The sequence below is a fragment of the Amphibalanus amphitrite genome, unplaced genomic scaffold (assembly GCF_019059575.1).
Source record: "Amphibalanus amphitrite isolate SeventyFive unplaced genomic scaffold, NRLGWU_Aamphi_draft 000012F_arrow, whole genome shotgun sequence".
NCBI classification, from domain to species: Eukaryota; Metazoa; Arthropoda; class Thecostraca; order Balanomorpha; family Balanidae; genus Amphibalanus; species Amphibalanus amphitrite.
Window position 1 is genome coordinate 609,335 of NW_024881508.1, and position 116,688 is coordinate 726,022.

The 116,688-nt window shown below is 50.0% G+C and overlaps 9 protein-coding genes and 2 long non-coding RNA genes across 13 annotated transcripts; 4 read left to right on the plus strand and 7 right to left on the minus strand.

Moving 5' to 3' along the window:
* The first annotated feature begins 5,770 nt into the window (after positions 1-5,770).
* On the plus strand, positions 5,771-13,081 carry LOC122382870 (E3 ubiquitin-protein ligase RNF26-like). The gene is made up of 2 exons (XM_043368734.1): positions 5,771-6,020; positions 11,062-13,081. Exon 2 carries the CDS (start codon positions 11,062-11,064, stop codon positions 12,469-12,471), a length of 1,410 nt encoding a protein of 469 aa, XP_043224669.1. The 5' UTR covers positions 5,771-6,020; the 3' UTR covers positions 12,472-13,081.
* LOC122382874 (serine/threonine-protein kinase 16-like) lies at positions 13,075-18,985 on the minus strand. Its single transcript, XM_043368749.1, has 7 exons — positions 18,709-18,985; positions 17,404-17,497; positions 16,430-16,570; positions 15,888-16,089; positions 15,310-15,464; positions 14,656-14,790; positions 13,075-14,337 (listed from the first exon to the last, which is right to left on the minus strand). The coding sequence occupies exons 1-7, from the start codon at positions 18,783-18,785 to the stop codon at positions 14,191-14,193; spliced, it is 951 nt and encodes a 316-aa protein (XP_043224684.1). The 5' UTR covers positions 18,786-18,985; the 3' UTR covers positions 13,075-14,190.
* A 448-nt stretch (positions 18,986-19,433) lies between these two features.
* On the minus strand, positions 19,434-31,253 carry LOC122382878 (rhomboid-related protein 3-like). Of its 3 annotated transcripts, XM_043368764.1 has the most exons (10): positions 31,134-31,181; positions 29,256-29,367; positions 26,780-26,971; positions 25,945-26,109; positions 25,261-25,403; positions 24,765-24,909; positions 24,437-24,453; positions 24,223-24,245; positions 23,786-23,928; positions 19,434-21,881 (listed from the first exon to the last, which is right to left on the minus strand). In XM_043368764.1, the coding sequence occupies exons 2-10, from the start codon at positions 29,301-29,303 to the stop codon at positions 21,684-21,686; spliced, it is 1,074 nt and encodes a 357-aa protein (XP_043224699.1). In that variant the 5' UTR covers positions 29,304-29,367; positions 31,134-31,181; the 3' UTR covers positions 19,434-21,683. The 3 variants fall into 3 exon arrangements, with proteins under 3 accessions (XP_043224699.1, XP_043224717.1, XP_043224709.1); XM_043368782.1 differs by lacking the exons at positions 24,223-24,245; positions 24,437-24,453 and having other exon boundaries at positions 23,786-23,968; positions 29,256-29,364; positions 31,134-31,253; XM_043368774.1 differs by lacking the exons at positions 24,223-24,245; positions 24,437-24,453 and having other exon boundaries at positions 23,786-23,968; positions 31,134-31,253.
* A 2,288-nt stretch (positions 31,254-33,541) lies between these two features.
* LOC122382893 (DDRGK domain-containing protein 1-like) lies at positions 33,542-43,551 on the plus strand. The gene is made up of 6 exons (XM_043368807.1): positions 33,542-33,722; positions 36,173-36,289; positions 36,630-36,754; positions 37,126-37,386; positions 38,086-38,191; positions 42,881-43,551. Exons 1-6 carry the CDS (start codon positions 33,626-33,628, stop codon positions 43,039-43,041), a joined length of 867 nt encoding a protein of 288 aa, XP_043224742.1. The 5' UTR covers positions 33,542-33,625; the 3' UTR covers positions 43,042-43,551.
* A 4,149-nt stretch (positions 43,552-47,700) lies between these two features.
* Positions 47,701-59,280, minus strand: LOC122382891 (hemicentin-2-like). The gene is made up of 6 exons (XM_043368794.1): positions 59,052-59,280; positions 56,085-56,217; positions 54,585-54,761; positions 52,923-53,201; positions 50,067-50,933; positions 47,701-48,591 (listed from the first exon to the last, which is right to left on the minus strand). Exons 1-6 carry the CDS (start codon positions 59,119-59,121, stop codon positions 48,057-48,059), a joined length of 2,061 nt encoding a protein of 686 aa, XP_043224729.1. The 5' UTR covers positions 59,122-59,280; the 3' UTR covers positions 47,701-48,056.
* A 2,788-nt stretch (positions 59,281-62,068) lies between these two features.
* On the plus strand, positions 62,069-63,295 carry LOC122382905 (adhesive plaque matrix protein-like). The gene has a single exon (XM_043368820.1). The coding sequence runs from the start codon at positions 62,104-62,106 to the stop codon at positions 63,145-63,147; it is 1,044 nt and encodes a 347-aa protein (XP_043224755.1). The 5' UTR covers positions 62,069-62,103; the 3' UTR covers positions 63,148-63,295.
* An 8,932-nt stretch (positions 63,296-72,227) lies between these two features.
* Positions 72,228-72,990, minus strand: LOC122382906 (cuticle protein 7-like). Its single transcript, XM_043368835.1, has one exon. The coding sequence runs from the start codon at positions 72,857-72,859 to the stop codon at positions 72,392-72,394; it is 468 nt and encodes a 155-aa protein (XP_043224770.1). The 5' UTR covers positions 72,860-72,990; the 3' UTR covers positions 72,228-72,391.
* A 13,412-nt stretch (positions 72,991-86,402) lies between these two features.
* On the plus strand, positions 86,403-89,800 carry LOC122382939. The gene is made up of 4 exons (XR_006256752.1): positions 86,403-86,592; positions 87,933-88,100; positions 88,314-88,480; positions 89,694-89,800. It is a non-coding gene; the product is annotated as an uncharacterized LOC122382939 (long non-coding RNA).
* LOC122382946 lies at positions 89,121-97,961 on the minus strand. Its single transcript, XR_006256753.1, has 2 exons — positions 97,829-97,961; positions 89,121-89,720 (listed from the first exon to the last, which is right to left on the minus strand). It is a non-coding gene; the product is annotated as an uncharacterized LOC122382946 (long non-coding RNA).
* On the minus strand, positions 92,590-93,146 carry LOC122382926 (cuticle protein 7-like). The gene has a single exon (XM_043368891.1). It carries the CDS (start codon positions 93,126-93,128, stop codon positions 92,661-92,663), a length of 468 nt encoding a protein of 155 aa, XP_043224826.1. The 5' UTR covers positions 93,129-93,146; the 3' UTR covers positions 92,590-92,660.
* A 4,296-nt stretch (positions 97,962-102,257) lies between the features above and the next one.
* Positions 102,258-102,998, minus strand: LOC122382930 (cuticle protein 7-like). The gene has a single exon (XM_043368903.1). The coding sequence runs from the start codon at positions 102,865-102,867 to the stop codon at positions 102,400-102,402; it is 468 nt and encodes a 155-aa protein (XP_043224838.1). The 5' UTR covers positions 102,868-102,998; the 3' UTR covers positions 102,258-102,399.
* Between the last annotated feature and the right edge of the window lie 13,690 nt (positions 102,999-116,688).

Consider the following 116,688-nt stretch of genomic DNA (forward strand, 5'->3'; position numbering starts at 1 on the left):
CTGAGGCCCATCTTTGTTTTCGAGAGTCTTCTGCTGGTCTCTGGGGTCCAACACCGGCCCATGCTGGTATTTTAGGGTCCCAAATTGACCTCTAAGGGCCCCGCACTGGATTCTGAAGATCCTATGCCGGTCTCTAAGGGTCCGCATCGGCCTCTGAGGGCCCACCTTGGCCTATAGGGCCTTCCGCTGGTCTCTAGGTTCCAGGTCCCGCCCATGCTGGTCTGTTACGGCCCCACACTGACCTCTAAGGGCCCATGCTGGCCTGTAAGGACCCGCATTAGCCTCTGAGGGCCTTGCACTGGATTCTGAAGACCTGATGCCGGCCTCTGAGGCCCATCTTTGTTTTCGAGAGTCTTCTGCTGGCCTCTGGGGTCCAACACCGGCCCATGCCGGCATTTTAGGGTCCCAAATTGACCTCTAAGGGCCCCGCACTGGATTCTGAAGATCCTATGCCGGTCTCTAAGGGTCCGCATCGGCCTCTGAGGGCCCACCTTGGCCTATAGGGCCTTCCGCTGGTCTCTAGGTTCCAGGTCCCGCCCATGCCGGTCTGTTACGGCCCCACACTGACCTCTAAGGGCCCATGCTGGCCTGTAAGGACCCGCATTAGCCTCTGAGGGCCTTGCACTGGATTCTGAAGACCCGATGCTGGCCTCTGAGGCCCATCTTGGTTTTTGAGGGCCTTCTGCTGGCCTCTGGGGTCCAACACCGGCCCATGCCGGCATTTTAGGGTCCCACACTGACCTCTGAGGGCCCATGCTGGCCTGTAAGGGCCTACATTAGCCTCTGATGGCCCAAGTCGGCATCTAAATGTCTCATCCTGCCCTTTGCAGGCCCTGTACTGGTCTCTGAGAGCCTCAACCCTCACCGCTCGATGGGGGGGGGGGGCGGGTGCCGCCCCTCCATAGTTTTTTTTTTTCGCGATAGCTCCGAACACGCCGGTGATAGAGAGCTGAAGCTTTGCATACCTGACCTTTGAATCAAGCCGGATCTTTTGACACCAACCGCATTTTCGGGTCAGATCAGGTCACTGACCCATGACGTCATAAGTGAACCTCTGCACGGTCTTCAGATGTCGCAACTTCGCAACGCCCTCACTGCCAGAGGAGATTTCACAGGGAAATGAACCGTAGAGGACCTAGTATCCATTAGGAGTCTCACAACTTGTACATCTCGGATTTTTCCTAAGGTCATTTTCGTGACCTCACCATTTGGTATAAGTCAATGGGGATAAACTGAAAACTTTTTCTGGCGCCGTAAACGATCTTCAACTATCTCAAGCACACTGAATCTTTCATGCACTCCTTGCAAGGTTCGATGCGTCACTTTTGCAATGTTGACCTTGCGCGACGTCATTTATGAAGTTATAAGGGTCATATAAGTTTGTCGTCAATAACTACCGATCAAATTGAGCTAGCGAGTCGGGGAAGCCATCAATGGACTCAGAAAGACCTGCCGAATCGAATGATATGCGACATGACCTCCTTCGACCAATTTCGTGACCTGGGGGCGCTGACCTGACCGTGACCCGTGGTCAACACCCTCAGTTTACCTCACCCAAACAAAAAGTACACCAGTCGACACGCCTGAGAGAGGCGAACACGATGCTGGCAAAATCGCGGCTCTGCGGCCGTTTTTTGCGAAGTTATTCACCAAAAACGGAACCGTGCCTTGAGGCACTTGACCTGACCTCAGAGGTCACCGGTTGACCTAGAACCTTAAAATCGGGTATCGATCTCTGCGTCTTGTAACGGCGCACACGCTCGTTTTTCCGCGACGCGCTAGCTCAACCTGGGGCGCAACGGCGAGGGGGGTCGTACCCGGCCCCCGCCCCCTCGGCCGGCGCGTATGTAGAAAACCTATAGGTCCGGTCCGGCGAGGGTTAAACTGGCCTCTGATGGCCCAGACCGACCTCTAAAAGTCCCACTCCGGCCTCTGATAGTCAATCAGCCCAGTTGCAGTGGTCGCTGATATAAAACCTCTTAAAAACGTTATAGGTCTGGCTGAGCCTAGCTGGGCCGTTCATGCTGATTTTTATAGGTATATTGAAAAGACTCGCTTTGCACGTTTCACGCTTGCTCGTAATGAAAAAGTTGCTGGATGCCTCTGGAATTTGCGTGGGTGCCAACGGCTGCGGAGGACAGGGGAACGCGTCCATCAGTTTGAGTTTATGGACGGGAGTCTCCCTGAAATTTTAACCAATTTTGTTTTTGTTTTTGTCTCGATTTTTTTATCTCTGATCATGTTTGCGAAAACAAAGTGGCCGAAATCCGAGGATAAATCGGATTTTGGGGGTAGGTTAGGTTTTGGACCTCTGGGACCTTGGCCCCCCCACTTTCGAAAACGTTCCTACGCCTATGGTAAGGTCATGTGACGTCATCAAAGGTCACCAGCGGTTTTTTGCCAATAACTCCGTACAGGAACAAGATACAGCCGCGCGGATGGCCTCCCCAGCTAACAGGAAACGTTACTACCACGTTGTCACAACGTCGTGTTTCGGTAAGTTGCGAAATTACGTTTTAATTACGTTGTAGCAACGTTCTGAACGTTGTGAAGCCATGGTTTGGTCCGAAAGTCGTGGTAAAACGTCGTGACAACGTTTTATTGGTACGTTGCAGCAACCGCGCACTTGAAGCATTATTTTTTGATAATGCATGGTGACATATATGGCCATATAATGCATTTCCTTTGACTTTCAATGCGCATATTCAGTTTTCATCGTTAAATTTGACATATTTTAACACTTGGACTGTTCACGTTGTCAGCTGGTGGTCGCCAACACGTTGTTAAAACGGTTTTTCACAACCTTGACATTATAGGTACTGAATAATTAGCGGTGTTTTTACAAGTAAATTCTGATACCTTTCTCTCTCTATCTCTCTCTAATATATATATATATATATATATATATATATATATATATATATATATATATATATATATATATATATATATATATATATATATATAACATGTGTAAACTGCAAAGCGTCATTGGCATGTTTTGCAACATCACAGGCGGAGCTAGAGGCTTGCAACTATCCCTATGCAAACGCGGCTGTTATCCGCGGCTGCCAGCAAGCCACGCGGGCCGCCACTCAGGCGAACGGTGGCTCGCGCCCTGACCTCGCCTGAGGGGCCGTGACGTCAGTGTCACCGGCCGGCGTTCAGAGCCAGCCGGCCGAGCCGCAGTCTACGCGGCGCGAGCGAGCAGTGAGGGCCGGCGGCGGGCGCGGCTGAGATAGCTGGAAGATGAAAGATAGCGCCAGTTGTCTGCGTTTGATGCGATTGTTGCTTTGACTGGTAAGTCAAAGTACCATTTACGAGTAGCATTTGCAAGATTGTGCCTTGTAATATCGTGCGGTCTAGGCTATAGTTCATTGTAGCTCTAGCCTCTAAGGTGTTGACATTTTTGATCTAGCCTGTCGCACTGTTACGGAAAGTTGTGCAGGTATTTTTGTGATTTTTTTTTCTCATGAATTGAATGTCTGATTTTCCCTCATGTCTTCCCGCAGACGTCGTGCAACTCGTCAGCGCGCCTTGTGGCAGGCCTACTGTCGGCAATGCAGTAGCGAAGTGGCTGTCTGGAAGCTGCGACCGGAACATCACAGACCGTCTAGTCAAGCACTGCCAGCTGCCTAGGGACATCGAGGCCGCAAATGAGCCGGTGCCTAACGGTCCGCCGAGTGATCCTCATCCTCCCAGCGAGGGTTAGTGAAGAAGTGAACTTCCACCAGTTCTGGCGTGCTAGCGGCTAGCGCCAGAGCCGGTAGAACCCAATTCCGTCCCACGCCCCTATGGGGGCGCCCCTGGGCCCTGGGCCCCATGCCCCATCACCGATGCCGCCGCCGTCGTTTTTTTTTTGTAAATTGACCTGTGTGATGTATTGAAATATACACTTCTTACATGCCTTTTTTACAAGTCTAGAGAACGGGAAGAGAGCGTCGGAAACACATTCTGAGTATGTTGCGAACACGTTGAGAGGGCGTTGCGAAAATGTTTAGGATGTTTACTCGGGGTCGCAGGGACGGCAATACGAAGTAGCGACAGCGTGGTGCGCACGTGATAAAAATGTCGCAGAGACGTTGCCAAAGCGTTCTATACTCCCTGTAGTCACGTTGCGGAAACGTGGTGATAACGTTCCAGAAACACTGTTGGTACGTTACAGAAAACATTTCATAACGTTGGCGGGACGTTGTAAGAACAGTTTTGGGACGTCACGGCCACGTTACAGAAACGTTGTGATGACATTCAAATGCATGGTCGGATGACGTTGTCACGCCGTTGTCTGGAGTCTACAAAATTACGTTGTCACAACGATAAATCGGGACGTTGTGGTAACCATTTGACAACGTTTAAACGACGTTGTAACAACGGCAAATTGTTAGCTGGGTCATTGTGTTCAGCTCGTCAAGACGCATCGAATGATATACATGATGACCTCGAGGTCACGTGACCTGAGGTCAACCTTTGACCTTGACCTTTCGAGGTCAACATATATATCATTCGATGCGGATTGACGAGAGGATCACGATGATGCCCTTAGTTTGTTCCTATCTTGACTAATTCGAAAGTTATTCGAGAAAAACTCTCTCCATATCTAGCGCCGCCATTTTGACTTTTTCGACCCCTGTGACGTCATCTTTGACCTGACCTGAAAATGACCTTTGTAAAAATTGTAGACCTTGTCCGTGCGTATCCGACGCCGTTTACCGCTTGTCGCTATCTTGCTTCGTTCTCGAGATCTCAGGGGGGGGGGGGCGGTCATCCGCCCCCCCCCGTCGGTGCGAAGTTGGTGCAGACCCCCGTCGGTGCGCGGGTTAATACTGTAACAGCACTTCTCATTGATCCGTATAAAATGTTCATTCGATTTTTAACGCGGACAGAGAATGAGCGTGCTCCGTGATAAGTAGATAAATACTTGTGTTTTGTATTTCATTTTCCTGGTTCAGAAGTGCTGGTATTTCACAAAGATATACCTACATAAAGGCACGGAATGCGGCTTTTCTGAGCGAGGGTATAAGTCGCCAGGCTGAACAGCTATTCAGCTTCATGTTTGATGGCGTGAAACTCAGTCAAAATAATGACGTTTACATACGATCAAGCGCACCATTCAATACAATTAGGCCTACCGTAAAACTCCATGCCAGTCCACTTGATAAGAGCAATGAGCACTATCCCTTCTTCGCGCTGTCACACGCGCCCAAACATCAACCACCAAATGCCCCAACACCGGTGTGTCGTTTCGTCGCACAGCGCGCAGACTGTCACAAACGCTGCACATGATTGGCGCAGAACTCCGCATGCGCGAACAGCCGAACAAGTATGGCTAAACTCCGGCTTTACTCCAGTTAGCCGAAGGACACAGCCAGCTTGATCAGCCCGCGCTCCGCCCAAGCTAAGCCTGTTTTGGATGCGCGGGCAGATGTCGGGCTGAGCTACTGCTAGCCGCACGTGGGCATAGCTGCGGCATGCCCAAGCTCAGCCCTAGTAAAAAATACATTGGTTTTGATCAAAGTGGGCAAACCCAAGCTAAGCCCAAGCTGCCCGACGTTTGCCACAGTTCAGCCCAAGGGAATTGCTGGCTGGGATACGGGCGAGGGTTAACATTTGAGTAGTTCTAGCACAGCAAAAATAGTACAAAATAAGTGCATTTTGACGCATAAAGATTGCATCCCGCAAAGGCTTTGTTTGTCATTTCTGACTGGGATTAAAAAACATGCGTCCCGCACGAGCACAAAAAACGTGTTCAAATTACAAATCATGGCAAGTTGTCGTGGAAACAAATGACAACAAACACATTTGATTCGTCAGGACGCTCCGCAGTCGTCTATACGCGACGATTGTAAGTTATTCGAACACACCATGCGTCCTTTGAGGTTTGAAATCAAATGGAAAAAAGTTGTTGTGGGTTGTGCTCAGAGGCGTATCAGACGTATTTTGATTTATGCGTAAAGAAATTCCTCAATTGCGAATCGTATTGGTATGCTGTCACAAATATATTGAGATAGGCAAGTGTGCAGGTGGGTATTTGAATGTTAGGATCACTTGTTGTCATTGATGGCACCAAGGAAGACACTGACACCTTTGGAGTCTTCCTTGGATCACAATCACCAAGGAGTCAAAGGCGATTACACATTCTATGCCCAAAACAATTTGAATTCAATTGTAATCTTTTGCAGATGCTTCAACAGTCGTCTTACGCATTTGAATGTAACATATAATAATATAGGTAGTTTGAGTTATACCAAACCTGAGTAATGTTCACTGACACATCCAGGGTCCAGGGCCCAGGGGAGCAGCAGCGGTGGAACACCCTCAATTCCCGACTGGAAAAAATGCACGCTTTCGTCGAGAACTCGAGCGTAGTTGGGCGTTTGCGCCGAAAATTTTCGGCGTACTTCGGCGTAAATCGACGGCTTGCGCCGAAATTTTCGGCGTACTTCGGCGTAAATCGACGGCTTGCGCCTTTATTTTTTAGGGTATTTTATATTTTCAGGGTGATTTAATATGATATGATTTAATATTTTCATGCTCAGTGAACCTGATTGTGACTCTCCCACGGCGGGAACAGTTCACCGATCGAGAGTGAGGTTATGGATTGTCGGATTCCCTAGTTCAGATAACGTATGCTATCGTGTGCGTATTGACCGTTGTGATTCCTGTATTTCCGGCGTGTGGTTTGCGAGCGGACGCTGGCAATCGGTCCCGCGTGGCCTGGTATCTGCCCGATCCCATAGGCCGTGCTTGCACCACGCCTGTTGAAGGCCCCGTCAGGCGTCAGTCACCGGCTGGGCACTACTGCTGATCAGAGCCGGGCAACCAAATAAAGGTTACGTTATGGAACATGCCAGTGAGTTTGTGAGTCAGGAGATTTTGTGATAGCGAACGCTGGTGCTCGGTTCCGCATGGCCTGCTGATGTCTATTGTCTGCCCGATCCCGTCGACCATGCCAACAACCGTCTGTAGACAGTAGTCACTGGAAGACAGCCACACACACACGCCAGCCCCCCCCCCCTCGACGAAAAGTGCGTGGCTACAGCCTGCAGCCATCAGTAAGCCTTGAAAATTTTCGGCGCATGAAGCATGGCTTGGTAAAATAATTTTGGCGCATAAACCCTTGCGCCGAAATTTCGGCGCATCACCTCCGCCGAGAACTTCAGCGTAGTGGAGGCATTTTTTCCAGTCGGGCCTCAATTAAGGGGGGCACTGCCGACTTTTGGTCCCATTCTTTCCATGCAACGCCCCGCCCATAGGGCTAATGTTAAAATGCCAAAATCAAAGGGGGGCACGGTGCCCCGGTGGGTAAAAGTATACATTGAGTCCGAGTGACTGTTAAAAGATAAAGTTTTCATATTCTTACATTATTTGGTATATGTCAAGTTTAGGTCCTAACTACAATCGTGGCGCTTTTGATACGAATATGAAACAGCAAAAATTTAAGGTTTTAGGTTAGGTTAGGTTGTAGGTTTGTAGGTTTTAGGTTGTAGGTAGGTAGGTTTGTAGGTTAGGTTAGGTTAGGGTAGGTTTGTAGGTTGTAGGTTGGTAGGTTATAGGTAAGTAGGTAAGGTTAGGTCAGGTTTGGTTATGTTTTTTCTTTTATTTGTGAGACATATGAGTATCATTTTTGGATTCAGGATGTCAAATAATGTAAAAATATGAAAAATTTATCAATGAAATCTTCTTAGGACTTAAACTTGACATTTACCCATTATTTGACATCCTGAATCAAAAAATGATACTTATATGTCTTGGAAATAAAAGAAAAAACATAATCAAACCTGACCTAACCTTACCTATTTACCTACAACCTACCAACCTACAACCTACAAACCTACAACCTAACCTAACCTAACCTACAAACCTACCAACCTAAAACCTAAAACCTACAAACCTACAACCTAACCTAACCTAAAACCTAAATTTTTTGCTGTTACATATTTGTATCAACAGCGTCACAATTGTCCACTCTGACCTAATATATACTGGGGCATTCCACGTCAAATTGAACAAAAATCGGGTGTTTTGCACCTTACCATCAGCGATTTCATTATAAATTTGTGAGCGAGTTCCTGTGTGGCCCCGGACATTACATTGATGTTTTTTGCACATTCTGACCACAGGTCTTCTAAATATAGGGCATCAAATTTTTTACAAAATGTTGCATCTTTATATTTTTCAACGACCATAACTTTGGTTGTACTTGTTTGATTTGAATGAAATAAACCTTACTGCTTAGGTAATTTCTTAAGCATTTGTTTAGAATTGCACCTACTTAAATATATGACCTTGAAATTTGCTTAACTCTGTTCTTAAGCACAAATATTGAAATAGCAAAAAACACGTCACCTTCGATTTGGCTAATTTTCATATATTTTATTGCCTACCATATTCTTAACAACCTGTGAAAAAATTAGAGTGGGCCATTCATAAGTTTTGAAGAAAATTGCACATATGCAAACGTATGTTAGCACGCGCAGTGGAGGGGGGAGAGCGAATTTCGCCCACCCCTCCTGTTTTTCGCCAATATCTCATAAGATTAATGCAAAATTAATTATGGCTACCTGTCAAGAATTGAATTGGACATCTCATCGTGCAAGCAATAAGAAAATCGGTTCACAACTGTTCTAGTAATAGCGGTGTAAAGTGAACATCCTGTCGCGGCAGCGACGCGGCGACTCGGCAACCGGCGCCGACCGCTACGCGCCGCCTGAATTTGTAGACTGTGGGTTCCGTCTTTACATCGCGCTCCCTACCGCTGATTACGTTCGATTCGCGTCAAATTTTGTGAGAAGACTAAGAAATGTACAGGCAATCTTATGGTGAAAGAATTTTGAAAATCGGTTGGTAAACAATTGAAATATGAACGTGTAAACACAAAATTGTGATTGCTGCGTTTCCCGTATCGGCCGAGCCCGCCTCAGCCGGCGACATGTTACTCTTAGCGGGCCTCGGCTCTAACTGCCATATTTATTATTGGATTAACTAGAAATTCCCCATACATACTAAAAATGTATGTTCTTTCGTATAGTGAAGATCAAAAGACGTGAAGATATCGTTGGGTGATAATGTTTTCGTTGAATTTACTTCATGATGCATTTCCACACAGCTCAAAATTCACCGCAAAATACCGTTTGCCTGAGACACTTTTACTATGGAACGTAAATGTTTGACTACGATGACTATGCATTTCCATTCTCGCAGAGTTTGGGATATCACTAATCAGCAATCATTCATTTCAGAAAGTGTACAGTTGTACACAAGCAAGCATGTCTTGACTCTGTCTTTCAAGGTCACGCGCGGTTGCGTGATGTTGATGCATGAAAACGGCGTTTGCCGCGAAAGTTATGAATGGCCCACTCCAATTTTTTCACAGATGGTTAGGAACATTGTGACGGACATAATATGTAAAAATTACCTAAATCGAAGGTGACGTGTTTTTTGCTATTTAAATTTTTCTGTTTTAATTCAAGGTCAAATGCATTTCAAGGTCACTTCAATTTAATTTTATAATTAAAAAGCAAAGCTTTATCAATTGCCTATAAGACCCTGTTAATATCATTTTGATACCAGAAAAGGAACCAGAGTTATAGCCATTTAAAAAATTGATGTGTGGCATTTTTCGCTATATTCGATGACCTATATCTCAGCGATACGTTATCAAATTTCGAAAATATTATACGTAACTCAGTTTTGAACCATGCCCAGTCTGCCTACAAATTTTCAGAAAAATCGAAGGGGATGACGGATTTCGGTGTTTGATTTGACGTGGAATGCCCCTACTAATACCCCCCGGTGCCCTCCCCGTTCCGCCGCCAATGCAGGGGAGCCATTTGGATTCGGAGCATTTCAATTTCAATTTGACTGCTCCACCTTGACCTACAGCGTAACAGCAGAGGCCTGTTCTGTTTCATAGGGAAATATGAGTTGTTATTTCATGATGCATGCCCAGTAGGCATCATCACCTGCCTCATAGGAGTCAAAGACTGAGTTTCAGAAGTATGTGTCACAAAATAATATTCTTCCACTCTGCATATGACATGATGCTTTCATGATTTTGATTGTTTTGCTACCTATCTTATCAATGTGGCGCACAAAGCAGTTGAGGTCAAGTCAGTTGAGGTCGAGTTTTTCCTTGTAGTTATGAAGCAATAGCGTGAATTGGTTAGTTACCCCTTTCAGACAGTACCTAAGTATATTTGAGAAAGACCTGAGTTGCTGTGCTGTGTTGTATTTTAGTGCTTTTTTTGTGTGTGAAATTGGTTCACATTCATGGTCAATGATTTCCTTGTCTTTCGGCCTGGCAGAATATACTGTTAGGTGTCAGGTCAGTATTTCACAAAATATTGTGCCATTGGAAGGCTGCAACGGCAGTCGTCACCAGAGGTGTAATGTCACACCCAGCAGAGTATCCTGCCAGGTGTGGAACTGGCCTCTTTCCTCAGCAATAAATTAGTGCAGTTTTACAGTGTTCCTCACCTGGATAGAAAACTCAACAACTTTCCTGAATGAAACAAGTGTGATTGATTTGTTACATCTAATCTCAAGTCATAAGGAAGTGATAGTTGTTATTTATTAAGCTAAAGGACCTCTATTGGAAGCATGTATGTCCCCCATGTGCAGATAGTCTCAGAAGTCAGATATGGCTTTCTTTAATACATTTGTTGTTAATATTGAAATTTATTTTTAATATTTTAAAAACTTTTTTCCTAGTTTGCTTTGAATTACTTCATGTAATAGAATTTAGTTCATTACTTTCATAGTTTTCTTTTTCACTATTAGCCTATAAGCAGACTGCACAGTGCACTCTGGACTTCAGTGTCAAAGGAGACACTGCATAATTTGAGCGCAATGTCTAATAGCTGCAGCTGGTCTCAGCTAACACTTAAGCTGCTGGTGAGATAAGTTTTGTTCAATAACTCTTTCAATTCTTGTTTAGAGAGCATTCAAACATTTTATCAACGATCGAAGAATTAAACATTTATCAATTAATTGTAATATCCTATTGGATTTATTCATGTAGCATTACAGCCACAGCCGACTGACCTGTGTCGTGTGTTCCAGATGTCGCCGCTATCGGTGGCGTCGGCCGGCTGTCGGCAGCTGGCCGCGGCCGTGGACGGGCTGGGCTCGCTGGTCGCCCTGGTGCTGCGGCTCAACAATGCGCTGGCGGCCCGGCTGGTGGCGGCGCTGGCCGTGCTCGCCGACGGCCTGCTGCTGGTGCTCGCCCGGCTGCGGGACGCCGCCGGTATCCTGCTGGCCGACCTCGCCGCCTTCGTGGCCGACATCGGTGACGCGGTGACGGTGCTGGCCGAACTGACGGCGGCTGCGGTGACGGAGCTGGCGCTCGCCGTCGGGCGGGTGTTCACTGCGCTCGGGGATGGAGTCGGCGCGGTGCTCGGTGCTGTCCTGGGGCTGGTCCGCGCCGTGCTGGGGGCGGTCTCGGCCGTGTGGGCCGCCGTGTCCGGTTTGGTCGTCACCGGCGTCCGCAGTGTGGTGCTGCTGTACCACACCACCATCTACCTGCTGACGATGGTGCCGTACGGACTGGTGGCCGGCGTGGTGCGCTGCTTCACTCTGCTGGAGAGCATGCTGGTAGGGCTGCTGTGCCGGTGCCTGGCGGTGTGCGCCGGCGCGGCGGACGCCATATGGCGCGCGGTGCTCGGTGTGGTGGACGGCGCGCGCGCCGTGCCGCTGGCAGCCGTGCTGGGCGCCGCGCTGCTCGTGCTGGCGCTGCTGGCCGTCCGGCGGCTGGCGCGGCTGGTCTCCGCGCGCGGACCGCCGCTGGTACAGCTGCGCCACACCGCCGGCCGACTGGTGACCGCCGGCCGGCGCGTCTCGGCCGCGGCCAGTGTCCGAGCGTGGCGCGGCACCCGCCCGCTGGCGGAGCGCCTGGTGCGCGCGGCCGACAGAGGCACGCGAGGGGCGTCGGACGGGCTGCGCGCGGCGGCCGCCGTCTGCCGCCTCTCTGTGGCTGTGTTACTCGCAGCGGCTGAGATCGTCACCCGAGGGGTGCACGCGTTCTTTCAGAATGTGACGCTGGGACTTCGGCTGGGGGTGGCCGGCGGACAGCAGGCTGTCGCCCCGGCCGCGGAGCTGGAGCCACGGGAGCAGGCGGAACTGGAGCGACAGGAGCGGGACTGGGAGCTCGAGCGGCAGGACTGGGAGCAGCAGGAGCAGGACTGGGAGCAGGAGCGGCAGGACTGGGAGCTGGAGCGTGCCACCCCGCCGCCGGTTGTGGCGCCGCGCCGCCGGCTCCGGCAGAAGGCCGGCTGCAGCTCTCCGTCCCGCCGGCCGGCCGCCGACCCGTCCCGCGCCTGTGTCGTCTGCCTGGACCAGGACAAGTCGGTGATTCTGCTGCCGTGCCGACACGTGTGTCTGTGCGAGCCGTGCGGCCGGCAGGTCGGTGCCGGCGACCGCCGGTGTCCCATGTGCAGGGAGTTCATCCAGGATGCGCTCAAAGTGTACATCTGAACGAGGGTAGCAAGAGCATTGTGGAACAGTGTTGTCAGGGCTTTCGCTATCGTGTGTTGAGGAGAGACAGTACAAATGGCTTTTAGAGTAATACCTACTTGATACATATTTCAATTCAGGGTATTCAATTCAGGGTATTAGTGGACTGAGATACCTACGAATTGAAATAGTATCGAAGTCGAAATAACGAACTACGTGCCGGTGCAGGTGTCTGGTGGCCAGAATGGAGAGGTGAAAAAGTTAATCTCGAATAGGCTGACATTGGGTATTAATCATCAGTGTTAAATAGTTCATGGTTTTGCGAAGTCATGTCACTGCCTTCCATATGTGCGGGGACCTAGTCCGATGTTCGTTGTTGCAGCATATTCTGATGAAGTTGTGATGATGCTAACGCTGACTGATGGTTTTAGGACGATCGTCCGAATGGTACTGTTTGTCCGAGTGTTTCATGATTCGAGACGCAACCATCGGCAAGTTACATGTCGAAAAACATTGATACGTTTTTAATAAAATGCATGTTGTTCGCGTGCAAATGGTTCATTCCGTAACTCGGTTACCAAACCAGAATGTAAGCCAGTGTCACTAAGGGCCACCTATCAAAACTTCCATGTTGACAATCATATATTTCCTCAAATGAATACGAGGCAAGGCAAACCTGCATGAACAAGGGAAGGACCAGGTAACTGAACAAATTTCGACTGTTTCAGCCCATTTGCGCTAGGTCGCTGGTACTCGCGTAAAGCGATACATTTTGTTCAACACGACTCACCAGTGGAAATCTCCCACATTTAGATCAACTAAACCAGACGAACGCATTGCACGGCGACCTGGAATATCACATGTGGACTTAACTCGGAGGCACGGACAGTAAATGCTCACAAAATAAGTAGCTCGATTCTGATTGTCGGAAGAGCCGATGCTGTGTGCTACCCGACACGTATGAACACGGACAAGGCAACACATCGAACTACGAAACGACCCGATCTGGAGAACACCCATTCCCCAAAAACAATCACCAGCCCAAACTGAACACGACCAATATCCACTGACACCTCTGGTCACTGAAGCCACAAACACATGCATAGATGGACACTGTTGTGCGAAGCGAAACACAGGAATAACCAGGACGCATTATTTCCGACCCAGCCTAGCTCCAAAAACAACATGCATAGACACGGACACGTAAAAGGCCACAAAATGACACCGTTGTGCTGCAATCAGCCCACCGAAGTGTTTGCATAGTTTGTTGACATTGAACTGCCGTCAAATTTGAACTGCGTAGAAGATAGATGCATGATGCATGCATAGAGCGTACGGCAGTACCCGATGACACTGCGGTTGTAAGTATACCCTTCCTGTAACAGCCTGGCTGCCTCGCTTCCTGTCCGTTTCTTCTCTCCACGTCTATTTGTTCTTCAGCCGTCGGGATGACTCCATTACTATGCAAACTGCATGGAATATTACCGGTGCTTGTCGCCGTCATACAGCTGCGGGTAACGTTACTGATATCTCCACTCACCATCAACAGGCTAGTCGCGTCATTGTCGTAAGCTTCACCGCCGTCTGTCTCATGATTACCGCACAAGGGCATCCGGAAACCATCGAATTCTTCAGTGTGCATCACTAGAGTTCCGCACATTTCCTAGACTTGAGCCACGTGACCGCAGCCCACATAGCCGGCGCGGGTCACGTGACCGCCGCACTTACGGCCGGCGCGTGTCACGTGGCCACGGTGCGTCCCGAGTCGAGCTGGGCGTGGTCGTCGTGCTGGGAGGCCACGGCGCGGGTCAGCTGGAGCACGTCCCCGATGAAGGGCCGGTCGACCGCCGAGATGGACAGCATGTGACGGATCAGGTCGATGAGCGACTGCCGGGGCGACGGACAGGGAGGGAGTCAGTCGGCGGGCTACCGCAGGCATACCACAGGCTATGTGTACATACGGGGTTTAATTAGCCAGAGAATGGGATAGAGACAGAACAAATTCGATTGAACGAGACAGAACGATTTGTTTTATCAGAGATCAACATATTCACTCTGATCTGTATGACACGGAATACGAAACTTACTCGAAACTTAAATTGACACGGACTTACCGAATTTATTCAAACCTCACCTGACGTAAAACACACACCAAAAGGACAACATATATATGATGGAGCCCATCAGTTCAATAATCGTATTTACCTGTGAGTAGGGCGAGTCCTCTGGCACGTGAACGGTGCCGGCCAGCACCGCCAGCGCCACGCTGTCACCGCGCTCGTAGGCCGCGTCAAACGGCGACTTGAAGAAGCAAAGCGCGTACAGCAGACAGCCCAGACTCTGGGGAGGGGTGGGAGATCTTTCACAACACATACATCAGACCGCCGAGACTCTGAGGAGGGGGTGAGGGATCTTTCAAACACGTACAGCAGACAGCCCAGGCTCTGGGAAGGGCGTGGGGGATCTTTTACAACACATACAGTCGAAACTCTTAGGAGGGAGAGTGACTCGTCACTGGATTCGGGATCGTCGGAACACATACAGCAGACAGGCAAGCTTCTGGGGGCGAGCGATACTCAAAACTCGTCACTCACCCCAGGACACAGAGATAGACGGCCCAGTCCTCACCCAGCCCTCAGTGTTCCTAGTCCTAGGGCGTTTCTTGAGACGCCCGTCCAGCCCCTTACCCGGCCCTTAGTTCTTACAAGTTACAAGCCAGTAGCCACCTATCCATTCCCCGTCCAGCCCTCGATTTTCACAGGACACCCTTCCAGTCCTCGTTCAGCCCCCCCCCCCCTCTCCCCCCGCCCGGACCTCAGTTCCCATAGCACAGCCGTCCATTCCCCGCCTGGCCCTCACCCAGATATCCGTCCGCTCGTCGATCCGATCGCCGGCCTGGACGTTGAACAGCTCCGGCGCCCGGTAGGGCATGCTGCACCGCTCGGCGCAGAGATCCTGCAGCTGACGCGCCTGCGCACTCGTCTCCACTTCTACCCGGGCCTCTGCCATCGAACCTGGGCGGAGAGAGGGCCGGGGGACGGTCAGGCTGAGATGAGAGGCGGGAGAGGGAGACGGTCGGTCAGGCTGAGACGGGAGGGAGGAAAGGGGCGGGGTCGGTGGGGAGGGTGGACTGAAAATATAATGAAGGGTGGTGGTCAGGTCAACGTAGGATAGACTAAGTGGTAGGGGGAAATCCAGAAAATGCTGCGGACTTATCGCACAGCTATATGTATGAAGGGGAATTGGTGTTAAGCACTAATTGTGAAATGTCGTAAATTACTTTTTGGCGGTTGAATATGAACTTTTTCTGCCTATGTGATATTTTGTCCGGCCGATCAGCTCCATCTGTTATATTGTAAGTGTTCAGTCCCAATGACAACCGGAAGAAACCCCACCCCACCCAATGCCGCCCCTTCCCGTCCGTCCGTCCATCATACCCAGGTCCATGATAACCGGCTGTCTGTCCGCCGTCAGCAGCACATTAGCCGTCTTCAGGTCACGGTGAGCCAGCGGCGGCTGTGACTCGTGCATGGAGCGCACGCCTTCGCAGACGGCGGCGAACAGACGGAGCACTTCCGGCTCGGCAAGGTGGCGCCGAGCGGCCGCCCGAGACAACAGGTCGTCGTGCAGCGTGCCGCCCTGGGGGTGAGTAAGGAGTCACATATATGAGTACCTAGATGGAGGGAGCTGACAAGAGGAAATGCACGGCCTTCGCTATGGGTTAAATCTTATTCACATTTCATATGAGCTCCTCTGTCATGAGTCATGACCATTTGTGGCAGAAGAGATATGGCTTCTTTGCACCTTCTTCCTTTTTAAAATGAACAAGGCATGGGAATTAGGATGGGACAAAGAGTGGCAACACAAATATATACTTCATATCACTGCAAGACGCAAGTAACTGCATAAAAGTCGTCTTCATGACGTACTTCCACGACAGCTGTCACTCATCGGCATCTATGGGGGCCCGGGGACTCACGGGCAGGAAGGGCAGCAGAATATAGACGTCACAGGTGACGTTGGCCGCGATGTCCGGCTCGCCCGTGACCTCAGAGCCGAGGCACTGCAGGATGGCCGGGTGGTGTAGCTGCTTGTGGAAGGCTACCTCCTGTAGCGCCGTCTGAAAATGGAGGGGCACTCAGTGAGGAGTCACGCACACTTACAGAAAGGATGTCGGTGGTCGTCGGTGGTCAGGGGGAGCACGGTAAATAAAAGAGTGCAAAGCTAGCTATCGATCACAGCAAAATTATTGTGCCACCGAGATCACAGCACGCCCCATGAATTAGAAATCAGGGATATTCAATGGTACATTTCACCAATTGGGATGCGAACCCAGGACGGCTTCAAACCCGTTTAGTAGGTATTCGGACTTAGGTTGAGCATTCTGGCATCGGGTACGGTCAAACTTTACCGTCATAGGCGGCTCCGGAACATACGACTACCGCTTCGTGTCGAACAGGGTCTGAGGTAAAAATTCGCCATTCAAGGATTACTATTGCGCATTCATGCTCGACAGACCACTACTCGGGTAAATTAAATGTTGGATAAAAACAACTGTGAATTCGCCAACTTCAACATCAATCGAAACATCAAATGTTGTCTAAATGTCTAATTACAACAAACTTTCCGATCTCACGGTGCGTGCTCCGACGCCAGTATCGCCCTTTGAGTTATTCCCGGCAAGATATCTATCGTTTGGCACCCGTCCGACTCCCGATCCAAGATATATCGCTGCTAGATATCGATCTTTTGTGGCCCATTCTGTATGAAGAAACTCAATAGATTGGACATTGGGCTGTGGGCACATACTTTAATCAGCAATCAGCATTAATGGCATCCTCTTTCTCACAAACCTCTTCATTTTTGACACTGTGTCAAAAATGTTTGACAGTTTAGTTGACACATACATTTCTAGTAGTTACCTAAGTCAGTTCTGCATCTTTTTAGGCTTACCTTTAGATCGGCTTTGCTGTGACATGTCAGTGTCTTCAATGCAAAAGTCTTGTGATAGATTGTGTCTTCAACCAGATTCACAATGCTGAAGCCTCTGAAAAGCAGAGGTGTCCCAGTTTATTAAGTTAAATAGATCAGTGCTGAGTGCTGCTACATAAAGCAATATCAGTGCTACATGTAAATCATAAATTAGTTGTGCATTGGTGGGCACTGGGCAGTTTCTATGAACAGCATATGTAGCTACTAGGTACCACTGTGATTCTGCCAATACATAGAAGCTAATAATAATGCTTGATAGTATCTACAGCAACATAAAAAAGAAATGATCATAGATAACAAATTTAAATGAAGTTTTAAATCGATTTCACAGAAGTTCAGCAACACAAAACATGCTATTTTCCTCCAAAGTTGTTCAAAAATAGCGGTTGGTGTAATAAAAGATATATAACCTAGAATAGATCTTGTCAAATTAATCAGATTTGAGGAAAACACAGTTGCTATAAGGACAAGTTACTTAAACCACAGCTACATATAAGGGCTTGTTGATTTGGGATATACCATGAGTAACTAGCATAAATCAAGGCAGATCACAAAGAAACAAACAGTGGGTACCTACCCTACTCCCAAGAGTTGATAAATTTCACACCAAGCCCCAAAATTTCATGACCTTAACCCAAATCATAATTGACATTTGACCTGTTTCTCAAAACCTGTTTCTCCCAACCTGTTTCCCAGGTTAGGATGATGATGCATCAAAAGTTACTGCAGCATGCATTACACATGTGTTTCCACTTTCCAGGATTTTTGGGTATTACAGTCTCTGAAATTATGTATGTTCCATGATTTCGGGTGAGTGTCAACTGTCAAAGTCAATCAAAAAGGTCAGGTCAAGGTCATCAACCTTACATGACTTTGGCTGACTTTTTTAACTTCCTGGGGAACTTTTCAATTAAAGATTATTTCAAATTAAACACTTATTACACTTATTTGAACATTTGGCAGGTGAAAGTTTTGTATAATTTAATCTTCAAAATCAGAAATAAAAATCTCACTGCAATGTGCAAGAAGTTCAAGCTGGTCCCGTCTTCCTGGACAATTGGGGCCAGTCAACTCCCAGCCCGGGGCCCCCACACACTGACGAGCGACGACTGACGTTAGCAGCTTTAACCAAGTTAATGCAGGCATGTGAAGGTTCTGTTACATGCTGTGCCAACTCAAACCAATCAAGCATCAGCAGCATATTTGTCATGTTCACACATAAAAAGGTAATCATAAAATTATCACAGGCAACGCACTCACACTCACCCCTCTCCTATTTTGTCTCTTATCACATAATTCTTGCCACCAATAGTGACTACTTCTTTTCCACAAACGCATCCCATACTAACTAAACACAAAACTCACAAACATAAAAATAAAGGCTAAAACCTAGGCATTATCGCGTCATACACATAGCAAATTTCAATTTTGATAACATAAATATAAGTAGCCAAATGCTTTGCCTGTTCGATAGCAGAAGTATCAAATTTAAATGATAGCAGTTGCTATGCAACGTGCTAGTGAGAGCAGCCATTTACCCGTTGCTAGGCAACGTGAGCCAGTCAAGGTTTTCTTTACTGAAGTCAGCATTCCGATTCCTATCACGGTTATCAAATGACGTCATTAGTCCCTCAACCTTTATAACTTCTTGACTTCCGGCCATCAAATGATACGGCTACGCTACGGCAACACACTCAACCACACAAGGCTCATCGGAACTTCAACTGACACAGCCCGGTGACACCGCTACCATCCATCGCCTGGTTCAAAAAGCCCGCTGCACCCGACTCTAGATTCTTACAGGTACACCCGACTAACTGGAACGCGAACCGATTGATTACTTGTGCAGTGCACTGGGTGGTAGACGGTGCGGCACACGTTATTTTAAGCTGCAGGCGTGTCCTAGTAGACACCAACCTCGTCAGGCGATCACGTAAAACCATAGAACCAGGTAGCCACGCCTCGTGTTCTTGAAGCAATAACCATAGTGAGGCGTTCACTTATTTTTATTGATACAGCTTCAAGTTCGAAAAATCAAATAATTATGATCCCATTTCCCAACTTTGATCCACAAATCACAATGCCACGGCACCCACATGCATTGATTGTGATTGACACGATCGCCTGGTGGAAAATTATGCCCCATTCAACAAACAGCACACTAATAGAGAACCATTCCATTATGTGCGTATGAATAATGTGGGAGGCAGCAGAAAACAACTGATCCGGTTAAATACAAGATGGTCTCTAAAACAATACAAAAATTCAGCTCATAGTGTCCTTTGAAAGAGCGGACACCACGGAAATCGACATGCATAATTTTCTTACGACGTTATATGCGTATTCGCACAACACCTTGTATAGCTAAGTGAAGCAAAGGAAGCAGAGGCAAAACAATGAGTCTGACGTCTGTAACAATGCGGCGTTAAACAACAGGCCGCCATGCGACATGACATCGAACCGATTATAATAAAGCGGGACGTACTCGATACTCGAAACAAAACCTACACCAATGACGAGACGACAAAAGCAGCACAGATGGACCAAAGTACCGGGATACGAGACATTATCATGTCACCAACCCCCTGACAAAGCATTCAGTGCATATGCTAACAATCCCTTCCCCCCCCCCCACGTCCTGCAGACAGTGCAACGCGACATTTGTGAAACATCTATGAAAAGGAAATAATCTGGCCAGACAGGAGCAACATTCAGCGATAATCACAGAACACCACGATTCACCTGATCAGCGATTGAGCCAATGGAAGCCACCCCGTATAGAAAATGTGTAAATGGTAACAACTGTGAATTGTGCTAGCTGTAATCACCGCCGAACTACGCGATAAATAGGCGAGTAGAAAATCGTATCACAAATTCACAACACCGCGACAAGCAGCACAAGCCTTGATCGAAGCCCTGGCGCACTGTCTTGATTCGGAAACACGTATAAAGCACACGACGGACGTGTGAAACAAAAATGCTCCACCATAGATAACAGTAGAGCTATGGCTCCACACAAAGACAGACGGAGCGCGTATAAAGCCCGAGTCTGTTCTCAGCTGAGGATAAACACACGAGTGCATCCACCAGCCAATATCGCGTGGAGTAAGTGAAGAGTGGAGCACAGACTCCGATATCCTGAGCAAAGCGTGCACTAACTAGCGATGCAGGCCCCACAATAGTGACAGCAAGAGAAAATCGCAATCGATTGGTAACAGCTGAGGCACACAATCATCGATGCATTTGTGACCCAATCGACGCAATACAACTGGTGCAGAAACAGAACAGTCGGAAAAATTATGCTTCAGGATCTACAAATATAAAAAATGACGCTCACGAGGTACACGGGTGTCTTTACATTTAGATATGCAGCGAACCTACCATATCTGGGAAAACAATCATTGGCTACTTTGAAACCCGTCTGGTAGCTTGGCATTCATCCGTATTATCTGCAGAAATATCCGAATTACGTCTGTGGTTATTGATATCGCAGCCTAATCAACGCGAAATTATCTAAAATATCATTTCTGAAATGTGAGCAAAATATTTAATTAAAAACCATAATCATGTAAAAGCAAGGATAGGAAGTCACCCCCATCAAGCAGCAGACAGCCGACTGTTCAGTAAAAAAGTCGAACAATGAACACATACAGAGAACGCAGACACGAAGAACACGACTGAAGCACAATCGTACACTAATTCTGGTCACACGCGGCGCGGACAGTCAATGTGTACGACGTTGTACTGGGGCACGCGGCGAGTCATGGTCCGGTGGTGGGGTGCGTCTCGCCACTGCAGGTGTGTACGACAGCTGGTACTGCGCCACTGGGCCTACAACCCATCCAGTGGTGAGTGGACCATCCAGTATACAAGGCCGGGAGGACGGACGTGGCAGCACTTGCCATGGAGATGGAGTAAAAGGCACGACACCGCCGGCAGAAGTTAGGCACCGATCGCCGGCACTCCAAGTGTCTATCGGGCGTTTGAATAGATGAGGCATGCTGGGATAGATGTGATACCATTTTGTGACACTGTTGAACACATGAAAGTATCCCTAGGGAGTGCGCAGCGAGCACCCCCGGGCGCCGCTCACTAGCCACCCCGACAAGCTCTGACAATGCCCTGCCCGCAGCCATCTATCATATCGTCCCTGCCAGTGCCGTGGCCCCATTGCCGCCGCTTCACCACCCCCACGCTCTGCCGTCTGCCGTGACGCGCCTCATCCTTCCTCTCCGCGCACCCTAGATCTCCTGCTTCGGGTAGAAGCCCTCCGGCGCCGCCACGTTCACGATTACTCCGGCCAGCACGAGCACCAGGAAGGCGACCAGCGAGGCCCACCAGACGACACGCTCCCATTTGTGCACGCGCAGATTGCGCAGTACCACGTTACCGATTAGCACGCCGGCCAGCGCTCCGGCCAGGTGGGCCGTGTAGCTCACCTGCAGAGGGTAGAGACAGGGCAGGGGTCAGTCAGGGCTCACGGGTGCGGGTAGGAGATGCACACTGCACAGTGCACACTGCACAGGCTAAGTGCTAATTGATTGGGAACATCGGCGGTGGAACCTTCAACGTAAGCACCGTTTGGGATTATATGAGGTTTTATAGCCGCAACAATTTACCTCAATACGCCTCTGAGGGCATGCCGGATGGTATAAAGCACTCGAACATAATACAAAAAATTGAAAATGAAGGCGATAACTGGCGTGGACCTTGTTTCACTGAGTTCACCAGGCAGTTCCTGCCCTGCTTCAACCATACTTGTTCTTAATCTCGTCATTTCTGTTCCCTATCCTCGTTGATTCCGTTGGCGTACCTGGCTACTGGCTGCTCAGGTGTGACGAATACACATTGCTTATCCGCCTTCCCAGTGTTTCCTCTGGCCATACCACTTCTCCCACCATCTTTGTTTGTGTTCATCCCGCCCCTCACCTGACTCGCTTTCTCGTGCCTCATCTGACCGTTTGCGACGCCTCACCAGGTTGTTCCTGATGCCATACCTGTTTGTGTCCGGTGCATACCCCACTGTTTCCGTTCCTAATAAGGTTGTTTCTGTATCTCACCTGGTTGTTTCCGGTGCCCGTGAAGCGGCCGTACACGGCCACATCCACTGTTTCCGGTGCCTTCCCCACTCTTTCCGTGTCTCACCTGGTTGTTTCCGGTGCCCCACTGTATCCGGTACCTCCCCCCCCTACACCTGTTTGTTTCCGGTGCATAGCCCACTTTCTCCGTTCCTAATACCAGTATAACGCCTTTTGGGGCGATTGACGGAGCGAGCGAGAGGGTGAGCCTTGCACGTGCGAAATTTCGAGGGGTACCTCCAACTGACTTGTGCACGGCACCCTACTAGCCGGTCCCTAACGATGTGCCAAATTTGAGCACAATCGGCCTAGCCGTTCTCGAGATCTGGAAGCGGCACCCTGCACGTGCGCACGTGCGAAATGGGTCCCAACTGACTTTTGCACTGCACCCTACTAACCGATCCCTAACTATATACCAAATTTCAGCGCAATCGGTTCAGCCGTTCTCGAGATCTGGAATCGACCCCTGCACGTGCGCACGTGCAGCAGCACCCCCACTGTGGCACATGGATATGCATTGCCTAGTGGGTGCCTACCTACGTGCCAACTTTCAGCGCAATCGGCCCAGTAGTTACCGAGATATTGCAATTGTTACAAAACTGACACCTCTTCGTTTTGCACGTGGCACGTGCATAAGGGGTCACCCACATGCATCGGGAATAGTCCAATACTTGGCAGAAGGAATGAAGCTACCCTACAAAAATTACCCCATGTAAATCGGTCAAGTGGTTGCTGAGATATAAGCGTCGCAAAAGCGTGACCACGGCCGGCCGGCCGGCCGGCCGGCCGGCCGCTCATACTCAGAAATTTCCGTTATTCTACGTAAGACTCCGCTCGCTTCGCTCGCTCCGTAATCACTATGGTTGTTTTCTTTCCCCACCAGTTTCCGGTGCCCGTGTAGCGGCCATATACGGCCACACACACTGTTTCCGGTGCCTTCCCAACTGTTTCCGGTGTCTTACCTGGTTGTTTCCGGTGCCCGTGTAGCGGCCGTACACGGTCACACCCACTGTTTCCGGTGCCTCCCCACTGTTTCCGGTGCCTCCCCACTGTTTCCGGTGCCTCCCCACTGTTTCCGGTGTCTCTTACCTGGTTGTTCCCGGTGCCCGTATAGCGGCCGTACACGGCCACACCCACTGTTTCCGGTGCCTTCCCCACTGTTTCCGGTGTCTCTTACCTGGTTGTTTCCGGTGCCCGTGTAGCGGTTGTTCACGGCCACACCCGCTGTTTCCGGTGCCTTCCCCACTGTTTCCGGTGTCTCTCACCTGGTTGTTTCCGGTGCCCGTGTAGCGGCCGTACACGGCCACACCCACGTCAGTGCCGACCAGCACCATCAGGAAGAGGAGTCGCACGATGGCCAGCTCCATCTCGGCCCAGTTCATGATCAAGTCAGCCAGGTGAGCCGCCAAGATGGCGTACACGCCGCCAGAGGCGCCCGCCAAAAACACCTGTAGTGGGAGTCAGCGGTCAGAGAACAGACAGGATGGCGTACACGCCGCCAGAGGCGCCCGCCAAAAACACCTGTAGTGGGAGTCAGCCATCACTAAACACAGACAGGATGGCATACACGCCGCCAGAGGCGCCCGCCAAAAACACCTGTAGTGGGAGTCAGCGGTTAGCGAACACAGGATGGCATACACACCGCCAGAGGCGCCCGCCAAAAACACCTACAGTGGGAGTCAGCCATCACTAAACACAGACAGGATGGCGTACACGCCGCCAGAGACACCTGTAGTGGGAGTCAGCGGTCAGAGAACATACAGGATGGCGTACACGCCGCCAGAGGCGCCCGCCAAAAACACCTATAGTGGGAGTCAGACATCACTAAACAATAAACACAGACACCCGCCAGAAATACCTGTAGTGGGAGTCAGCGGTCACTAAACACAGACAGGATGGCGTACACGCCGCCAGAGGCGCCCGCCAGAAACACCTGTAGAGGGAGTCAGCGGTCACTAAACAATAAACACAGACACCCGCCAGAAATACCTGTAGTGGGAGTGAGCGGTTACTAAACACAGACGGAATGGGGTACCCACTGCCGGTAATGAGAGTGGTTTTCGCGAGTGAGAACCATCCGTGATCTACCATTCTCATTGTGAAAACATGCAATAACCAAAACACTCGAGAACTACACCGTTATTATTATATTATCTAAGCCTCTAACAAAGTCGCCTGGATCTGCCGAGTCTCGTTCCGTCCCATCTATCTCGTTTCCCGTGCGAGGAGCGGCTCGGCACTAACCTTGGGGTCAAACACGGATGTTCCCAGCGATCCAGCCAGTACGCCGCACAAGTAGACGATGGCGATCCGCCACCAGCGGTGCACCAGCTCCAGCGGCAGGCCCACCAGCAGCTGCACCAGCATGTTGGTCGTGATGTGGACGTACCTGCGGAATAGGCCACCGTCAGCGGCCGGCAGACCAGACAGACGGCGAACAAAACGGGGCGAGGCGAAAGATCAAAACAGTTCACGAAGAAAGATTAGTACAATAACAGGATGTCCCGTTAATCCCACCGCAGTGTAGGTAACTACAAAGTAAACCGTATTAGGTACGCTTTTTCTTTTATCACATCTGAACTACTGTTAATCGTAACTATGTAACTAACTGGTATCGTAACTAACTATCGTAAGCATCGCAGCTGTCCGCTTAACAGTTGTTAATGAGTTGCAACTGTTCGTCTCTTCTTCGTCACGGACAAGCCCGAGAGGTGATGGCAGCGGCGGCGACGACACGTACCCGACATGGACGAACATGTAGGAGAGGAAGCGCCAGGCCTCGCGGCGGCGGCGCGGGTTGTAGATGAGCACGGAGTCGGTATCCACGGGACCGCTGGCCGTGACGCCGCCCAGTCGGATCCCGTCCACTATAAACAGCACCAGCTGGGGACACGGGGACGGGCGAGGGGAGAGTCAGATGGGAGAGAGGGAGGGGGAAGGGAGAGTCAGGCGAGTCAAATGAGAGGAGGGGAAAGTCAGTCAGATGGGAGAGAGGGGAAACAGAGAAGGGGCGAAGAAAGTCAGAATGGAGAGGGGGAGGGAAACCGAGATTCGGCGGGGAAAACGGTCAGAAGGGGCGGAGAGCCGGAGGGAAGGATCGTCATGTAAGAAAGGGAGGGAAGTGAGCCTGGGAGTGCCGATCAGCAACTCACTCAATGAAAGACGGCAGGCATTGGCATTTGCGCTACAAATTGACTTCTAACACTTACAATTACCAAATAAAATTACCCATCCCATCCACATAACTTCCCCAAAGCGAACAAGCTTTAAAGCAAGTTTAATAACCACGTAGTGGCACACTCAACCAAAATAAGCAGAATAAGGACGCACCAAAACACCGCTCCGAATGAATCATATGACCAGTAACTTTTCCCAACACCTCCCCTTCAACAACTTCTCCCTTTCAAATGAGCCCGTCACTCACCTCAACCAACGAGACGAGCACCATAAAGACGGGAGGCGGGCAGCACGAGTACTGGTCTACGTAGCGGCGCGTGCGCTGCGACTTGGGCACCACGCTGTAAGCGGCGCGCACAAGGAACGAGCGGAACATACCGCCACCGATGGGGCTCAGGTTCTGCCCCTCCACCTGCCAGGGAAATGACGTCAATTTGAGAGAGGTGTTACTTGTTACAGGTGCAACATGGCGGGAGGGCGGAGGGATTAATAATAACGCAGATGTTCGTCATACGTTTTACGTTTGAGCCACGCAGTGTGCTGTGAAGTGGTCTGTGAACCTGTGAGTTGAGTGAACCTGTGAACCTTGATCCGTTGAGTTTTTGGAAAACAAACGATCAAGTATAGCAACTGCTGAAAATACGCACAGGTATGTCGTTCACATAAATAACACGAATCGATTTTTACAATTACCAAGAAATCGGGTAAAAATATGTGAAGGAGTAGAAACAATAGAACATTTTGAGGAAGCTGCTGTCATGTGGTATACTTTGACTGATGTGTAAAATCGTTCACGCTCAGTTGCAAAGATTCAACTCCAAAGCCGAGTCCTGGCTGTTCCTATATCAGGCGTACCCAGAAATGTCATTACACCATCGTCACCCGTTTCATCTGATGCAACCCACATTCATGCACCCCAGTCACCCTTGTCACTGCGTCGTTAAAATCCACTTCTCGCCATTTCCGGGATCCCACATCCAATCGAACCCCGTTGCGGAGGCCATTTCGGCGAACCCTACAACCCACTCCGTATTTCGAGGACCGTCCCGGGGCGCTGGTCATTTCGAGGCCGGCACGCTCACCATTTGCAGAAACTCCTCGTAGCTGATGACACCGTCGATGTTGCGGTCGGCTTTGGCGAGGATGTCATCCAGCACTGAGTCAGGCAGGCGGCCGCGCAGGCCTGGGTCCGAGAGGTAGCGCCGGAACTCGATCAGGGGGACAGAGCCGTCCCCGTCCAGGTCGAACCGGTCAAACACCGCCTTCCAGTCACGCTGCGAGACAAACACGGCGACAGCAAACATGACCGTCAAATATCCAGACAAACAGCGTTCGGCGGGCCGCCAGTGTGCGCAGGATGTGAACCATTGCGGGGGAAGATTGGCGTAGGGACGAATAACGAAACTCAGTGGGCGGAAATGGCAATGCATGCTAAGAGGGGTTTATTTGCTGTCTAGTGGCATCCAGCCAAATTACAGCGCTGACACATGTTCCATGACCGCCAGAAGCCACACAACAGTGTAAGTACCTGAACGCTACCAAACCAACAGTACTTTGTAGCGTTCCCGGGCGACGGTTAACATTAGTGGTAAAGTAATCTTAGTTAACATAACATCGATTTTTTCAGTGAAATCTAATAGACATTGACCCATCCTGATCAAAATATGGTCGACCGTACTATTTGAGTTGGTGAGCCATGGCTTCCTAGTTCTCGTGACTTTGCTCGATTATACTGCGCATTATGCGAGTTTTATTCTACTGAAATAAGTACAGTTCAAGTGCAGTTCACTAAACATCATTGAATACTAAGATTCGTATATTCCTTATCGTTTTCACTTTTCGCACTGAACTCCTTGACTATTGCGACCATGTATACCTTATTTCAGCACCCGACACCTGTAGTTGTCAAAATGATACGACTCGAGCACCATCCAACTCTGCTATCGGGCCACGATGCATGGTGTCGAATAGGACGCATTGCGCAATCAACAGGGGAACTAGGCATTACCTATATACATGAGGAAGGTACCTACTCTCGATTCCAATGAAAAGGTACAAGGGCGATGGTGAACTGGTGACATCCGGCAAGAACCACTGACGTCACAACGACCAGTCCAAGGTATGGCGTCATGACATATATTCCGCAATGCATTGCGAAACATCGTAGCCGGAAGGGCTTCAGAGCACCAAAGTGTCCATGTCGTGCTCTGAAAACTGACGTTGAAAAGAAAATTTAACGACTCAGCAAATATTTCAGTTCCACAGCCCAGTCGAGCGGCGGCTGGCTGGCTATCGCAGGGCTGTTCTGAGTCTGAGTTTTCCAAATAGCCAATCACTACCTATCGTAGATGCAATAACTAGCTGCATGACTCGATGAAGGCTGGCAAAATCAATACCAGCTGGCATACATGTACATAATGACAAGATTAATGGCACACAAAATGGCTAGAAAAATTGTTCCGACACTTGTTTTAAAATGCATCAATTTTTGTTTCAGACGTAGACTCATCAATGGAGCACAACGACACTCTCATATGCACGCAATTAACCTTTGTTGCAACCATCGCTGAGCGTGAAACCAGCTTACTGAGCTCCCAGCTCCGACAATACCGATAGTTTTCGCCGCGTCACCCGGCAGACCGGCTCCGCCCAGCGGCGGCCGGCCAGCTCAGCTCAGCGGCCGGCCAGCTCAGCGGTCTGTCGGTCGGTCGGCCTGGGCCAGCCCAGCGGCCGGTCGCCCGAGTGAGTCATCCACCAGCAGGGTACCGGCCGGTCTCCGAGAGAGCAGCGTGGGGTCAGCGGCCCGAGAGGGCCGTGGGCGTTTCGAGTGGCTCTGAGCGGGCTACAAGCCGGCCCGCTGGCGTATGACGTCACCCAAGGAGCACGCAATTGGTCGGCCGATTCGTGTAATACAGTTGGCGAATAAGCGGCCCGCTCAGCCGGCGACTCGGGGCTGGTCAGCACGGCGGCGACGTAGCTATCGCGCGTAGGGACCTCAAAATTAACAAATGGTGGTGAGGTGAGGTGATACATAAATGTTCCACGTAAAAAATAACTGACATAAAAACGATGGGCTTCATGATGGTAAATATCCCACACGCTGGCATAATGAGCCGTTGGTCTCGGAGAAGTATTCCTGCAGTTCAAGGAATACTAAATTTACGTCTACCTAGATGACGGCAGACATGCAGCACAAGCCAACAATTGTTAGGCCCATAAAGGACAACAAGACTCAGTTGGCGGTGCATCAGTGGCTGCGGGAGTGAGCATGGCGTGGTCATATTACTTGAACTTGATCCAACAACCATGGTCAGCAGCTCCCGAGAGCTATAGTCTGTTCCATATCGAGCTTGCGGTCGGAGTTCCTTCGACAGTTAGCTCCTCCGTTCAATATTTTGCGTCTTTGAATGTAAGAGCAGTATGTACAGAAATTACGCACTGCCTTCAGCATGGCACTTCGGCCGCAAGCTTGATATGGAAGTTGGAACAGAGTATAGTCTGAAGTTACTGAAGTCTTACAAATTCTGGGCCACTGCAGTCTATTTGGATTGAACTTACCGGTGACAGGTCCTCCATTTCGAGTTGCGTTTCTTCTCTCTGAGCCATTGCGATTATGAGATGTCACTTCCACTTCCAAATATTATTTTGAAGACACCAGACACGTCGTCTGCTGAAACCGTACATAAGAAACTTTCACCACAACGATAAGACGATACCAATCCATACTTAGCACCATCGATAAACCATGGATAATATGAGCCCTGATCGATGTTAACATCGATAAATCAAGATAATACAGAGTATCATCATGAGTTAATAGAAATCATTTGAATCATATCAGCACCAAGACTGCAGAGTTGATATTTTTCAGGGACTCTGGCTCAGACCCCAGCTCAACAAATTGTCCAAATCCTCTGGGCATCGCACTTTAAGGCTGCCTCATGGTTCAATGATTTGTGACTGTGATGGTTTTTCCTTTGACATTTCTTGTTTGACATTTCTTGTTCTGAGCAAGTATCAAAGATACAAGCATAAGGTACTTGAGGAGCAGCTCTAGATCACCTATCCTAGCCCATTAAGCTGAGGAGCAACTCTGGATCACCTATCCAAGCCCATTAAGCCAGACCTCTTACAGGAGCAAGAGCATAAAACAAAGAACAAGGGTTTAAGATTGACCACTTATTCTTAGAGGGGGGAGGGATCAGCTTGAATAAACTCCACAATTTGAGGGCTCATCAACTCTGCAAAACCTTCAAACTCCTCACAGAGAGCACTCTTTCTGTGCAACATCATCAGGCTGTCTTGGTGGGCTCATTTTGGCCTCTCATTTAACAAATTGCTCAGTGATGCAGCAAAGATCATGATAATCAAATGAGCATAGTATGGCCAATCAACACAACCTCATCTGACTTAATCCAATCTGGCCTGCTGTTACATATGTGTTACGTCAGGTTTGGACTTTGGATGAGTAGATGAGTTACATTAGGTAGGGTTAGGTTGCGTTAGAATAGGCGAAGTTAGGTCAGATTAGGTTGGATCAGCTCACAGATGACCTCACCTCAATAAATTTTAATGATACTTGCTGCACTAAAAGGCATCATTTACAGATTCAGGACATTAAAAACAGAAATGACCAAAATTTATTTCAAATAATTGCATGTATGTCAGCTTCAGTTTAATAAAGAAATCAAAAATTACTGAATCAATTTCAGCAGTGATTCAATGCAGTAACTTAAGCAGTGGTGTGACAAGCCAAAGCAATATTTTAATGGGCCGAGATATGTACTGTCAGACCAGACTCTGTCACCAAGCCTACATGCACTTCGGTATATGTCAAGTTTAGGTCCTAACTACAATTGTGGCGCTGTTGATACGAATATAAAACAGCAAAAATTTTAGGTTTTAGGTTAGGTTGTAGGTTTGTAGGTTTTAGGTTGTAGGTAGGTAGGTTTGTAGGTTAGGTTAGGTTAGGGTAGGTTTGTAGGTTGTAGGTTAGTAGGTTATAGGTAAGTAGGTAAGGTTAGGTCAGGTTTGATTATGTTTTTTTCTTTTATTTGCGAGACATATGAGTATCATTTTTGGATTCAGGATGTCAAATAATGTAAAAATATGAAAAATTTATCAATGAAATCTTCTTAGGACTTAAACTTGACATTTACCTGCACTTCTTCTTTGTCTTAGACTGAGCAGGACTGTCCACTACACTACACTACACTGACTATGCTGTGTGCCAGAGCTAACTAGCTGAGTTGATGACACTACAGCTACAAATCTATCACCCACAGGATGCATCGAAAAAGAGCAAAATGGGAAACTACCTAACACCTCATTATCATTCTACACCACACCCAAGAAACGTAGGTAACCACTAACCAGCTACCAAGGACACTAAGGAATTATATAGCCTTGGACATAGCCACCAGTAGTTTTACATACCTTGCAACCACCTTACAACCGCCTTGGAGCCTTGGACAACCGATAAAACACCGTATCTATGTGGAAATTCAAGCAGCACACCACCACCACCCCGACGACGGGGCTCCGACGGAGAAATGTGGGTGGGACTAAATGCTTACTTCGAAATCTAGGCTACGTTGCGGCATTGGCGGTTATGTGCGGCGTGTATGCCGCATGATTAGTAAGAGGCGACCACTAAATTAAAGACTCAAACGCTCCGACCGGTTCTCAATGAATAACACTGCATACCAAAAATGCCAACCGCTCTCGTCATAAGATATTCAGCTTTAAATAACTAGGTTATCTACATCATCATTTTGAACCAAATTAATACTTTCAACTTAACTCACTCATTCCTTCCTTTGTTGTCTCCAAACAGTCGTTCGATTGTCTGGAAATCGTATGCTAAATCCCGTACCTGTATGCGACTGGTGCATATAAAGGCCGATAAAAGAATTTGAATAGGCTCTGGCATGCGATTTCCTGGCTACCCAAAAAAGTCTGTTTCAGTCTTGCTATCAAAACATGACCTCGCCCGCACAGGGGGGGGGGGGGTTGATGCAACCCCCCTAAGGTTTTTCGCGAATAACTCGCTTAAAAAGCGGCTGATCGCGACGAAACTTTCAGTACCCTCGCATTGATCAATTTAACACCCATCCTGAAAATTTCATGACCCTGACCCAAATGACCTTTGACCTGTGACCTACTTTTCGAGACCATGTTTGGCCGGAACCGCGATTCAGCGTATGTCGGCTCGCATTAGCAGCGCGTTTGCAGTCTTTTCGTGGTTTCAAGCGTTCAAACATGTGATATGATGTTGCCCCAGGGTTACTTTTACAGGAAAAGTTGAGGGGGGGAATCATTGGCAGATCCAGAAAGGTAATCTTGGACGCTGCGGGGGGCATACCCCCCAAAAAAAAAACTTTCTCTAAATTCCAAAAACTCATCGGATTTCGGTTCCTTACCCACTGCTGCGCAGTTTAAAACAAACTTTTCCTAATAAAAGTTGTTTAGTTTTCGTTTTATTCCTAAAAAACTGTAAATTTTCGTCGATTTCGGGCGCTGCGGGGGAGTCACACCCGGGTCTCCGATTATGAAGACACGCTGTGCCAGTGCTTAGGTCTGCCGGATATTCCAAGTTTCGCCCGGGCGGTGCCACTGCCATTGATAATATATTACGCCAGCAACGTTGATTGATGACTGGAATCTGAATAACGATGATTATAGAATCTGAATAGCGAAGTAATTGAAAATGGGCTCAAAAATAAATTTGAAAGGGGGAAATTCCCCCTTCCCCCCTAGCCATTCTGACACAATTTGAAAGGGGGATCGGAATTTTCGAGGGGGGAAATTCCCCCTTTCCCCCCCTTTAAAAGTAACCCTGTGTTGCCCCCATGCATTAGGGTGGGTGTCAAGGTCACCTGAAGGTCAGGTCAGGTCATTGACCTTTGGTGACCTCGGTTCACTTTTTCGAGTTTGACATGTTTCTAGGTCAGTTTTTTCGAGCTGAATTCGAATTAAGCAACCACATGAACGTTTACAAAGTAGTTTTGGTGCCTTCGTAACATGTTACGAGGCTGTCAGAGGCGGTTGACACCTACTACAAATACCTGGCAGGACCTCTACTGGTTGACCTGACCTGACCTAACCCGACCTGGCCTAAATGAATGAAGACATCATCTGTGATCAAAACTAGCATGATATTCGTGATCAGCACCCCGAAAAACCCCATAGCAGCCACACTACGACGTTCTAACAGGTCCCAATTTTCCCGCCTTTTGGGTCATTGACCTGACCTGGAAGGTCAACCGATAACCTAGGACCTTAAAATTGGGTATCATCGGCTTTCTCTCGTCACGGGCAACACGCTCGTTTTTTCCGCGAAGCTCTAGCTTGATCAGGAGTGAAACGGCAAGGGGTTATACCTTATACGTTCGCGGCTGAGTATTAATTTGGTTCAAAACAATGATGTAGATAAGTTAGTTATTTAAATCTAAATATCCTATGACGAGAGCGATGGACATTTTTGGTATGCAGTGTTATCCATTGAAAACAGGTCGAAGCTATTGAATTTTTAATTTAGTGGTCGCCGCTTACTAATCATGCGGCATACACGCCGCACATAACCGCCAATGCCGCAACGCAGCTAAGATTTCGAAGTAAGCATTTCACCCGAGAAATGTCAACTCGGAAAGCTCGGAAATGCTGCCAGCTGCTCGCAATTTGTAGCTCATTTTGTTCAGTTTCTGCGGCAGTTTGAGTTGCCTGAATGTGATCGGTTGTTGCCTAGCAATTTGCTAATAAAATTCTTACTTGACCAATCGCTTAAAATCTTCCGACAAAAATGACGTCACCTGTTTGCTTGTATGGCGCGGCTGCGACAGTTTCCGTTACATAAAAAAAAAACTTGACAATCTCCAAAATCACAAGACAGCTGTGGTACAAATTGAGCTACTTTTTATATCCATTATATGCTTGAAATGGATTTTCTTAGCATTTTACTGGTGCTTGCCCCACTTCTGACAATCTGTATATTTATTCTGGCATTGATCAAATCCCGGCAAACAGGTGAGTTCTCATGAACCACTCACTGAGCTGACTGACTGATTTTGAAGTACCTACCTACCTTGGTACCCACCTATATGGTAAAAAACTGATGACATTCCTTAATTTTGTCTCAATATATAGGATCTTACACTCAACCTGTGGTGGTTGAGGCTACTTTGAATGACTAGGTAGGTGCTACTTAATTTTTCGTCAGTTTGTTAATTGTTTCCATAGCAGTAGGTGGAACTATGGTCATGAGTACCCAAATATAGGAACGTTCCCATTTTTGGGAACGGAGTTCCCAAATATGGGAACGGGCGTTCCCATTTACGGGAACGGAAGGTAATTTTTCGGCCGTTCGCCCACTAAAACTCATTAGTGCATCACGTCTCAAAAAAGTGCACGCTAATTTAAGTATCTACTGAATCTCTATAAAATTATCTTTAATCTGACCGTTGAACAAAGAAATTGACCGTCGAATGATATTTTTAATGATTTTTTTGAAATGACGGAATGGTGAAAACATGGGTTATACTACATTTAACATGCAATTTAAAGGAAAATGAAGCGTTTTTACATTTTTAGGTCAAGTATAATAATTTTCGCCTGGTTATGAAGTTTCATACTAGCGACACCAGATGCTGACATATGCAAGCGAACACGCGGACAGTCCCGAGGTAATATTGTTGACTTTTGGTCTCGGGGCGCACGACCGCATGGAACGTCAGTGATTTTACCGATCTGCTGTTGTAAACTCAGTTTCAGTGGTTTAAAATTATTCAGCTGTATTTTATCAGCCCGGAAAGACATATTTTATTTGGATGCTAGCTGTTAAGCATTGTTTTATAAGGAGCTGCGTCATGAGCGTGGTTTTTGTCTTCCGTGTTTCTAAGCATGATCGTTTTGGGGGAATTTCTCTTATATAGGTCGCTCTGTGTGGCTTATTTATAATTTTTATGCTGATTTCGATCATTCCTCGTGCCCATCCTACCAGGCCTTTTGCCACTTACACTCATTAAGAAAGAAAAAAACTAGATTTTCCATGGGACTAGGTGTTTTGAGGGTGTAACATATTCAGCGTTCCCATTTTTGGATACTTCCTTGTGCTCGTCAACTATCGGTGATAAACAGACAGGTGCTTGACATGTCTCCACCCTCGGCGCGGACGGTGGATATAGGTATGGAAGACCTTGTTGAACATCGCTGAGCGTTGTGAATTACGTAATCCTGCAGAGGGGGGCGTGCCCGCTGCGAGATCGACGGGAATAAAAGCGCAGAAGACCGGGCGAAACATGCGACGGTCTTGCCGGAAAGGTCATCTGATGATTGTTGCTTAACAATAATTTGCGGCGTTGGACATGATGCTTGTTAATGAAAAGAGCCCCTGAAAGGCGTCAGTGAAATCGTTCCCAATTTTGGGTACGCCGTTCCCATAATAAGGAACGCTTGCAGCGCCAGTGTACGATAGCGTTCCCAAATTTGGGTTCGCGGCCCGGATGATGGACTGCTTTAGAAATAGGGGAACGATTTGAAACTACGATGGGCCTTACAATATCAAACTCTTTCCCAACAATATTGAGACAAATATCAGGCGGTTCACGATCGTTTTATATTTTTTGGACGTCATTTAACGGTTCTTTTTCTTGTTTTAAATAATTCCTACATGGCGTTCCCATATTTGGGTTTATCGTTTCCAAACATGGGAACGAAAATGCGTTCCCGAAAATGGGTACGCTTGACCATAGTTCCGCCTACTGATAGCACTGTTTCCATAGCACGCTGCTAGTGAGCTACGTGTAGCGGTGTATTGGTGTGGAATTAGTCTCGACCCTTCAGCATTACGAGCATCCAAGTTTGTTGATTTTTACATGGAAACCCAATACTTTGCTATGCGTAGCACTCTGTATTGCAGTGCTGTGAAACAGGGCCCAATTACTAATTTACTTAGCTGGTTTGGGCTGATCATGATGGTTAGCTGCCTAGGTTAAGCCTTCTATCAATACCTGCTCTATGGATCAAGCAGTAGGTACAACAGGGAGTTTTTAATTTTTAAGAAACACTTGAGATGAACGGAAGGCTGCGGGCGTGGGTGCAATGCATAACAGTGTTTTATTAAGGGGCCATGTAGGTGGTAGCAGAAAAACAAGCTCATATCATTATTTCTGGCTAGGAAAGACATGTCCCCTGATCAATAAGCCAGAACCAGAAGCTTTTGCACAGGCCAGACTGCACCAGAACTTCATTTTTATTTCCAGTTTTTTCTTCTTTGGTGGTCTTCTGTACATTAGTGAATGAAGTGTACATCAGCCTTTCCCCTTTCATCAATCAGTCCATTCAGATATTAAAGCATGTGAAAATTTGTCATGCCTATCTACCTATTTTATTTAACAAATTGTTGGTGCATCCAAGTCACCACCTTGTGTGCTTTAGTGTCAACTAAACCAATTCACATGGGGTGGTGCATTTGACAGAGCCACCTGCCAATGAAGCTCGAGTTCGGGATGGCGCCGCTAGGGGCGCTGGCGCCGTGGTGCAGCCGGCGCGGCGGGCCGCGACCGCCAGGAACCGGGCCAGGATGAGGATGGCAGGTAAGGAGACTCCGAGCATTCCACGAGGAGCCAGTATCGTTGTGCGGTCAGGTCAGCCGATCACATGTCACAAACGCCTATAAAGTGATAGGTGTTTTTTTGCATTTTTAGTCTTGCAAATCTGCGTTGTACCTCTAGAATTATTGTGATCAGACAGCTGCTTGATTCTATCATACTGCTCAAGACCGAAGTATACAGTGCATTTTGCAAGGAGGCGAATTTATCTTTCATGTGCTGATAGTCTGGTCAGTTTGTTCACTGGTCAGGTGTGATATTCGACAGTAAGACCTCCGTGTATTACACCAGAACTGACCCCGGGGGCTCTCTGTCCGTCCACTAGCGGGTGACGATTCGGACGGGTCGGGGAACGAGGACCACGGAGCCGTGGAGCTGCCCGAGGGCAAGGTCGGAAAGAAGAAGCTCGCCAAACTGGAGGCAAAGGCCGAGAAAAAGGCGCAGAGAGAGGTGAGGAGAAATAGAGAGAGAAGGGGAGGGAGTGGGAGAGAAGGGGAGGGAGTGCTTCAATTGATTCCCAGTCAAACCTGCTGCGCCTCTCTGTTCCCAGAGCTGGCGTGTAGGCGTCTGCCACCTGCGTCCTCCCCGAAATATCCTCGCAAGCCGCCACTCCAACTCGCCACACTCGAGCCTCGATACACGCAAGGCACGCGTGCCTTGGTCGGATTACTCGACAGCCGGCAGGCCGTACTTCTCTCTGGGTTGTTGTGCTAGGCTCAGCTGGTGTCTGTGGCCGGGTTCTGCGGACGGGCCGCCCCTCCCCTCCTTGTCGCCATCCTGAGCCCGGTTGAGCTGACGTCACCGCCGCTCTGCACCGTCAGGCAGAGGAGCGGGAGAGAGAGGAGCGGCGCGAGCGTCAGGAGCTGCAGGCCGAGGAGCGCCGCCGCCAGGAGGAGCGCGAGGAGGAGCAGGAGCGCGCCCGCCAGGAGCAGGAGCGGCTGGAGCGCGAGGAGCGAGAGCGTCGCGAGCACGAGGAGTACCTGAAGATGAAGGAGGCGTTCGGCGTGGAGGAGGAGGGCTTCGATGAAGAGCTCGAGGATGAGAAGGAAAGCAAATTGCAGGAGTTCCTCAACTACATCAAGGTAAATAGCGCGCGGTTGGGCGCCCTCAGTCTGGGGCATTGCGGTAAAGTAAGATGCCTTGTTATTCGTCAGTCTATTTAGTTTTGCTCGTTCGATACCTGACAAAATGCGTGCCGGTTTTTATCATGATATATCATGACTTATAGACATGATGATGTTTCTTTGTCAGTTCTCGCCATCGGTTGTCGAGGTATTGTCTATATCTTCTACCTCTAAGTGCGCGATCAGTGGGTATACGTAATTAGATCATGTCGCCGTCACTTGTCAACGTTTCCTTGACTTATCAATTGTTTTTCGTGCTAGCATTGATTCATCCGCTTTGACTGCATTTGACCTATCTCATTCTCCTTTCTTTTACCTCGCCATATATTCAGGAGACATAATATCCATTGTAAAGTTTCAATTAATAGTCATCGGCACAGTCATTACGCAAAATAATTGTCAACCCTGCGTTTAATTTCCCCTGTCTTCACCATTTGCAGGATTCCCACTCTACGGCTCGAATTTACGCATGTTTTTCTTCTAAAATTCCATGTCGTTCCCATCTCCACTTTCTGGTTTCGTCAGGTCTCAGACCCGTCCTGTTCGTCCCTCAGCATTAATGTGGTCCAACCGCCGTCTCTGGCCACTGTCCCCTCTCCCTTATCGGGTAAAAGTGGTCCTACCGCCGTCTCTGACCACTGTCCGTCGCTCCCTCAGCGGGTAAAGGTGGTCCTTTTGGAGGAGCTGGCCGCGCAGTTCGGTCTGAAGACCCAGGACGCCATCGACCGGCTCCAGACCCTGATGGCTGATGGCACACTCTCAGGTCAGTGTCGGTGTCAGTGTCATAATTATCGGTCGGTATCGGTGTGTGTCGGTGTCAGTGTCACTGTCATAATTATCGGTCGGATTTGGTGTCATCACTGTCGGTGTCAGCGCCATAATTATCGTTCGGGTTTGGTGTCAGTGTGTGTGTGTGTCTGTATCCGTTTGAGTTGACGTCAGTGTCGGTGTCAGTTTCAATCAGTTTCTGTGTACAGGGTGTCCGGAAATTATTTGCTCCTTGTTCATTCAGCTACGTATATATTATATTATACCCACCGTGTATAATCCCACCGTGCGATTTAAGAACTGATAAAAATTTGCTAAGACCGTGCCTCAGGCTATCCTCAGCTGTCCGTTAGTCACATGGCCTAACCCAGTCACCTGACCTTGACACTTTCGAGGCGCCAGGGGCCAGTGTTTGGCGGGCGTAACTCGCACCTGAGCATGGTGTCTACTATGACGAAAGAAACTCTGACAAAGCGTCATCGCGCTGAAGGTATGGTGAAGAATGGAATGAAGTGGGAAGTCAAATAGAATCCTCTGTCCTAATCCCGATCGAAAACCTATGGGGAATCATGAAGGAAGAGCTCAGAAAGATTGAACCAGCTCCCACATAAAACGGACTTTATAGGAACCTGTGAAAGGCGTGGCTGAACATCAGCGCGGATACTCTGGACATCTTGATCTATGGAATGCCAAAGCGAATGAGGGAATGGGTAGGACAGGGCAGGGGATAAATCGGTGCCTTAACCAAGACCCGGGGGCTCTTTGTTTATTAATTATGGCGGCGAGCTGATGGAGGGGTATACAATTTCCGGACACCCTGTATATCGTTGCCAATGACACAGGCATGGAGGGATGGCGAGCGCCGAGCAGTGGTTTGGATTAGGCCCAGATCGATCGCTGGGAGACGTAACACGGCGAGAGAGAGAGGTCCGAGCGCAGCTGCGCCGCGGGCTTATGAGCCATTTCTGACGTGAACATAACTTCGTACCTGCCCGCACTGGAAGCTGACTAATCGGCTTAGTGCGAGAAAAGTACCGACAATTTAGGGGTATCGACGGCTAAGTGACTGAGACCGTATTCGTGGAGCGAATAAGCTGGCTTTCCATGAGCTACAAGTTGTAAGCTCGGATGACTGCGAAGAGTACCCACTCGGCAATCTTCCACCGCTTGCCTACGGGGAATCATTGGCTGCCATTAACTATTTCAGTTTGTTAATTTCCCTCCTGTGGTAGGGGAGAGTGGGGTACTTTGGCCGGTGGTGTAAATTGGCCGCCCCCACCTGTACGATGTCTAATAAAAGTGAGTGAAATAGCTCTAGTCTCTATTCATTTGTCATGTGTAAAAATAACTGGAGGACAATTTTCAAAACTTTGCCCCTCGTAGTTTTATTCAAAATTAATAAAACGTTAATTTCATTAGAAAATGGTAACTTTTACTTCTGTTTACAAAGTGGTATAACATGTAGTATTTGTGCTAAAAACGAATGGCAATTTCATCTAATTCCGTAAAGCCGTGATGACTTTATAGACAAAAATTTTCAGAATGGCAATATGGGGTAATTTGGCCGGGACTAGCGGGGCAACTTGGCCGGTGCGCTCATGGTCACTATGCTGGGACGGCCGAGTTTTCATGGTCAATTGTACCATAAATGAAATGATTCATGACCAACTTTGACTACTTTGATGCAGGGATGCGGAGCCGGAGCCGGAGCCGGAGCCGGCATATTTTGCCCGGAGCCGGAGCCGGAGCCGGAGCCGTGAAACAATATAGCCCGGAGCCGGAGCCGGAGCCGGAGCCGTCAAAAAAGGGGCGACTCCGGCTCCTTTTCTTAAGAGGAAACATAGATAACAGTAGAACAGGAAACAATTATTTACCTAGCTCGGTTTGACAGTACAAGGCGTAAAACAATGTGGTATTCAAAATAGCCTTGTTATACAAATACAGTAGCAACGTGTACCAATCCCATCGCCTTTTTTCTTCCACCCGCATTTAATTGATCGCATAGGGGATGTACTGAGTAGAAGCCGGAGCCGGAGCCGCCGGAGCCGGAGCCGCTGGAGCCGGATCATTTTACTCGGAGCCGGAGCCGGAGCCGGAGCCGCCATGACATTTCACCCGGAGCCGGAGCCGGAGCCGGAGCCGATTTTTTCTCCGGAGCCGGAGCCGGAGCCGGAGCCGTCTGAAATTTCCACGGCTCCGCATCCCTGCTTTGATGCCTTACTTCCGATTGGTCAACTGTAAGAGCATGTGACGTCATCAAAGGTTACCAAACGTTTTTTTGCGAATAAATCCTTACATAAAAATGGTACAGCCGCAAAAATGGTCTCATTCTGTTCAGCTCGCCAAGGTGCATCGAATGATATGCATGGTGACCCTGAAATCACGTGACCTTGAGGTCAAGCGACCTGATGTAACGTGACCTGAGGTCAACCTTTGAACTTGACTTCTCAAGGTCAACACATATATCTTTCGATGCGGATTGACGAGAGAATTACGATGGTACTCGAAGTTTTGGCCTAGCTTGATTACTTCAAAAGTTATTCGTAAAAAACTGTCTTCGCATCTAGAGCCGCTAATTTGGCTATTTTGATTTTGACCCCTGGGGCATTCCACGATAGATCGTACCACTTTTTTCCAATTTGACACCCTCATCTCTCGGATTTTAACAATAATTGGTCTAAGGGGTAATCAGGGGCTCTGAATCCTCCTGTAACAATTTCAGGCTTATCAGATGAGTGGTTTTTGAGTTATAGTGTATAACATGTTTTGGATCTTGCGTTGCAGCCCCAAGTTTGGCGGGCTGTAACTCTAAGACGGATAATCCAAACGCCAAATGCTATACGGCATTGAACTTGCATTGAAACAAAGAATAATATGCATTTTTAAAATTTTGAAATTTATATTTTTTTTTGATATATAACACCTCGAGTTTCCTTTCATTTGCATTTTTATGCCTCAGAGACCAAATTTTCTTGAATTTTTATTTACTTAAAAACATTTTTGGATCATTTTTAAGTAGTATGCAAAAAAAATAGGAAGGTGTTCTTTCTATAAATGTACTTATTTTGCGTCACCGTAATGGTCTCGAATTGTGATTTCGGAAGAGAGCCTACAAATGGTGTGGTTAAGCTGCCTAGTGACATCACTGGTTACTGAAAGTTCAATTGAAGTCATTTTTGCCTCACTTTTGCATTGTTGACCTTGCGTGACGTCATTCGTACGCCACTAGGGTCATAAGAGTTTTTCGTCAATAACTCTCGATCAAATTGAGCTAGAGAGACGGGAAAGCTACCAATGGACTCGGGAAGACGTTGCGAATCGAATGATGTGCAATATGATCTCATTCACCCAGCTTCGTGGCCTGACCGGACTGTTAACCATCTCTGTGGCGGCGCTGTTTGTCCAGCGCCGCGCTGGTTGGCTTTGCCGCGGACTCGGGGCGGTCACGTGATGCCCGGCGGCTGGCTGCCGGCTGGGCCGCCCGGTCGGGGAGCGGAGCCAAATACACGGCAGTGTGCTGACCCGAGGTCAGCGACTTAAGCTGACCTCACCAGAACAAACAGCATACCATTCGACGCGCCGGAGCTAGGCAAACACAAAGATGCTAAAATCGCGGCTCTGCGACCATTTGTTGCGAAGTTATCTATCAAAAACCGGACCCGTAATTTGGGTCACTTGAAATGACCTCAGGGGTCACCAATGAACCCGAGACCTTAAAATGTGGTATCATTTGATGCATCTTGTAACGGCGCACATGCTCGTTTTTTCCGCAAGGTTCTAGCTCCATTAGAGGCGAAACGGCGAGCTGGGGTCGTACCGAACCCCCGGAAACCCATTTTGTATACATTTAAATGAGGAACTTATAGAAAGAACACCTTTCTAATTTTTTTGCATGTCGATTTTAAAGGACCTGAGGTTTATTTTGAAGAAATAAAAATGGCAAAAATTTTGGTCCCAAGGGCCATTATAGACGATTTAAAAAAATACTACGACTTTTTTCAATATGTAAAGCTTTTCTTTCCAATTATAAAAATACTGTATTAATCTTTGATTCATCGTTAGTTCAAAGCTGTTTACCGTTTGTTGCTTGCTTAGCTCGTTTTTTAGTTATAGCTCATCAAACTCACCCTTACAATCTGAAGTTTAGAAAATATTATGCAATGTAACTCAAAAAGTTTTCATCTGAGAAGTCTGATATTTTGGCAGGTGTTTTTGGGGCCTGTGATTACCCCTTGTACCAATTTTCATTCAAATCTGAGAGATGAGGGTGACGGGCCTGGTACGATCTATCGTGGAATGCCCCACACCCCCAGCCAAATAACCCTGCTAGTGGGGCAATTTGGCCGCCTTGCAGACCTTTGTAATGCGTCACAATGTCAATATAAGTAATTACTCTATCATTTCAAGTTCACTGTCCAGTAAAGTAAAATGAATGCGACACCTGCCAGCGTTGAGAAAATGCAGAAAGGTGTCGTCAATTTTAAGTTATATCGTTTTCTAAAAAAAAGCGGCCCAATTACCCCAACCTCCCCTACGCACAATTAATCGCCGAATACGCGATTCATCCGGTGGCACCCTCTCTCATTACCAAATCTCACCATACTGCGACGGATCTGTCGGTAAACGGATGCTCCTCTATGGTGCGACTCCTTCCGTCCGCTGACTGCCACTCTCTTCCGGACAGGAGTCATTGACGACCGCGGCAAGTTCATCTACATCCCCACCTCGGAGCTGGAAGCGGTGGCCACCTTCATCCGGCGGCGCGGACGCGTCTCGCTCGCCGACCTGGTCGAGAACAGCAACTCGCTGATCTCGCTGACACCGGAGGTGGCGCAGGCGTCGTGAGCTCGCTCTGAGTGGGCCGGACACCCGGGTGGCTCCAGAAGAGTGAGTTGGGTGCGGCGGGTGGCTCGGAGCCTGGAACTTGTGGGGTGTGCGGTGCGGGTGGTGTGGGTGTCTCTGAGGGGGCGAGGTGAGAGGGTAGGCGGCGTGCGGTGTCTTCTGAGGGGACGGGCGACCGTGAGCTTTCTGAGATGTGCGTGTGACGTGCGGTGCCCGCTGCTGAGTGGCTGTCAGTGTGAGTGATCTAAGTGTGTGTGGAGCGGCTCTGGGTGTGGGGCGAGTGTGCTATGTCTGTGATGGTGAGCTGGCTGCCTCGTTTTCTCCGTATCTTATGCGCCGCCTCGCGTGCTAGTGAACCGAATGCCCTCGGGTTTGAATCGCCCTGATTGTTCCAAGTGGTCTTTATTGTGTGAATGTTGGGTCCCTTGTGGCGTGTTGCTGCTATATTTTCTTGTTAATTCGCACATTTCAAGCCAATTTAGTTAATATATGATATATTTATTATATAATTTATTTGTGTTTGAGGCTCTTTGAACTCGAATAAGCATCACAAGTTACGGATATTTATTATCTACGGATATCTACGGATATTACAATTTACGGATTATTAAGTTCGTATAAAAATCGCAAGTCTTCACGCGATAGCCCATCAAGCTGCTTGCCTCACGTCGCCATAAACAAACTCATAACTTGTGTGACTCAGTGGGCACCTGATGCTTGCATTCATATGCAACGTAAATGAAACAAATCGAAATAATGATAAATGAGCAATGATAAATGAACAAAAGCACCTTTCACCGTACTTATTGAACGACCTACTACCTGTTTTTCATCACGTTTGCAAGCATTCCTGCTCTGTTAATGCATCTGGGATTCGTCTGGATGACAGATGGCTTCTGATCCGTTGTCAATGCTGGGTAAGAATATTTTGTTCGAGCGCCTCTGTGCGCAAACAACTTAATGCAGCTCCGGCCTGTTAACTGTCCCAGCAAATACCTTCCTAAAACGACCCGTTTTTGCTTAATTTGCTGGAGAAGTGTGCTGTCTGCATTTGTTTATTATTGACCATCTTGACGGATGTGTTAGCGTTTTATTAGCAGCTGAACATTAACTGGAACGTGGCGTGCCGAATCGAATAAAATGCAATCATGGACTCCTCTGATCAACTTCCTAACATGATTGGCTTTCACCAGCCTGACCTTCACCTGAGGTCAACAATCTAAGTTGACCTCAACCAAACAAAAACTTTAATTTTCGACGCACCTGACCAGTGACCACGACAAACACGATTATGCCAAAATTGCGAATTTGCGACCATTTTTTTCAAGGTTATTCATCAAAAGCCGAAGCCATACCTTGGGGCACTTCACCTGACCTCAGAGGTCACCGGATGACCTAAAACCTTCAAATTGGGTACCAGTCGCTGCGTCTCGTAACGGCGTACACACTTTTCTCCGCGAGGCTCATGCATACCATAGACCTCAGTACACCGTAATCGTATACAGACCCAATACAGACCCTGTATACCTCTGTATCCGGTATACAGGGGTCTACTCGTATGCGCATACCTACATGTATCTCCTTGACCGGGCATATGTAGAAGAAAACCGATAAGTCCGGCGAACTACGCTCCGTCGCACTGGCTTGTTCGCTGCCAGAAGGCGGTAGGCATCCCATAGATTTACCAGACAGAGGTAAGTACCTTATAGAGATTTGAACAAGTATGTGAGTTAACAACGTCGTTGGGTAGCTCAGTCTGTTTCAGCGGATGTCGTCACTCGTCACATCTCCCATCCCCTGTCACCATAATATGCAAGGTATTTGATGTTACTGCAGGGATTGGCGCTCTAGTTGCAAGTGTTTGCCAGTCACCAGACTCTGTGCAGAAGCAATTACACTGACATACAACTGGTCTTTAGCGTTTCGGTTCTCTGGCTTTCCCACAATGCTAGATCCCTGGTATTTTCTCCACTTGTTTCCGGCTCGTCAGGCCATGCCCTTCTCACATGGATTGTGAATACCGTTTTCTGCGTGGTCTCTCTTGAGGTTGGAGGTGGAGTGGTGACCTTCGGAAGCTGCTCGCTTCCAATCAGTGCCGCGCATGAAGCAACTTTCCCTTCCTGCGCGGTGCGGCCACGCATCAAGAACAATCGCCGCACTCTTCCGGCTGCCGCTGGTGCAGCCAGGCCCTCAGAGTCCCCAGTCTTTTGGCAGCAGTAGAATAGCTGCTTGTAGCGACGTCGGATTTCGGAGCATAGGAAGCCGAACATCCAGCCGTCTAGGATGAACATGACGCGTCGCAGTGCCATGGAGACCGCCTTGACCTTCTGCAGCAGCGGGCTGTCGACAAAGAAGGCCAGCACCGATGTGACGTCGTAGGGTACGAGGAAGACCACGTAGAGTCCGACGACGGTGAGGACGGCACGGTAGCTGCGGTACTTGTCGACGTGACGGGCGGCTGCTGCTCCCACCTGCCGCCGCTGGCGCTCGATGTCGCTGCGGTGCCGCGCCGCCTGCAGCGCCACCGCCGCGTTCAGCGCCAGCACCAGCAGGCAGAGCAGCAGGTCCACGGAGTCCAGCACCAGGAAGATGAGCGGCGGCACGTGTTCGACGCTGCAGGTGCCGCTGTCCGGCGCGCCGGCCAGCACGGCCGAGCAGAAGGCGGCGGCGCCGACGGCCGCCAACCACGGCGCCAGCAGCAGCGCCCGCCGCTGGCGCGGCGTCAGCAGCTGGAAGTAGCGCAGCCCGTGCATGACGGCCACGTACCGCTCCAGCGAGAGGCCGACCAGCGCCGCCATCGAGGCCAGCACCAGCGCCGGGATGAGCGCGAACAGCGCGCGGCAGACGGCCGGCGGCGCGCGCACGTCCAGCAGCTGCGGCCCGCCGGCGGCCGCCATCAGCAGGCCCATCAGCGTCTCGATGGCCGCGTGGTTGGCGATCGTCTGGTACATGGCGCGCGCGCGCAGACGCCGACAGGTGACGATGGCCAGCGCGGCCGGTGCAGAGTTGAGCGCCACCAGCAGACCGCCCACCACGCGCGCCCGGTTACTCATGACGCCTGACTCGGGAGGGGCTCGGGCGGAGGGAGACGAGCTTGGCGATCACGGCCCTATCCAGAGAGACGCGAGGCACGACTTCGGTAGTGCTCGAGCGGGCAGAGAACGACGGCGACCGTTAAACGACGGCATCTGTCTGACTGATGAATGCCAGTCACTGTCTCCAGCAGAACTAGGTATTGAAAATCCCGATCTCACCAACTGCCAGTCGGTTCATTGGAAGGCCTGCACCGTCCCACTATCGATGAGGCTATGCCGTCAGAACCTACCCTTTGAGCGATGCCAGGCTGGTAGACTTGTGAGCAGACCGGACTGTAGGGTGTCTGGGCGAGCGGAGGAAGCTGGGACGTATCTTTACGTCGGTGAGCTGTGTAAATTGTCTAAGCGGCGCAGTCCCTCGCCTGACGGAGGCTGGCAGCCAACTGAGTGGCACCTTGCGGCGACGGCACACCACACGTGACCGACGAGCCGAGTCGCAATGCGCAGCGAGTATTATTGTAAGAAAACGTGCGTCTACTATAGGGTCGTTAGTAGCTGAGAAGCAATTTGAGACCACTAAAGTGACTTCAAATAATTTGATGATGATGAAATGAAATGACACTTCAAATGATTCGTATTAACTGTTAACTCTCAATATATGTAGACGTCAAATTGCTTATATTTTCTATTAGGATTAATGCTCCCACATTTTTTACTCCACTCGATTGAGACGGGGTGCACTCAGCACGAGTCGAACGCCTGGCTCGCTCAGACTGCTACCGCAGCTGTCGGTTTGAGCTGATAGCTGGACGAATATTTATCGCATCCAAAGTCCAAACTAGTCGCTCGAATTCTTATCTTGAGAGTGAGACCATTAGCACTAGAGCACTTCATGGGCCGGATAAATCCGTTATCCACGGATAAATCCGCGGACCGGATAGGATTGGATTCTAAATTTGTTAAAAAAGAACGGATATGGGCGGGCCGGTTTGGGAATTGAAGGTTGAACCCGGATCAAAACGGATCAAAATTTTAACATTCAACATTGAAGTTAAAAATTAACCTAATGTGTTAAGCGGCAGCAGAGGTTTGATTAAAGTAATAGGCATCATTTTATGACACTCACTTGTCACAAGACTTGTCTTCAAGTGGATAATGTATGCAATGTATGCATGGTTTTTGGAACCATGATGGTCTATGAGATGTATGGCTGTCTGGTCCCTTAGATTGAATTTGTTAGTCCAGGTTTGGGTGAAACCAGTTATTGGTGAAACGGATTATTACGGATATTTTTTGGAAGTTTGGCTGCAATACGGGCCATGGGTGGGCCGGATTCTGATATTCAAAGAAAGGCGGATAATGGGCGGATCTGGATATGACTTGCCGGATATGGGCCGGGCCGGATCCTAAAAAGCCTATCCGTGAAGTGCTCTAATTAGCACACATGCATAGGTATTGCTTCATTGCTTTATTCGGTGGTTTCTTCAGCGCACCGCTTCACCTTATCAGATAATACCGCAAATCGGGACCAGCCCCCACGTCGGTGGACGTCTACCGCACTTTGACTAGGCGTTGGAACTTGGGAGGCTATTATTTGTCTATTATTCATCCAAAGTAAAGGTTTGACTTTTGCTTCATGGCTTTATTCAGTGTATTCTTCAGAATTTTGTTTCACTGAGACAACTGATAAAACTATAGGTAATGTCATCTTGCATTTCCCTGCAATGTAAAAACAAATATAGTGCCCGAGCTTTTTACATAACCAAACTGCATGAATTGCAAACGTCATCAATTCAATATCGCACCTTAATCTCGAAAGACATTCATGCTTCGAATAAAGGTGAATATTCATCGGATCGCGTCGCACTTTCAGTTGATTCAGATGGGCGCCGCGCTGACGCGGCACTCGGTGCTGCTCAGTGCTCACCCGTCTGAGGTCGGGTGGGCTCTCAGCCACCCGGTGTCGGCCGGCTGACCCGCCGCTCAGGTGGATGTGAACGGGTTCGGTATCTCCGGGGGACACCCGGTCCCCGGTCCCGGGATGCAGTCGGGTTTCAGCGCGGGCAGGGTGGGGCAGCCTGGAGGACGATATCTCGGCGGGGAGCCGGGATAGCTTGGCAGAGGACAGATTACGGGCAGCGGGGACGGCGGACCCGGCTGACGGCAGTGGGGTGGTGGCGACGGCGACCCGGGCGGGCCGACCGGCGGGCACGGCGGCAGCAGCGGGCAGTGTGACGGCGGCGGCAGCGGCGGCCGGCCGCGGGGCCCGGGCGGCGACGGCAGGCACTCGGGGCTGTAGACGACCAGACGGACCCAGGCGAGAGCGGCGCCCGCCTCGTTCTCGGCCCAGCAGCTGTAGAGGAGCGAGTGGTGCGGCTGGACGTCGGCCAGCGTGGCGGTGCTCCGGCCGGGCACCTCGACTACCCGGCTGAACCGCGACCGGTGCAGCCAGGTGATGTTGGGCGCCGGCGCGCCGTCCCCGAGGCACGTCAGCGCGATGTCCGTGCCCTTCTCGGCCCTGCGGAGACACGACACGCGGCACTTGTGATCAGTAGGCGCCTCAGGTTCAATGGCTCACAGCTCCATACCAAATAACTAACGATAGAAAATGAGCCTGTTATTTCAACGAGACCATTTTCCGAGATTCAATCTTCTAGCCTACAGAGAAGAGCGCCGAAACTCAAAAGCTAATGTATGTAGGAAATAAGAGACCAGCATCTCATATTAACTTAACCCTCGCCGGCACAGGGGTTGATGCACCCCCCCCCCTAAGGTTTTTCGCGAATAACTCGCGTAAAAAGCGGCCGATCGCGACGAAACTTTCAGTACCCTCGCATTGATCAATTTTACACGTTCCCTGAAAATTTCATGACCCTGACCCTAATGACCTTTGACCTGTGACCTCTTCTCCGTGACCATGTTTGGCCGAAATCGCGATTTGGCGTATGTCGGCTCGCATTAGCCGCGCGTTTGCAAGCTTTTCGTGGTTTCAAACGTTCAAACATGTGATTTGATGTTGCTCCCATACATTAGGGTGGGTGTCAAGGTCACCTGAAGGTCAGGTCAGGTCATTGACCTTTGGTGACCTCGGGTGACCTCAGTTCACTTTTTCGAGTTTTACATGTTTCTAGGCTAGTTTTTGGAGCTGAATTCGAATTTACCAACCATTTGAACATTTACGAAGTAGTTTTGGTGCCTTCGTAACATGTTACGAAGCTGTCAGAGGCGGTTGACACGTATTACGAATACCCGTCACAACCCCTACCGGTTGACCTGACCTGACCTGACCCGACCTGGTCTAAATGCTTAAAGACATCATCTCTGATCAAAACTAACACGATATTCATGATCAGCACCCCGGAAAACCACATAACAGCCACACTTTACGACTTTCTAACAGGCCCCGATTTGCCCGGTTTTCGGGTCATTGACCTGACCTGGAAGGTCACCCGATGACCTAGGACCCTAAAATTGGGTATCATCGGCTTTGTCTCGTGACGGGCAACACGCTCGTTTTTTCCGCGAAGCTCTAGCTCGATCAGGGGCCAAACGCGAGGGGGGGTCGTACCAAACCCCCCCCCCCCCTTGTGCCGTCGAAGGACGCAAAATGGCCTGTGCCGGCGAAGGTTAAGGGTTGCCGATATCTGGCTCAGTGTTTATACGGACGTTTTTGCCGCTCTGCTCATGTTAATGATTTATCATTATATTAATCTATCATCATATATGAACGTTTACTGCATGTTAATGCCTATAAGAAGCACATTGGTCTGTGCCGTGGCAATCAGAAGGAAAAGGCAAGTGTTTTTTTTTAACTTGTGAATCATCCCATTTTTGCTTATTAGGTATATTGGGCGCGTTAAAGATAAAGTGATAAAATTAGATTAAAAGCGATTGATTTAAACGTAGTATGACACCGAGTGGAATATGTAACTACCGTGGGTATTCGTATTAGCCCTGAAAAGTGCACCTTGCCACCGTTCGTCGCCGACTCACCACACCACTGACGACTGGTCGAACCGGATGGACGGCGGCCGGTACGTGGTAGAGGGCGCCGACGGGCCGGACGTCCAGGTCTCGCTGTCAGAGCCGGGGCCCGCCAGCTCGCTGTCGTCTATGGCTCCCGGAGGTAGGTTGCAGCCGCGCGGGAAGAATTTCGGCCGCGAGCCCGGCGGACCGCGCGGACCCCGGACGCAGAAGCGTTTGGGTGCGGGCGGCTGGCCGCTGGGCGGGCCCACCGGCCCGGGCGGTGAGACCGCCAGCACGCTGTCGTCTATGGCTCCCGGCGGCACGTCCAGCCGGCCGCCGTACTGGTCCAGCTCGCAGCCGATCGGGACGAACGTCGGGCCCCCGGGCGGACCCCGCCGGCACGGCGGACTGGGCGGTCGCGCCGGGTCGGGCGGGCAGCCGGGCGGCAGCGGCCGCGGCCGCGAGCCCGGCGGACCGGGCGGATCCGGGATGCAGGAGGGTCTGAGTGCGGGCGATCCGTGCGTGGGGACGCTGGGCGCACCGACCGACCGGACGGACGGCCCGGTCTCGTGGTGAGGGACGAAGCCCGGGGGGTCAACGATGGCACAGCCGGGCGGGAAGAATGTAGGCGGCTCGCCGGGCGCCCCCCTGGGCATCTGCACACAGGGGCCGCCTATACTCAGCCGAAGATGCGCCGTGACCACGCCGGCATGGTTCTCGGCGCGGCACGTATAGGTGCCTTCGTGGCCGAGCGTGACGTCCGCGATGCGGCCGGTCGCGCGGCCCCCCACGGCCCCCACAGTCGAAAATTGCGAAGGGTCCAGCCAGTCGACGCTCGGTGTGGGGTCGCCGGTGGCCGCGCAGGTCAGCTCGGTGGGCTGGCCCCAGTTCACCCTGCCGGGGTGGCGAGCTGGTCAGTCCGGCTCGAGCTCCCGCTCAAACTCACACACCTATACCCAAGGATACAGTTTATATCATTACCTTTAATAATGATTGATAATTCTATGATCGGCCTTAGAGAAGCACGGGAAATGCAGGCCAGTTGTAATACGGGTCAAAAGAATCAGCGGCTCTATAGTTGGAAAATAATCCAAGTATCCACCGGTTCTCACGACTGGTGAGTAAGTATGGAGTCTTAGTCATGTATAAAGCTAGCATGCGCATTGTGTAAGCAGTAAGCACGCATGACGGTAAGACATTTTAAAGGCATGAAAATCAAATGCATTTCACCTACCTACTGGCATAACGTTTATACCGAACTAGATCTCATTTAATATCACGCCACATTAGATGTCTGCAAATACTAAATATGCATCTGTCGCTAATTTTCTCTGAAATTAAACCTTATGAGCGGTGACATTGTTCGATAATGGCTGTGTTAAGATCGCCGTTAAAGTAGGTAATTTGTTAAAATCAATTCATTTATACCTAGATAGGAACGGATGTAGAGTAGAACACCTGTGATTTAAATTAAGTACCTACTTAACTATATACATACACGACCATTACAAATATTGACTATTACAAATATTACTATTGACGGCTATTACAAATGTATCACAAATTGGCTAAATCTCATCTCAGTGGGATGTTAACCCTAGAACGCCTAGGGGTGGGGGTTGTATCAACCCCCCCCCTGAGGTTTTTTTTCGAAGTGCACGCTAAACGGCTTGTCGTAGCGGGCTGAAATTTTCAATACCCTCTGGGGCAACCTTTGCGCATCTTTTGCCGAAAAAATTGATCGGGTCATGTCAGGTCACGGAGTTATGACGTCATAAGAGGTACAGCCTCCGGCCGACAGTTACCAAACGTGTGCGCCGAATCCCTAGGTTTTCTGCCGGTGATACCCACATTGTTTGATGGATCATGATGAAACTTCCCATGCATGTTGGGGCAAGCATTGGCTATCGTGTGGTGCAAGAAAATTGACCGGGTCAGGTCAGGTCACGGAGTTATGACGTCATAAGAGGTACAGCCTCCGGCCGGATTTTCACGAAGTGTGTACCGAGTCCCGAGGTTTTCTGCTGATGCTATCCACATTGCAGTGGATATCCACATATCTTTTCTGAGTCGTTACCTACAGTATTTATAGCGGAGCAGTGGTCAACAGCCGACGAATCGGGACAAACACCGGAGGGTGATGTGACACCATATCACTCATCAGCAATAGGCCTCTTACTTTTATAGGGTAAATACACCAAAAACACCATATATGATGCAGAATTGAGTGGGAATACGTTGTTGAAGGTTTGAAGTTAATATCTCTCACCGTTTTGCCGCAATCGTTGCGCAAAGTTGAAAAAGTTTGATTTTTTTCGGAAAATTTGACCTTTGACCGGTCATAAGTAGGTCAAATGTTGACCCAGGACCAAAAAATATACCACCAATCGCGAGATCTCGTTGAGAGCAATCCGTTGGTTTTTTCCGCTAAGCTCTACGACCTTCCGTTTCGAAATGCCAGGGGGGTCGTAACACCCCCCCCCCTGGTCGTTCGTGTTATGAGAAATGGCCTGGTCGTGCGAGGGTTAATATATATATATATATATATATATATATATATATATATATATATATATATATATATATATATATATATATATATATATATATATATATATATATATATATATATATATATATATATATATACTTTTATCATAGAGAATTGCGAGCTATGCCTACCTAGTACCTAGGTAAGTAGGCATCTTTGCACTGTAGACCCGATGGAAACTAAGCCTCTACAGAATGATAAAGGAAGAACTAACCATGACCATGAGACATTGAATCATCACAATTTACAAGAACGTTAGGTATGATGCATTTGAAGCTCTCCGCTCCAGCCCGGGCCGGTGCTGCGATTGGGATCCCGAGATGGACACTCACTCCAGTTCGCCGCCGTCGGGCGGGCGGATGGTGGGCGGCGTGCCGTGTCGGGCCGGCACCACCACCAGCCGCACGCTCTGCTCCAGCCACACGGCGCCGCTGACGAGGCGACAGGTGAGCCGGCCCGCGTCGGCGGCCGTCACCCGCTCGAACACGCCCGTGGCGCGGCCCGGCACCGCCTTCAGGGCGGAGAACGCGGCGTCACCGCTCCACTGGACGGCCACGGTCGGCTCGCCGACTGCTGAGCAGGTCAGCTCCAGCCGCTGCCCCTCCGGCACACTGCCGGGTAGGTACAGGCGGGTCAGGGTGCGACGGAGGGCCGCACAGGAGGCGGCACGGGGCCCGCAACTGTCCCGCATAGTGTCACACATCAAGGTGGGTCAAACATTCACCCATTGTTTCAATGTGTCAGGTACAGTCACTCTTGAAAGCACCGCGCATCGATGCCGTGGATCCACCGAGCCCGACCGAGGAAGGGCTGCTAAATTTGAGTGTCACCGAACCAATTGACCTGGGGATGGATAAGGATGTCGATTGGTTCGGTGAATCACGAATTTAACAGCCCTTCCTCGGTCGGGTTTGATGGATCCACGGCACCGATGCGCAATACTTTCTTAAGAGACTGTACAGTCTGTCTTAGTACCACGCAAAGTGACGGTGGATCCATCAAGCCTGGCCGATGAAGGACTGCTAAATTTAAGTCACCGAAGCAATGGACATCCTCGTCCATTCCCCAGGTCAATTGTTTCGGTGACTTTCAAATTATAGCAGGCCCTTCCTCGGTCAAGCTTGATGGATCCACCGTTACTTTGCGCGGTACTTTTAAGACGGTGGATCCATCAAGCCTGACTGAGGTCGGGCCTGCTATAATTTGAAAGTCACCGAACCAATTGACCTAGGGAATGGACGAGGATGTGAATTGCTTCGGTGACTCAAATTTAGTAGGCCCTTCCTCGGTCAAGCTTGATGGATCCACCGTTACTTTGCGCGGTACTTTTAAGACAGACTGTAGGTACAGCGTGCATCATACAGTGTGCAGTGTGCAGCATCCTGGATAGTCTAGTAGGTATAAAATGTCCGATTTCCAGCACTTCCAGTCCAAATTCCAGCACAAAATGCAATCATATGTTTTGTGTTCAGTGTGGCTCCCAGAATTTAGCATCCAGCAGTCAGTGACTCAGTATCATGCATCCGGTATCTTGTTTCCAGAATACTATTTTCAAAACCAAGTATCCAGTGCACCCAGTACCCTGTACCTAAGCATCCCGTAAACCCAATATTCTGTATCCTGTATTCAGTATCCAGTGTATCCCGTATCCAGTGTATTCCGTATCCAATGTATCCCGTATCCAGTGTATCCCATATCCTGTGTATCTACCCCGTATCCAGTGTATCCCGTATCCAGTGGAGATGTATCCAGTGTATCCCGCATCCAGTGTATCCCGTATCCAGTGTATTCCATATCCAGTGTATCCCGCATCCAGCATATCCTGTATTCAGTGTATCCAGTATCCAGTGGAGCTGTATCCAGTGTATCCAGTATCCAGTGTATCCTGTGTCCGGTGTATCCCGTATCCAGTGGAGCTGTATCCAGTATATCCTGTATCTAGTGTATCCCGTATCCAGTGGAGCTGTATCCGCCGTCTGGCCGAGCGGTCTCACCGATGAACCGCAGGACTGGTGAGCCGGATGAGGGGCTGTCCCCGGCCACTGTCCACGTCCACCGCCGTGTCCACATACACCTGCGGTGGCGTGGACACGTCCACCTGGTGGCCCGCGTAGCCGTAGTCCACACATAGCTCCAGGGCCTTGTACGGTCCGCCGGTGACGCGGCTCGAGCTGACAAACAGCGGGCACGGTGGTCGGTGGGGCACGGCAGGCAGGGCACGCAGCGGTTGGTGGTGGTAGGGAGGGGGGGGGGGCACGGCAGGCAGGGCACAGCGCGGCGGTCGGTGGGGGAGGGGGAGGGGCACGGCAGGCAGGGTACCGGTCCGCGGCGCAGCGGTCGGTGGTGGTGGGGAGGGGGGGGGGCACAGCAGGCAGGGTACGGCACAGCGGTCGGGGGGGGGGGGGGTGAGGCAGAGCCCAGCAGTCGGAGCGAAGTCCGCCAGTCGAGTAAGAATGAAGCCTGCATAGTGGCTTAGCTTATCTACTGAACTGATGTCAAGGAACGAGTTCATGACGACGATGCTGGGGACTAGATGGTCACATCTACGCACGAGTTTCATAAACAAAGTCGTTTCTTCACCGAAAAGCAATGGCATTGAAAACAAATCAGAACATAACTTTTTTCAAATTTTCACATTTCGAAGTGCAAATTTTCATCATTGTGTAAGTTTTTATGGCAGGGGTCGCCAGTCCAGCGCAGTTTGAGACTATCCTGGGCGCGCCCCTGCCTCGCCTGCGGGCACAATCTCGGACCGAGCGGGACACTGGATCCAGATCCCAGTGTCCGTTCGACAGGTGGGGATGTCGGCCAGGGTCGCGGGACGACGGGAGAGAGCGAGGGAGGAGACAGGGGCACTCCCCTCCCGGCGCGGGGAGTTATGCTGGACCGCAGGGCGCGGCGCCTCATAGAGCTGCAGACTTGTCTATTGGCCCGACCAAAAGGGTGACTGTTAGAGAAAGGTGGCCTAAGTTTCCTACCCAGCGTTGAGTAACTGAACTAGCTGTAGTAAGAGTTTGATGGAATTTTAAACACATTTCTTTAGGCATTAAAATGAAAATCGTACGTAAAGAATAAGATCCATCTTCAATAAATAAAATACCTACTACTTATTTGCATTCAACCATTTGAAGCTTCACCGATGCTGAAAGTTTTCAAGTTTCGCACGAGCATAGGTAATGTCAGCAATCAACATTTAGGGGCATGGGCACACACACACAATGTCCACAATGAGCATTGAGCACAAGTGAGGTCTTCAGTTTCCATACATTACAAAGCTTAGCGTAGAAACTTTAAACGGTCCTCAGTAAACCTTGCGGTCACGGGCAATAAACTGGTCCCATTGTTAGCAAAAGTGACTGATGAAGAACGTGATACATTTCCATAGGCTCCATCGTACTTCCATCAAACTTCAAGCATAGTTGCATTCTCGAATCGTTAGTTTCATTTCAGGTATGGAGGCATTCTAAGCCCCAAATCTAACCCCATCAGCTTACATCAGTCGCCCGGCGTGGCCGTCCAGAGCCGTGGCCGGGGAGGTGTACACAATCTCGGTCTCCATCCGGGTACCGACGGCTAGCCGGGCAGACTTCTGCTGACACCTGTCGTCGAAACGGTCCCACCGAATCCCTGTCGGAGCGACAAGGTGCTGTGACCGACACACGGTCCCACCAGACTGAACGACACACGGTCCCACCGGACCCCTGTCGGAGCGACACACGGTCTTACTAGACTGTGAGAGACACACGGTCCCACCGGACTGAACGGCATACGGTCCCATTGGACCCCTGTCGGAGCGACACACGGTCCTACCCTACCAGACTGTGAGAGACACACGGTCCCAGCGGACCCCTGTCGGAGCGACTCACGGTCCTGCACCAGTCCCCTGTCGGACACAACACTGTGACGTACTATGACGCAGATGTGACGTAATACAAATAACGATTTGATCTGTCAGACATTACTAGAGCCTAATAAATTTGCAAGACTGGAATTGGACATTAGAAATAAGAGCTCATCTGTAGCAGCCTTCAGCCGTATATAGTTACTGTCACATTACCCGGTCTTAATCTAATGACACAGCTTGTTCCAGAGCAGGCTATCATTGCAAGATCACAATGTGTAGGTATTAAACAATACTAAAAGGGAGATAACGGCCCTGTCCAATTGTCCATGGAAGTACTGGACAATTCTTTCTCAGCTGTTATGTACCTATATTGTATTAAGCCAATGACTTCGATCGACTTTATTGTATGACTCCTTAGGTCCAGTAGATAGTTTTCACGGCTCACGCAGTCAGCGGTGTTTCCCAGCTACTCGAGTGTCCCCGCAGGCTAGTAACACGTCGTAACCCCGCCAGGCAGCCGTGCTGGCGCAACCGCGCCGCTCCGCCCACACTGGAGGGGGTAGTAATCTCTGCGTTAACGAAGCGCCGATTCCGTGTATCCGGGCCGATTTCAGTCGCGGTGAAGGACGTGACCTTGATTTATATTTTCTCTCACAACTGCCCTCAGGAGTAGCCACGTCTCCAATCTGGCTACTTCGTAGACATGGGCGTAGGAATGGCTGGAACATTGTGGGTGCATGTGTGCAGAAATCCAGCCATGGCCGGTGAAGCCGGGGGGGAGGGGGTAGGGAGCGGCACCCGAGCGGAGGCTCCTTGTGAGCTTTGAGGGTGTACCATGTCGAAAAGTTACCTACCGATGATAAGTGTATTTAGAAGCGTTGATAATGTCAATATTGACTACCGCAAAAAGTACCTAAATGCGGCTAACTTTGCCATTTTCGAAGATAGGTATCGGGTTAAAACTTTTGACAGTGGGTCATCGGTATGTGTTCAATCACATGTGTTCCGTTGCTTCCTTTTTTACTTGAGCGCAAATGTAAGTTTTGAAGACCATCACAGTAGCAAACGCTTCTAAAGGTGGAAAGTGGGCAAAATATCCTGAATTTGTTTTGCTGCATGGGAAGAAGTGTTGATGAGAAAAGGGGTTTTTGTTCCAGATTATTGTGGGTGCAGAATACATTGTCTGCACCCACTGGAGAATTATTGTGGGTGCAACTGCACCCACTGCACCCATGGTTCCTACGCTTATGTTCGTACTTCGTAGAGATGAACGCAGCCCATGACTTTCATGGCTATCGCTGCGCTTGGCAGGGTTCACTCAGGGACGTGTTTTGGAATGCCAATGCGGCAGCAATGCTTTATCAGGTCAATGAAGTCGTATGTTGCTTTTATCTCAGGTCAAGGAGGGACTTTTCGTTGGCTTAACATTTAAAAGGATAGTGTGCTCTTTACAATATCCAATAGGTATTCAGCCGTCCTTTTTATATTTGGTGCTTCGAAAATCATCAGATCACAGCCTGTCGTACCTAATTTAGAATAAGAAGGCAACGCCACTACATAGCGGTTATAGTTGTAATACAACTAACCGCTAGAGTGAGTGCGGTAAGCAGCTAATAGCTTCTCCTGAGGCATCATCAAAATATAAAACCGACATTTGAATGAGGCACAACGTATGTATGTATGTATGTATGTATTGACACCAAAAGCCTTCCACATATGGCGTGGCGATTACAACGCTTAGAAGAATACCTACTGCAAAAAGATGACGAACCATTTCTATGTCAATTGATATAACAAAACAACATTTCAACGCCAAGCCAAACAGATAGTGTGTGCCTGTATGTCAGAGCTCTTAAATTTAACCAGTTATCTGTGCTCGATGCTCTGCAGTCAGCATTATCGCTGTCGAGTGCCGACCTCGCCATCCTGCAGCCCGGTCCCGCGACCCCGGTGTGTCTGGACTCGGCTCCGAGGCAGGCGAGACGACACAAATGATGGTGAGGTGGCTGACCCCAAGATTACTTTGCTGACCATAGCGGCGACAATCATCCGCAGCACTTACCCGGGCGGACATCAATTCAGATAGAGAGAAAGACAGACAGAGAGGAGAGAGAGAGGGAGAAAGAGAGAGAGAGAGGAGAGAGGAGAGAGAGGAGGGAGGAGAGAGAGAGAGTGAAAGAGAGAAAGAGGAGCGAGAGAGAGAGGAGGGAGGAGAGAGAGTGAGGGAGAGAAAGAGGAGGGAGAGAGAGAGAGAAAGGAAGAGAAGGGGAGAGAGAGGAAAGAGAGAAATAGAGAGGGGGAGGGAGGGTGGGAGAGAGAGAGAGAGGAGAGAAGAGATAGAGGAGGGAGGAGAGAGAGTGAAAGAGAGAAAGAGGAGGGAGAGAGAGAGAGAGGGGGGGTCAGGTCAGGTCAGATTCGTGCGTCCACAGCGCACCCCACATAGTCCGACATCACAGCTGTGGCAATCGCACCCCAATGGGAAAGACACGCTAATGCAAGTCGCGCAACTGGCCGTCCCATTTTCCGGTCAGCCGCAGGGAGCCACAACAGCGGTCTGCGGTACACCTACGGCCGCCCCGCGGTCCACCCGGCCCAGGCCACAGAATTTAACACTTACAGGCATCTGAAGACTGCACCACGACGAGCGTAAGTGTTAGCACCAGCTGCACCACCGGCACCGGTGCCATGGTGACAATCTGCCTGCCCGGCGGCTGGCGCTGGATGTACTGTAGTGTCTGCCGGTCACCGCCGGTCGCTAAATACTGGTGACCTCCGGCTCCTGGAGCTCCACCAGTCACACTGGCGGTGTCGGCGCCGGTTCCGACCGGCACGGCTCCACGAGCTGTTCTGAATAACAGCCTGGTCATCCAATACCAGCAACGACTTGTCCGGATAGGTCAGTTTATGCCGAAAACAAGGTGTATATCCATATGGTTAAACACATCGATAATGTCTGCCGCCAGTGGCTGGAATGTGTCCAGAGTGGGTTGTGCATCCGTTCGGCTGCATTCTTCACCGGTCAGCCAGACGGCAAGAGCGTAGCCTGCTTCGTGTCAGCATTCAGATAAACACTGACAGGTCAACTGGCTAGGACGTTGAGTGATGCAAAGCTGGAAATTGCACCAAATTGCCTCACTCAGTGCAAGGGCCATTATATTTATACATATATTTATGCATATGTTCAATACATCCATGGTCATATCAGTGTCTAACCTTAGCTCGCGTTTTTGGCCACAGCCGCCAGGTTTTTGCGTATATAAAAAACGTCGGTGCGCACCGCCGCAAACTCACTGCGGTTAATGATGCATCGGTTTTGCATCATGTGTGAAAGCCCTATCCCAGGGCTAATAAGGTCAGGTCACCAAGTTATAAGTGACCATGTCTCCAAAACAACTTTGTTATTCTGTCATTTATACAGCTTTTCTCCTAGAAGTTTGACAGTCGGTGTATTGCATGAGGGAAGCAATATTTAGAATTTGTTTATCTCATCATTTCGATATCGGTGACCTAGGATCAGGCCAATTTTGCTAACTCTATTACATGTAAGGAGACAATTGAACTGATCTTCTTTTGGACGGAACGCTCTCAAACATCGGGATGCATACGTGACACACTCAGTCGGAATATTGCACCTATGACCCCTCTTTATATTCCTGAGGTCAGCTCAGGTCATACCACGTCCACAGCGACTTTTTGACAACAACTTTATATAGAAGCATGTTAGAGCGATGACAACACCTTGGATGTGTTCAGCTCAATTATAAGAATCGCTTGACAGCATGTCTTTTCCGTGACCTTGACCTGAGGTCAAATTTTTAAGTTGACCTTTTTAGCCCAACTTATAGTTCATTCGACGTGTCTCAATGAGAAAAACGCGATGCCGGTAAAACCAACGTAATACGAGTGTGATGACAGATGTTTTTGTATAAAAACGTGTTCCGCAAAAAAACGTCAAATTTTGCAGTTTTCGTCCTTGGTATGGCTACACCTCTGACCATAGGTGAAATCTGAGGGCATCGTTTAGAAAGAGCGTGAAAAGTGGCTATCCGACGCGCTTCTTGGCGGCACTGTAGCTCTAACTGTTCCCGTGTTACGCGCCGATTTGTTGAAAATTGTCGAACTAGACGAACTTGGAGTTTAATGAGGCTTGGTGACCTGACCTTTGACCTCACCTAAAAAATGGCCCAAGTAGCTTCGCCTTTATTTTCGACACGTTTTCGATGCCACCTACCGGGCGGTGTTTCACGGCACGCTGCTACCACGCTGCTATCGCATTTCGCGACCTGACGTCACACTTGTAGCAGTGTTGGAGCAATGGGCTTGTTGATGTCTCCAATGGTACCTAACTCAATTTTGACGCGTGTGATAGCAGCGTGCTGCTATCATCGGTGAAACACCACCCCGGTGGCATATCACTACGTGACCCTGCAGCCGAGTTAGAATGAATTGTTCAAACACCTCTGCCGCAGCAGGACGTGGAAATAGAGGAGCCCCAGCGGGAGTGGCTTAACCCTCGCCCGTATTGGTGTTTTTCCAGCCGCGAACGTATAAGGGGGGTCCGTTGGACCCCCCCCCCCTTGCCGTTTCGCCCCTGATCGAGCTAGAGCTTCGCGGAAAAAACGAGCGTGTTGCTCGTGACGACAGGAAGCCGATGATACCCAATTTTAAGGTCCTAGGTCATTGGTTGACCTTGCAGGTCAGGTCAATGACCCCAAAGGCGGGAAAATCGGGACCTGTTAGAACGTCGTAAAGTGTGGCTGCGATGGGGTTTTTCGGGGTGCTGATCACGAATATCGTGTTAGTTTTGATCACAGATGATGTCTTCATGTATTTAGGCCAGGTCGGGTCAGTTCAGGTCAGGTCAACCAGTAAGGGTATTCGTAGTAGGTGGCAACCGCCTCTGACAGCTTCGTAACATGTTACGAAGGCACCAAAACTACTTCGTAAATGTTCATATGGCTGCTAAATTCGAATTTAGCTCCAAAAACTGGCCTAGAAACATGTAAAACTCGAAAAAGTGAACCGAGGTCATCAAAGGTCAATGATCTGACCTGACCTTCAGGTGACCTTGACACCCACCCTTATGCATGGGGGCAACATCATATCACATGTTTGAACGCTTGAAACCACGAAAAGACTGCAAACGCGTGCTAATGCGAGCCGACATACGCCGAATCGCGATTCCAGCCAAACATGGTCTCGAAAAGTAGGTCACAGGTCAAAGATCATTTGGGTCAGGGTCATGAAATTTTCAGGGTAGGTGTGAAATTGATGAACGCGAATGTACTGAAAGTTTCGTCGCGATCGGCCGCTTTTTACGCGAGTTATTCGCGAAAAACCATGGGGGGGTCCGTTCGACCCCCCCCCTATACGGGCGAGGGTTAATAAAGGCCGAATCATCTACTAACGGCATGAAAACATTTGCACTTGACTGATGCCCTCAGATATAGGGGTTTTGGAGTTCTTGAAATCAACCCGAATTACATCCGTCGCGTGGCACTGGAACATAACCCCGTTGTGCAATATTTCGCCGGGCGCTCCCCGGGAACGACCTTGTGGGCCCGAGCTCCACGCTCTGGCCACTATAAAAGCGAAAGTGTGGACCGCTTCTCCATCAGTACCCCACCTGGCCATCTCAACAAGCGCACCACCTCTGGACCACTACCAAAATGAGGGCCTTCATTGTCGCCGCCCTTCTGGCCGTCGCTGCCGCCGACAAGCTGCCTGCTGCCTACAGGGCTCCTGCTGCCTACAGAGCTCCGGTTGCCTACGGGGCCCCTGCTACCTACAAGGCCCCGACTTCCTACGAGGCCCCTGCTAGGTACGAGGCCCCGGCTACATACGAGGCTCCTGCTACCTACCAGGCTCCTGCTAAGTACGAGGCCCCAGCTAGGTACGAGGCCCCCGCTAAGTACGAGGGCCCTGCTAAGTACGAGGCCCCCGCTACCTACGAGGCCCCGGCCAAGTACGAGGCTCCGGCTGCCTACGAGGCCCCGGCTAAGTACGAAGCCCCTGCAACCTACGAGGCCCCTGCTAAGTACGAGGCTCCGGCTACATACGAGGCCCCGGCTACCTACGAGGCCCCTGCTACGTACGAGGCTCCTGCTAAGTACGAGGCCCCTGCTGCCTACGAGGCCCCTGCTACCTACGAGGCTCCTGCTACCTACGAGGCCCCTGCTAAGTACGAGGCCCCTGCTACCTACAAGGCCCCGACTGCCTACGAGGCCCCTGCGAAGTACGAGGCCCCGGCTACCTACGAGGCCACTGCTAAGTACGAGGCCCCTGCTAAGTACGAGGCCCCTGCGAAGTACGAGGCCCCGGCTGCCTATAAGGCCCCGGCTGCCTACAAGGCCCCGGCTGCATACAAGGAGCCCGAGTACGAGCCGTCCCCGTACGCGTTCGACTACTCTGTCAGCGACTACGAGACGGGCTCCAAGTTTGCCGCCAATGAGAACAGCGACGGCAAGCAGACGTCCGGCTACTACACGGTGGCTCTGCCCGACGGCCGCATCCAGACGGTCAAGTACACCGTCGACGACTACGCCGGCTACAACGCCGAGGTCACGTACGAGGGCGAGGCCCAGTACCCGGAGGAGCCCGTCTACAAGGCCGCTCCGGCTCCGGCTCCCGTCTACAAGGCTGCTCCCGTCTACAAGGAGCCTGAGCAGGAGCCCGTCTACGCCTACCGCCCCGTCCAAAAGTATAACAACTAGTGGTGCTTTCTTATCAGTTACAATATTTGCATGATGCGTATTAAGTGTTTGGAGGACGTTGTGTCATTTTCTGATCTAATGGTCCGCTGAAGCAGTGATATGTGATATTTATTGTTTTCTTGTCCGTGTGTACTTACGTAATATACTCAAATGCATGTATTTTTAGTTTACGTCAAGGTCGAGTAAAGATATAGCCAAGAAAAGACACGAGAGCAATGTCGAATGAGTTTGGCTATTTTACGTCAAAGCAGATGTAAAGAGTGTCGGGTAATTTGCGGCTCCCTACATTTTAGCCGTTTTCACGGCGGCTATCCGGTACGGCCTCGTGTCGGAATAGCTATAAGCGACAAAACAGCTAGTGTCATTTGAGCTAGTACGTTTGAGCTAGTGCTACAAAAGAGCTAGTGATGTAAAAGCTAATGTTAAAATAGCTAGTAACTTATAAGAGCTAGTCCCAAGGAGAGCTAGTGGTGCAAAGAACTTTGAAGATACCTATTACAATTACTTTGAAGATATCTACATTGGGAGGCAGGGACGGAGGGGGCAAAGGAGAGCACAACAATTTCGGAAAAGACATGTGGAATGTCAGGATTCGCACCGACGAGGCAATGTCGAGGAGCAACAACAAATTTGAAGGGTGGCACAGGGCAATCCAAGGAATGGTGGACTCGCCACACCCGTTACTTTGGCGTTGTCTAGCCGCATGATTCAAAAAGAAGAAGCGCTGCAAGCTGCCAAACTTTGCAAACTCAAAGCAGGAAACGAAGTTCAAAAACAAGACAAAAATTATGCCGATATAAATAAACGAGTTAACCCTCGCCCGCACATGGGGGGGGGGGTGGTTGCCACCCCCCCCCCCCAGGTAGTCTTTCTGCTCTGCACTCAACATTTTTAGTGCTAGAACGCTGATTTTTCGTATAGCTGCTCCTCTATCCTTTCTTGATGTCCACTGAAAATTTCAAGTTTCTGTGATTTTTGGTTTCGGAGATATGACCTTGTTTTTCAGGTCATGTCATGACCCAAATGGCCAATTCTCAACATCTTGCGTTTGCCATGGGTCTTGCGAGCTTTTGACACCCTGATTTCGGCCTTTTTTGCCAGTATTACCTCCCACCTATCATGGAACATGTTGTTCGACGAGGTACAGGGGTCAAGGTCAGGGTCAAGGTCAACCTAGGTCATCTAAGATAATTGCGTTTTAGGCAAGCTGAATTTACTTTTTTTGATTTTTTTTGACTGCATTTTTGGTAAAAGCTTCTCAGAGCATGATTTCATGTAATATGGACCCAAAAACAATCGGTGCACACATCAGTATGCACACAGACACACACAGACATACAAACACATATAATTGACCTTGACCTAACTTGACCTGAAATGACCTCAGCCGCAAAATTCTGGTCGGGTAGTGTGACAAAGAGGTTCTAGCTGGCCTGGCACCAGAAAACAGCATCGTCATCGGTATTTGTTAAGCAGCGCACTTGATATCCAACGGTGACCCAAAACAGCAACATTTTTTAGTTTGACCTGACCTGGAAGGTCAATGACTGACCTGAGAAGGTAAAACTGGGTATCATTGGATTCGTCTCTTCCCAAAGAATCTTTTTGGTCTTTACCGCTAAGCTCTATCTCCAACAGGAACGAAATGGCGCGGGGGGGGGTGGCAACCACCCCCCCCCCCCATGTGCGTTCTAGGATGGGAAAATGGCATGTGCGGGCGAGGGTTAAGGTCCTCATTCGCCGTCTCACAGAAGACATCATAGACATGCAGGAGTTTCTTCGCGGAGTTGGATACGACATTTCGATGAACGTTTGAGAATAAAATCTGAGTCGTATGCTTCTGTCTTTTTCAATATTACGACCTTTTTAGTGACCGATCTGATCTGAACTGAACTTTGCTTATAAAATCCCGAAGAGGTACGGCGTGAGCCGATCTACCTAGCCCTCTACAACAATTGTCATTTTGCTCCTAGCTGTTTTGTGGGACTAGTTACAATCGCACTAGCTATTTTGTGGCACTAGCCCAAATGAGCTAGCTCTTTTGTGGCTAGCTCATTCGTATGGGAATCATCCGGTACACATTTGGTCATCATATTTCATGCAGATTTGGTTCAGATAAAATCAGGTTCACTGTGTTTCTTAGTACAGGGTGTCCCAGAAGTCTTGAAGCTTTTTTATTTTTGTCGTGTGACCTTGTTATGCCACTGATTAAGGCAAATGACGCCTCAAACGAAAGAGAATGAACTGAAGTTTTGTATTTTCATGCCTAGAGCACCACCAAAGTCAGGTGGCCCCCGTTGTGAGTCGCACAAGATTGAGCACGAGAGATCACGTTCTTCGCTGCCGCCAAGATCTCCCGGTTTGCGAAACACCGGTGTCGCCATGCCCGTTTCTGGTCAGCTTCAGAGCCTTAATTCATGAAGCGAGCCAGGAAACAGAGCATTGGATCTCCGAGAAAGCATTAGCAACATAATGATTTACTGATCAGAAAGTCTCCTGACATGTTTGCACGCATCCATTACGAAAATAAGGCTCAGCTGCTTGAGCGCGCTAAGCAACAGCCCGTTGTAATCCTTTGATTCATCGCATTATTATGGTGCTAAAACAAATATCACCCCGTCGCAAATATATGTCGCTAATATTATGTCGCTCGCTTCAGGGAATAAGACTCTGAAGCTGACAAGAAACGGGCATGGCGACACCGGTGTTTCGCAAACCAAGAGATCTTGGCGGCAGCGAAAGACGTGATCTCTCGCGCTCGTTCTTGTACGACTCACAACGGGGGCCACCTGACTAAAGTGGTGCTCTACGCATGAAAATACAAAATTTCAGTTCATTCTCTTTCGTTTGAGGCATGATTCGCCTTAATCGGTGGCATAGCAAGGTCACACGACAAAAATAAAAAAGCTTCAAGACTTCTGGGACCTGCTTAATTTTTCAAATTATCAGACATAGTATTTTCGATCAGAACACTGAATGGAATTCATGATATAAAGATTTTCGGTGTAAAACAGATTTGGTGCAGATTTGGTCAAAGCTGGTGCATTCGCCAGGTAACCCGTCGTGAAAACGGCTGTTGGTCAGTAAGGCGGCCGGCCCATGTTATCGTGCCAGTCTCACAGTGCCTACTAGTCCTCCTGGTGCGCTGCATCAACACATTCGGTTAGTGATATCCCTGTAGTGAGCCGATACCTCTCGGAGCGCCCGAGGAGGTCAGGCCACTGTCAGGCCGATGTGTGCCACTGAACGGAACGTTCAGCAGCACGAAGCATCATGAAGCTCAATCAAATATAACCAAGCCCAGCGGCGACTGTGGTGCGCTGTATATCCGTCTTGCTTGGTAACCTGCTTGCAGGTTTATAATATATGAAACCTTACTTAAAATTACTGATGAACCCGGCACCGCCTGGGCTATTTCCATGACCAATGCCGCCTGGGGAGGGGTCAGACCCCTCCCCCTTCTCCCCTGCTATATCAAGAAACAATGGTCCTGTCGGACCCCTCGAGTCAGCGTTCGAAAGCTCTCCGCGACCCCTTTCCAAAACATTCTTAGTATTTCAATTTTTCAAGAATGAGGTCAACTTTCGGGTTAAAGTAACGTTAAACGTCAGCAGCTTCTACCCGAAACTCAACGAAAGTAACCACAAAAAAATAGCAGACATGCAGAAATAACATGTTACTTACCTAAGCTGAGATCGAATTGTTTGAAATGTCATTGTCACTGATATATTAAAGATGATTGATTGATCCCTTGACGTTATTATTGATCCATTGAACTTAAGAAGTTTAAATTTATAGCAAGTCTGATTGTAACTAAATTTAATTCTCGCTAACATATTTTTTTTTAATTTTAAGATAAATGATTTCATGACTTTGTCAAATAAATCTTCATAGGCGTAGGAACAGGGGGGGCCGGGGGGGCCATGGCCCCCCCACTTTTGGAGGTGGGGGGGCCAGCAATGTTAACTGCCCCCCCCCCACTTTTTGCTGACTTAAGTGTCTGTCTGTACCTAGGTACTTACCAGTGCTACCACCCGGTAACTTGACAACAATTCAGCTTGCCCTTTAATGAAGATTCCCTTTTGTTTCTACAGCGTTATTGACCGCAATTTCCTTCACTCAATGAAGGAAACCATATCAGAGACAAGACTGTGGGTCCTGGTGACAGCATTTTGTTGAATACGAGGCACGGGACAGCGAGCACTGAAAAGGTATTAGTTCGTCAAAGGCGTACTAGCTGGGGGCCAGGGTGACCATGTCCCCGCCTCGGCTCAAACAGGCTGGGGGCCAGCAATGTCTGTATCTGCCCCTTCCCTTCCACTTTCAGTGCAGTGGCGGTCGCAGAGGGGGGATCAGGGCCATGCCCTTCCCCCCTCCAAAGGCTAATCAGGGTGCCATCATATCATTTGCCCCCCCCCCCCCCCAAACAACCAATGGGCCCCCATGGGCGTATGGGGCTCTGGCCGTTATTCGATTGTCACGAGGCTCAAGAATCCCACGCTAGCTATTAACAGCTCCCAAGCCAGTCTTTGAGGGTCCTACACTGATCTTGGAGGGCACTTCAGTGGCGGTCAAGCGCCAACATTGACCGCTGAGAACCCACATTGACCTCATTTGAGGGCCCCTAAACCGGCCTCAAGGGCCCAGTCGGCGTCTGAGGGCCTCACACCGGCCTCTGGTGGCCTCATTTCTGTCTCTGGGGTCCCAAGACTAACCTTTAGGTGCCTCTGAGGGTCCTGCACTGAATTCTGATTTCTGAAGACCCGATGCCGGCCTCTAAGGTCCGCATCGGCCTCTGAGGGTCCATCTTGGCCTTAGAGGTCCAACACCGGCCCATGCTGGTATTTTAGGGTCCCAGATTGACCTCTAAGGGCCCCGCACTGGATTCTGAAGATCCTATGCCGGTCTCTAAGGGTCCGCATCGGCCTCTGAGGGCCCACCTTGGCCTATGAGGGCCTTCCGCTGGTCTCTAGGTTCCAGGTCCCGCCCATGCCGGTCTGTTACGGCCCCACACTGACCTCTAAGGGCCCATGCTGGCCTGTAAGGACCCGCATTAGCCTCTGAGGGCCTTGCACTGGATTCTGAAGACCCGATGCTGGCCTCTGAGGCCCATCTTGGTTTTTGAGGGCCTTCTGCTGGCCTCTGGGGTCCAACACCGGCCCATGCCGGCATTTTAGGGTCCCACACTGACCTCTGAGGGCCCATGCTGGCCTGTAAGGGCCCACATTAGCCTCTGATGGCCCAAGTCGGCATCTAAATGTCTCATCCTGCCCTTTGCAGGCCCTGTACTGGTCTCTGAGGGCCTCAACCCTCACCGCTCGATGGGGGGGGGGGCGGGTGCCGCCCCTCCATAGTTTTTTTTTCGCGATAGCTCCGAACACGCCGGTGATAGAGAGCTGAAGCTTTGCATACCTGACCTTTGAATCAAGCCGGATCTTTTGACACCAACCGCATTGTCGGGTCAGATCAGGTCACTGACCCATGAGGTCATAAGTGAACCTCTGCACGGTCTTCAGATGTCGCAACTTCGCAACGCCCTCACTGCCAGAGGAAATGAAGGGAAATGAACCTTACAGGGAAATGAACCTTAGAGGACCTAGTATCCATTAGGAGTCGCACAACTTGTACATCTCGGATTTTTCCTAAGGTCATTTTCGTGACCTCACCATTAGGTATAAGTCAATGGGGATAAACTGAAAACTTTTTCTGGCGCCGTAAACGATCTTCAACTATCTCAAGCACACTGAATCTTTCATGCACTCCTTGCAAGCTTCGATGCGTCACTTTTGCAATGTTGACCTTGCGCGACGTCATTTATGAAGTTATAAGGGTCATATAAGTTTGTCGTCAATAACTACCGATCAAATTGAGCTAGCGAGTCGGGGAAGCCATCAATGGACTCAGGAAGACCTGCCGAATCGAATGATATGCGACATGACCTCCTTCGACCAATTTCGTGACCTGGGGGCGCTGACCTGACCGTGACCCGTGGTCAACACCCTCAGTTTACCTCACCCAAACAAAAAGTACACCATTCGACACGCCTGAGAGAGGCGAACACGATGCTGGCAAAATCGCGGCTCTGCGGCCGTTTTTTGCGAAGTTATTCACCAAAAACGGAACCGTGCCTTGAGGCACTTGACCTGACCTCAGAGGTCACCGGTTGACCTAGAACCTTAAAATCGGGTATCGATCTCTGCGTCTTGTAACGGCGCACACGCTCGTTTTTCCGCGACGCGCTAGCTCAACCTGGGGCGCAACGGCGAGGGGGGTCGTACCCGGCCCCCGCCCCCTCGGCCGGCGCGTATGTAGAAAACCTATAGGTCCGGTTCGGCGAGGGTTAAACTGGCCTCTGATGGCCCAGACTGACCTCTTAAAGTCCCACACCGGCCTCTGATAGTCAATCAGCCCAGTTGCAGTGGTCGCTGATATAAAACCTCTTAAAAACGTTATAGGTCTGGCTGAGCCTAGCTGGGCCGTTCATGCTGATTTTTATAGGTATATTGAAAAGACTCGCTTTGCACGTTTCACGCTTGCTCGTAATGAAAAAGTTGCTGGATGCCTCTGGAATTTGCGTGGGTGCCAACGGCTGCGGAGGACAGGGGAACGCGTCCATCAGTTTGAGTTTATGGACGGGAGTCTCCCTGAAATTTTAACCAATTTTGTTTTTGTTTTTGTCTCGATTTTTTTTATCTCTGATCATGTTTGCGAAAACAAAGTGGCCGAAATCCGAGGAGAAATCGGATTTTGGGGGTAGGTTAGGTTTTGGACCTCTGGGACCTTGGCCCCCCCACTTTCGAAAACGTTCCTACGCCTATGTAAATCTTCTTTTTTAACTTTAAAAGCAAACAATTTTAGGAACATTGTCGTTTAGTTAGGTCATTGAAATAAGTATATCTCATAGGATTTTATCCAAAGGCATACAACTTTCACACAATTCGCAAAATTAATGTAAACAACGAAATGTGAAGTTCCACGCTGCTGTCTTTCAAAGCTCATATAGTGCCAAAGAAAAACAGAGGGGCCTGAATCCCCTCTTCTACCCTTTAGACGATGATGGGATAATATTTGGCCCCAATAGGGGAGAGCGGTGAAAGTTGTATCATGTCCAAGTTGTATCAGGGCGAATTGTGCCAAACTTATCCAATGGATGGCGCTCGTGACACGACCAGCCGACGAGGTTTTCCGGGCGCCATCTTTCCCTGTTCTGTCTTGTGGCTGAGTGGACGCGTCTCGAGGTGAGAGCCGATTTTATGTTTTTTTTTTAATGTCATTCTAAAAAAATAAGTTGCAAGAAAATGTGTGTTTTGGACATTAAGATGTGCACGAATTTGAAAGATCTCCGTAGCGGTGGTGAGGTAGGTTCTAAGGCTGCGTGAGTGAAAACGGATTTCTCCAGCTGTCCGCTGTTTTTTAGCACGAAGATGTTTTTTCCAAGATGGCGGCTAGGTACATGTTGTATCAGAGCCGGGTGGGGTATGTTGTAGCATGTATGTATGTATGTATGTATGTATGGGTATGCTGCTTTTGATCGGGAAAGCTAAGCCCTGGCTCGCGTTTGTAGGTAGCTAGTCAATGCTCGTTCCATTTCGGCACAATGTGTTGGCTTCTTTGCTCTTAACGGGCCACTTTTGCGTCTAGTTGATGTTTCGTTCGGATTGCATTGACCTAAGTTTGGTCTAATAAAAGTGAAGCCTTTGAGCATACCTATACATTGTATTAACCCCATTTAATGTTGTTGTTATGTTCAAAACCAGTAGCAAGCACACTCCCTGAAACGTGAAATAGTGATACAAATTAGGGTAGACCGGGGCAAGTCGCCCCGCCGAGGTAAAACGCCTCACCGATGTTTCTCGGAACTGGCAAGGTTCTGGAGACACATCATCTCTTCTATAAAACGTGCACTATATGATCATTATATGAGCAGACTGGAAAGAAATTGTGATGACTCTTTAGGGAGATATAGCCAAAAATGTGTTTTTGGAGTGATTTTTATGTTTTGTTGTCAGCTTATGCATCATGGCGTTCTTTTATGGTCCACGTCAGGTTAACGACTTTTATGTATTTTGAACAACTTTATCTAACGCTTATAATGCCGGGTTGGTTCGTGTTGAATTATGCCTTGCTGGAGTGCAAGGCGTTGTTCTCTGACCGAACTACGCGATGGGGTAAAACGCCCCAGTAGGTCGCGGGGCAAAACGCCCCATGGGGCGTTTTACCTCATGTGTTGTTCGGACTACCCACTTCCTAATGTTTGGTAGCTGGCTAACAGTAAGTTTCTATGCATTTATATGTACTTTTCTCAGCAACTGGATGGTTAAGGAAGTATTTTGTTAAAATTTCCATTGCAATAATTTATTATTTGGCCTTATGAGGCAGGTGAAAAACCTGCTCATACAATAGTGTCATAGCTGAACACCTGATAGGATGGAAGGAGCTAACTTCAGTGCCGTGCTTCCCAAGGTCTAACAGACCTCTCATATAAGATTTAAGTCAACTAGCATGTTTAATCTTTGATCTAGAGTATGGGGCTTCTTGCCCCAGGCCGTGGGGCGTTTTGCCCTGGGGTTGGGGCAAAATGCCCCATTTGCAGTTGCTTCACAAATCACTTCCTAGCTAGGAGTCCGATCATAAGTGAATGAATTTGAGGGGTGGAATTTGAAGTAAAATGTTCAAAGAACGCATTGAGCACAAATTTAGCCTTCCAGGTGATGTGGGACAGAAGTAATGTAGCAAAATAAATTATCTGGGGCGTCTTGCCCCAGGCTACCCTACCCCACCATGTGATACAACTCACCCAACCCAAGCCATGGGGCAAGTTGTATCAAAAACATTGTTCTATTCGGCAGACCGTGGAAGAAAAACTGGTAGAGGTAGCGGAAAAGTTACTTTGCACAAAAAAAAACAGAAGAATCAATTGGAAGGGGATGGTATGGAAATAATGAGTTTATCACGGATAGTTACGAGGTTATGGGTCTCGGAGTAAAAACTGATACAACCCACCCCACTCTCCCCTACGCATGTTTTGGTTATCGACACGCAATAACCGAAGCAGTGGCTCGGTAACAATGCAAACGTGTGCATAACATAGGTTCATAATTTATTTTTTACATACGGGCAAACATTGGAACAATAAACAATATTAAATGGTAGCAAAATGCTATCAAATTAATCACGCCAGCATCACCAATAGCAAGCATATATCAAAAAGTGGGAGCACGTAAACTGAGATCATGGAGACGACTTAGTTGTTGTACTTCTGGACGGGGCGGTAGGCGTAGATGGGCTCCTGCTCAGGCTCCTGGTAGACGGGAGCAGCCTTGTAGACGGGAGCCGGAGCCGGAGCGGCCTTGTAGACGGGCTCCTCGGGGTACTGGGCCTCGCCCTCGTACGTGACCTCGGCGTTGTAGCCGGCGTAGTCGTCGACGGTGTACTTGACCGTCTGGATGCGGCCGTCGGGCAGAGCCACCGTGTAGTAGCCGGACGTCTGCTTGCCGTCGCTGTTCTCGTTGGCGGCAAACTTGGAGCCCGTCTCGTAGTCGCTGACCGAGTAGTCGAACGCGTACGGGGACGGCTCGTACTCGGGCTCCTTGTAGGCAGCCGGGGCCTCGTAGGCAGCCGGGGCCCTGTAGGCAACCGGAGTCCTGTAGGCAGCGGGCAGCTTGTCGGCGGCAGCGACGGCCAGGAGGGCGGCGACAATGAAGGCCTTCATTCTGTTGGTTGGGAGCCGGTGTGTGTGACTGGAGCTGGTCAGCTGGGGAGTGATGACAGTCCGTCGGCACTTTCCCTTTTATAGTGGCCGGGGCGGGGCACCTCCCCCGGAAGGTCACTGATACGCCTCTGATTGTGCCGGCTCTGTGTCGTTTGGTAGTCGTCCTGCGCTAACCTAAGGAGCTAATAGCGTTAATTGGGCTAGTTGTGTGGGTCAACCTGTTTGTGATGTGTGGACCAGGTTATATTCCACCCTTTGGAGACCCTGGTAACGGTCCTCAGCATTAGACAATAGCATTTCCTCCGAACCCATCATCAGATCTGTGGGTTTCTCGTCTACAGACCACAGCGATTCATTGGTAATTGCTGAGTAAGCGCTAACACATGCTGATGTTGCCTGTATCAGTATCTAATACAACATAGATATTCACTATGTCTTTCGCCACACAGATGTTAATGAAAATATGCGCATCCGTTTGAAATGGACCTGGGCATCATCATCGACGAAGACCTGAAGTTTCACCAGCAAACAGCGGCTGCCATCGCGAAAGCCTCCCAGATGCTGGCTGTCGTGAAGCGCTCATTCGCTACCATCAATGAGGTCACTCTCCCTCTGCTCTACAAGTCCATGGTCCGACCTTTTCTGGAGTATGGGAACCTGATCTGGGGACCCTTTGGCAGAGTTGACCAGGCAAAACTGGAGCGGGTGCAGCGCAGGGCAACCCGGATGGTTCTGAGCATCCGGCATCTCCCGTACCCGGACCGACTACGTCATCTTCGCCTCCCCTCGCTGTACTACCGACGACGCAGAGGCGACATGATCACCGTCTTTCAGCTGCTGCACGGCGAGATGGCAGTGGAACCCGAACGGTTCCTGCACAAGAGCACCTCCAACCAAACAAGAGGCCACCAGTGGAAACTGCTCAAGCCCAGAGCGAACACCCTGACACGAAGAAACGCCCTCAGCACAAGAGTCGTCAACGACTGGAACGCCCTGCCGTCCACAGTAGTGTCTGCCACATCGGTTGTTCAGTTCAAGGCACGACTGGACCGACACTGGGCGAACAGGATGTACGACATCCCGAATCCCTACCATTAAGAGCCTCGCCTTTACCTGTCACACACGCTCGATGGGAGCGGGACCTCCAGGCCTAGTGGCCTTATTACCCGATAACCGATAAGGTAAGGTAAGGTAAGGTAAGGAAATACAGCGCTCGGAACACATCAGTTAGTAACGGTTGTGATGATAAAAAACATGTGTACAACATTGGGATGTAATGTAATCGGATGCTCGAAGTTCACATGACATCTCATTACCATTACTGACTCTGGTCTGCGTTGCCCTTTTCATAGTTTTTTTTTTTTTTTAGTGGCCCTAACTTACGTTACCGGCCTCGCGAGGAGGGCGGCGACCTAACTACGCCGCGCAATACAAACCGGCCGTCCTAACTAAGACCGGTGGCCACTTTTACAGCAAGACAACATGGGAAAACCCATATCCATGTACTATGCCATGAATATGGGAAAAAACCCATGAATTTACGTTAAGACACATAAATGACAGTGAAACTTACCGGTAAATTGATGTTTGTGAAGGAGGGAAGGAGGAAGTTTGTGAATGGTAAGGTTACGAGAGTTGGATGACAGGAATGGTTTGAAGAGTGGGGGATATGTCGCTGGGAGGGATGGGGTTTGTGAATGTTTAAGCGTCACGATGAAAGGAATGGTTTGGAGGATGGGGAATCTTTCGCTGCTGCAGTTGGCGGCCGACGGTTGTCTGTGGTCGTTCAACCCGGCCGCCGCCGCTGTTCAGCGGCCGGGGTCCGCTGGTGTAGCTCGCTGGGCCGCTGAGCCTCTTTTCATAGGTACTGTCTAGCATTTTATGAGTAGGGGTGAGTTTATGAGTCGTGCCTTTTCATAGGTACTGTCTAGCATTTTATGAGTAGGGGTGGGTCCGTGCCTCCGTGATCAAGCTATCCGTATACGTGGAAAACCCGTACTACGCGGAATACTTGAGCATGCTGTCCGTGACAGGATGAAACCGATGCTATCTAATTATAATGTTTAGGTCATTGGTTGACCTTACAGGCCAAGTCAATGACCCCAATGTCAGGAAAATAGGGACCTGCTAGAACATCTTTGAAAAGAGGTTTAACTCGCGACCCGTTGGGGAGCCAGTGGCGTATCCAGGGGGGAGGCCAAGAGGCCATGCAGGGCCTATTTTAAGACAATTGGACTGGGGTGGCCAGGCAGTGGTGGCGCCCCTGTCTCTTGTGTTGGCGCCCCCCCCCCCACCGAAATACTGCTGTGCGCAGCATTTCGATGGGGGGGGGGGCGTCGCAATCGAGTCTCAGAATCTTTTCTTTGTGACGGTAGTACGTAAGGACTAACGTTTCGGGAAAGTGTCTGGAGGCCTTTGTTGGCATAGTTTTTTTTCTAACATAGCCCTTTCGGGCGATGCATGGAAAGAATTAAGCCAAAAGTCGGCTGTGCATGGTGCAACCCCCTTTCGTCAGAGAACTTTTACTGCTTATGCCGATGGCCCTCAAATCCCCCCCCCCCCCGATCCGTCCATGATAAACACCTTCCCATACCAAGCAGCCGGCGTCACTCGAGGTCACTTTATCTTGAAATTTCGATATCGATGACCTAAGGTCAGGTCAATTTTTCGACCTCTCCATTAGGTATAAGTCAATGGGAGAAAATTGAAAAGCGCCTCTTTTAGACGAACGCCATTCTAAACATTTTCAAACACTAAATTACGAGTTAACATGACACGCTGAACCAGAAAATGGCACCCGTGACCCCTCGTTATGCCCCCGAGGTCATATCAGGTCACGAATGGTATCTAACAGTTTTTCGCTAATAACTTCTGATAGAGGCAAGCTAGAGCGATGAAAACGCCTTAGATGTGTTCGGCTCGACGTTGCGGATCGACTGATATGCAGCACGACCTTTTCCGGTCAGGTCATTACCTTGACCTGTAGTCAAATTTTCAAGTTGACCTTTCAAGGTCAAATTATAGTTCATTCGACGCGTCTAGACGAGAGGAACACCATGCTGGCAAAAATACTGTCGTGTCTCTCTTGAGTCAAAAGTTATTGAAGAAAACGAAGTTTTTGCACTCTGGAGGCTAAACCGTTGACCTGAGGTCAAACCTGAGAACATTATTCAGAAAGCCCTGTAAAAGAGCTATCGATTGCGCTTTTCCGCGGCGCTGTAGCTCTATTGGTTCCCGAGTTGTCCGTCGGCAGTTTCGAAAAATGTTGAAATAACAAAATTTGACCTTTGATGACCTTTGGTGACCTGACCTTTGACCTGACCTAAAAAAATAACAAGTGGGTATTTTCGTCATGGTTTTTGACGTCCTTTCGGATGCCGCTTACCGCGTGTCGCTACTTGGCCCAGGAGCCGACTTAGAAGGGGGGTGTTCAAATCCCCGCCCCCCCCCCCCCAGCAGGGCGTGGAAATCCAGGACCCCCAGTGGGGCGCGGGTTAAACCGCCGCCCGCCAGATTTTTCTCTTGGAAATACCCTCGTCAGAAGCAATGCGTGCACGTGCGTTTGAAAATCCATTGTTGATCACACGGCCTGTCTCATAGCCACATGACAAATTTAATTTTGCGGCCGATACTGATAGGGCTCCCAAAGGTGCAGTTGGCGCCCCAGTAGTGGTGTGGCGCCCCAATCGTGTCTGGGCGCCCGAATGTTGATAGGGCTCTTCAGTCGTGGTAGGCGCCCAAGTGCTGGTAGGGCGCCCCATTGCCGGTAGTGTGTCCCAATCGAATTAGAGAGTCCCATAGCTCAGTTGGTAGAGCACCGGACTCCCGGTAGTGAGAGCCCGGGTTCGAGTCGGTCCGGTGCTCGATATTTGAGACTCCTGACGGGGATGGTCTGCGGTTGGTGGGAGCAGCCGCAGCCAGTTGAAGTCAGTTGAGTGGGACAGGTTGTGTCCGGCTTTGAAGGGCACGTTAAACTTAGGCATCTAAATTATTCCGTTACCCGGAATTGCGCGATCAGACGGTAGGGGTCGGGGTCTACGCAACAAGCTCTGCTTAGCGTGGGCTCCGGCTCTGTCAATCCGTCCATTCAAACATTCAAGCTAAATTTATAAAAAAAGTAGGGCGCCACAGTTGCGGCAGGGCGCCCCCAGTAGTGAGAGGGCATCCCATTGGTGGTGGTGGCGCCTCAGTGAGCCCTTTTCCCCCTGTCAAGCTGAGTTCGCCCCAAGAATGTGTCGCCTCCGTGATTGTCGGCAGCCAATATCTGTGGGCAGACTTTTGGGCTGTTTTGCACTGGGGTGGGTTTTGCCACCCCAGTTAACATGTTAAAATAGGCCCTGGGCCATGGCCTCCCCCTTTGGCATCAAGCATGCAAGTGGGCCCTTTGGGTCACTTGAGTGCAGTGACGTAGGTACCTAAGGGGGGCCACGGGGGCCCTGAGGGACCCAGTGTTACCTGAGGGTCCCCCCAGTCACCTGAGGGGCCCCTGGTTATCTGAAGGGTCCCTGGTTACCTAAGCGGCCCCTGGTTATCTAAGGGACCCCTGGTTGTCTGAGGGGCCCTGGCTGTCTGAGGGACCCTGGTTATCTGAGGGGCCCCACCTGAGGGGCCCTTGGTTATCTGAATGGCCCCTGATTACCTAAGGGGCCCGTGATTGCCTGAGAGCCGCTGGTTATCTGAGAGGCCCCTGGTTACCAGAGGGGCCTCTGGGTATATGAGGGGCCCCTGGCTATCTAAGGGGCCCCTAGCTACCTGAGGGGCCCCTGATCCCTTGGGTGGCCCCTGGACAGTGACCTGAAGAAACCCTGGTCACCTGAGGGGCCCATGTTTACCCGGGGAGTACCTGGTTATATGAAGGGCCCCTGCAGTCACATGAAGGCCCTTAGTTACCCGTGGAGCCCTGGTATAACCGGCCCCTGGTCATCAAAGGGTCCCCTGGTCACCTGGTGGGCCCCTGGTCAATTGAAAGGCCCCCTGGTCACCTGAGAGGCCCCTGATCACCTGAATGGCCCCTGATCACTTGGATTCAATGGTATAGCTAGGGGCGAGGGGGCACGTGTCTGTTATAGGGTTTAGGGTCCACTCGGGCCCGAGAGGCCCTGCGGTTCCAATTGGCGGCAGAGGGCCCGCGCTGGCAACGCTTCAACTGGAAAGGAGACCACAGGGCTTGTGAGAACACCCCATGGGCTCTTGTGAAGCCACACTTATCCCCAGAAGGGCCCCACGCCGGGTTCTGAGGGACCTTGCCGGTCTCTGAGGGCCCTTGCTGGCCAATGAGGGATCAGCTGTAAGGGCCCCATACCCGTTTGCTATGGCCCCACGGCCCACACCGTGTTTCTGAGGGCCAGCACAACTGGGCCTGCGAGGGCCTTCACTGCCACCTCTAAGGGTCCCACACCAGTGCCTCCTAAGGGCCTACTTCCGTGGCTCTGAGAGCCCCCACACCGGCGCCTCCGAGGGCCCTATGCCAGCGCATCTGACGGTCACTTACCCGCGACTCTCAGGGCCTCTTACCGGCCTCTGAGGGTCCCTTGCCGGCCTATGAAGGGCCACAGTAACTTTCAGGGCCCCACACACGCCTATGATGGCCCCCACCAGTTCTTTAAGCCCCAAGGCCCCCACAACGGCGCCTGTGAGGATCCCACACCAGCGCATCTGACGGCCTTTCACCGACACCTCTGAAGGACCAACACAGGTGACTCTGAGGCGCTCGCTCGCTTCACTTCCTCATAAAATACCGTACATTTTATGCACACTTCCACAGATAACAGTAGTACTACTGTTATCAGTACTACTGTTATCTCTGACACTTCTCATGCAAAAAAAAATTACCTGCCAATTTTCCACATTTTCTCAGGGCTTAGACAGACAGACAGACAGACAGACGGACAGACAGACAGAGGGGCCCGTCTGCAAGGGGGACCGGACCCATTGTGTCCAATCCCCTCATCGAAAGGTTCTGGATACGCTACTGGCTGGGTTGACAGTGGCCCCGGGTGACCCGTGGGCCCCTTCGAGAGCAGGTGGCCCCTTCCTGGGCGAAATCCTGGGTACGTGCATGCTTGAGTGTCCCAGGAGAAACGACCTTTAGGGCCTCATCCGAAGTACTGGCCCAAGCATAAATAAAGTCAAACTGCGTCAAACTATCTTAAAATGCCATTTGATGGCCCTCATAGGCCAGCGTAGGGCCCTCAGAGGCCATGGCCGAGCCCCCAGAGGCTAGCGTGGAGCCCTCAGAGGTCGCTTTGGCGGCCATAAGGATGCTTAGACTTGAGCGTTGGACCCTTTGACGCTGGCATAGAGCCCTTAAGAGCCAGCGTTCAGCCCTCTAAGGCCAGCGTGGGACCCTCTAAGGCCATTGTGAGGCCTTCTAAGGCCAGTGTGGGACCCTCTATGTCCAGCGTGGGGCCGTCTATGTCCAGCATTGGGTCTTTTAAGCCCAGAGACATGGGGCCTTCTTAGGTCAGATTGAGGCCCATTGGCCACAGAGACAAGCTTGGGGCCCTCTGAAGACAATTTGGAGCCCTTTTAGGCCAGTGTGGGCCCTCTGTGACCAGTGTGAACCCTCTCAGGCAAGCGTGGGGCCATCTGTCATCTGACTTCAGACCAGTGTGACCAAATTGGTGATGTTGCGGGGAAAATCACCCCCAATGAAAAGTATAATGACATCCTCAAAAATTTTATAATTACATCATCACGACGTTTTTGTCGTGAAAGCATGCCTAGTAATAAATACATTTTTCAATACTTATGATTTTGCCAGCTTCACTTGGTATACAAAACAAAACTTCCAAAATGCATGCAAGCAGTAGGGACTGGGTGGTCATCATAGTTTTTGACTTTAAATTGACCTCTGTCTTTTTCTCTTGCAGGTAGCCGCCCTATCTATTGGCAGGTACCAGGACAGGACATCCACAGGCACAACACCATGACCAGCTAGCAGCAACAGCATGAAACAGACAAGACCAGCAGCAAGAAATCAACATGCAAGTTCAAAAGCAATAGCATCAAATCACAATGATTTGATATTGGCTTGAGGACATGTGGAATCAGTATGCTGGTGCGAGAACTAGCATGGCGCGTGAGCTGCAAAGTGCAATGCAACACAAGGATAGTTGTGTCTGTGACAAAATAAATGCTGAAATAATGCACCATGATACTCAACTGTGTTTGTATCTACTTGAAATGGATGGAAATGGGAGGCTGAGATAAGGGTTTAGGTTCAGGTCAATAATTGACAAAGTGGGAACTCTGAGACCTATGCATACTGATACACCAACAATCACGTTTTTAATACAAAAAATGATACCCTTATTACAATTAATGCCAGCTAATAAATTATAGCTAACTAAAATACTCTCCGAAGTTTAAGATTGAGGTATGCATGCACAAACCCGACGGCCAGTCAAAGAAAAGTCAAAACGACACAAACCACATGGAGCCAAGATCGCCACGATCCACGACTCGCGAGCACGACCTTGAGAAGGCAAGCAATCGCAACACAACCACCCCGTTATTACACCATTCGCCCTCAAGCGACCACCCTGTAGATGAGTATACACTCTTTGTATCCCTCAATAAAATGTATTAAGTTCAACAATGTTCGAACTAATCATAAATCAACAAAGCAGATGTCAGGTCTGACCTGCTTGACCTAGAACACAGTTGCAGCATGATAGTCCCTTAGAGTATTGCACGTGCAATATGCATTGCATAATCCTCTATCTCCCCCCAAGTTTCTGAGCAGGGGCTTCTTGAGTTAACATGTGAAAGAAACTAAGTACGCAAATAAATGCATATACACAAGGTGGTATGTGACACGAATGTGTCTAGGGCGGGGTGACACCTAAGTCACATAGTCGTTCAGCCACTTTGGTCGAACACCGCGGTTGGACCGCGCTGACCTCCGAGGTTCTGGTGGTCCACTCATTGGTGGTGGTGTCTGGTCAGGCGTTGGGGTTGCCTCCGGTTCCAGTGGTGGCACATCAGTGCTGATGATCGGCTCTCGGATCTCTGGTGTGATCACTTCAGGTGTGCATGTTTCTGGTGAATGATGCCGAGGTACCATTCCAACCACAGGTTGAATGTGTGGTGTTGGGGCTTGAGTCGGAGGGTCTTCTTTATATTGAACATCCAGATTGAGGCTCCGTGGTGGTAGCGGTGGCTGGATGGGGATATACTTGCGGAGGAACTTTCGGTTGCGCAGGGTGACTCGTCCTGATCCGTCCACGCGGACCACGTACTGATCATGTTGGCGTACCTCGACCACCTGTCCTGTCTTGTCCCATTTGAGGGGCTCTGGGCCGATCTGGTTCTGAATGCGGACGCGATCTCCCACGGTTAGCGGCGGCAGACGTTTGGTATGTTCGGCCCAGCGTTCACTGTCTCTCACGTGTCGAGTGCGCAGAGCTTCTTCCCGTGACTGTAGAGTCTGTGTCCAGGTGCTGTGCGGCCGATAGCGTCCGGGCGGAATCGGGATAAAGTCCCTGATAGGTCGGCCGAAGACTGCCATGGCTGGTGAGATCTTGGTGTCACGGTCTGGAGTGTTGCGGTATTGCAGAATGGCCCTCTGGAATGCATCTGTGTCCAGGTTGCCGTCCACTCCAGTGTTGTCCGTGATTAGCCGTTTGACTGTTTTTACCCCGACTTCTGCTCTGCAGTTGCTGTGGGGGAAGGCCACAGATGATAGGCGGTGGTGCACACCCCAGCTGTGGAGGAACTGACGAGTGACCTGGGCGGTGAATTCCGGGCCTCCGTCAGAGGCTAGTTCGTCCGGGACTCCAAAAGTGGTGAATGTCTTCTTTAAGCAGTTGATGAGACCTGTAGCACCGTGTCCGGTCGAGCGCTCCACGATGGGCCAGTTGGAATACCGGTCAGTGATGACTAGGTAGTTTGATCCTTTGTAGTGGCAATAGTCTGCACATATGCACTGAAAGGGGTAGGCAGGCTCGACTGGCGGCGTGGGAGGGGCGCTTGGTTGCGAAGGAGACATCCTGTTGCAACTAGCGCACGTGGCACGTGCTTCGGCGATGTGCCCTGTGATGCCAGGCCAGAATACCGAGTCTTCGGCCCTGGCGAGCATAGCCGTGACTCCTTGGTGTGCTGAATGGAGGGAGGATGTTACCTCCGTCCTGAGTGAAGGCGGGATGACGATCCTGTGGTTGTACAGGACGACTCCGTCGACTGTGTGAAGTTCGTCTCTGTACCTATGATAATCTCGGAGTGGGGCTGGTAGGTCCAGCTTCTTCTTGGGCATGCCAGCTTCGACGATGGAGACGAGCGCGTGCATTTCCGGATCGCTCGCTGTTTCGAGTTTGACTCGCTCCCATGTGACTGCTCTCAAGTCGGCTGCTGATATCGCCGCAATGGCTGTTGCTACTGTGGCTTCCTCCAGTGCGTCGCAGGATAGGCGCTCAGTCTCGGACTTAGCAGCTAACGTCAGGCCGCTCGGTGGGGCGTGGCGCGTGTCTTCTGGGTAGTTGATGGAGCAGCCGATGTCATCCTCTAGCGTCATCTTCACAGGGGCTCCTGATGGGTATCGAGAGACGCTGTCAGCAGCCCGGTGCTTCGCGCCTGGTATGTGTACCATGCGGAATTTGTATCGCAGTGTTTTTTCTTTCAGGTTCCGCAGGCGAGTGTTTGGAATGTCTTCGAGACATCTGTCACCAAACACCTTCAGTAATGGCTTATGATCCACGGCGATGATAAGATCTTCGCACCCGAGGACGAAGTAGCGTGTCTTTTCTAAAGCATCTGCGACTGCTAGTGCTTCTCCTTCGATGGGCGCGTATCGACTCTCGGCGGATTGGGTGAACCTGCTGCCGACGAGGGTGACCTTCCAGCCGGTGGGGCAGCAGAATGGCTGGACCCGAGGACACGTGCAGTGCTTTTGAAACAACCAAAAGCCGATCCCGTTTCGTGACCAGTCGGTAGCCAGACATGTAGGGCGGCTGCGGTCGAAAATTCTGACTCCGTTTTCGATTTCTCGGGTTATGTGCTCCTTTGAATCCTCAAACAGCTGGTTGAGCTCGTCAGTCCACTGGAACGGATGTTCTGGCTTCAGAAGCTTTCTGAGTGGAAGCATCTTCTCTGCCATGCTGAAGGCATAGGCTACCTGGTTCAGGAGTCCAAACCATGACCGTACATCTGTGATTGTTTTCGGTGTTGGGAACTCCCGAATCGATTGTAGGTAGCGACGGCAGGGGCGGACACTGTTGCTCGTGATTTCAAAGCCGGCAAATTCGACTTCATCTCTGGCGAAGGTGAACTTCTTGGCGTTCAGGAGGATCCCACTGCGTCCACAGATGTCAAGCCATTCAACAGTCTGGTGGTAGCTCTCTTCTATTGAGTCTGACCAGAGGAGGACGTCATCCACGCATTTCGTTTTTCGTGGGAGGTGAGATACAATCTCATCATACCGGCGGGTGTAGCCGTCTCCGGAGGCGGCATACCCCTGGGGCGCTGTCTTGTACCGGTAGCGCCCCCACGGAGTTATAAATGTCGTGAGGTGGCGGTCCTCCGGTCGGATGGGAACGCTATGATACCCATTCCAGGCATCCAATACCGTCTTCTTTGTTCCCTGTGGAACGGATCGGGCTTGGTGGAATGGCGGTTGAGTGTGGTGTGTCTCGCGGGTTGCGTGACGATTCAGCGCTTGGAGGTCGACTGTCCGTCGCGGTGTTCCGTCTTTCTTGGGGCAGACTACCATGCGATGACACCACGTGACTGGTTCTCCCACTGGGACCGGTTCTAGCACTCCTAATGCGACGTCGCGGTCGATTCCGGCCTTGACCTCTTCCTGCCAGTGGAGCGGCACGGGGATAGGGCTGTGGTGAGCGACCGGCTCGGCGTCTGGATCGACCATCAGCTTCATGGGTGTGACGTTCATCATGGGGAGAGGTTGGTGTTCGCACATGTTGAACGTGCTGGACCGGTAGTAGTCCAGAAGGAACCGTTCTATTTTCTCCCGGTTCTCTTCAGTGGCAGGGAACGGTAGTTTCGGGGGTGGCGGGGGCGGCTGGCGTCGCGGACAGTCGCAGTTCTGATTCGTCAGACCGTCCATGTCGGCCGCTCCTTCCTTCTTGACGGGTGACTCAGAGGCCTGGCCAATCGCTGGAAACTCTTCGGAGATCAGTCCGAGAGCGGTGCATGCCTCTCGACTCAGGAACATTTTGTCCGTGTCGTCTGTCACGTATGTCATCTGGCGGGTTTCATACTGAGCGCCAGTACCGCCTGCTCCGGAGATGCGGAGAATAACTGCGCCGCGAATGGTTATTCCTTGGCCGTTTGCTGCTCTCATCTTCATTTTCACAGGAATGAGGTCCGTGTGGTTCAGCCCCATGCGTTGGATCGTGCTCATGCCAACAAGACAGCTTTGGCAGCCTGTGTCTGCCACAGCGGGTGACATGATAGCTTTCATCTTCGATGGTGGACTGAATCCGAGGGCCGCATAGTCCTGTGGTGATGGTTGCATCTTCATCTGTATACATGGCTGCGGCTGGGACTTCTTCCTGGACCAAGTGTTGGAGAGGCTGTCGTAGATGTGGTGATCTAGAGCGACCATCTTCTCATTCAGCACCGTGCACAGCGAGTCGTGTACCGCGCTCCCGACGTCCTCCGGCTGCTCCGAGAGAGCCGAGTGGCTGGTGGCGGAGGGCTGTGGGGGCCTCTTTGTTCCGCTGCTCCGACACATGCTGTCGAGGTGGTGGCTGTGGCCGCACAGGCAACACGTGTGTCCGTACGCAGGGCACGCCTGCTGCCGTACCCGTGGTGGGGCCTTCCGTCCGTGACCGGGTTTGCCACAGTAGCTGCAGAGCGGTGTTTCCGGTTCTGGCCGTGGCGGGAGGCGGGCAGACTTCTTGTCTCGTCTGTACGAGCTCGTGGCCGCTGCGGTGACCGATGGGTGTTCCTGGAGCTGCGAGGCAGATCTTTTTCCGCACTCCTTTGCCTCTACAAAACAAAGCACCTCTTCGAGTGATTTTTGCTGTTTTTCCGAGCCCAGTAGATCAATCTGTACGTCAGGGTCATTCATGCCTCTGATCAATGTGTCCCGTACGATTTGATCTGTGAATTCAACGTTGATCTGGCAGTCGGGGCAGGGTTGGACGAATCCGCATATGTTGGCTTGTCCTCGCACGCGGGCTCCGAAGCTACGGATGGGTTCGTCCCGGTCCTGTCGCATGTTGCCGAGTGTCACCCTGGCTACCATTGGGTTTTCCTCGCGTACTGCTAATTTCTTGATGGCGTCCAGGATGTCGGACTCTGGCAGGTCGGCCAGGCTTTTACGGGCCGAGCGAGTTAAGTCCCTTCGTAGTGTGTCGTCGCAGCACTCGAGGAGCTGTATCGCTATGTCGGCGCCTTTGAGCCTTGTAGCTTTGACGTATTCCCGCCATCTTGTCGTGAAGTACGACCAGTCTGCGCTGGTGCCTCCTGCGGCGATTGCTGGGCGTTTGATCCTGTCGGTGGGGGCGGCTGGTGCGGCTCGGGCATGCTCGGCGCTGTGGGCCGTGATTAATGCAGCTACGATGACCGCATCTAAGTCGTCGGTGACGTAATCGCACCCCTCTACCGGACACTGAACCGCCGGCATTACGTTACTGTATTTATGATTAGTTCGAACATAGATGAGTATACACTCTTTGTATCCCTCAATAAAATGTATTAAGTTCAACAATGTTCGAACTAATCATAAATCAACAAAGCAGATGTCAGGTCTGACCTGCTTGACCTAGAACACAGTTGCAGCATGATAGTCCCTTAGAGTATTGCACGTGCAATATGCATTGCATAATCCTCTACCCTGCACCCTGGTAATATCATTAGCACTGCCAAAGACGTCACTGGGGGAAAAAAGGATGTCGTTATAAGGATGCCAAAATCCAGAAGGATGTCGTTATTTTCCCCCTAACTCCCCCTAACTTAAAATGACCACAAAACCACTTATCTGTCGTACTGAGATTTAAAATTATGATCAAATGACAGAAAAAGAAAAGGAGTACTGTCCAAGTAGTGATTTAGGTAAAAAATATGCTTTACTTTTGTTTGTATGTCAATCAAACTTCCCGTATTTTTCATCCAAGAAGTCCGCATTTTTCCCCAGAAATGACGTCCACTTCAGTCCAAATTTCACGATTGTACATACATTTCAGTGACAAAATTAAACATCAAATGAATAAAAATTGTCCAATGCTGCCATGCAAGTCACAAGAAATCGAAAATTGGTCAAAAAATACTATTTTTAAATGTTCGAATATAATGACATCCTCCGGCATTTTGTGCGATTTGCTCCCCCTAACGCCCCCTAACTTCGACAACTTGTCGTACTCTGAAAAAAGCTTTTTGAGTAAATGTTTTCATATATATTGTAGCCCATTCATTTCTCTTCTAAATCATGACCAATTAATAGTTCTTGCGCCTGTCGTTCTGACGCAAGTCCGGTTTTCCAAAACCACGATTTCTGGGAGGTCGGCACTTTTTCCCCATAAAATCTCAAGAGCCGGTGACGTAAGTCATGTGATATCCTAGGCGACAGGGTTCTGTTTGGCCTTGGGGCGCTGTTTGACCCTCGCCGATTTTTGAGATTGGAATGTTTATATTTCGGAATCAAGCTGAATCAAGACTGTTATATCACTTGGATAAAAACTGTTAAGGCGTTAAAAATGTCACATATTCTAGGGCAGTAGGTGGTGACAAGGCCCTAAATACAGGTGGTGATAGTTGAGCAAGTGTCAAAGGTGGGCAGCTGTATGTTATGTTAAGCTGTCAAGTTGTTTCAGTATCAGTATTGATAAGTAGCTACTGTGTTAAATTGTTAAGTTGTTGACTAGGTAACCTAGTCAACAATTTAAATATTAGGTACCTACCTACCTATCAACCTACCTACCCACCTAGGGCAAGGGTGGTTAGGCCATAAAAATTGAAGTATATTTGGTGTCAACTGTCAAGTTTGATGTCAATGTTGTTAAGGGTGGTGTGATGCTGATGCACATTGCGTGCCTGAAACTGGATAGTTTTGTTGTGTATAGATAAATGTTTAGTTGTGCATTGCACTAAACTTAAAAATTCTATATTTAAATGGAGTTAAGTGAATTAACATCTACGTGGTAGGCATAACTTTCAATGTTTTCTGTAGAAAGCATCATACGTGAGCCCACTTTTTATGATTAGAAGGATGTGTTCTTTCTTTTCATGTTTTTATTTGGCCCACTGATTTCATATTGTCCAATTTTTAGAGCATGCAAAAAGTGTTTTAGGAAATTGTCAAAAAGAGTGTTTTTACTGTGTAAAATGTCCATGAATTTTAATCTGTGAATCAGTTACATAGGTGTTCGTAAGGCAGATTTCACATTCGTTCTTGCAACCAAGGAGGGGTGCTGTAAGACGATCCTAGGTAAATATTAGGTTATAAGTTTTAGGTTATATTTTTAAGGTTATAGGTTTAGGGTTTTAGGTTGTAGGTAAAGTCAGGCAAGGCTTGGTTTGGTTGGACTGGACAACTGGGGCTTGGTTTGGTTAGAAAGAATCATCTCCAGGTATAGCAAATCTCCTTGATTGAAAAAGGGAGTGTCGGTGTATGTCAGCTTTAGTTTTATCGCTACCCTAACCTAGTTATTTAGGAAATGTCTCTGAGTCTCTCCTCCTGCTGTCATTTTACCAGAATTCAATTAAAAGTTAAAAGTCAAGATGATCAGATATTTGTAATGTGCTACCATGTTTCTTACATAAGCTACCTTTTTTCCTCACATTGTGACTGTGCACCTACTTCATACTTATATTTGGAAGTGTTTTTGTTGGTGACACTTGGCAAAAGACATGAATTCTAGCTGCCAGTTGGCATACACAATTCACAATGGCCTTATCCAAATCCATTATCCATTGCATGGTTCAATAACCATTCCCTGTAAGATATTAATTCCGATTACTCATGTCTTGACTCTTGCTATATGGCGCTTTTTTGCTATCCTGACCGTCCCTTTTAAACCCGCTCTGTATCAGTTTTCGATCGAGATTAAGTGGCATCTGCTAGTGCTGCCTGAACTCTGCTGACGATTGTTCGACCGCCCTCTCTGTGCAGAGTGCTGACCGTCGCGCCGTCGGCCGTGCCCGGTGCCGCTGCCTGCTCTGCTGTGCAGTGCAGTCAGCAGCCGACTGTGGCTGACCTCGAGGCTCGTCCTCGATCGTCTCTCTTCGACCGTCAGAGGTCGAGCGCCGAGCGGAACGTCCGAGGCCGAAGGCCCAAAGGGTAAGTAATCGCTGGCGGTTGGCTGCCCGCAAGGATGACAATTTGACACGAAAGAGAACAGATATTACCGACTTGCCGGCGCTTTTAGTTTTTATGCTATCCTGACCGTCCCTTTTAAAGCCGCTCTGTATCAGTTTTCGATCGAGATTAAGTGACATCTGCTAGTGCTGCCTGAACTCTGCTGACGATTGTTCGACCGCCCTCTCTGTGCAGAGTGCTGACCGTCGCGCCGCCGCCGTGCCCGGTGCCGCTGCCTGCTCTGCTGTGCAGTGCAGTCAGCAGCCGACTGTGGCTGACCTCGAGGCTCGTCCTCGATCGTCTCTCTTCGACCGTCAGAGGTCGAGCGCCGAGCGGAACGTCCGAGGCCGAAGGCCCAAAGGGTAAGTAATCGCTGGCGGTTACACATACATGTAACATGCTCTAGTTCTTTGATGAAGTAGATAGTTTCTACTTTCCACTGACCCTTCATGCTGCTTTTGCTCTGTGGTCTCATGTCTGTTACGCTGTTTATCATATCGCATACCGATACGTTTCAGGCTACAGTTCTGTTGCGGAATGCGCTGTTTATTGTTGCCTGAGTAGTGTTTGTGTGTGCCGCCCTTGGTTTGGCGTGGCTGAGCATTCAGCTTTGCAGTTGTCGCTAGACGCTAGCCAACTGCCAACTCGACACCTGCGACTCGTTGTCGGTGATTTAGAGCTTGTTGAAAGCGCTTAGCTCGCTCAGTGTCAGTTACCAATAAAAATGTCACATTTCAGCTGTTTTTAACCTGGCCGGCTGAGGCTTGGCTTTAACTGCTTTAACTAAGTTGGCTTCAGCTGCCAAGGCTGCAGACTGCAGAGTGCAGTGGTAGTGTTGTGGTGAGAGTTGAAGTCCTGGGAGATTTCAACACTTAGTGCGTAGCGTAGCGCCACCTATCAGATGAACCGCGCTATTCACAGAGCCACCTACTGGTGGCAGAGCGAGCTATCGTGGTACGAATGACAATGAGATACAATACACGTATACGGAGTCGTCGTAAATTCACGATGTTCTTGATTTTATTTTTCATGATATCTCATCAGTAACCAGTGACTTTTTTATACACCCCATTATGGCAACACTGCACATTGAGAACACGATGTCATGGCCAAGGCCGCCAAGGGGCTTGGTTCACCGTCCGAAAATCACAATAGGCAGTACATTGAGGTTGAGGAAGGCAACTGTTGCTGTGTCTCGTCGCAATTATCATTTCATCCCGTTACCCGTATTTGTGAAAACCTTCAACTACTCGTATAACACGTTAGTTATGCAACATGCATGGTGCATGTTTGATGATGATATTCTTCGTAATATTCTTCTCTTAGTACGTACAGAAATATCTCAGCGATGCACATAATAACTATTGTTATTATCGTTGACGGTTTAGCACAAGCTAAACCGCAGGCCGCAGCTGGAGCTTGTACGTAGCAACGGAAATCCGCTTTCACTGTTTGGCGTTCGTGGCCATCTGATTCTGACATCAGGAAGCCGCGGCTCACGATGATGCAAATGAGGCTCAGAATCGGCGATCGGGAACCGGGAAGCCTCATGGTAGGGTCTTGGTCTTCTTTCAGGAAAGGACGAGGATTCGAGGAACTCGCCTGAAATGCAGGAAGGATCAGCGTAAGGAAAGCGAAAATAGTTGACACTTGACACTTCACCCGTCCCGTAACCGACGATCCGACGAACTGGTTAGCGTTGCAGTCTGCTGCTCTGCAGTCTGCACTGATAAATGAAATGACAGGGATAGGTGGGACGTGGGTGGTGTTGCGTTGCTGAATGTTGTTGGTGGCTAGTGGAAGCTTGTATTCATAGATATTGATTGATGCCGGGAGCCGGGAGGGGCCTCACGTGTCAAGCCATAACCCTGGCCTGTTCTGAGTTCAATTCATTGTGTTATGACTTATGGATAATGACGGAAACCGCATTGACAAGGGATAGAAAAGTCAAAGTTAAAACTAAAACAAATCTCCAGTGTACGCTTCGCACGGTCATACTCGTACTGTCGCGTCAGATATGCTCTTTGCAGAATTCAGGTTTCTACATCATTTTTTGGTGTAAAATATGAAAAATAGTGCTTAAATAGTGTCATAGTCGGATTTTATGAAAATAACGACATCCTTGCTGGTAAAGTTAACCGATTTTTTTTTTACATCCTCCCCAAACGTAAAATGGATTTAGCCACACTGCTTCAGACTTCAGAGGCTGGTGCTGGGCCCTCAGAAGCCAGCGCGGGCCTTCATAGGCTGGCGTCGGGCCATTAAAGGCCACCTCGAGGGCCTCGGCAGTCACTCTTCAGACCTCATGCATGTTTGGGCCCCCTGAGGCCCTGAGGTAGGAGGAGCCCTTAAAGGCGGGCGTGGGACCCTCAGGGGTCATCATGGGCTTCTAGAGACCGGCGTGGGTTCGAGAGCGGCATAGGGACATCGGAGACTGACTCAAAGGCTCCCAAGAGCTAGCGGGGGGCCCTGTGAGGTCAGCCATAGCATGGGTCTCCTGAGGCCATTGTGAGGCCCGGAGGCCAGCGTGGTTCACTCTGTTGCCGGTGTGGGGCTTTCAGAGGCCAGAATGAGCCTTCAGAGGTCGGAGTGAGGCCAATGTGGGCAACATAGAGCCATCAGAGTCTAGATCAGAGCTCAACCCGAGTCGGGCCCTTCTAAAGTTAAGGGTATCAGCCTCCAACCAGCGCAAGAAGAGATTGAAGCTGCCCTTTGAAAAATGTTTCAATCTTTAAAAAAAAAATTGACAAAAATATTTTGCTTTTGATAATCTTCAGTTACCCTAGCGACGACCAAAGCAAAAAAACAAAACTATATGCCTACTGGTGAAATAAATTGTACGCTACAGAGCTATCGATATCGATGACTTTTTCACGTTTTAACATTCTTTTTTAGATTGCCGAGTGTGCCTAAAAAGGCTCTCTCACACGGCGAAAGTGGCAAAGAACCGCACGTGGGCGTGAGTTAAGTACGCTACTACTGGGGCCCCTAAGGCAGGGGTGGGGCCCCTTGAGCAGGTTTGGCCTCCCCCTTTTCAAGATCCTGGATACGCCACTGTGGGGAGCCCAAAGGCCCCAACTGTGTGCTTTTTGCAGCTAACTCAGAAACGGCTGAGAGTTTCGACTTACCGCTTTCGGTACATCTCCGGACTTCAATGTTACACAACTCCTGAAAAAAATAGGTCCTAGCTCATCACAGGTCGTGAGTTATAGAAGTCAAACTAACGCCATGTTTGGCTATTTTGGTCGGAAAAGCTGTCGAAGGAAAAAATGCAGAAAATCAGACTGTCAGCCAAGAGACTCAAAAATGAACCGTTGGTACAAAAACATGGCAAAGAAAATGACTTTTTTGATATTTCCTAAATGTAACAACTTCAAGATTTTGATATTTCCTAGCTCAAAATGTACCTATATTTCTTGACATTTTATTTTTGATTTGGGAAATCTTCAAAAACCGGAATATATGTCAGAGAACTCTTTACTGCCTTCACACATGCTAAAGAAACAACAAAGTGTCTCTAAAACTGCCAGAGTTATAGCCATTTGAATGACTAGAAATATGATGGCTATTCTTAAGACGTCATAGTATTCTCAGTATTTGTACTTTAATTATTCTAGGGCAATATTTTTATACTTATCTATAGCTTCCTGACTAAATATGAGCATTGTCATCTCTTACGTGATAGAAGTCACTTTTACGCAATATTTTTGTCAATGTAAACCGGTACAATTTGACCTTTTGACCTCCCTGTGACGCCACAAGTTCAAGAAAAGAGGTGAAGGAGGTTTCTGTGATTGCATATATATGCGACATCCTTCATAAATACTCGAATATTCACAATTCAGCACGCCGCTCCATACGATTCACGTGCCTTTTGATTGGTCGAGGCTGACCTCTCCTGTGACTTCACAGGTCAACATCCATTTAGATGACTATCCACTTGTCAGATCATAGTGCATCTGACATATACATATATGTACACACTCCTTTTAGAAACTTAGATTTATTTTTGGTGACCGACTTCTCGTCATTGTAAATTGGATGGATTTGACTTTCATACCTCCCCGTGACGTCAAGGGTCAAATATTGCGGTCATCGATATCGCATGGCTGAGACGCCGTAAAAGAAGGCCAATACCAGCTAGGGCTGATAATAAAAATATGAACGAGATCTTAGGGGAGGATATCTGTCTTTCTCGTTGCAGCGCAAAGCTGGCGTGGAGTCAGTGCGCCGTGCGCGGATTAATGTGGTTAAAAGTTAAAACAAATCAGGCCAACAATGAACTTCTTAGGGCGTTCCATGGTGCATGGTTGGCATTTGTTACCTGATATGTTTCAGGAAGCGGCGTAAAATTTCGTGAGTAGTAACTCAGCTATCTTGCAAACATAGCAATCAGGTTCGCGATATATTTTTCACACACAGCTCAAAAATTACAACAATAAATCTTAAATAAAAGCACATTTGCCAGACCCATCTCATGACTGGTAGACATTTGCCAAGAAAAGGACGTAGGAGCACGTAAACTGAGATCATAAATACGGCTTAGTTGCTGTACTTCTGGACGGGGCGGTAGGCGTAGATGGGCTCCTGCTCAGGCTCCTTGTAGACGGGAGCAGCCTTGTAGACGGGAGCCGGAGCCGGAGCGGCCTTGTAGACGGGCTCCTCGGGGTACTGGGCCTCGCCCTCGTACGTGACCTCGGCGTTGTAGCCGGCGTAGTCGTCGACGGTGTACTTGACCGTCTGGATGCGGCCGTCGGGCAGAGCCACCGTGTAGTAGCCGGACGTCTGCTTGCCGTCGCTGTTCTCGTTGGCGGCAAACTTGGAGCCCGTCTCGTAGTCGCTGACCGAGTAGTCGAACGCGTACGGGGACGGCTCGTACTCGGGCTCCTTGTAGGCAGCCGGGGCCTCGTAGGCAGCCGGGGCCCTGTAGGCAACCGGAGCCCTGTAGGCAGCGGGCAGCTTGTCGGCGGCAGCGACGGCCAGGAGGGCGGCGACAATGAAGGCCTTCATCCTGTTGGTTGGGAGCCGGTGTGTGTGTCTGGAGCTGGTCAGCTGGGGAGTGATGACAGTCCGTCGGCACTTTCCCTTTTATAGTGGCCGGGGCGGGGCACCTCCCCCGGAAGGTCACTGATACGCCTCTGATTGTGCCGGCTCTGTGTCGTTTGGTAGTCGTCCTGCGCTAACCTAAGGAACTAATAGGGTTCATTGGGCTAGTTGTGTGGGTCAACCTGTTTGGGGTGTGTGGACCAGGTTATATTCCACCCTTTGGAGACCCTGGTAACGGTCCTCAGCCTTAACCAGCTAGAGCATTTCCTCCGAGCCCGTCATCAGATCTGTGGGTTTCTCGTCTGCAGACCACAGCGATTCATTGGTAATTGCTGATGTTGCCTGTATCAGTAACTAATACAAGATAAACATTCACTATGTCATTCGCCACACAGATGTTAATGAAAATATACGCATCCGTTAGAAATACAGCGCTCGGAACACATCAGTTAGTAACGGTTGTGATGATAAAAAACATGTGTACAACATTGGGATGTAATCGGATACTCTAAGTCATCACATGACATCTCATTACCATTACTGACTCTGGCCTGCGTTGCCCTTTTCATACTGTCTAGCATTTAAAGGGACCCTCCCACCTTAACATTGGATTTGAGTTGAGATAGCCAAAATGGGGTCCCTGGCTCACAACTACCGGTTTCGGCACTCACAACATCGATAAATGCCTTAAATCGGAAATATTGAATTTCAAAATTGCAGCATTTTTATTCAGAGGGGCTAATGCATAGGAATACCCCTCTGAATGTGTGACGTCAGCGCAGATATCTAACTATTTTTAAATGTTTCACTAAAACGTTTTGTAGCACGCGGTGGTATATGCTGCTTTGCGCGCAACAAGTGCCACACTTTCAGCTGCCAAACTATTGCTTCCAAATAAAGTTGCTAGGAACAGCGGAGATCCCAAAAAGTAAACAAAGGTAAAAGTCTAATATCTTAAAAAAAAACGGTGAATACTGTTCGGTGAAATTTGGTAGATATTCGTTTTCGCTCTTTCTGAACCGAGCGACATCACTTTCATGCCAATTCATAAACTTTTTTGAAGGTGGGAGGGTCCCTTTAATGATTAGGGGTCCGTGCCTCCGTGATCAAGCTTTCCGTGTACGTGGAAAAACCGTACTACGCGGAAAACTTGAGCATGCTGTCCGTGACCAAGGGCGCACACAAGGGGGGGGGGCACACGGGCCCGTGCCCCCCCATTCGAGTTGGGGGGCCCAACTCGAAGGAAGGGGCCCATTTGAGGCGGGCCTCTAACTAATCCTTAGACCACCGAAGACCGTGTACAAAGGGCCCTCAAATGGCCTTAAAGGGCCCTCAGATGGTCTCAAAAGGCCCTCAGATGGCCTCGAAGGGCCCTCAGTTAGCGTCATAGGGCCCTCATCTGGTGTGTGTCAAAGGGCCCTTAGATGGTGTCAAAGGGCCCTCAGATGGCCTTAAAGGTAGTGTGCCACCTTTGAAAGATTTCCCATTTTATTTTTCCTAGGATAAGAAGCTTCTGTTTTTACCTAATATCGCAAAAAAAAATCAAAAATGGGCCTGGAACAGTGCCTTTTTCGCCTAAAAGTTTATCGGTTTTTAGATATGTATAACAACTGTAGTGGGCTCACCTGCAAACAGGCGTCGGGCAACAATCGCGAATGCGGCGCACTTGTGACAATAAGCAAAGGTCATTATAGTGTTACGACCATACGACGTACGGGAATGAGTTATCAGCTGTCTAATCGTAGACAACACAATGTCGAGCCTTAAACTGTAAGCCCGTATTGGTATTGTTTCTTTTATTTGGCTGTCGAACATTATTTATGGTTTGAAATATGATTTTATGTAAAATAATTGATATGAAAAAGCCGTCTTATAAGTTATGACCCCATTTCACCACACGCAAGTGGCAGAAATGACAATGATCAGCTGACGCATTTTTCTTGGCCGAAGTCAGAGCGCGCGGCCCGACGCACCACGCGTATTTGGAAATTCCGACCTCGACGAGCATCGAAAGCCACCTAACAGGCGTGTTCGAAACCGCAGGAGATGATGATGAACGGGTTTATCGAAACTTGATTGGATGAGCATATCGGTAATAGCGATTTCAGTGTGTGCATTTATTGTTCATAGTGGTGTGAAATGTGGTTGGGGTACGACCGACAACCCGTCGGGGCGAATTTCGCACTGGGGTACTCAAAATTTGAAGAATTTAAGACGTTTCCATGAGTTTTGAAGGTATGGATAAGTTCTAAAAATCCGGTTCTCCTTATCTGGGCCATTAACTCCATACGGTCCAAGAAAGCTGGCACACTACCTTTAAGGAGCCCTCAGATGACCTCAAAGGACTCTCAGATGGCCTTAAAGGGCCCTCAGATAGCCTCAAAGGGCTAACGTCAAACTTACGTCAGAAGGCCTTAAAGGGTGTCAAAGGTCCCTGAGCTGGCGTCAGAGGGCCATGCCCTTGCGTCAAACGGCTCTCCGAAGGCTCTAAAGAGTCCTTTGCTGGTGACAGAGGGCCCCCAGCTGGTGCCAGATGGCCCCCAGCTGGCGCCAAATGGCCATCAGAAGGTCTCAAACGGTCCTCAGCTGGCGTCAAGCGGCCCTCAAAAAGCCTCAAGGGGCCCTTAGAAAGCCTCAGGGGCCCTTAGAAGACCTCAAGGGCCCTCATAAGGCCTTGAAGAGCGTCAAAGGACCTTGAGCTAGCGTCAGCGGGCCCCCCAGCTAATGCCAGAGGGCCCTGAGCTAGCGTCAAACTTAAAGTGCCCCTAGCTGGTGTCAGAGGGCCCCAGTTGGTGTCAGAGGGTCATCCATTGGCGTCTAATGGCCATCAGAAGGCCCAAAAACACGATCCTCAGCTGGCGTCCAACGGTCCTCAGCTGACGTCAAGAGGCCCTCAAAAGGCCTCAAAGGCCCCTCGACTGCTCAAAGGGCCCTTAGAAGGCCTCAATGGGAACTCAAGAGACGTTAAACGGCCCTCAAAAGGCTTGAAAGGGCCCCCTGCTGATGGCAAAGGGCTCGCACCTGAGTCAATAAGAGCCTTGTCAAAAAACGGACCTGAGAAACATTGCCGGCCCTTCTGCGGGACTCCTACACTTACCTGAGTGGCCCCCGTTTACTGAGGGGCCCTGGTTATTGATGGGGTTCCTCGTTACTTAAGGGGCGCCTGGTTACCAGAGGGGCCCATGGTTACCTGGTGGGCCCCTGATCAATTGAAAACCCCTGGTCATCTTAAACGCCCCTGATTACCTAAAGGGCCCCTAATCACTTGGATTCAGTGACATAGCAAGGGAGCGAGGGGTACGTGCCCGTTCTCGAGTTTAGGGTTCCTTCGAAACCGAGGGGCCCTGCGGCGCCAGTTGGTAGCAGAGGGTTCGCGCTGGCCGCACTTCAACTCGAAAGGACGCCACAGGGCTTGTGGGGGCACGTTATTGGCTCCTATGTAGCCACAATTATCTTCATAAAGGCCCAATGCCGGTTTCTGAGAGACCTCGCCGGCCGCTCAGGGCCCTAGTAACGGCCAACGAGGGATTGGCTGCTATGGCTCCACATCCGTCTGTGATAGACACACGGTCCACACCAGTGTTTCTAAAGGCACCCACAACGGCAACTGCGAGGCCCCTCGCCCCACCTCCAAGGGACCCCCACCAGCGCATCTTAAGGGCCTACATCGGCGGCTCTGAGAGTCCCCACACCGACGCCTCTGAGGGCCACGTACCAGTGACTCTGAGGGCCTCTTACCAGCCTCCGAGAGTCCTTGCCAGCCTATGACGGGCCACTTTCCACTTGCAGGCCATTTTGCAGGGCCACACACATGCCAATGATGGCCCCACCAGTGTCTCTAAGCCCTAAGACCCCGCAACGGCGCCTGTGAGGACCCAACACCAGCGCATCTGACGGCCTTTCACTGGCACCTCTGAGCGCGCCACACACCGGTGACTCTGAGGAGCTCGCTCGCTTCGCTCGCTCGTAAAATACCATGTAAATTAGGCATTAGTGTACATTAGGCACACTCCTCGGGCATAAATGATACTTTTGCTTGCCGATTTTCCACATTTTCTCATGCAAAGACCGTTTTAAAGAGACCCGTCTGCCAGTGAGACTGGACCCACCGTGCCTTCCTCCTCCCATCGAAAGGTCCTGGATACATCCTTGCCTGAGCTGACCCCGGGCCCCCGGGTGACTCGCGGGCCCGGGGTCCGCGAAAAAAAACATGCTAAAAAAACATGCTAGCGTAAAAATATATATGTTTTGAAAATTAAGCTGGTACCGAAATAATTGTTTTACCTACCATGCATTGACAAACCAATTGCTCAAGCTTCAAACCAACCGAAATATAGCCCCGTGGCCCGTATTTTTTTTTGGGGGGGGGGGGTGGGCCCTTCGGCATGGGGGGCCCAGTTCGAAGGTCGTGCCCCCCCCCCCCATTCAAAAATCCTGTGTGCGCGCCTGTCCGTGACAGGATGAAACCGATGCTATCTAATTCTAATGTTTAGGTCCTTAGTTGACCTTACAGGCCAGGTCAATGACCCCAATGTCAGGGAAATAGGGACCTGCTAGAACATCTTTGAAAAGAGGTTTAACTCGCGACCCGTTGGGAGCCCAAAGGCCCCAACTGTTTTTTTTTTTTGCAGCTAACTCAGAAATGGGTGAGAGTTTCGACTTACCGCTTTCGGTACCTCTCCGGACTTCAATGTTACACAACTCCTGAAAAAAAGGTCCTAGCTCATCACAGGTCGTGAGTTATAGAAGTCAAACTAACGCCATCTATACTACTATTTGAACAGGATCCATCTGTCTGTCTGTTTGTCCGCCACGCCGTGTAGAGGGTTCAATTTAGCCGGCCTACAGGGCAGACGGTATATCGTAGGGGGTTGAAATTTGCACACCTTCTAGGTGACAGAGCGGGTCAGCGCCTTTTCTAGGTTCCGACTCGCTGGGGTGCACGGTTCGCGCGTGGGGCGCGCTGGAAGAACGCCAATGAAATTTTGATCGCTTCGTAGATCTTCATTGAGAGCCGGGGTCGATAAACTTTGTGAGCTAAATGCATGCCGATCGGTGGCGGGTGCCTCGCATTGGCGGATGGGCAGGTTTTTAATTTGAATAAAAAGTGGCGAGAGAATGTGTTGATTTTCGTTCAATGGGAAGAGTTTGTGATACAAGTATAAAAACGCACCGCGTTTGCCGCAATGCGTCACATTGGTCACAAGGCGTCATTTTTGCCGCAAATTGCACAACTTTATCTAATATGCTGCAATAAGGGTACAACTTGGTGCCAGGATGCATGCTCAACCAACAGGTACAGATGCGCCGCGTTTGCCGGAATGCGCAACAATTATCTCAGGGCGTCATTTTTGCCGCAAATCGCACAGTTTTGTCAAATATGGTCCGATATGGGTGTAATTTGGTGCAAAGATGCATGCTCAATCACCGGGTGAATATGCACCGCGTTTGCCGTAACACGCCATATTTGTCACAAAGCGCTATTCCCGACAAAATCGATTAAGGGTAATGGAATGGAACGAATAGGAGCGGTGCTAGAAGATCTTTTAAATTCTGATTTTTTAAAAAACATTTATTGGATCCAATTAGTATGTGACCTGACATGACCCAGTGGTAGGTAGTGGTAGTGGTAGGGGTAGTAGTAGTGCTAGGAGGTAGGGGTAGGGGTAGGGGTAGGGGTAGTGGTAGGAGTAGTAGTAGGGGTAGGGGTAGGGGTAGTGGTAGGAGTAGTAGTAGGAGTAGGGGTAGGGGTAGGGGTAGGGGTAGTGGTAGGGGTAGTAGTGGTAGGGGTAGTAGTAGGGGTAGTAGGGGTAGTAGTAGGGGTAGTGGTATGGGTAGGAACATGGGTAGTAGTAGTGATAGGGGTAGGGGTAGTGGTAGTGGTAGTGGTAGATGCAGTGGTAGGGGTAGTGGTAGGGGCAGTGGTAGGGGTAGTGGTAGGGGTAGTGGTAGGAGTATGGGTAGTAGTAGTGGTAGGGGTAGTGGTAGTGGTAGTGGTAGGGGTAGTGGTAGGGGTAGGGGAAGGGGTAGTGGTGGAGGCAAAAGTTGAACAGTGGCCCGGGCTGATCCCATCGGACGCGAGGTGACCTTTGTGACCTGGCCTCACCCAAAGTGACCGGGGCTGACCCCTTTGACCCGTCTTGACCCCGTATCAGCCAATTTCATCCAACAAAGGCCTCAGAACAGTTCTTTTTTAAATTCTCTTCACATTTCCGTCCATATCTATGCTTCTAGACGACACATCGATTTGAATCGAACACCATTCGAAAGCAAATTGGCTGGTGCCGCAATTTTTTCCTACCACGCAGCAAAGCAAGTGGCGCAGCCGCTTGTCTATATTACTATTTGAGGTGACGTAGTTTCTGTCTGTAACCGAGGTCGCGACATGGTGCTACGTAGCGCGGGTTACAGGTCACACCGTTGCACCTACCGCGCTGAAATTTGCGCAACTCATAGAACAAGGATGGACAACGTGCCTTTGATGGGTCTCAGCTCGATCGGGTCGATAGCGAGCGCGTGGCGCGTGCCCGAAAAGTGCAAATTCGCGCCATAGACTTTACATGTATAAATCGGCTGGCAAAAACGGGCGAAAATGGCTAAATTTGCCCGACACGGGTCCGTTCCCCGTGCAATATCTCGGTAGCCGTGCGCCCGATCGGCACGGGGAAAACAGCATCGTGTAGAGAATCGAACGGGCAATCGAATAGTGTGCGGTGCAGGGGTGGCACGCGCCACGTGCAAGTGTGAGGGCAATTTCATTTCAAAAAGTGCCATTTTAAACGGATTTTGGATTTTATTTTATTTTCCCGTGACCATCAGACTGAGAGAGTTGAAACAACGTCAATTGGCAAGAGAAATGTACCGCCTCTCATGGAAAAATTGTGAACAGCTAATTGATCAAAAACAATGTGGAAAAATCGCTGAATTAAATGGTATTTGTCCATAATGTGCCACTAAAAAGTTACACGGGATTTGCTGCTTAACCTGATACGCTTGACAATTGAAAATGCTATCATTAGAAAGAGCATTCAATTCTCTCCAAGATCCAATCATCACGTTTGCATGACAAGCAACAGTATTCTTAAAAATATAAATGTTTTAAACCTCTGCGAAACGATTTTTAGCGAAAATTATCTACGCCTTTCATTTGTCTTAAAACTACGCACCTCAATTATAAAGCACATTTGACAGATTCTGAAGTGGAAAGCATGCTTATCAGACACGGGCACCTCGATGCGGTGGATATTTTTTCCACAAACCAAAACGTTTAGCCGTCAAAAAGCAATCGACCGAAATGGATAGATAACCCAACCGACACAAGAACAACCGAACACTGTATGCTGTATGTACTGTATGCCTACTGTATGCCTACTGTATGCCTGGCCTATTCAAATACATTAGCTAGAGGGGTGTGGTAATAACTGGTGTAAGCAAATTGACCACGGTCAAAAATGCATTACCAGAATGCACTTAAGCCAACATTTGGGGATGGTCTCGTTCCTAAGTCGGCTAAGAGCTTCGGTCCAGAAAATAAATTTATCGGTGGCATACAGTAAAATACATACCAAACTCGGCCGGTGATAAATTTTCAAGACCTCAGTCCTTACTGATTTTTGAACTCGGCCTTCGGCCTCGTTCAAAAATCCAGTAAGGACCTCGGTCTTGAAAATTTATTTACACCGGCCTCGTTCAGTATTATATAAAACTACGCACCTCAATTATAAAGCACATTTGACAGATTCTGAAGTGGAAAGCATGCTTATCAGACACGGGCACCTCGATGCGGTGGATATTTTTTCCACAAACCAAAACGTTTAGCCGTCAAAAAGCAATCGACCGAAATGGATAGATAACCCAACCGACACAAGAACAACCGAACACCCGCCGATCGAAAATATCCCTTTTCGCGTTGCGGAGCACGCGGGTCACCCTAGTGTTTGGCTATTTTGGTCGGAAAAGCTGTCGAAGGAAAAAACGCAGAAAATCAGACTGTCAGCCAAGAGACTCAAAAATGAACCGTTGGTACAAAAACATGGCAAAGAAAACGACTTTTTGATATTTCCTAAATGTAACAACTTAAAGATTTTGAGACTTCCTAGCTCAAAATGTACCTATATTTCTTGATATTTTATTTTTGATTTGGGAAATTTTCAAAAACCGGAATATATGTCACAGCACCCTTTACTGCCTTCTCACATGCAAAAGAAACAGCAAAGTGTCTGTAAAACTGCCAGAGTTATAGCCATTTGAATGACTAGAAATATGATGGCTGTTCTTAGGACGTCATAGTATTCTCAGTATTTGTACTTTAATTATTCTAGGCCTCTAGGGCAATATTTTTAAACTTATCTATAGCTTCCTGACTAAATATGAGCGTTGTCATCTCTTACGTGATAGAAGTCACTTTTACGCAATATTTTTGTCAATGTAAACCGGTACAATTTGACCTTTTGACCTCCCTGTGACGCCACAAGTTCAAGAAAAGTGGTGAAAGAGGTTTCTGTGATTGCATATATACCTATGACATGCCCATATGCCTTCATAAATACTCGAATATTCACAATTCAGCACGCCGTTCCATACGATTCACGTGCCTTTTGATTGGTCGAGGCTGACTTCTTCTGTGACTTCACAGGTCAACATCCATTTAGATGACTATCCACTTGTCAGATCATAGTGCATCTGACATGTATATGTACACACTCTTTTTAGAAACTTAGATTTCTTTTTAGTGACCGACTTCTCGTCATTGTAAATTAGATAGATTTGACTTTTATACCTCCCTGTGACGTCAAAAGTCAAATATCAAGGTCATCGATATCACATAGCTGAGACGCCGTAAAAGGTCAATACCAGCTAGGGCTGATAATAAAAATATGAATGAGATCTTAGGGGAGGATATCCGCCATTATCGTTGCAGTGCGAAGCTGCGCCGGAGTCATTGCGCGGTTGGTTGAAACACATCAGACTGACAATGAGCTTTTTTGGGCGTTGCATGGTGCATGGTTGGTATTCGTCACCATTATGTTTCCGTCAGTGGGGTAAAATTTCGAGAGCAGTAGCTCAGTTATCTTGCAAACATAGCAATCAGGTTCACGATATATTTTTCACACACAGCTCAAAAATTACAACAATAAATATTAAATAGTAGCACATTGGTCAGACCCATCTCGTGACTGGTACACATTTGCCAAGAAAAGGACGTAGGAGCAAGTAAACTGAGGTCATAGACGCCTTAGTTGCTGTACTTCTGGACGGGGCGGTAGGCGTAGATGGGCTCCTGCTCAGGCTCCTTGTAGACGGGAGCAGCCTTGTAGACGGAAGCCGGAGCCGGAGCGGCCTTGTAGACGGGCTCCTCGGGGTACTGGGCCTCGCCCTCGTACGTGACCTCGGCGTTGTAGCCGGCGTAGTCGTCGACGGTGTACTTGACCGTCTGGATGCGGCCGCCGGGCAGAGCCACCGTGTAGTAGCCGGACGTCTGCTTGCCGTCGCTGTTCTCGTTGGCGGCAAACTTGGAGCCCGTCTCGTAGTCGCTGACCGAGTAGTCGAACGCGTACGGGGCCGGCTCGTACTCGGGCTCCTTGTAGGCAGCCGGGGCCTCGTAGGCAGCCGGGGCCCTGTAGGCAACCGGAGCCCTGTAGGCAGCGGGCAGCTTGTCGGCGGCAGCGACGGCTAGGAGGGCGGCGACAATGAAGGCCTTCATTCTGTTGGTTGGGAGCTGGTGTGTGTGACTGGAGCTGGTCAGCTGAGGAGTGATGACGGTCCGTCGGCACTTTCCCTTTTATAGTGGCCGGGGCGGGGCACCTCCCCCGGAAGGTCACTGATACGCCTCTGATTGTGCCGGCTCTGTGTCGTTTGGTAGTCGTCCTGCGCTCATCTTAATATGAACGTTGTCGTCTCTTTTATGTGATAGAAGGCACTTCTACGTAATAAAATTCTTGTCATTGTAAAACGGTACCATTTGACCTTTATTGACCTTCATGTGACGTCATAGGGCCAAGAGAAATAGTTAAGGAGGTTTTATGGCTGCATATATACGACATGCCTTCATACATACTCGAATATTTACAATTCAGCATGCCGTTCCATACGATTCACGCAAGTGACTTCTGATTAGTCGAGGCTGACCTCTCTTGCGACGTCACAGGTCATCATCCATTCAGACGATTATCTACGTGTCAAATATATGATATACATCATATCCAGTCACATTTAAGAAAACTAGATTTATTTTTTATGACCGACTTCTCTTCATTGTAAATTTAACAGATTTGACCTTTTTTACCTCTTGTGACGTCACAGGTTATATATCGAGGTCATTGATATATAGTGTCTTACGCAACTTGATGAACTCTTTCTGGTGCGGTGCCGTTTGAATTTTTCCGATTCGACTATTGTTTCCAGGGATTCGACTATTGTTTCCGGGGATACGACGGGGGAGGCCTTTGACTTTGACCTCGACTTTGCCCCCCCCCCCTCTCAAACAGGACCTGGAACCTGCCAGACCTCAACGAGTTTTCCGTGTCGTGCTGGGGGGGGGGGGGCACTTTTCACGCCCTCCGTCTTACTCTGCTCCTGGGCCACGTAGCGACATGCACTGCAGTAAGCGACATTGCGATATTCGAAAGAGCGTCAAAATGGTCAACAGTTTAGCCTCCAGAGGGCAAAAACTCTGAAAATGTAACCCATTTTTGAAAACCGTTTTCCGCAACATCTTTTGACACCAAAAGTAATTGGTCTCACTGAGCATGTAGTTATTAGGTACAGTTGATTTTCCCGGCATCTGTTGAGTATCCATGACAGATTGGATAATGATGTAAATAATAAACCAATTAATACAAATCAAATATTCAAAATACACAAAGCTTTCGGCTTAAACAGCCTTGATCACTGTGAGTTGTGGCAATGTATAATGATATATTATACATTGCCACAACTCACAGTGATCAAGGCTGTTTAAAGGAAGGGTGCCACCTTCCGAAATTTTTGTTCTATGAATCTATTTTACTTATTTGAATTTTTAGACGTGGTTAGCGCGTCCACAATATACAAAAAACCGAAACATTGCATTTAATACATTGGCCAAAAAAAAAGATCGTTGTTTATATCACCACTACAACTCAAGGTCGTTTGATGTGGCAGCTAGGACGGCTGGCATATCCTGTTGTCATGGCAACATATCATTCTGCCATTTGCATTGATGGCGCAACTGAGACAAAAAGATGAACAAATAAAAAGGAAGAAGATAACATGATTTGAACTAAGTTGTAGGTAACCAAGTAGGTAACTGTTGGCCATATTTGCCAACAGTTAAAGAACATCAAATAAGTCGAGTAAAGGTTTTTCCTTTACAATGCTTAAGAGATCTATGGAACCCTTCACCCTTCATGCAACTTACTAGAAAAACTTCCCAATTAAAATTTTAAAACTTAAGTGTATACCATAAAGAAAAAATACACCCTTTCAAAATGATAAAACATGCTTCAAAAGTATAACTTTTGTACATACCTTTGCTGATTTCATGTTTTATAAAATACCCTTAACACGACGAGGAAATAGTGCTGAAGATTTTTGCCTGCCCGAATGCTGGCAGCAAAACTCGCAAATGATAACTTCACGTGCGGATTCAATGCTGACCGTCTCGAGCATAGGTAAGTGAAGCCGGTTTTTAGGTTCATGTGAGGCTAATCTTGTAAAAACTGCGTTGTGTCCAAAAGGTGGCACCCTTCCTTTAAGCCGAAAGCTTTGTGTATTTTGAATATATTTGATTTGTATTAATTGGTTTATTATTTACATCATTATCCTTTCCCGGCATCGCTTTTCTCTCATCGGGATGCGTCGAATGGACATCGAGACACGTACTTGGCATGAGAAGATAAGCTTAAAATGCTGACCTCAGGTCATAAAATGTGGACCTCAGGTCAAGGTCACAGAAAAGCTCATGCTGCATATCAGTCGATTTGTATCGTTGAGCCGAACGCATCGATGGTGCTTTCACGCTGTAGCATGCTTCTATCTATAGCTATTGTCCAAAAACTGTTGGAGACGTTTTGTGACTCCTGAGGTCACCTCAGGTCACTCCTGAGGTCAGTGACCTCAGCGATGACCTGATCGCGAAATTACCTGAAACATACTGAAACAATCTGAAAGGTCTTGGAGCGAGCTATCTATTGCTTTTTCTGCGTCTTTCTAGCTTTATTACTTTCCGAGATTGTGTCGCCAAATATCCCCTCCCCTATGGCGAAGTTGGCTGGGAGGACACTTGGGCGATAAAAATGCATTGAATGTGTTCAGCTCGACGATATGGATCGACTGGTAGGTATGCAGCATGACCCTTTCTAGTCAGGTCGTTTCACCTCTCTTGGCTATATTGACCTTGGCTCAAATTTTGAAATGGACATTAAAAGGTAAAAGTTGAGATGATTCGAGGAGTCTCGAGAAGAGAAAAACGATGATGTAAAATTACTGTCATGAAAGTTCGATGTAAAACTTATTGCAAAAATCAGATTCCGCATCATCGTCAATTTTTATAAGTTTTGTCCTATGGAGGTCAAACGATTTAGTTTATTCTGAGTTATCGATTGCGCTTTCCTTCGACGCCTTGGCTCTATTCGTTCCCGAGTTATGCGCTGAATTGTCATAGTGTCGAAATAGGCGAACTGTATCTTTGATGACCTCTGGTAGCTTGATCTTGGACCTGACCTATGATAGACGGAATGTTTTCTTCGTGATCTTGACTCTATTTCGAACGCAGTTTACTGCGTATCGCTACGTGGCCGAGGAGCCGAGGAATACATCACTCCGGATGGCCATTGCAATAATTTGAATGGCACAATATGACCTTTTTGTACAGCACAGTAAAAAAAAAATGTTCTACGAATTTTTCAAAGAATGACCAGCTCCATTTCGCCCACAAGGGTGTTTTGTGCAGCTTTCCATTTCTTTGCTCTCATTGTGCCCCATCGTGAAGTGCCCTGGCGTCAGTCCTGAACTGCGCGTATGTATAGGTTTGTGCATAGTACGCGCTATGTCGACATAGCGCGTTGACATTGACATCAGCTTACCAGCTCAGTCGGTGGCTGAATGGGCTCATACGAAAGTTGTGTGAATAGCTGCTCGTATGAATTTGTTCAGGTAAATCCGCTGCTATCTTTCATCACGTAAATCATGCTGAACGCTGAATGAGTTTCAGTTCATCTCAGCCTTTGCCGACTGGGACTTACCCGCAGCCCTGCCTTGGCCGGAAACCGCCACATCTTTCTTAGCAGGGCATTGTGTGTGGCGTGTGCTGCTCCTGGAGGTCGCCGCGGAGGATGGCCAGGGGCGGTCCTCGCCACACGCTAACTGCGTGCTCTATTTCACCTGTGACCTACAGCCGGCGGCGCTCCTGGCGGGGCAGTGACCGTTAGCCCCCCCCCCCCCCCGCCCCCAGATCTCAGCCAAGGTCAGCGCGGTCCTCCCGGGGAGCGGGGAGCCCCTCCAATCCCCCCGCCCCGAGCCGGTTCTGTCCGGATCCTGTGTTATAGGGCCTTGGCTGTGACGACACACCGGACCACGCGATCGTAAGTGGTGTGACCGGGCGGGCGGCGGCCGCGCCTGACCGTTGGACCTGTGGTAACCGGCCGGCCGTCCGCCCGCGGCCAGGGGGGAGGGGAGGGGAGGGGAACCAGCTGTCTACCAGGAACGCTTCCGTCGCGCCCGGACCCGCTCGTCCCCCCCCCCCCCCCCCCCCCCCAGGGTAGATTTATCGCATCGGACCCGCCCGAGTCAATGTCACTGTCACGTAACTGGGTCACAGGGGAGCAAAGGGCCGCACAAAGGGCTGTTCATGAGGCAGATCTATGGGTTCCTCTTTTTTAAGTCCTTCTCAGTTCTTGCCGCTCATGATCTGAAACAGCATGTATGATTCACCTAACGACGCGGGTCAGAGAGTGGTGTGTTGTGATTGAACATGATTGTAAGTTAAATGTAGGCTGTTATTAAAGCCCATGCTAACGCAGTAGTATGAATAGAAGAAATACGAACAATACATAGCCTGTGCCGAGGAAAGCCCTAATACATAAGAGCAATAATTTGCTGTCTGTATCTAACTATGCCTGGGTAAATGAAATACATCGTTGCGCGAGTTATCGCAATGGGTGTGACCCGCATACCTACTGTGATCGCATGTGACCGTCACGTGGGACGTGCTGCCACTGTCAGTACCAATTATCTATCACTGGCGTTACTGCCCTCAGGGGTCGCAGCTGGTTCGAGGTCAACCGAGAGCGTGCCGGGTCGGCGTTGGTCGTTTCAATGTTTTTACAGATGTACGAATGTAACTTACCTAATTAGGACAGTTCAAAATACATGGTAATTGGGCAATTCTCAGTCTCAAATTGTGCGATAAGCCACCGCTTGACCGGAATACATTTCGTACTGCCAGGGGCGGTCGCAGACTTGGAGTTTGGGGGGGGCCAACTTGGCAAAGGGGCCCCTGCGCTGACCCGGGGGGCCCGGTGCTAGCTTAAAGGGGCCCACGGGCGTAGTGCACGGGTGCAGAAATCCAGGCCATGGCCGGTGAAGCGGGGGGGGGGGGGGTAGGGAGCGGCACCCGAGCGGAGGCTCATTGCGAGCTTTGAGGATGTTCCATGTCGAAATGGTACCGATAAGTGCATTTTTGATAATGCCAATAACTCACGCAAATGTGAATGGACTACCGCAAAAGTAAAGACGGCTAACTTTGCCATTTTCTGAGATCATCGTGCTAAAACTTTTGACAGTGGGTCATCGGTATCTGTTCACTGTTCAATCACACGTGTTCCGTTTCATTTTTGTTTTTTAGGTACTTGAGCACAAATGTAATGGCAAATGTATTTGAAGACCATATTACAGTAGCAAATGCTTCGAAAGATGGATAGTGGGCAAAATATCCTAAATTTGTCGTGCTGCATGGAAAGTAGTGTTGCTGAGAAAAGGGGGTTTGTTCCAGATTATTGTGGATGCAGAATACATTGTCCACTGGCGGATCCAGGGGGGGGGGCATTAGGGGCATATGCCCCCCCCCCGACAGGAGCCTGGGGAGGGCATTCAGTACAAGTATGCCCCCCCCCCCGTTCAAAATCTTACGCCTATAACGAGGAACTAAATAAACATGGATTAGAAAGTCTTCCTATGTAACTACTTTTGTGATCAGAGTCGTTTTAGTAACCTCAATTTAGTTGTCATTGCTTTATTTTGTCTAAAAGTATGTTGCTTCTTAGTTCTTACAACAGGGAAGTCATGCCGCTTCAAGTTTCAACCCTTTTGACCGTATTGTCTAACGATGGCACTCATATTGCGCAAACCAGGAATCGGCCGCCGCCTATGCTTGGGAAAAGGGACGGTTAGAATATGATTTACCTGTATGGCCACAGCCAGTGCAGCGTAACCGGGGGGGGGGGGGGGGGCACAAGGGGCGCGTGCCGCCTCATTAGATGCATGGTGCCCTATGGGCCCGAGAGGCCCTGCAGTGCCAATTGGCCGCTCAGGGTCCAAGCGTGCCTTATTTCGACTGAGATAAGACCCGCAGGACTCGTGAGAGCACCTCACGGAGTCACGGGCTCCTGGGTCGCCACATATCACACATCTCCATAAGGGCCCCACTCCGGCCTCTGAGGGCCCTGTGCTGGCCTCTGAGTGACCTTGCTGACCTATTAAGCGTCAGCTCTAATTAGAGTCCTGGCCCATACCCGCATGGAACGGCTCCACACCAGTGTCTCTGAGGGCCCATAACGGCGCCTTTGAGGGTCTCACACCGGCGCCTTTGAGGGCCCAACACCGCCAATCTGAGGGACTAACACCAATCTTTTTTAAGGCCCTACATCGGCGGCGGCTCTGAGGGCCCCACACTGGCGCCTCTGAAGGTCTTACACAGGCGCATCTGACGGCTACCTACCTGCAACTCAGTGGGCCCCACACTGGTGACTCTGAGGGCTCCCAGTGACGCCTGAGAGTACCACGCCTGTCTCCAGGATCCCACAGGGCTCCTGAAGGCCTCTGCTGGCCCTTGCTGGTCTCTTGAAGACCCCTTGCCCCCATGCATGTGTCTCTGAGGAGTGAGGACTCCCACAACGATGCCTTTGAAAGTCTTCACCGGCGACTGTGAGGGCACCACACAGACACGTCTGAGGGCCCTACACCGCCACCTCTGACACACCAGTGTCTCCTGAGGTCCCACATCGGCGACTCTGAGGGTCCCACACCGGCGCCTCTGGGGCCCCACACCAGTGCCTCTGGCAGTCAGCCACCGGTAACTCTGTAGGTCCTACACCGGTGACTCTGAGGGCCCCACCGGCGTCTGAGAGTACCATGCCGATCTCTAAGGACTCCACAGGGCTCCTGAAGATACTGCCGGCCCTCACTTGCCGGCCTGTGAAGGCCCATTGTTGGCATCATACGGTCCGTTACCGGCCTCTGAGGGCCCTTTGTCGGTCTCTGAGAGGTCCTACTGGGTTATTAAGCATTCGCATTTCGCACCAACAACTCCAAGGGCCCCACACACAGCCATCTGTGAATGGTGTGGGCTTAGCGCCACACCAGTGTCTGAGGCACCACAACGGCGTCCATGTGAGGGCCTCACACCAGCACCTTAGAGGGCTCACACCGGCTCCTTTGTGGTTCCTGCACCAGTGCCTCTGAGGGTCCCACACCACTGCCTCTGGGGAACCCACACCGATAGCTTTGATGGTCCCACGCCAGTACCTCTTTAGGTGCCACACCGGCGGCCCTGGGTCGGCTCTATAGGTACGGCCCTCCAGGTATTTAGTGGTTGGTTGCCAACATCACAATAAACAATCTGCATTGATGAATTCGTCTAATGGCTGTTGAAAATCATTGCCGAAGTGTGTGCACGAACCCTCTTCTCATTTCTATTGAGTCATTTTACAGGAGTGTCTCTATCATTCAAAGTTATTACACCAAAAGCACATAGGCTAACCAACCACTCTTTTGCTGGAGGGCCGTACACCAGTCATTCTGAGCGCCCCACCGGCCCCACCAATTTTCGTCGATTTCTGGCGCTGCCCGGGTATTTGTCCCAAAAGCCTCCTCCTCCTGGATCTGCCAATGGGGTTCAGGTGTCCTACAATTTCTGTTTTTTTTTTTAGAAAAAAAAACTCGTGTCAGGGCTATGACGAAAAATAAGTGGCCTAAATCCGATGAGAAAACAGGATTTGGGGGTACCCTAGGTTTGGCTCCGTGACCTGGTATGCCCCCCCCGCGCTGACACCCTGGATCCGCCAGTGACATTGTCTGCACCCTATGCAGAATTATTGTTGGTGCAACTGCGCCCACTGCACCCATGGTTCCTACACTTATGGGCCCATCGATAGCGCTTCCGCGATACCTATCGCCTAGATGCTGCAATGGGGCCCTTATAGTACGGTGTCAGACCCCCAGAGGCCGGCGTTGGATCCAAGGGTCAGCGAAGGGCCTCAAAGGCCCCAGGTAGGGCCCCAGAGGCTGATGTGGGCCTTCAGAGGCAAGTGCGTGACGTCCAAAGGTAAGGCTTGAGCCCCCAGAGAACATAATAGGGCCATCAGTGGCCGGTGTAGAGACCTCATAGGCCAGTTTTGGGCCCCCTCAGAGGCTAGTGTGGGGCCTCAGGTGTCGGTATGAGGCACTTAAAGACCGTTATGGGTCCTCAGAAACCGGCATCGATCCTTCAGAAGCCAGCACGGGGCCCTCAGAGGCACATAAGGGTCAGTTTGGGTCCCAGAAACAGAAATGGGACCATCAGAGGCCGGTGTGGGACCTTTAGAGGCTGGTTTGGGCCCTTAGGGGCCAGTTTAGGGTCTCAGAGACCAGTACAGGGCCTCCAAAGGGCAGTTTGAGACCATCAGAGACCGAACTGGGCACTCAGAGGCTAATCTAATGTGGGTCTTTACAGGCCAGCATGGAGCCCTCAGAGGTTAGCGTGGGGCCATAAAAGACCGACATGGGCCGGTGTTGGACCCCAGAGGCCAGTAGAGGGCCCTCAAAGGCCAAGATGGGCCCTCAGAGGCCGATGCGGGCCCTTAGAGGCCGGCATCAGGTCTTCAGAAGCCCGTGCGGGGCCCTCAGAGGCTAAGGTGGGTCCTTACAGGACAGCACGGGCCCTCAGAAGTCAGTGTGGGGCCCTAAAAGATCGGCATGGGCCGGCGTTGGACTCCAGAGACCAACAGAAGGCCCTCAAAGGCCAATATGGGCCCTCAGAAGCCGATGCTGACCCTTAGAGGCCGGCATCGGGTCTTCAGATTCCAGTGCGGGGGGCTCTCAGAGGCTAATGTGGGCCTTTACAGGCCAGCATGGGGCCCTCAAAGGTCAGAATGGGACCCTAAAAGACTGGCATTGGCTGGCGTTGGACCCCAGAGGCCAGCAGAGGGCCCTCAAAGGCCAAGATGGGCCCTCAGAGTCCGATGCGAACCCTTAGAGGCCGGCATCGGGTCTTCAGAATCCAGTGCGGGGCCCATAGAGGCTAATGTGTGTCCTTACAGGCCAGCATGGGGCCCTCAGGTCAATGTGGGGCCCTAAAAGACCGGTATGGGCCGGCGTTGGACCCCAGAGGCCAGCGGAGGGCCCTCAAAGGCCAAGATGGGCCCTCAGACGCCGATGCGGGCCCTGAGCGGCCGGCATTGGGTCTTCAGAATCCTGTGCGGGGGGCCCTTAGCGGCTAATGTGGGTCCTTACAGACCAGCATGGGGCCCTTAGAGGTCAGTGTGGGGCCCTAAAAGGCCGGCATGGGCCGGCGTTGAACCCCAGAGACCAGCGGAGGGCCCTTAACGGCCAAGATGGGCCCCAGAGGCCGATGCGGGCTCTCAGAGGCCGACATCGGGTCTTCAGAATCCAGTGCGGCCTGCGGGGCCCTCAGAGACTTAAAGGTTAGTCTTGGGACTCGAGAGACAGAAATGAGGCCACCAGAGGCCGGTTGGGCCCCTGAGGCCGGTTTAGGGGCCCTCAAAGGCCAGTGGAGGGCCCTCAGAGGTCAATGTGGGTCCTCAGCGGTCAATGTGGACGCTTGACCGCCACTGAAGGGCCCTCAGAGGTCAGTGTAGGACCCTCAAAGACTGGTATGGGAGCTGTTAATGGCTTGCGTGGGTTTCTCGAGCCTCGTGACAATCGAATACGGGCCAGGGCCCCATACGGCCATGGGGGCCCATCGGTTGTTTGGGGGGGGCCAAATGATATGATGGCCCCCCCTGATTTGCCTTTGGGGGGGGCCATGGCCCTGATGGCCCCCCCCCCCCTGCGACCGCCACTGCGTACTGCGGATGAGTGAGGGAGAAGTTTCTACACACCCTGTCCCTCCCTTACTATCTCCGAAACCACTGAATCGATTGAAAAAAAGCAAATGAGATTCGATAATCCCGGGAAGTCGAGCAATCGAAACCCAATTCTGTTTACCTCGAAGTCACTAATGACATTGCTGTTCACATTAAAGTCCAAATTAGCCCAAAAATGCTAGCACTAGGCATGTTCATTACAAACTGCGCGTTCTCTGCGCGCCGCGCCCCTGGTTGGCTGCGGCGCCGGGAGCTCCGCTCCCTCCCTCCCTTGCCGCTCTGGGCCTCGTCCTGCCTCCACGAGCGAGTGTTTTGAGTGAGTGATTGATTGATTGAGTGGTGATTAATTGCATGAGTGGTTTCCTGACTGCGACTACGAGTGGCTCCCGTCACTTTTGTGCCGAGTCGTCGTCGTCATGCACCGTGACCTCGCCCGTCACTTGGTGTTCCTGGCGTTGACTTGCCTGCTGGTGTCGGCTGCCGGGTCTGCTTCGCTCGGTCGCCGCTGGGCGGCTCCGCCGCCACCACTGCTCCACCGTCACGACGTCGCTGATCGATGGGCCTGTCGCTGTGCTGCGCAACGTCCGCCCCCGCCACCGCGGTGGCGGGGGGCGGTGCACCGCCCCCGCCGCCGCAGACTGGCTATGGCGGCCGCGGCCTTGACCGGCACCCGGGCGGTCACGTGACCCGGCGCGGCAGGCGCAGCGCCAGCGCCAGGCGCCGGGGGTGCAGAGGGGGCGGCGCGTGGCGGCGCTCAGGCCCCGGTGGTCGCCAGCGGAGCCTAATTATGGGACTCATCAACATACAGTCCCTACTTCCCAAGACCGTATCGCTGCAGCACGACCACCTCAACAGGCTCGATTACGACGTTTGCGCCATTACGGAGACATGGCTTCGGCCCGCCACTGCGTCCCGGCTGGTCACCTTCCCCGGGTACGCGCTGTACCGTGCCGACCGGCCCGGCGGCGCGGGTCATGGCGGGGTGGCCTTACTGATACGCGACCATATCACGGCGTCTGTCATCTCTCAGCCGGCCTCAGATTGTGACGACTGTCGACTGGAATCGCTGTGGGTGCGCGTGAAGCCCGACTCCGGCCGGCACTTCTGTGTTGGCGTTGTGTACCGGCCTCCGAGGCGTTCGGTGTCTGCAGTGAACGCGTATATCCAGGAGCTCGAGATGCAGTTCCAGCGGGTTTTGCTGCGACACTCCGGACCTGTATTTATAATGGGGGACTTAAACTGTAATTTACTTGACACAACGAGCAATGCCGGAAAAGACCGTCTTTTAGAAATGTTTCAGTCGTTCTCTTTATCGCAGTTTGTGACGCAACCTACTTTTTCCTCAGGCTCGCTTTTAGATGTGGTGATTTGTAACTCTAGTGACGTCGTAAAACGTGTTCACGCTTTTAAGTGTACTTTTAGCCCTCATTACTTTGTCCGGATACTTTTACATTTACCGAAACCCCGTAAACGGCCAATACGCATTCAAACGCGTGTTCTGAAACGCATCAATGGTCTAAGTTTTCATCATGCTTTGCGCCTTGTTGACTGGTCGGGTGTTTTTAGCTGTGCATCTGTTTCTGACAAGTGGTTTTACGTAACTCAGCGTCTTTTACCGGTACTCGATAGGTTTGCCCCGTTGAAAACGGTATCGATCATGAACCCGCGCGCGCCACCTGTCACCCCGGCGACCCTTGACCTGATGGCCCAGCGGAGGGGCGTGCTGCGCCGTGAGGGGAGGTCATCGGCTTTCCGAGAGCTTGACCGGCGCGTCAGGTCGGCGATCAGGCGTGACAGCCGAACGGACATCGAGGAGAGACTGCGAGAGCAGGGGAGCAGCGCTCTGTACCGTACCGTCCGCCCGCTGATCGCCAGTAAACGGAGCAGCACTGCCGCTCTGCCGACTGCTACACCAGATGAACTGAACTCGCATTTTGTGAATGTGGGGCCCCGTGTTGCTGCCGATCTTTCTAGCCGCGGGGTGCCTCCCGATGTACCTTGTCGCCTACCGCGAGTTGGTGCCTGCGGCTTTCGTGTCGCTGCTGTCACGCTGGCCGAGCTGCGGGAGGTAGTGTTCTCCATGAAGCGTTCTGGTGCGTGCGGGCCTGATGGTATATGTATTCGCATCCTTCTCCTTTGTTTTGATGCCATAGGTCCCATCCTACTCCATATTGTCAATACCTGCCTTACCTCCTGTGACTTTCCCGATTCCTGGAAGCACTCCCTGGTTCATCCTATCTACAAATCCGGTGATCCTACCCTTGTCTCAAACTACCGTCCTATATCCATTGTTCCCATCATGGCAAAAACAGTTGAACGGCTGGTACAGCGGCAGCTGTTTGCCTTCATGTCCGATAACCATCTCCTCTCCCCGTCCCAGCATGGTTTCCGCCGCCACCATTCCACTGAAACCGCACTCCTTTCCGTCACGAACCGTATCTTTTCGAACATGGACCACGGTCATGTCTCACTGTTGTGCCTCCTCGACCTCAGTAAATGTTTCGATGTTATCCCTCACGACCAACTCCTAACCAAACTTCAGCTTTATGGTATCGATCCTTCATGGTTTTCATCTTATCTCAGTGGTCATACTCAGTCTGTCTGCATCTCTTCCTCTACCGGTGACAGAGTGGTTTCCAAGCCTCTTCCCAACACCATGGGAGTCTTCCAGGGATCCGCCCTTGGTCCTTTGTTGTTCACAATCTTCTCCAATGATCTCAGCTTGCACGCGCCGGACGCTCATGTGACCCAGTACGCTGACGACACCCAAATCCTCCTATCCGATGTCAAACGCAACCTTCCTGATCTCATCCTGCGCATGGAGTCCACCCTGTCTTCTTTAGCATCGTGGTTCCATGCCCACGGCCTTAAGCTCAACGAATCCAAAACGGAAATCCTTCTCCTTGGCACCCGCCAGAACACCCGTAACCTACCACCTGTCAGCGTACGGGTCGGTGGCGAGACCATTCAGGAGAGCCCTAGCGTTAAAAACCTCGGTGTGACGTTTGACCGTCACCTCAGCTGGGACGTTCACGTCAGTGACGTGGTTCAAAAGTGCGTCGGCCTCCTGATAGGTCTCCGCCACCTGAGACACTTCCTCCCGCGGCATGTGATGTTAACCATTGTGCAGGGGCTGGTCATCTCGCGCGTGAGATATTGTATCTCGGTGTATGGCAACGGCTCGTCTAAAAACGATACTAGACTGCTTAAAGTAGTCAATTTTGCCGCGAGAGTGGTAACGGGGCTAAAGAAGTTCGACCATGTGTCTCGCGTGCGGGATGACCTGCACCTGCACACGCCTCGGCAAATGTGTGATATGCAGACAGCGATTGCTGCTCACAAAGCCATTTTATATCAAGAACCCGCCGAGCTTGCCATGCTTTTACATACCCATGCTGACACTAGGAATGATGAGCGTTCGACTAGACAGGACAACTGTTTGCGCCTCTCAGCCGTGCGCACAGCGCACAGCGACGGGGCAGCGCTGTTTTCAGTACCGCGCTGCTAGTCTCCTCAACTCCATGCCGGGAGACGCGAGAAATCTAGACCCCGCGGCATTTAAACGAGCTGTGAAACGTATTTTTACTCGGCGATGACTTGTATGCGTGACTGTGTGTACTGTGTGTGCGTGTGTGTCATTGTGTGTGTGTTTATGCGACATCATTGCCTTGCTCTTTTATTCATCTCTGACTAAGGACACGTAAAAGCTACGCGTTGCTGTAGAGTGTCTGCTATTGTCAAATACAAATACAAATACAAATTCAAATACAAACTAGGCATTAAAAACAAGGCATGTTCATGGCTCACCGCTCGAACGTCGAGCGCAGTGACCTCCAAACAAGCTCTCATCGAGCTTCACTATTCAATGCTGAAGGCGCCTTGCAGCTTACAGGTGCGTGCCGACTGCTAGGCTTGGTTGAGGTCAAAATGAGGTCAGGATGGGTCTTTTTTCCACAGTTTTATTTACACTAGTAAAACGCCTTTTGGGCGAAGAACGAACGAGCGAGATAGTGAGCCCTGCACGTGCGCAAGGGCGAGAGGGTACTTTCAACCGGCTTGTGCAAAGCACCCTTCTAACCGGTCGCTAGCGGTGCGCCAAATTTGAACGCAATCGGCCCAGCCGTTCCTGAGATCTGGAAGCGGCATTCTGCACGTGCGCACGTGCAAGCGGGGTCCAACTCCAAACTGGCTTTTGCACGGCACCCTACTAACTGGTCCCCAACCGTGTACCAAATTTGAGCGCA

Bases quoted from the DNA above. Each gene is read 5' to 3' on its own strand.
- LOC122382870 (XM_043368734.1), top strand. From the start codon at position 11,062: ATGTCGCCGCTATCGGTGGCGTCGGCCGGCTGTCGGCAGCTGGCCGCG.
- LOC122382874 (XM_043368749.1), bottom strand. From the start codon at position 18,785: ATGGGATGCGTTTGTGGAAAAGAAGTAGTCACTATTGGTGGCAAGAAT. The intron at 16,090-16,429 runs GTGAGTCCCCGG...ACTCACCCCCAG, and splicing joins TTCTGCTGCCCTTCCTGCCC to GGCGGCACGCTGCACGACGA. The intron at 14,791-15,309 runs GTGAGGGCCAGG...ACCCCTCCCCAG, and splicing joins ACGAGCGGACGGATATCTGG to AGTCTGGGCTGTCTGCTGTA.
- LOC122382878 (XM_043368782.1), bottom strand. From the start codon at position 29,303: ATGGCTCAGAGAGAAGAAACGCAACTCGAAATGGAGGACCTGTCACCG. The intron at 26,110-26,779 runs GTGAGCGTGCCG...TTTCCCTGGCAG, and splicing joins ACGAGGAGTTTCTGCAAATG to GTGGAGGGGCAGAACCTGAG. The intron at 21,882-23,785 runs GTGAGAGACACC...TACCCTCTGCAG, and splicing joins CGGGCACCGGAAACAACCAG to GTGAGCTACACGGCCCACCT.
- LOC122382893 (XM_043368807.1), top strand. From the start codon at position 33,626: ATGCTTGAAATGGATTTTCTTAGCATTTTACTGGTGCTTGCCCCACTT. The intron at 33,723-36,172 runs GTGAGTTCTCAT...TGCATTTGACAG, and splicing joins GATCAAATCCCGGCAAACAG to AGCCACCTGCCAATGAAGCT. The intron at 38,192-42,880 runs GTCAGTGTCGGT...TCTTCCGGACAG, and splicing joins GGCTGATGGCACACTCTCAG to GAGTCATTGACGACCGCGGC.
- LOC122382891 (XM_043368794.1), bottom strand. From the start codon at position 59,121: ATGGCACCGGTGCCGGTGGTGCAGCTGGTGCTAACACTTACGCTCGTC. The intron at 54,762-56,084 runs GTAAGCTGATGG...GCTGTTTGTCAG, and splicing joins GGCCACGCCGGGCGACTGAT to CTCGAGCCGCGTCACCGGCG. The intron at 53,202-54,584 runs GTGAGACCGCTC...CCTACCCGGCAG, and splicing joins ACCAGTCCTGCGGTTCATCG to TGTGCCGGAGGGGCAGCGGC.
- LOC122382905 (XM_043368820.1), top strand. From the start codon at position 62,104: ATGAGGGCCTTCATTGTCGCCGCCCTTCTGGCCGTCGCTGCCGCCGAC.
- LOC122382906 (XM_043368835.1), bottom strand. From the start codon at position 72,859: ATGAAGGCCTTCATTGTCGCCGCCCTCCTGGCCGTCGCTGCCGCCGAC.
- LOC122382926 (XM_043368891.1), bottom strand. From the start codon at position 93,128: ATGAAGGCCTTCATTGTCGCCGCCCTCCTGGCCGTCGCTGCCGCCGAC.
- LOC122382930 (XM_043368903.1), bottom strand. From the start codon at position 102,867: ATGAAGGCCTTCATTGTCGCCGCCCTCCTAGCCGTCGCTGCCGCCGAC.